This window comes from Opisthocomus hoazin, chromosome 5 (assembly GCF_030867145.1).
Source record: "Opisthocomus hoazin isolate bOpiHoa1 chromosome 5, bOpiHoa1.hap1, whole genome shotgun sequence".
Taxonomy (NCBI): Eukaryota; Metazoa; Chordata; class Aves; order Opisthocomiformes; family Opisthocomidae; genus Opisthocomus; species Opisthocomus hoazin.
Window position 1 is genome coordinate 21,879,337 of NC_134418.1, and position 144,179 is coordinate 22,023,515.

The 144,179-nt window shown below is 40.0% G+C and overlaps 1 protein-coding gene across 2 annotated transcripts; it reads left to right on the plus strand.

Moving 5' to 3' along the window:
• Nucleotides 1-293: 293 nt before the first annotated feature.
• Nucleotides 294-78,273, plus strand: STIM2 (stromal interaction molecule 2). 2 transcript variants are annotated; one of them, XM_075420670.1, is made up of 12 exons: nt 294-592; nt 42,026-42,156; nt 53,765-53,879; nt 60,776-60,887; nt 61,539-61,654; nt 63,036-63,213; nt 64,129-64,306; nt 64,893-65,060; nt 65,266-65,366; nt 65,622-65,860; nt 69,527-69,728; nt 70,537-78,273. In XM_075420670.1, the coding sequence occupies exons 1-12, from the start codon at nt 400-402 to the stop codon at nt 71,015-71,017; spliced, it is 2,214 nt and encodes a 737-aa protein (XP_075276785.1). In that variant the 5' UTR covers nt 294-399; the 3' UTR covers nt 71,018-78,273. The 2 variants fall into 2 exon arrangements, with proteins under 2 accessions (XP_075276785.1, XP_075276786.1); XM_075420671.1 differs by lacking the exon at nt 69,527-69,728 and having other exon boundaries at nt 70,537-70,658.
• Nucleotides 78,274-144,179: the final 65,906 nt, after the last annotated feature.

The window sequence follows — 144,179 nt, forward strand, 5'->3', positions numbered from 1 at the left end:
GACCGGTCCGGCTCCTAGGGCGTCCCGCCGCCCCTCAGTCTCCGAGGGGATACGGACCCTCCGGGCAGGGCTGGCGGGCGCCGGCCAGGCCCCCCCTCCGCAGCACGCCGCGGCAGCGCTCCGCGCCCCCACAGCCTCCCGCCGCCCGGGGCAGCGGGCGCTCCCGCCGCGGCTCGGCTCAGCGCATCCCGCCCGCCACTGCCCGCCACTGCCGCGGGCCCCCTCCCCGTGACGTCACCGCGCGGTGACGTGTCGGCCGGGCGGCTCGGCGGCGGAAGCGGCGCGGGGCTGGCGCTGAGGCGGGTTCGCGCCGCCGGAGCGGGCGTCGGCGCAGCGGCGGAGCTCCGGCCCCTTTCTGCCTTCCCTGCCTCCCTCTGGCTCGCCGCAGCAGCCGTACCGATGAGCGGGCTCCGAGCGCCCGGCGGGCGGCCGGCGGCGGCCCCGGTACCGATCTGCCTGCTTCTGCTGGGGCTGCTGCTGCCGGCCGCCGCCGCCGGCGGGGGATGCGAGCTGGAAGCTGCGGACGGTGGCAGCGGCCGGCGGGGAGGCGCCGCCGCCGCCTCTGCGGCGGAGACGGCGGCCGTTGTGACAGGTAACGGCTCCCGCGCGTGCCGCCGTGGCGCCGGGGGAGCATCCCGGGGGGGTGAGGGGGGCGGCCGCTGATCCTGCCGCGGCCCGGCCCCTCCCGGCGGGGCCCGCCGCGCTCCCGGCGCTGCCGAGCTGCCTCCCTCCGCCGTGGGGGCCGGCCGCGGTGCGGCTCTGCGGGGCGTCCGGCGGCGGCGGCACTGCGGTACGGGGAGGGAGCCCGCCGCGGGGCGCCTGCGGGATCCCGCTGGACAGCGGTGTCGTCGAGATCCGGAGCCGCCGCTTCCGCCTCGGCTCCTCCGGTGCCGGCCGGGCGGGAGAGCGGCTCGGGCGCCGCCAGGCGCGGCGCGGCCCCAGACGGGAGCCGCCGTGCGCGTCCGCCCCGGCTGCCGCGGCCGCAGCGGGGGTGCCGGGAGCGGGGGGGGGATGTGTGTGAGGTTGGGCCGCCCCGGCGGGCTGGCGGGTCCTGCGGCATGGCGGCACGGCAACGCCGCCCGGGAGCCCGGTGCTGCGAGGCGGAGGTGTCCGTCCCCTGCCCGCCGAGGGGCTGCGGCTCTCCGGGAACGCGCGGCGAGCTGTGTTCTTGCCTTCGCTTGATTCCTTTCAAAGCGGTTAATGTAGTCGTACTGCCGTGCTTAGGGCGAACGGTAATGCCCGCGGTTCCACTCAAACGTTTGAAATAATCTGATTTCGGCAGGCTTTGGAGGCTCCGAATTGCTCGTACACGTCCCGAGTCTGGCTTGTAACGAGCGGTGCGAAGCTGTGCGGTCTGGGGGCTGTTCACATAGGGAAGTGGGGTTTGTATGTCGGGAAATACAAACATTTAGAAGTTTGTCGTGTGTCGTGATGTGCTTTTCAGAAAGCCCTTTAATTGGAGGGAGCGCGGGGAAGGTGGAAGAAAGAAGAAAAAACATCCCCCTTCTGAATCAAAGTAGTCTGCATTTCTTACCAGAGAAAAAACTTATGGTGTTGTTTGAAATAGTATTGATATTCTGAGCTGGAATTGCTGAACTTCAGTGGATGAAACACACCTGGGTTTCTTCTCAGTGTAACACTTTATAAACATGAATCTTAATTACAATTAGTGAAACTTCAACGATATTACTGGAATAACCCTGAGATGGAGATGCCAGGCTACGTGATCTAGTCATCTTGTTTGAGGATGTAGCATTTCTGATATCGAAATTGTCTGGTCTGTTGGCTTGCCGTAAAAACTAAGGAAGTCAGAACATCCGCAGTCTGTGAAGCAGCAGTCGTACCTCCCAAGGGGGTTGGGGAAATGCTGTACTGGAACAGGTTTCTTTTTTTTTTTTTTCTTTAGACAGTAATTAATCTGGTTGTAGGTGGTATTAAGCAGTTCTTGCTATGCATAGTACTGATGCTGTCTACGTTTCATGCTTAATCAGTTTGGATATGTCAGTCTATATGGAAAGAAGTAATAATTTTTGTTATTTTATGGACTGTGAAAGTATCAAGTTGCTTGTCAGCTGTCATGGTGCACCTTCGCTCCTGCAGCAGTGAATCTGGTGAAGGAATACGTTTGTTTGAGAAATCTTAACATGTTATAAGTGGATTTACTGTGTTACGTGATGGTTTGGTCTGGAAAATATGTATGGTTAAAAGCCATCTTAAAATCGGTTTTAATCTGTAGGAGGTTTTGAACATAGTTCTGTGTTCATTCGTTTGATTAATACGGTGTTTCAGTTGACCACAGAAGTTGTTTGCCTGTCTGGTAACTAACCCCCAAATAGTTTTAAGTTACTTGTTGCAAAGCTGGAAGAACTCTGGAAGGTTGGGGGAAAATCAGGTGACGCGTTCAGGGCCTGCGAGTTTCACTATATTATCTGTCACTCCTCCCTTAAAAGATAACACTTGCGGATGTGTAGGAGGGATTGCCAACACTTCTCTGGAGAAGAAAAGAATAAACTTTTAATTCAGTCATTTTGACAGGTTTGAGAAGTACAGTCCAGAAGATAAAAAGCTGCCAAGTATAAAATGCTGTGCTAGGAAGAGGCTATCAGGTGCTCGAATAGAGGTGTATGGGCAGCACAGATGTCGGAAATAATCCAGGAGTTCTAATTGCAAATTGATCTGAATAAGCAACATTATGCAACTGGCAAAAGCGAGTGCTGTCCTGGGATATGCTGATCCAGTTTAAATTACAGAGGGCTTTTGTGTGTGTGTTGTGGTTTTTTTTTTTTTTTATTGTACTTGTGTGTTCAGTCTTGAGTATTAAATAATCCAAAAAGTACAGAGGAATGTAGCAATGTGGAGTGAGAGGCTCAGAACCTATGACTGACGCAAAAAAAAAAAAAATCACAGTATTGCCTGATTTGGAGGGGGGGGGGAAACTGGGAGGGGTGTGTATGTAAGAAATACTTCACAGAAGGATATTGATTTTAAAAAAAAAACAACTTTCCATTTTCTCTGTGGTTAAGATGTAGGTTAAGAGGAAGTGAATTGTAGTGAGTGAGATTTAGGTTGAATATAGGCTGGAAAGTTTCTACCTATAAGAGTCAGATTATGTAGATCATTCGACAAGTTCCCGTCATTGGAGGTTTTTATTGGGTTAGAGAAGAAGCGGGCAAAGGTAATCCAGACACTTGACAGAAGAGGGATGTACGACTAATTTTAGGGCTGGGAAGGAGCTTAAGATTCTACTCCTGCCAAGTTTCATCAGATACACAGGGATTTACTTATTTGTTTGTATAGATTATTATTACTGTTGTCTTCCTGGGTATATGCACCTTTTTAATGGTAATTTATAAATGACAGCTATATATATAACATCTGATGCTGTGCTAAAGGTATTTAGTCACAGTTATGAAAATCAGATCAACAAAACTGTGTCTTCACTGGGTAGAACACCACAAGGCTATTTTCTATTCGTTCTGGCTCTGCTTGTTCTCTACTTAATTTGGTAGGAAGTTTTAAGGAACCTTCTGTTCCGAGCCTGACAATAACACTGGCTTTTCACATTCAGTTTATTAATTGATTTTTAATTAAGTCGCTTTGTAATTCCAGATAATTGTGAATTCTTTTCTTGTTTAAAAGTCTAAATATAATCCACGATCGTGGATTAATTTGGCTGCGTTTCAGCTGAGACAGAGAACCTGGACCTCTATTTGGCTAATAAATTCCTCTCAAATAATGGCTTATAATATTGAGATGGACCATTTTTAACTACAGCACCACATTGTGTTTACTGAAGAAACAAGGGATAACATAATGTAACCTTCTCCCGAAAGTAATTCAAAGATTTTATTCTTTTAATTGATTTTCCATTCTGGAATTTAGACATCATCTTAACACTCTGAGCTCTTCAAATTAATCTGACTTTGGCAATTGAGAAGCGAGGGTTTTTAGAAAACCTGTATTTTTAGCTGCAACTTCACAACTGGTTTAAGCCATTCTAGTGTGTGTGGCTGTTTAAGGGTGGCTTTCTTCTGTGGAGTTGACCCCAGGTGGCTCTGCGAGCAGTATTGTTAGCACAGGAGAGCTGGTAGGGGTAGGCACTCTCATCCCAGGACTCGCAGCCCACGAGGAGAGAGGGAGGGAGTTCCTGCTGCATTTCTACTTTGTGCCCACTTTGCCCCCAGTGCAGGGATGAGCGCTGTCTGTTGCTTTAGGTTGAGGAATGTGAAAAGAAATGCAGGCGACAGAGAAACCAAAGGATTTCTGATCAGGCATAGAGCCAGTGCAGAGAGGGAGAATGGGACTGTGCGGGTGGGGTCAAGAGTACAGAAGAAGGGTGGCCTGCCTCCTGTGATGGCATGAGCCTAGCTGTCCGTAGAATTGCATCACTGAGGTGACTGTGAAGCTGCAGTAGTGACCTTTTCACGCTTGAATAATCCGTATGAAAGTTGGTGGTTGGGTGTGAGACTTCATGTATGGTGGAGTAATAGGAAGAGTGCAGTGATTTTGGTCACGTAGCAATATGATCTTTGCGTGATTATTTTGGTATGCGCTGATTGTAAAAGGTTTGAGCTGTGAGACTTCCGTCACTTCCCTAGCAAACTGCTTTTTAAGGCTAGTAGATTTCTTTAGTGATGAAAACTGAGTATTTCAGGCTTTTTTTGTTCCGTTGTGTTTATTTGTTTGTCCCTAGCTAAGCTCTTTGTGATCTTTTCTTACCGCTTCTGTTGGGAAGACAGAGATTTTGAGTCCTTTCTCCACTAAAGGATGTCAACTTCATGCTGTCATTTACTTTCTGTCAGCATCTCAGGGCAGTCAGGTGTCCCTGAAATCTAATTAGTTTCTGCTCTGTTCTGAGTTTCATTTAAGTTTTTAATTTCTTAGTGTGTTTTTTATTTTTAATGAGAATGAATAGGAGAAGTCCAGCAAAGAAACCTTGTGCAACAAGGTTTCTGGGTTTTGATAGCTTGATCAGCAGTTGGTGAATTTTCATAACTACAGGATATAGCCGAAATACAGCTGTATTTGGCTGGATTTGTAGAGGTTTTTGAAACAAAGATTAAAAACCACTGAACCAGGAAAAATCTTTGCCTTTGTGTAGCTGAGTGACATTGGAATCCCACTCGGAGATAAGATCTCAAGCACTTGTAACTTCCTTTGCCCGTAGCTGAGTATTTTTGCCTTGCAGCGTTCTAGTGTTTTCGTTGTAACTCTTCAGTGCTTCTGCTAGTGCATTCTGCGCCTTGTGGTGTCCTGTGAGATTTTTTTCCTTGACCATCAGTTTCAGCTCTTCTGAAGATTTCCCTGGTCTTACAGCTGGGAATTAGCCAGGCTATTTAGCTGGTGTTTTCTTTTCCTTGTCTTAGAGTAGCCTGTAGCAGACCCTTTCTTAAAACCCCTCAGTGTCCCTCCCTGAAATTCTTTGACACCGTACCATCCCTCCATCACCAGGTTTTTGTGTTATCCTTTCAGCTATAAGCTTTCTGAAGACAGCTCTGACTTTCTGGGGACCTCCTACCAGGTTCTGGGTAGCTGCTCCTACGGAGTTTGAGCGTGACTCATTTTCTTCTAAGTAACCTCGGTGTTGCTGTTCTGTCATAACTAGGTTGAGCTGCTGTGCATTTGTGGAAGGAGGACTGGACCCAATGACAGAGGCAGTTGATCTTGATAAGATTTCCCATAATGATACTATCACCATGAGAACCACCTACAAATGTAGTTTCCTTTTTTAAAAGTTTGTATGAAGTAAGCAATTTCATATCCTTTAAATTGATTTTTAGCTTGTGCGCTGTAACTTGTATGTCCTTTTGTATTTAATATCTGTTCTCAGTCAGCATGGGGGGAGAGGAACATATTGCAAAGAACTGTGATATTGTGGGAAACATAGATAAATTACTGCAGTTTTCATTTTTTTTGTAATTTTTAATGGGTTGTAAAAAACTCCTCAGAATTCAGAAGTGTATTATTTTATGCAAGAGTTGACTCCCAATTTACTGCAGAAATCCCGATGGATGAGAAGACTTCATGGGGATTAGTCTGTTACATCCTATGCATGAAACTGGCTGTTTAAAATACAGGAACTGGAGATGTTTATCTTGGCCACATATGGTATGTGTTAAGAGTAAAAAACCACCCTGCATGTTGTGTTAAAATAAGCACATATACATTTTACAAACAAAGGTGAATTTCAAGTTATTACATAAGTTAGTGTTATTCTGCCTCTGGATACTATTAAGTCTCTCCTGTTACCATGGAAACTATCTTTGCATATCTGAAAGGGGGAGGGGTGAATAAAGTGCTAATGCATTGTTAAAATTTAGAACCAGCATAAACAGAATGTGGTGATTGTCTGGGTACTGTAAAATTTGCATTTGTTTACTTCATTTCTGTGAGCACTTCAAACTTCACTGGAGAGAGTTTATTACTGTATCTTTCATGTGCGGTTTTTTTTTCTTCCTTTTTTTCCTCCTTCTGGACCTTGCTCCTTTTCCTTCCAATCCCCAAAGCATGGCATTTTTCAGAGACCTGTTAGAGGAATCCTTAAACCTGTATAACAAAAAGCACTCCAGAGTTTGAACTAAAACCTGTCTTGGAAATCGAAGATAATGTGCTTGCCAGAACAGTTAAGAATTTGAGTTAACAGCGCTCATTTTAACAGAACTGTTGACTCATTTGAGTCAGCGGAGTTTGAATTAACAGGTAAGAACCAGTGACCTTTTAAATCTCATTCTTGTGGTCTGTAGCAAAGTTTTTTAACTTTATCAGGAGCAAATTTCCTCTCTATGCAGATAGTGTCATGCTGCTGCAGGTGAATCTTGCTTCTCTGGCGATTCCTGGGTGCAGAGGTGGGAGGGAACCCGTCGCTGACTGTCGCAGCTCCTATCGCAAGCCGCCAGCAGCACCGCAGAAATGCGGGGAAATTGGAGCGGTGATTGGGGCTGCTGGGATTGTGTGAAGCTTTCACTTTTGCAGTAGCTTAGAATTTAGAGGAATGCAAATATAGCTTTGATGTTTTTCCTCTAGGCAGTGCTTTCTGTTTCCTACCTTCTCTGCTGCAGTGTGAAGCATTTAAAAACTGTCAGCAGCCCCAGCCCTCTGGTACTGTCTCCAGTTAAAATTGTAATGTCTGGGTTGGGTTTTTTTGTGTGTGTGTGTACTTTGTTTCTATGGTTATTGTTCATTTGTAAGAAATTGTCAAACTTCTCAAACTGAGGTGAGCAATAAACGCCAGTTTATCTGAACCTGTTTAAAGCTGTGTTTAAAAGAGAGCAAACTTTGTGGTGGAGCATTAATTTGAATAAGTTTAAACTTTGTGGTGGAGCATTAATTTGAATAAGTTTTTGCTGAATAAAAATTTGGTGAAGACATTCTGTGTAGTTTCTCCTGAAAACGGGAAGCTTTCCATAGGCAAAGGTGTGGTATGAATGCTCTTTCTCGCTTCGTGGTTTAAAATAAGGGAAGGGGTTAGCTGTATGTAATCATTGAGCACAGGCAGTAATGTTACACAGATAAAGGAACAGTTTTTCCTAGTGCCGTCAGGTGACTCTGTGAACTGAATTGGTTGAAATTCAGAGTTCTCTGCAAATTAAATATGTTATTTAGGAAGGAAATTTTCACACAAACATGATTTTACTAAATAACTCCTCTAGACGGTTATTGAGATGGATCAACAATTACTCTTGAACATTTCTTGGTTTTCCGTATGTGTAGTATTTGTTGAATGAGTGAATGGCTCAGTAAGTGATTTTTTTTTTTTTTTTTTGAATTTACACTACAGTCTCTGTTTATCTGTAGAAAGATGTTCAGTAAGCTTTGCTAGGAAATTATTTGAGCCAGCAGTGTGCCCTGGTTGCCAAGAAGGCCAATGGTATCCTGGGGTGCATTAGGAGGAGTGTGGCCAGCAGGTCGAGGGAGGTTCTCCTCCCCCTCTACTCTGCCCTAGTGAGGCCTCATCTGGAGTACTGTGTCCAGTTCTGGGCTCCCCACTTCAAGAAAGATGAGGAGCTACTGGAGAGAGTCCAGCGGAGGGCTATGAGGATGGTGAGGGGACTGGAACATCTGTCCTAGGAGGAAAGGCTGAGGGAGCTGGGCTTGTTCAGCCTGAAGAAGAGAAGGCTGAGAGGGGACCTTATAAATGCTTATAAATATCTGAAGGGTGGGTGTCAGGAGGATGGGGCCAGACTCTTTTCAGTGGTGCCCAGTGACAGGACGAGGGGCAAAGGGCAGGAGCCGAAGTATAGGAAGTTCCGTCTGAACATGAGGAAGAACTTCTTCCCTCTGAGGGTGATGGAGCACTGGAAGAGGCTGCCCAGGGAAGTTGTGGAGTCTCCTTCTCTGGAGATATTCAAGACCCACCTGGACAAGGTCCTGTGCAGCCTGCTGTAGGTGACCCTGCTTTTGCAGGGGGGTTGGACTAGATGACCCACAGAGGTCTCTTCCAACCACTAACATTCTGTGATTCTGTGATTCTCAACATATCATTTGTCCATCTGCTGAATATTTTTCATAACAACCACAGAATTTTACTTGAAATGCATTCTTTGCTCCTAACCTCACTAGATTTAGTAAGCAGGTGAATCTTATGTATGTAAGCCTAAATCTAAAGCAAATAGATGTTTTATGTTGTTTCTCTCTAGTTGTAGTGTGAAAACGACAAGCTTGATTAGTTTTTCCTGGATTTGAAATGCCACCCAGTATTTTTATTTGAAGAACAACAAACAAGAAATGTTATACTGTTAACAAATAAACCACCCAAACCATGTGGTCTGTGGTGATTTTGAAACAAATATGAAACTTAATTATTCTGAGTAGGAGACTTCCTTCTACGGTGGTTTGAATTCTAGATTGCTAAATATAGAAGGTTGCAAGATAACTTCTTGCTGTATGCCTATATGAAAAATACTGTTGACTTAAGTTATTTTCATTGCCTAAAGACTTAAAAATGATTTTGAAGTGAAAATGAAATTACTTTTCTAGTGCAAGTATTATTTACTATTTTGCTAAATATGAAAATTAGGCTATATAACATCATGTAGCTCCAATACTTATGATGTGGCAGGAAGGAAGAATATATTTATATCCTCTCCTACTTGCGATTTTTAGTTGCAAATGAAATGCATCAAGACAGGTCTGTCTTCCCCGCTAATTTTTTTTTTTTTTTAAAGACTTAACTTTGCTGGTACTTTTTTGGAACATGGCTGCTTCAGTCTCGTCTCTCCTACCTGGTTCATGTTCCCTGAGTGTATCTACTGAAACACTGCTGTCAGAGCCAGAGAGGGTATTGTAGTTACTTTGGAAACAGCGCAGTAATATGTCAGTCTAAAGTACAGATAAGAGACAATGAAATGGATTCCATTGACTTCGATGTATGAACCTGTATTGCGTATTCTCTGGGATTTCATTCTAAGCCTGCATTTTAAGCAAATTAATGTTTTGGTCTTATGAAATTGCACTTGGGATAATTGGTCTTATTTTGGTTGTGTTGCAGGCAGTGATACGAGATGTGTAGCTCTGCAGTCTGTGAAGGATGTTCCTTTGTTATTGATTTGAACTGGCCTTGGTGTTGGCTGTTGCCGCAGAAAGGGGTGCTCCTCCTTTGTGCTTGTTGCTTCCTCTCCCTCCCTGCCTCTTCTCTGCTTTCCACCTGCTCCCTTAACGTTACCGTGGCTGGAGGTGTGTGAGTTTGGGGGAACTGATTGAACTGGAAGTTTGTATTCATTTTTTTTCAGCAAGGTTAAGTCCTTGCTTCAGTTCACTGCACAGCTGCACAAGGGCATCTGTGAGAAGGTAACAGCGTTGGAGGAAGGTAGTATCAACCGTTTTAGTAGAAGCCCACTCATACCCGGTAAATAGTAACTGATTGAGAAGGGTGTGCAGGAGCGATTTAGCTACTCATGAAAGGCAACATTTTACACAGATGTTACCAACTGTGAAGTTGAGAAATGATGTTCAAAATTAGTAAAGGAAATACTTCCGCAATCCCTAAAATTTGTAGAGGGAGACATTTACATTAGCAGTAGAGCCAAGATTTTAGTAAGGCTTCTTAAAGAGATTAGTTGTTGTAGACGATAGCAACTTCACTCATAGAAAAATCCACCTTTTGGAGTGAAACCTTTGTTTTGGTAGTGTTAATTTGTTTTTTACCTGTTGATTTATAGTAAGAGAGAGTTCATATCTTAAAACTAAAATCACTTACATGGTGTTACTGTTTACTTCTGTAAAGCAAAACTGACGAAATGTGATTTTATTAGTAAAGGACAACGAAGATGCATCCCGTTCTGGTTTAGCTGTAGATGTTTGAAAGAAAAAAAACCCAACACCTGTCAGAGCTCTAAAAGAGTCCAATTCACTACTTTTAAACTTTGTTATAAAGGAATCCAAGTAAAACTGGTTTGTTTCCTTTATTAAGTAAGCATCCTTTCTAAGAAACTATGCATCTGTGATGTGTTTCTTGTTTGTCACAAAAGCACTCACACACTTGTTTTATGTTACCTCAAGTCCGTTTATAGTATCCTGTGAAGAGCAGTCAAGGCTCTAATTTCTCGTGATGTTGACGAGTGGTGAGACTTCCTTATTTCAACAAAATGGAAGCTCTGTACGCGACCTTGGCTGTGATCAGGTCCACAGAAATTGCCGTTTCCTTGCAAAAGAGTGATAAGCAATCACAGGTAAAATGTTATCTTAATGGGAAGAAAAAGGATGCATCTTCATGGTACTAGATGGTTGTTACAAATAGAGCCCTACACTATTTAGCTTAGAAGTGTGTAGAAGTTTGTTGTGTAGCAGGATGATGAAGGGGAACTCGGCGTAAACCACTGATGCCTGCAGAGGTCTCTGATGGTATTTCATGATACTGTGTGACAAGGTGATGAGATTGTAGTGTTGAAGTGTGAAAAAGTGGGGCAGGGAGAGAAAGGAGGAAGGAGCTTATTTTATTTGGTACTTTCATACCGTTAAGTGTATACTTGGACTGGATTTAACTGAATAATTTGAGCTCTGATTGGCTGTTCTACTTGAGATTTTTGGGAGTAATAGTGGATTGTTCTTTGGAAAAAATCTGGTTGTTGCTCAGGAAGAAATACTACAAATTATGAAGAAAGGAAAATAGTATACTAATCATGGTCATTTGAAAAGATACCTAAAACTAGAAAAGGTTTGAATAAAGCTTGACAGTGCTTTTGTATTTATGTGTTTGTGTATGAAGAGAAACCAGGGCTTCCTGGTTTTAAAAGTTCTTTGGAAGCTGAAGCCAATATATGTTGGCAGCTGTGGTTTAGACCTTCAGCCTGTGCTCTTCCTCATTCATGCTGAGCTATTTCAGTTGTTGGATTCATTTTCTGATGGAATAATATGCTGAAGCTGGCGAAGCAGTGGTTGAATGAACCCTGGGCTGGTGCAGCAAGGAAGGCCAAGGTGGGGGGGAGATGGACAGGAGAGCATTGGAGCAGTCGGATGGCTTTCAGGACTTAAGAGGTAATAGTGAGGATGTGGTAGACCTCTTTGAAATCATCAATGCTATAAAGGAGGCAACTATGGAAAGACTGGTAGTTATTTTCATGTTGTGAGACTGGGGGGCATTCATTGAAAATCAAAAGAAGGCTTAGAAATACATATATCCTGCCCACTTCCCATTTTCCTGGGGAAGGGGGGAGCACACCTGTGTGAACAGGTGGAATAAACTAGGAAACTCTTTGCAGCGAACTGTTCTGCAAACAAAAAATATGTTGTTTTGGGGAAAAATTGTTCTTGCCATCACCTTTTGTATGGCACTGTCTGCTGTGAACTGGTGCTGTGCAAGACTGAACTAGATGGAGGACGCCTTTGAGTCAGTGCAGCCAATTCAAATGTTTTTATTAGTTTTCCATGCAAGTGCAAGGCGTGGTTATGTTTGAGACAAGACAGTTTGACAAATGTTTTCTGCTTTCCATTAGCATTTCATTTTTGGTTTTGTGCAAATGTTGAAAGTGACTGCTAATGTAGAAAGAATAAGCGTAAAATGTTTAAAGGAGAATGTCATATATTGTAGTAAGCTGCATCATATTTTATATGGTAAATTCTGGGGACTTACTATTAAGTGGGGGTTCATATTGGGGACTGGCAAAGTTTTTGCTGGCACTGACTTACTTTTGTAAATTGATTTTTAATGAACTGTGTTTCTTGTGTTGATTTGTATTGGTTTGCAGTCTCCTAAATGGTATCCTAAAGCAGAAATTTATTTCCTGCCAGAAGTTGGTAACATTACAGTGATGTTTTGGATTTAATTTTACCACTTATAGTTTTCTATGCCCAAAATGCTGTCAGCAGCAGATTAACAGTGTTACAGAAGCCAAAGAACAAGACAGTCATTGTCTTGTTAACTAAATTATTGTTTTTATTCTTTAAATATGAAAGCGGTAGTTGATTATTCATTTGAATAGATTTTTTTTTTTTTAAGTTTTAGCACAGATGTTATAATAAGTGCTTCTTTAATTCTGGTCATTTGTTGTTCTGATACTGTATTTTTTAGGTCTATGAAGTGTTTGAGAAGACTTTAGGCGGAGGACTAAGCATACCAGCTGGAGATACTGAGTTTTCAGAAGAATATAATAGAGTTAACTTACTTAATGTCTAGACGTAGTGCCTTGCCATCTGTGATGAAAGAATCAGTGTCTAGTCTTTTACCTTCAGATCGGACTGTGGGTGAAGTGGAGATTTTAGGCAGCTGTTATGTTTTAGGTAGTAGTGTGACAATTTTGAAGATCAGTCAACCCGTTGCTGAAGATCAGTCAACCCAACTTGCTTTCGAAAATGGGCTTTCACTTTGTAGCTCCTACCAGGCTACTCTTATTTGCAGCATGTTGAGGGAAAATAACTTTAAATAACTTTTCAGACTTTGTGGCCTATTGTCTCTTTTTGTAATTTTTATTTTTTTCTCCAAAACGTTTCTAAGGCTTATTGGAATGGGAATGATTGTTTCACTGCTTCTTGTACGATTCTAAATACTTTAAGTGAAACTATCTGGTCTTGCCATGGGTTCTGCTCTGTAAAACTGACTGCAGAAATGTTTCATGACTGTGTCTAGTTCAGTTTGCCTTTTTCAGGTTTTTTTTTTTGTGTACACAATAAAAATGAAAGTGGAAGTGAAGCATTGCTAGTAACAAGGACATTTTGCACATGAAAATTGAGAAGTATGGTGTTCAAAGGAGTGAAAATTCAGCCTGTGTTTCCAGGTCTGTGCTGTATTTTCAATGATCAGAAAGGACAAGCTTAATTCTGGTCTGTTTCTTGGGAGTGTAGTAAGAGACTTCTTAGAAGCAGGAAAGAGCATGTATTTCACTATCAAGACAGAGCTATAATTATGTTTTCCTTGGGAAGTTTCGCATTCAGAATTTTGGAAAAGAAAGACTTAAATATGAAGTGCTCTGGCACTTTCTGCACACGGAGGAGAATTGGAAACATCAGCTGTAAGCTGCTGTTGGAAACAGCAGCATATGCCCTGGAATCACTGAGGAGGCTGCCATTTGTACAACTGCTTGGATATTTCAAAGAGCTCCTCTTGTTTAGCTAGGTGGTGAATTTAAGATCAGAACTTGAATATAGAGCATTCTGTATCATGTGGAACTAAAGCATATAAGGAATTTTTTCTTAAGTAATTAACACGAGGGCTGTGGATGCCTAGTGGAGCGCATACTTCCTAGATGTTTTCTTAATGTTAGTATGTGAAGTAAGTGTAAGTTAGAGACGTAGTAGAGGGTGAATTATGGTGTTCGTACTAGTGACAAGTACAGGTGCCAGCACTAACAATGAAGTTCTCAAAGTCTGGCAGTTTTAAGTGCTAGGGTGAGGTGCTGTACTTTTCCTGTGGATCTGGTCCAAGAACTGTAAGTAGCCTGTTATATTTGCATAAATAACGAGCCTTTGGCTCTGACACATTCATTTGTTTTATGAAGTAGCCTCACCTGATGGTCTCAGATTTTTCACTTAGAAATATTTTGAAACTTGCTTCCTCTTTGGCCTATCTCAAACTTCTGTTAAACAGAGATTACTTCAAAGTGCAAGTTTCAGTTAGCTGGTTTGTTAAACAGGCAAACTCCCTTGATGCTACTGATTGCATGTTAGTAATTTTCTGTTTACTAGTTGAAATGGATATTAAGTTTGATTGTAATGAAAGGAATCTCAGTTATTTCTTTCCTAACCTAAAAGATTTTAAAGAGAATTGAACATACCTAGATATCTGAATATAGGTTAAATATTTCTACTGTCAGAAGTTATATTTTATTAAGGTGTCATTGTTCAAAAGATGACTTTCAGGCATCCTCCAGCTCTTGCCCAGTTGTCATTCCTTTCAGAGGAAACAGGGAAATAGTGATTTGCACTTGGCAGGGCAAGCAGAAAGCTTTGCTGTTGGCCTCAATGCTGCTTCCAGAAGGGGTTCAGTGTGTGGGATGGACACTGATGGGGTACGGGGCCCAGGGCGGAGCGAAGCAGCTGGCCCCAGCAGTAGCTGTTGCTGCCCACACTGGGCATTTCCCGCAGTGAGCCTGCTTTCCTCTGCTTGGGTTTTCTGCCTCCCTGTTGCTCATGCCAACGCTATTGTCGTTGTGTTTGACTTTGAGAATGCGGTATCTTTTGGGAGCTGGTGTTTCGGACCCTGCAAACTTCAAGACGTGGTGAGAAAAGCATGCTTAGATAAGTTACTGCGTGCGGTTTCCTGCTTCACTTATTCAATATTTTCATATGTTGTTTATAACAGTTGAGTTCGTAGGGCCCAGAGGTGTTGAAGTACTTACCCGTGGTGTTACTTGATCAGAAGCTTTAAGGATGGGATTTATTTCACATCTCTTGTGTCGGCATCTGAGCTAGGAATTCGGGCTTCTTCTGTAACAGAGTCAGCTTGTTTTGCCATGAGGTAGAAAGCCCTGTTCGGGCACGCGGATCACACCACTAACTCTGTCACTTAGATTTCTGTTAAGTGTTGCAGAGGATACTTTAGATACAGGGAAAAATATGTTGCTCTCCTGGCTTTGTATGAAAGCTGTTGTAACGAGCAGTGCTTCATCCTAAGGACCCTCTAACCTGTTTCAGGTTAGACACTTTTTGTGTCAGGTATTCTTGCTGTTTGAATGCTACAGAATGAATAATTACTGCTCAGGTTGGATAGTAATTTGGTATTTATGTTCACAGTGCTTCTTAAGTGCACTTAAATTCTGTTTCCTGTGCCATTTAGCTTTAAAATGTTTCAGGATTAAGTTTCAGCCAATCAGTAATACTACCTAGGAAGCTATAATTAATACGTTAGGGGAGGGGAGGTGGTGTTAACTCCTTCTCCCCATTTTTGATAGCCTTGTTAGCCATAATTTATTACTTTCAGAATGTTTGAGACTTCTTAGTAGATGACTTATTTACTGGAGAAGATGCTCTATGCTTGAATTCACTTTAGTTTTTGAACTGTTTTAGAGACTTCATCTGAATGGTTGGGTTGCAGTGTAAGGAAATTAATTTTTTTTTTTTTTAGGATGTAATGTTTCATAATGTATTTTATAAGATTCTTTTAAATGTCTTAGCTGTTGAGTCATGCTGTTGCATTTGTCTTGCCTTGCCTCGCCTCCTCCACTCCCAACATATCTTGTGCATGTTTTGTGTGTTTTGATTTTGTGCCCCAACCTCCTTGACAGGCCTTCTCACCTCATTTGCTTCACCACTTATTTTTCATTCCAGTTTAAGAATGGCAAAGGAATACTGAAAAGCTAAGTACAGCCATTCCGTATTGCTAAACTTTTGATGCAGGAATTGTGTGGGTCTTGTAAAATGCTGGGTACAACAGCACATAACTGAGAATGCTGAGCATGTTCCGGAAGGAATTTTCATGTCTTGCTAATTTTTTTTTTATATTCCTCTGAATATAAGGTGCTCGGCTGGTTTTAGATCTATTTGCGTATGTTCATAAGGACTAATGCAAGTAAGGAGCAGACTGGCATCAGTTAATGTGTTTCTGAAACTCTTAACAGAAAGATTTTAGATCTGAATAAGATCTTTAGATAAGACTGAAGTACAGCTATGGAAAAAGGAAAGAACAATTCCACCTCTGCATCAATTGCATCTGGGAACTTCAAATAACACTTCGTACTTCATAGCAGAATGTTGTGCTAAATTAGAAATTGTGATAATCTCGCCCACAATTGTTCAGTATCATGCAACTGTGATTGGTTTAGTCACAAGCAGAATACTGGTCTGCCTACTCTGTCTTTGCAAGCTACCATAACACTGGAGTTGCTCTTAGTGGTTCGTTACTATTCCTACGTGTTTTGCAGTAGGAAGGATGAGAGTTGTGGGCAACGTCTCTCTTTCTGATGGCATTGACTTGTCTTTGAAAGATATCAGAGAGACAGACAAAAACCCAAGATCTTCAAGAATGTTTGGTGACACATAATCTGCAGCTTGTTAGGAGGCTACATTTTTTTGGTGTTTGAGGATCTTTAAGTAGTTGTTCAGAATATATGATAGGATTCTCTGAGTTTCTGTGCTCGCTTTGGGCTAACAGTGGAATATGCAGAGAACTCTTACCTGTTATATCTGACTAATGCAAGTGGCAATAAATCAAATTAAATTCTGTACTGTACTCCTAAGCACAGCTGAATGTGTTTCATGTAATTAAGGCTTCTAGAAATCTGCAGGGTAATTCTTTATATGCAAATCTTTTAAGAACTAAATAATATATTTAGAAGCAGTGATTTGTCTGGTATAGAATAACTTATTCTGTTATGTAATTTTTTTAATTAATGTCCTTCCCCCTCCCCCCCCCCCCCCCCCCCCCAGCTGGGCAAAACTCTGGCTTTGGATGCCTGTCCAACATTACCTTTGCTTTTGGTCATGCCTCTTATTTACCTCTTCAGTTGAATGTCCAAGGGAAATTGCTAAGCGGTGTGTTCAAAAGAAATAATAATCCAGAAGTAAATTTCTGTGCAGCGCTTGCTTTTTTTGTTATTCATAAGGTGGTAGTGCAGACAGGGAGTGAATGATACGAGAACAAGTGCTTGAGAAATCTGGAGTTTGTTCTTAATTAATAAATGTGATGTAAAGCCATTTAGATTAGTTAGGGCCTTATTACTGTCTGAATTTATTTTGACTTCTTGTGTTTTCTGCACAATTAATGAGCGCCTGAATCATTGCATTCAGAGTTGATGGTTGAGCCAACACTAAACGTTGGGAATGATTTTTGTGTTCAGTCTAACACATAATAGAAGCAAAAGGACTTTACACATGGTATTATAGCCATAATATCCCCTCTGAACTGGGACCTTATTTCTGTATAGTGATGCTAGTAAATAAGTGAATATTCAATGAATATGAAATACTCCACAATAAAAGTAGCACAGTCAGCTTTCAACAAAAAGTATGTGCAAACTAACTCTTCCATTCTGTGTGTGCACCTCCTTGGCGTAATGTTTAATGTGCTAACCAACTGTCACTGTTGCCCAACCAGATTGTAGAAGGAAGACAAGAAATACGAATATCAGAGGCAAATTAGAGTAACTAATGAGAGGGTTGCCAGTATGGCCTCATGAATCTTCACCAGAAGATGGATGCTGGATGAACATGGATAGAGAAACTAAATAAAAGTTGCCAGTGGAATGAAGGATTGGCCAGGGGAAAGCTCTGTCAAGGAAGGGTAGCAAAGGTGGTGCATGTTGCATGTGCTTTGTAAAAATGCTGCATCTGTCTAGAAAAAAATACCTTGGCATTAATGGCATTTAGACATACAAGTCATTAGGGTAGCAGTGGTGACAGATTTGTTCTGTATAGCATTAAGGGTTGCGTATGCAACTCCCAGCAGTAAACAAGTTGAGGAAGCTGGGAAGTGTTGCTTTGGATTATTCCTTATCTCATTCTTTTGGTGTGTTTGTTCGTGTAAGTAAACAATATTTTGTCATAACTGTTTAAGAAACAAGTATAAAGCAAAACAGAAATGCTAAACTAAGACACATCTTTAATTATGTGGTTTATTTTTATATGAGAAGTGTTATTCTGAAATTTTCCACTCGGAGAGTGCCTGGCAGGTTAGTGTGTGTTCTTTATTCCACTCATGGCATACTCTCTTGCATACTTTTGTTATGTGGCTGGAAGTTGTTAGCTAATTCACTGATAAAGCACCTTTTGTTTTTAGGATACATTTACTTGCTGCCTTATGTCCTGAAGTGTGAAGACTTGTTCCAGACTGCTTGATTTTTATCTTACCTAGTGTAAATACGGCTTTATGTTCCATCATATAGATCACACCTCGAAAAAAGTTTGGTGTCTTGGACACGGCGATCAGTAGAACTCATTGTCATAACTGTATTACACCATGTAAAGGAAAGTGGGGTTTTTTGGGTTTGCTTGTTGTTTGTTTGTTGTTTTTTTAGCCAGTAGCTTTTCAAAATACATCAATTGGGAAAAAAAGTCATTATCTGGTTAATTTTTCACTGCTTTGTTTTCTGTCACCCTGCCTTTTGCGTATGACCATCTCCCATTTCTTTCGTTGGATTTATGCTTATTTGCAGTCGAGCAGAACAGCACACAGTACTTCAGCAAGGGAGGTATAATTATCTCTGCATTTCTCTGTTTAGTAACTTTTAATAGCTGCTTATTAAGCAAATAACTTAATGGCGTTAACACCAATTAGCAATCTTTCTATTAAGAAATTCTCTGCTGAAACAAATTCTGATGTGTATAATTACCTCTGGTGACTGACTGCACAGATCAGCAATGGTTGGTTCTTCTGTGCCTTCCCCTCCACATCTCCCTCTCCACAGCTCAGGCCTGGATTTTATCTTCAAATTCTCACAGATGGCATTTGCTGTTGATGCTCTTTACTCTGTCAACAGCAGTATTCAGTAGGAAGGAAGAAGATTGTTATGCTCGGTGTAATTTCTGCAGCTGAACTTGTAACTCTTCAGCATTGACAGGGGAAAAAAGGAAGCCTTAGTTTCTGTTTTGGGTATAAACTGAGAAATCTTCTGAGTAGAAATGGTTTTGCTCCATACCTGGTGTTCAATATTACTCTGCTGTATTTGTATCCTATCTCTGAGAAGTTGTCTTTAGTTTGCTTTTACATGTTGTAACATCTCTTCTACTGAGTACAGCAGCTTATGAAAAGGATTTTGCACCATTTACTGGCTGTTGACTTAAGGTGAAATACTAGATTACTTTCAAGAAATACAGTCAACGTTTTCCAGGCAGAACTGAATGTAGCTGTTTTTCTCCTAGAATATATTTATGCAATATTTATTGTATTGAATAAAGGCAGAGAAAACTCAAGTCATTCTGGTAGGCTGAGTAAAAGGAAGATGTTAAGGGGAAGTGTTGTTTGCCTTATTTGCTAAACATTTTATGTTAAACAGTGAAGAAATCGAGTGCATTCTGTCAGGAACCTGGTGGCTCTGTGTGACCTCTGGATCCAAACTGAAATGAGCAAGGCAGAATTTTCTTGATTTATACTAATGACATGTTTTACCTGCCACGTGATGAATAATACCACCTTTTTTAGAGTAACTCGTGTTAAGAAGAAACATTTTATTTACATATTGTGTAAATTTACATATTGTGTACGTCTATGCACAAATCTTCGACAATGTTGGTTAGTTTCTAGTGAGTTATAGTATCTCCAATTCCATTTGTAATTATGGGAAAATGATTTCCCTTAGTTTCATCGCATTTCTCTCCCTTTCAAAGAGAAGAGAAAGTCTCTTTAAAAAAAAGGCATATAAACACATTTTCATAATGCAAAAATGAAATGCTGTTGCTGGTGTTTGGGAAAAGAGGAGCAAATAGGAAAATTGAAGCGCCTACAGGTTTTTTGTTTTGCTGTGACCCGCTTTAATGGAAGAAGGTTCTGGGTGGGATAAAGAAATGGTGAGATTTTGTGACGTACTCGTTTATTTTTTTAACACAAATGCTCCCAGTATCTTTCACCAGAAATACTGATGTGGAATGAAAGAACATAACCACTGTTTGGGGGTAGGGGGAATAAGTGCGTGGAGGACCAAGTTTTATGGTTTGAGGGAGTACTTTGCTGAGCTCTTTGGGCTACTATGAAGTTTCATCAGGGAATCTGCATAGCATCAGGCAGTCGTAACTGCCCTTGCTCAGAAGAGCTTGAAAGGCAGGGCTTTTTAGTTCGTGTACCACACTTAAACAGATGAACTACACCAGCAAGACAGCTCGACATTTCTGCCCTTGTGTTCATCAGTCTCTCTGATGGCATAAGGATGTTCCTGTGTCAGCAATTTTGTCGTGCTTATACTGATTTAAGATGATCTTTCTTTACAATGGCAATCTTCTTTGTACATGTAGAAATTTGTCTTTTTTTCCCTGTTACAAAAATCCAACTTGCCTGGAAATTATGGGAAAAAGTTTCTTGAAGTTTAAACCCTGAAGTGGCAGGGGAGGAGAGAATTTTGACTAAAGGAATTGCTGAGAGAAGACAGATAGCTTGGTAGCTCTAAACTAATCAAATGTAGCAGACCGAAAGGGCATGCAAGTGGCTATCACTAAGAGCTCTTAGAATTATTCTGTGGCCATCTTTGTTCTCCTGCAGGTTAATTAAGCTAAACTCTTGAGACGGGCAAGCACTGTAGATGCTAAAAATAAGGGAAGGTAGTTAAAGTTTAGCACTGTTGTGCTGTTAATGGGATCAGGTAATGTAGAAGTTTGTCCTCCAAAGTCTGTATTTGCCAAGATATTTTTTTCCTTGCATGCAAAATTACATTGCTATTTGATACTTCTTAAGATTGGTGTATGCTTTGTGCAAGTGGAGCTATGAGTGAAATCTTGAATAGGGGTCACACTGTTTTCGGGTAATGTTGTTAATCTGGAGTTACTCCTAAATAGTTTTCAGAAATGAAAACAAAACCAAAATGATTCTTAACATTGTTTGCAGGAGTGTGTCTGCATGCAAAAATTACTTTGACTGGTTCAGTGGAAAAAACCCAAGCTGATCAGTGATGTGTAGTTATGCATATCTGCCATTCTACTGCTGATAAAATAAAAAACTAACCAGAATGAGCAACTACAGCATTGCCGGGAACAGGAATAAAGAGAAATACATTGTTGCCACTGCTTTAAAAAGAGAAAGTTTTAGAAAGTGAAGAAACAAATTTTGAGAAGGAAGGGGGAGGTAGCAAGTCTTTGTAATCAAGTAAGAGAACTGTTTGGTCGCTATGTATGACATGGTATCTATGGCTTAAAAAAAGGTTAGGAAGATGCAGTAAGAAGATGGATTTGGTATCAGAACATCAAAACTATTTGACAGTAGTTTGATAACACCCCTTTCGCAGATGAGATTGATGAGAAACTGGAATGAAAACCTTTTGACTTGAAGTGAAACCTGGAGGACATGGAGAGAAGATCTGGAAAGGGAAGAAGAAAAATATGAGCGAAGTAGGGAATAGCTATGTGTGTGTGATGTGGTGGAAGCAGAAGTGACACAAATGGGAAAAGCAGCAACCTTATTTATTGTAGGAACTGACAGCACTGAAAGCAGGAAGTAATAATTTGCGGTCGATTTTCTACTCATTTTAAAATATTAAACTTGTGTGTGTAGGAGAGAGCATTGTGTGCTCATCCCATCACCAAGATTTGTATTATAATATGTGCCAGTAGCCGTAGCTATCTGGCAGTGTACGTAGCACCTTGTAAACTTTTTTTGGTGCTAGATAACAAGTTGGACATTTGGAGTACTAAATATTTCTGTAGCTTATTCAAGTCGCGCTGTTTTCCTGGCTGTGAATTGAGCGTGCAAAACGACAGGCGGGTGGTTCTAGCCGTAGGCTGCTCAGTGATGTGCTAAAAGTGATCATGTTCACTGTGCAAGTCCTGCCCGAGGCCTGGGCAAACTGAGCTAAATATTTGCACCCATGCAGAACGTCTTGAGACTGACTTATGAAATCAGCTTTCTATTGTCTTCCCAATTAGTTAATGACAGACCACAGAGGCTGCAGCTTCAGCTGGCACAGGGCTGGTGCTGCGGTGTGTCCTTCTGTCTCCTGCGAGGGACCCCGGGGTGGCTGGCCAGTGGAGCTTCGGTCAGAGAAGGGGAGATGCTAGTGACAAGAGGGAGGTTTTCGAATCAGTTTGCAGTCTCGGAGGTGACGGGAAGGCAGGGTGCAGCAGCCATGGCTGAACTGGCCTGGTTTCCGTGTTTCTGTTTGCAGCCTCTCTGAGGTGTGGCTTCCATCAGCTGCATTTCCACGTGGGCGGGTAATTCTCTAGGGCATGGAAATGGATTAATCAAACTGGGGTGCAGTGTGCGGGCAGAGCTGGGATGGCATGGTAAGGCTTGGGTCGAGATGCTAGGGGTGACTGAACAGATTCTGACGCTGGCATTTTTGGAAGGAAAATGTAACGTGGAACTGCTGCCCAGGTTTGTTTTTAAATTGCCGCTTGGCTTTATTCGGGCAAGGCTGAAAACCATTCGCAAATTTTTCCTCCCTTGCAGGTTTGACTGGGCTAGTGCAAGTGATTTTCTTAAGTAGGTCAGTGGGCCTACTTGGTAGATGAACTTGGCATATATTAATGTAGTTTATTGTGTAGCACTACCTAGGGGATTAAAAATAAAAGTATTGTGAGAAAAGCTAAGTCTGCAGAGGCCATGTGTATCAAGATGTCCCTGTGAAAAACTGCAGCTAAAATCCTACTTGTCTTCATTTCAGTTGTATCTAGTTGCTTGCTTTTTGTTACTTTGGATATCTTTTATTTAGCAATTATGTACACACTCATTTGCCCTCATGAATGTACTGCCTTTTATGCATACGTGGAAGTGTACAAGTCTGACAAATGCTTATCTAATTTGAAAAGTGCAAGTGGATGTTTAAGGATATAAAAAATTTGTATCCTGTTACGACAGTCCTCACCTTCTTGAGATCTCTTTTTTTGGAGTCGCTTCAAATTGGCCTGCAGGTAGAAAGCCCTTTCAGGTAAGAAAAGGGTGTGTTTGTGTTCTAAGGAGTTTAAAAAAAAAAAGAAGCGTGTATAAATGATGTTGCATATTATAGAGAGCGGGCAGTAATTACTTGTTACCTTTTTTTACAAGAAACTGAATACTTGCTTTTAGAGTAAAAGTATGTGAAAATGCATGTTCTGGAGCTGGGTATTTCATTTGTCACCTCGCTGGTCTGCGTTTGTGGAATTTGTTCTATTCATTTGGCCTCTCATGGAAAGACACACCTAACTGATGGTGAAAGGAATGATTCCTTTCAAGGCAGTGCCTTGGTAGTAATGTAGGATTGCATTTTTAGTAATGCAGGTGTTTTTGTTTTTTTTTTTTTTAATCGTCTCTGCAGGTATTTGCAGAATTCTGTTGTCAATTGAAAGATTGTACTTGGCTCTCAACTTTCCTGTTATCAAGGTTGGGTGTTGTGGTTTTTTTTGTTTGACAGTTTCTGTAAGCTTTTGGCATTCTGTATGTGGAACAGTAGATTTTGAATATTTGCCTCAGTCTAGTAGTCTTGCAGTCTTATTTGTGGCTTTAAAATATTGGTGTAATTTATTTTGATTGCCAAGCTAAAAGAATTCTGTTCTATTAATGAGGTTTTACTACAACAGATCATCCTTTGTAAGGGATCAGTAAATCAATAGCCATGTGATCTCATATGAAACAAGGGGATTTAAAGAACTCCAGTGTTGAAGTTTGTTTATTAAAACTTGGGTTGAAAGAATTACACTTTATTAAAAAAAAAAAACAAAGAATCTTTTATACAGTGCAGAGATTAAATTTTACTGCCAGTAATTTACATTACCTACTGATGTCTATATTCTCAAAACTTTAAAAGAAAAAGCTCAATGAGACTTGCAATTGTTTACGCCAGTAAATTTAATAAACTTAAAAATGAACGTATCAAACATTATTTACATGTCAGTTTGCTGCATGAGACTGATAAAGTACTATTACTTAAAAATGTTAATGGCTTTACTCTGCTTACTGGGTAAGCTTCTCCTGGCAAGTATTAGAGAAGAGGTTTTAGTTAATTGCATTAAAGCCCGCCATTCAATACATAATGCTCCAGTTCAGTGTGCAGTTACATGGAACAGCTGATGCTGGTTAGAAAAGGTTGGAATTAATTCTTGTTAGAATGTTCTCTTTAAGCCCTGAATTTGCTTGACGGTTTGCACCTTCTGTAAGGTACTGCCACAGGTAGATACACAAGAGACTGTGCTCTGAGCTCAGTATTTTTGGTCTTGAGGTAGAACTTCTTTTAGTTTAAGAACTGAACTCTATTGGAATAGATTTGGGTACCTTTTAAGGGTTTTGGTTGCCTTAATTCTGCATATCTCCTTAATTTCACTTCAATTTATCTGATTTTAGTTGCTTCTTTGTATTGGTGCCTTTCATATATGTAATAATTTCTACAGCTTTCCAATCAAAATATGGGTAAAGTCTGAGGTTACAAATAATTATTTTTTGTGAATATATTGAATGTTTTTGTCAGGTGCTTTTGTTACGTTACGCAAAGTAGATCCATAAATCTGATAGTTTACTATCTTATCTCCTTTTCTACCACTTCCACACCCTTCTCTTTCCCTTCCCCCTGCTGTTGACTGCAACTTAGCTAACAGCATCTCGAGTCTTATTTTTGATCAAGATTGCAGTTGTAGTGCAGTAACTTATGTAACACTTTTTCATAAATTACTTTTTCTACTTATAAAAACAGTAAAAGCATTTTGAAACAACCCTGTCTTTTCTCTTCTTCCCTTCTCCTTCTGCATATGAAAATTGTTAACCCTGTTCAAAATCTTTAGCTTTAAACTTGTGTAAATATCAGTAAAGTCATTAAACCTTTTTTTTAGGTATTAATTCCTAGAGAATCTCAAATGTCTCAGTTTTTAAATGGCTGAAAGGAAAGATGAGGCTTCTTATTGAAACAACACTGAATCTTATTTAGAAAACTAACAGTGTCAGAAAGTTTCTCTCCTTTAGCTGTAGCACAAAGGTGCAGACTTTTTGCAATAGATATCTCACTGAAAAATATGGGTTGTCATTTATTTGCTGAAACTCGAATCTCTTCGTTATATACGATGTATTGGTTTCAATGACTGTGATGGTGAAAACATACAGGTGTTGCAAAGGCATTCCTAAGGAGAAGTTCATTTGTATGCATGGATACAAACATTCTTTACTCTTGTCATGAGGAATAGGTGTGTGCATTGAGAGGCAGTGAAACCTGTACACAGATGTCAATGCTGTAAGATCGCATTTGGGATTTAATCACTGTTTTCCAAGGGTTTCTTCAGGCTTGCCTTGTTCTTTCACCTGTTTGTTATCACTAGATATTTACTTAATACTTTCGGATGTAAATGTGGTGGATCAGCAACTTCTTCACAACAGCAGGCTTCTTAGGAGCATATGGCAAGAATACACTTAACATTTCATAAAAAAAGTATGACTACTGGTATTTGTATTTGTGAATCGGAGCCTTCTGTATTGGGGGCAGCTGTTATTCTAGAATCTGCCTTTCAAAAGACGATGGAGATGCCAGTTGAAAGGGACCACTGAATGCCAAATTTGTGCTTTGAGCAAGAATGTCACCATTGCAAGACCAGGTCTTCTACCCAGCTCCTGCAGACTCCTAAGGGTGAAGACTCCCCGTCCTCTGAGTAGCCTGTCAGAGTGCTGCAATGCCCTCCTAGCAAGAAAGGGCTTCCTGATGTCTACCTGGCCCTCCCAGTGCAGCGTGACCATTGCCCCAAGTTCTATGGTCTGCACCTACTGAGAAGGGTTTGCCATCTGCTGCCAAGTAGTTAGCTGCAGGCTACTAGTAGATCACCCTGCCCTCCTTTTCACAAGACTAAACAAGCCCAGCTCTCTGAAAATCAGTGATCTCCTTGAGATTATGTAGGGTTGAAGCTTTGTTCTCTTTTAATCTTAATAAAATTGAACACGTTCATTGAGCACAAGATTTGGAAGGCAAAAGTTGTAAGAACATGTAGTATTAATGAATGCAAAATGTGTGTGATCATGTGTATACATGTTGTCAAACAATGAAACATTTTACTTTAAAAAAAAAGTTACTTGAATATTGTAGATGGTCAGTTGGCTTGTTGCAAAACTGTAATCTGTTTCTGTATAGAAGACATTTAATGTTTTGCTTCAGTCCAAGTACTTCAAAATCTGCATTTTGGGAAGAATTTTTCTGCCTGGAGGTTATTCGTAAGTTAGACCACCACATATGAATAATAACCAGTAGGCTTTAGAAAGAATCCAGATGAAATCACATGTAGAAGGGTTCTTTCTGAGTTTTAAGAATGCAGGGGCTCTGACCTGATCTAGTGGTAGGTGTCCCTGCTCCTTGCAGAAGGGTTGGACTAAATGGCCTTTGTCACTCAAAACATTTAACAGCTTCAGACTTTCTTGAGAGTGAGTATTATCTTGCTTGATACAGGGAATTAGTAGCTCACAGAGAAGTAAATCTGTAGACTTGTTTAAAAGAAGTTTTCAACTTGAATTTCTGCTATGCCTAGATGGAAGATTCTTTGCTTTTATGCCTTTAAACTTCCTCCTTTAAATAAATTTTAATATTTTACATAGCAGAATTAAATATTAAAGAGAATAAAGGAAGGAAAAATTGCGAACTTAATTGATAATTGCTAAGCTACTACGGTAGTATGTCAGTAGTGTAGTCTGTCTGATGTAGGCTGTTTGTAGTGTTACCATAGATAAAGGAAATGAGAAAATAATTCTGCAGAATAGCTTACAATATGATGAGCGTACTAAGCTTTCAAGTTGTGATGCTACCACTTTAAAGTAACATATTAAACCCTTAATTTTCAAAGTTGGTGAAGTTCTCCTCTTGTAGTAGCCCCATCTTTGTCATACATACAAATATTGCCATTCTTTGATCTGTCTCAAGTATGCGTCTAAGACTTTTGGTTCATGTTACTTCCATTTCTGAATAGGAGAGGAATTTTTCTGAGCATATCCTCCTAGTTTGAAAACTTTTGATTCATTTTTTGATAATGTTAACTGAGTAAGTTTAAAAATACTCATTTGTTTTATGATTTTAGAGGCAACACCACCTGGCTTTGGTTTGGCATTGGTAGTAGAACCACACCTGCATGAAGATAACTTCAGCAAACATTTAAAATGTCAGAAGAGTGGGTTTTTATGTTTATCTGTTTTCCTGTTAGCTGGAAACTTCTTCTAGTGTTAACTTATATGAGTTAATTTAAGTATTACTAAAAAAAATGAAACTTAATGAGAGGAGGAAACTGTTTCCTTTTTGTTTTGATAGCATAAGTAGAGAATGTAGCTCTGTGTTATGGAGACTAAGGCATCACTGTCTTGCCCATTTTCTGGTGTCACTGTGTGTTGATTGTGCTCAGTATTCCTCAGAAATGCAGAATAGAAAGACATTGTCCCTCTGCCCCCAGCAGATGACTTGGTATTAAAATTGCTTTAAAATAGTTACAGACAAAACCAGATGTAAAGCGAAGATTTATAACCTTTAAATAACTCTGTTAATCTGGAAAAGATTAAAACATTTATGCTGGTTGATAGGTGTGACTGACATGGAATAGTTGGTTTTTAGATGTCAGCTTTGTCAGGTATTGCGTTTAGGGCATGAGAATAAACCTTGGAGATAAAGCCTGTAGAATGTATGTTCCTTGTATTTGATTAAACCAAAGCGATATTACAAAGTAGAATAGTATTACAAAACATGCTTATCTCTGACATGTGAATGAAGAACTTCAGTTGTGTTTTATTGTCTGTGGAGGCCGTAAACCAGCAACAGGACACCTAACAAGACAGAAAACCCAATATATTTCAAAACAATCCCATGTTAATAAAAGTGGTGAGTTTTTTTGGTATGATCTATTTGTAACATATTTCTGTTTCTGTGGGATGTAATTCCACAGAATTCATGTAATTAACTTCCTGGGGTTTTTGAAAATGGGATCTAATTGAGTGTGTTGAAGTAGAATTAATCTTTCATGGTTCTGGTTTACTTATGTTTAATGACAGGCAGGTGGCTTTTTAAACTTTAGGAAGTTACTTCCTTTTGATATTGAAAATGATGGACTGCCTGTATATGTTTATATGATATATTAAAAAAAAAGTAATATAGCGGAAACACTTCTGTCTGTTGGAATTTGACTTGGTGCCTGTTTTCCTGCTTCTGTCTGTTGCAGGGAGCAAATTGCAACAGAAGCACTGGTAATTCTGTGCAGGAGGTACCCAGTTCCATTTGCAGTATGTGTCCAGCAGAGTTTAAAAAAGATCTAAGATATTATTTCCCATGCTTTAGCCTTTTCAAATCTCAGAGATACAAATCAATATTAGTGTTTTAAGTCTTGTGTAAGACTCTAAAATATAAACTGAAATTTCATGTTTAAATAAAATATATGTATATATGTCATAAAGAAATTGTAATGACTCTTATAAATAAAACTAGTCACTGTCTGGAAAAAGCTTACTGCCCTTCATTGCATCTTTATTCTTCCCAGTGTATGTCAGGAATATACTTTGGGACTTAAGTGATTACTTAAGAGTCAATTGTATAAAAAAACCCAAACATGAACTCACTTGGCTTTACAGGCTTGGGGAGAAGTGGCTGGAAAAGCTGCTCAGTAGAAAAGGACCTTGGGGTGTTGGCTGACAGCCGCCTGAACGTGAGCCAGCAGTGTGCCCTGGTGGCCAAGAAGGCCACTGGCATCCTGGCTTGTATCAGGAATAGTGTGGCCAGCAGGAGTAGGGAGGTGATCGTGCCCCTGCACTTGGCACTGGTGAGGCCACACCTGGAGTACTGTGTTCAGTTTTGGGCCCCTCTGTACAAGAAGGACATTGAGGTGCTGGAGCATGTCCAAAGAAAGGCAACGAGGCTGGTGAGGGGTCTGGAGAACAAGTCTTATGAGGAGCAGCTGAGGGAACTGGGGCTGTTTACCCTGGAGAAGGGGAGGTTGAGGGGGAACCTTATTGCTCTCTACAACTAGCTGAAAGGTGGTTGTAGTGAGGCGAGTGTTGGTCTCTTCTCCCAACTAACTAGCAATAGGATGAGAGGCAATGGCCTCAAGTTGCTTTGGGGGAGGTTTAGGTTGGATATTAGGAAAAATTTCTTTACTGAAAGAGTGGCGAGGCATTGGAACAGGCTGCCCAGGGAAGTGGTTGGGTCACCATCGCTGGAGGCGTTCAAAAAACATGTAGATGTGGCACTTTGGGACATTGTTTAGCAGGCATGGTGGTGCTGGGTTGACAGTTGGACTTGATGGTCTTAGAGTTCTTTTCCAACCTATGATTCCATGATTCTATGTTCTTCCATGCACAGGAGCAATGCATCCTCCTGAGAAAGAAATCTAGCAAAGGAGGCAGGAGACCTGCGTGGTTAAACAAGGAGCTTCTAGCGGAGATCAGGCGGAAGAGAAAGGTCCATGGAATGTGGAAAGAGGGGCAGGCCACTTGGGAAGAGTACAGAAACGTGGTGAGAGCATGCAGGGATGCGACGAGGAAGGCCAAGGCTCACCTGGAATTGAAGCTGGCAAGGGATGTCAAAAACAACAAGAAGGGCTTCTTCAACTACATCAGCAGCAAAAGGAAGGCTAGGGACAATGTGGGGCCGCTGCTGAATGAGGTGGGTGTCCTGGTGACGGAGGATGCGGAGAAGGCAGAGCTACTGAATGCCTTCTTTGCTTCAGTCTTCAGTGCTAAGACTGGCCCTCAGGAATCCCAGGCCCCGGAGGTAAGAGAAGAAGCCTACAAAGAGGACGACTTTCCCTTGGTCAAGGAGGACTGTGTGAGGGATCGCTTAAGCGATCTGGATGTCCACAAATCCATGGGCCCTGATGGAATGCACCCACGAGTGCTGAGGGAGCTGGCGGATGTCATTGCTGAGCCACTCTCCATCATCTTTGAGAGGCCCTGGAGGACAGGAGAGGTGCCCGAGGACTGGAGAAAGGCCGATGTCACTCCAGTCTTCAAAAAGGGCAAGAAGGAGGACCCAGGGAACTACAGGCCGGTCAGCCTCACCTCCATCCCGGGAAAGGTGATGGAGCAGCTTATCCTGGAGGCCATCATCAAGCAAGCGGAAGAAAAGAAGGTTATCAGGAGTAGTCAGCATGGATTCACCAAGGGGAAATCGTGCCTGACCAATCTGATAGCTTTCTACGATGACATGACTGGCTGGGTAGACGAAGGGAGAGCCGTGGATGTTGTCTACCTTGACTTCAGCAAGGCTTTCGACACAGTCTCCCATGATATCCTCCTAGGGAAGCTGAGGAAGTGTGGGCTGGATGAGTGGTCGGTGAAGTGGATTGAGAACTGGCTGAATGGCAGAACTCAGAGGGTTGTCATCAGCAGCGCTGAGTCTAGTTGGAGGCTGGTAACAAGTGGTGTCCCCCAGGAGTCAGTACTGGGCCCAGTCTTGTTTAACTTCTTCATCAACGACCTGGATGAAGAGTTAGAATGTACCCTCAGCAAGTTTGCTGATGACAACAAACTGGGAGGTGTGGTAGACACACCGGAAGGCTGTGCTGCCATTCAGCGTGACCTGGATAGGCTGGAAAGCTGGGCAGAGAGGAACCTGATGAGGTTCAACAAAGGCAAATGCAGGGTCCTGCACCTGGGGAGGAACAACCTCATGCACCAGTACAGGCTTGGGGTGGACCTGCTGGAGACCAGCTCTGCGGAGAGGGACCTGGGTGTCCTGGTGGACGACAGGTTAACCATGAGCCAGCAGTGTGCCCTGGCTGCCAAGAAAGCCAATGGGGATCCTGGGGTGCATCAAGAAGAGAGTGGCCAGCAGGTCGAGGGAGGTTCTCCTTCCCCTCTACACTGCCCTAGTGAGGCCTCATCTGGAGTACTGTGTCCAGTTCTGGGCTCCCCAGTTCAAGAAAGATGAAGAGCTACTGGAGAGAGTCCAGCGGAGGGCTACGAGGATGATGAGGGGACTGGAACAGCTCCCCTACGAGGAGAGGTTGAGGGAACTGGGCTTGTTCAGCCTGAAGAAGAGAAGGCTGCGAGGGGACCTAATAAATGCTTATAAATACCTGAAGGGTGGGTGTCAGGAGGATGGGGCCAAGCTCTTTTCAGTGGTGCCCAGTGACAGGACAAGGGGCAATGGGCACAAACTGAGGCACAGGAAGTTCCGTCTGAACATGAGGAAGAACTTCTTCCCTCTGAGGGTGACGGAGCACTGGAACAGGCTGCCCAGGGAGGTTGTGGAGTCTCCTTCTCTGGAGATATTCAAGACCCGCCTGGACAAGGTCCTGTGCAGCTTGCTGTAGGTGACCCTGCTTCGGCAGGGGGGTTGGACTAGATGACCCACAGGGGTCCCTTCCAACCCCTACTATTCTGTGATTCTGTGAAGTGTCATAGTTCATCAGCTTTGGGACAGATCCTATTATGTTGCTCTTTTTATAGTCCTGTGTATTGAATTCTTAATGCATGTTCTGGCTCCTAAGTTTTGGAAACTGGTCATAAAATTGGAGCTTCAGTGAAGGAACTACATAAATGATAGCAATATTTGGGACAGACATGCACTTAGACATACTGAGCTTTCTGGTGAAAGTTTGTAGAGATGAGGTGTCCCTGAAGACCTCCTGTTTGTGGTGTGGACTGACTGCAGCCAAAGTAGGCTACATCTGGAGCGTGTGACTTCTCTAGGCTTGTGAGGAGAGCCTTGGAGAAAGGACGAGCTCTGAGCTTGCTGTCAGGGGTGTGAAAGTGTTTTGTCAAATCTGTGGAGTGTTTTCTTTGTGTTTGCTATTACTCAAACTCTTCCGATAGCATTACAAAAGTTTGTTTTAGGTTTTATAGGCCACAAAATCTACTTTGAATGCAGATTGCTTCAAGTAGAGTGTTCCTTGTTTTATTTGAAGTCCAGCCATGACGTCAACTTGTTGCAGGTAAATGTGTTTTTTAATGTAATTTTTCCTCTTGATAGTTGTTAATTGCAGCAAGTAGTCTAGGACATGGCCTTCTCTTGTGCCTCCTAGTAGAGAAAGCAAGGGACTAAAAAATGTAGCTGCCGTTTTCCGCTCAAGTAGCATGGATGATGTTCCATCACATTGATTCAATTTTTGTGTGTTGCTCACCTGCTGTGGTGCTGGCTAGATTCAGCTGTAACATAGGGCATGTCAGGACCAGGGTGTAGCAGCAACACTGGCTGTGAAGTGTGGTCCTGCCTGCTTCTGCATGGGTTTCATCCTCCTCCGCCTCCCCCCCCACCTTTGCTGTCGCACGTGTTCGTGCAGGCGCATGGAGAGCCAATTCAGGCCGAATCACTTTCCCAGTCCTTCCTGCAGTGTGGCTGCACAGATGTGCTTGTGTTGGTACAAGGACAGGGATAGTACAGGGGCAGGAACAAACGGCGGGGGCACGGATAGTTAGGAATCCTTCTGGCGTTAGTCTGTGGCTTATTCTGCTTTTGAGCATGTGTGGAATTACTGCCTTGGCTCCTTCTTGCATCCTGAATACGTGCCTGCTGTTGGGGAGCAACTGACGGTATCTGAAGCTGTGCAAGCAGTATTTGGCAGTGTGTGTTGTTCAGACAAATGTAGAGTATTTGAGAACCTTATGGTCGTCTTTGCATGTGACTTCTTGAGATTCGTCTCGATGTGGAAGAGCACTACTTAAAACTTGTATGCAAATTGTATCTAACTTTTTGATGGGAAAAGCCATGTGTTTGCCGTATGAACTGTATTTTTTTAAAAAAAATGGAATTGATTTGAGCTAACTCTCTCTAACATTATATGACTTATTCTGAATTTTGGAATTCTTGTTTAATTGAACTGAGTTTCCTCTTTTTCTGCTCTGTGTGGTTGCAGTGCATGACTTCATGCATAGAGTGTGAATGTTCAGTGTATGCTCGTCGTGTGAGAGCTGTTTTCTATGTTATTGACCGCTTCAGCAACTCAGGAATACACATTGGAAAACTAGACAATTTGCTACTGTTTTTATGGGCCTTAAAATACATTTACCATAGTGGTTTCAACCAAGATCTAAGACGTGCAACTGTGGTTTATTCTGATAATTGTAAATATCAATATCCTGTTAAGTTTGAGCAATAGCATAATGATATGTTATGTCCAGAATGTAGGACTGTCGTTTTCTTTGCATTCTGAAAACTTTTTTTTTTTTTTTAAATAAAAAAGGCTCTTCAGATCTTACTTGCATCAAATAAGCCAAAGTGAACCGGGACACCATCATTAGATTTGTCAGCCTGCTTTATCACTTGGTGAAATTCATAATGAGAAAAATATTTAGCAGTGTATTAGTAGGAGCAAAACTGCCAGTTGTGTGGTCTGGAGTTGGATGTGAGTGGTAACTGCAGAGCAGTTCATGTAAGCTTCTGGAAGTAGGATAGTCCTTAACTAGCCAGCAATGTGCAGTACTAAACCTTCACATCAGCTAAGCTAATAGGACTATTTAAAGAAACTGATCTTTATATAGCTTTAAAATTACTGATGTGTTGAATGGTGCTACAAGGAAGTGTTTCATTATGGTGTTATTGGTTAAATAAAATGAATCTATGCACTCAGTGCCTTTGTATTTCTGAAACTATAAACATTACATAGGCTGACAAATTTAATACTGAAATGTTAGAATCTTAACAGATTGTGTATTAAAATAAAAAAAGTGCCCTGATGCTAAGCTTGCTTTATTGTAAGTACAATGTTACATCTTTTAAATTTGGTTTTCAGTTGTGTAATTCTGATGTGCTCTCTTAAAGTATAAATATATCCTGACAACATGTTGTTACAGGAACTTCGAGGGAACTGACGATGCTACAGATGGTGCTCACAGAGGATTAAATTTGATTCCTTGGTTAGAACAGTTAATAATATATGTACTAGATCAGATGGTGTGGAAGACTGAAGTAATTCAGTAATGTCAGCAATGTCATGCTTACGTGCCTGATTCATGGATATAGGATATGATTATGAATCATGCAGGAAAACAAACATCAGAGGAAAAAATGCTGTAATTAAACATATCCAATTTTGTATGAAAATAATCAATATGACTTTAATATATGCTCCTCTAATTTATAATTTGAGCATGTTTCAGTTTATTTACCTAAAAATGTAAGGATTTAGGTCTTAAAAGATGTTTTTTCAATCTTAGAACCACATCTGTAAAATTTTTTGTCTTCTACTAAACTTTTTAAAAATTATGTAAAGTGGTTATGTCCTTTGCAAGTGTTCTCCCCCCCCCCCCCCCCCCTTCATTCTAAGAAGTTGTGAACTACCTTTTCAGCATGGAAAATTTTGTAAATGTTTGAATTATTAGCTGTGCTATCATGGTGGTTGTATTCTGCAGACCACTGTCTTCCAGAAAGGATTTTAGTGGCCTAGCTCCTGATCCATATCTGAATAGAAATTGGTATGCTGAATACTGACTATACAGTTTCACCAGGAGGCGGAAGATATGGCGTCCAGATTAATGCATGGCCGAGGTGTTAACAAGGATGGAACTCTAAGCAAGAAGATGAGGCTTTATCTAGAAAGCAGTTACTAGGAAGTTTGCTTCAGAAAGCACATGGAGGTATTGTCAGGCATTTGAATGCCACCTGTAAATCGCTTTTCTGATTTCCTGACCAAATTAAGAAAGTGGCTTCAGTGATGTGTTAATGATCTTCCTTAACAGCTGACACATTCTTGGGCAGATTGAAGTGTATGATCAGGGATATACTGGGCCTTTTCCAGCTTCCTGCCGTTAGAAGAGGGAGAAAGTTGTTAGAACAGCAGAAAAGAACTAGTCAGACCTAAAATGTATAAGAAGCTTAGATGTGTGCTGTTACATGTGCTTAGACGTGGGTATCGTTAATGGTCACTGAATATATATGAATACACGTCTGTAGTTTATTTCATCAGCTTAATTAATGTTCTATTGACAAATGAACTCCAACAGTAAATTCTCAGTCCTGTTTCTTTGGTAAATGTGACTTCTAAACACATAGGGGATACAAAGCAAAAATATCCAGTGTCTTGTTCGTTCTGTTTACATTAAGGGTATGTTTTTATTCCAGGTGAAGCTATGAATTTAGGTCATCTTTGAACCTATGTAAATGTGTTTTTTCTTTGAGCTGCTCTAACTTTAAACATTAATAATTACTATAACGTACAAAGAGTACATCATACACTTTTAAAGGTGTGTTAAATAGTCTTCACTACCAAATCAATCTACATGGATATAAACTGTGTTAAATATTTCCCTGCTTGATCTTGTTGCACTAATAAAAGTAAGTGAAGTGAGACAAACTTTCCTATTGCTGACAGTATCAGACATCTGGCATTTTTTGTCTGACTGAATGTTCGTATATGTTTGTAGGTTTGTATAGTAAGTGTCGTTAAAGAAGTAGTAAGGTTGGAAGGAGGGAAAAAAAGAATTTTCGGTGGCTTGCATAAGATGTGTATCCCAGTTTCCTGTCATCTCACTTTGTTAAGGTTGGCAGGAGTTCCTTTTCTAAATCAGTCTACTTTGACCATTGTATACAATAATTGTCCAGCTTCCTCTTCCCTTTAAACTGTGTCATTGCTCGGGGAGGGTGTGGGAAGGAGATGGAAAAGCTATGCATCCATCTTCTTGATTTTTCTTTAGTGAGACAGACCAGTGTTGTAATTTAATAATTAATTTCCTAACAGTCTAAATGAGGTGTTTGTACTGATATTTTGTCTTGTTAAAATAATCTTTGACGTGACTAACATATTCAAACTCCTTTTTGTACCTTCCTTTTTAAACAAGCTTTCCTGATTTGGGGTAGTTGCTTTTAATGTAGTTAAAGCAAAATTAGATTTGACTCAAATTCAATTCTCTAGAGAATTTCTTTCGTATCTTTTCCTTTGAGTAAATGTTTTTGTTGTTACAAAGTTCTTCGTTTTCTAAGATGGTGTATCATGTTTTGAATGTCTTAACATGATGATCAGAAAGCTAAATGTCTGCTGTTCTGCAGTTTGTTTCGAAGCTTTTTATCTGGAAAGGTTAGAAAAGCTTAAGTCAAAACCTGTCTTAACACTTGGCTTTGCTAATGGCATTATTTGACTGAATTTCTGCTTTAAATAATGAACTGTGATTTCACTGCTTCCCTCCCATGTATGGAAAATGAAATTTAAGTTCAGAATTAGACAGCTTTTTTGTGGGTGTGGAGAAAGCAGAGATGAGCTAATGGTGATTTAAGGAAAAATCAAAGCCTTCCTTGCCTCATCAAGTTCCAGGTTTCGGGGGGGGGGGAAATATGATTGATTTGCATATATATTAAAAGATACTGAAATAGCAGAATAAATTGAAACTTCTCAATAGTGACAAAACCAGGTTTGGTTCTCTCCTGCGGTGATCACTTGTACACGTTTTGAAGTGGTAATGAGGTTGTTAAGGTTGTTTGAAATGTCATCTTTTTTTTACTGGAGGATGTTTAGTGGAAATTTAAAGAGTTATGGCAGCTTTCATGGAACTGAACTGCAAATAGTTGTGGTTTGTTTTGGGTGTTTGTTTTTTTTTTCCCAACTGAAGTGTGGCTAGTCATTAAGCATGACCCATGTTTTCAGAAACAAGTGCTTTAGACACCAGACTTTGCAGAGTTTCATGTATGAATCTGATCTGCTGTTATTGCCCGAGTTTATAAACACAATTTCAGAAAATAGCTGAATTTCTGATAAGGAGTGATGGAAAAGTTTAATGTGAAACTTCACATTCTTAAATTCTTTGGAGACAGTAGTGTCCTGAATCTCCTTTCCCGTTGCACCCCTTCCCCTCTCCATGTCATTAGTATTATTGCATTTTCCTCCTCAGGAAGCTCATTTAGGTAACATCAGTGTTGTGATTAGAAGATAAGTGTATTCTGCCCTTTTTGTCAAAATTTTGTCTGTTTTTTTAAAATGTTTTTAATGGAAAGATGTGCTGCAATGATGAACTTTATTTTTCACTCTAATCATTTAAATAAATGTCACGAATGACATTGTCAAGTTAACTGTTATATCCTGCTCAGCCTACTTGCCATATGGAGGAGTTTAATTATTAAGAGTAGGAGTGATTTGCTTTGGGAGCTTTTAATTGAAAGATTAAATGAAGCTCACTCTGAGGCTGTCTCTTCAAGCATTTGAAGATTTTAATGACAACTTATGTAAGGATTTAGGATAAAAGCAACGTGTTTGTTGCCTTTACTGTGAATAGCTGTTTTGAACATCTGGTGAAGTTCTTGAAAACGCTTGCTTTTCAGTAATTTCAATAATCCCTGCTGTACCTGACCCTCAGGTTTGTACTCAGGTCTTTAAAAATCAGTGTTCTCTTACAGGTTTTTTGCCTTGAAAGGAATCATATTGAAATGATGAAGAAGCTGTAAGGTGTACAGTGTAAAACTAAAGCACAAAAGAAATGTGAGGTAATAGAAATCCTTGTTAGATTAGAGATGCATTTGGTGGGGGTTGGGGATATTGTGGCTGCCTGCTTTGGCTCTGGAAAATGCAAAGAAATCCTCCTTCTGTCATCATGGCTTGCTGAAACATAGTTATTTTAAGCTGAGAGTATGTACTGCAGAAGCTGACACTTGTGTATAGTGCTTGCCTTTTCTGTGAGGCTTCACTTTATCCCACATGGCTTCTTAGGAAGGAGGAATCGTAGAACTAGCAGAACACGTTATGCTTCTGGATTTGTCAGAAAAAGGCAGTCAGGGAAACACTGCGGGCTTCCATGGGACTGCCATATGTTAGCGTAAAGAAGTGCTCTTTCTTCTCGGTGGAGGCTGAACGTCCTCACAGTACAAAAATGACGTGTAGTAGGCAAGCTCTCCAAGTAACTCCCAGCCGCTAAGTTGCTCTGAGTGAAGTAATGGGGAAATTTTAAAGGTGTTTAAATTTAGAATTTGGAGCTGTGTATCTGGTTCCAGGTACCTCTGAAAATCATGCACTTTTGTGTGTCCCTGTGTTCTTGAAAAGGCTCTCTGGGGCATCGAAAGACTGGAGGGCTTGTGTGCTTTGGTGGCCGGGCTGGAGCTGCAGTGCCTGGCTAGGGCCCCTCTGCCTCCAGCTTCGGCTCAGTCATGGCTGTGTGCGGCCGTGTCCGTATGCAGGAGTGGGTCTGTCAGTGTGTCAGGGGGCTGCAGGATTACTCGCCGTTTGTTGGTCCGCCAGTCCTTCTCAGTCTGAAGTCTGTTAACGCGGATGGCAGTTTAGGGGGAAAAAAGTAAATGTGGGATAAACGAAAGACTGCGAGGTGCCGAGAGCCTTTTGCTTTGGAACCATTTCTAATGGTGTATTCCTAAAATAAATTTCAAGGGCTTTGTTGACATGCACACGTGATGATATGGGTGTAATTCATTTTCAGTGGCTTGCGTTGACAGTGTCACTTTGGAAGTTGAACTCCTGTTGCCTTCAGGAAATGAGATGAAAAAGCTGTGATTCTAAGGTTTAGGAGAATTTTGAACTGAAGTTTTTCTTGTATTCTTGCCTTATTTTAGCCTCATTAAAAAAAAAGGGGAGGGAAGGAAGGGGGGAAAGAAAAAAAGTGCTGTTACTTTCCCCTTATCTGTAAATACAAAGTTTCCTGTATAGCGGGTTGGATAACTTTGTACTGGGTTCATTTTCAAACTGTCTTCTGTGTGGCTGGTCTCTACGCTTGGCTTTAGGCAGCGCCCCGGGCTGGTGAAGACTGCTTGCTCCTCTTGCCGCAGAGCCAGGAGGCAGTTACTGAGCTGCTCCAGGCAGGAGGAAGGCTTGGTTCAAAAGCCTCTGCCAAGTTTGTCGAGCCATAAATTTGACATTTTAATTTTTTTAGTAACGAATTCCCTCCTTATCGTGAGCAGAAGTTCTGAAACGTCCACACTTCCAAGCAACGTTTCAAACTGGGCTGTAAAATAACTCCTGCCCAGAGTGGCATATGGTGTGCTTGTCTGCCTCTTGTCCGCCTCATCTAAACTCCCTCTCTCTTGTTTGCTTTGCGAATTCTTCCGTCCTGTTTGTTAAAGGAAGGGTCAAATTCTAGCGATCAGGTTCATTCTCTGAGTGAACTTCTTGGTGTCATCCCTGTGAAGATGATTGTGGATTAGGTGTATTTATGACCACACACCAGGCTATGGCAGAGAAATTGGTCCGGAGATGAAATTAGGTTTGTCCTTAAAGTACAGTAGAAAGTTTGGAATCCCAGAACACCTTCAACAGGGTGGATTTAAAGTAAAAAATAAATTATCAACTAATCTTATGATTTGTTGCAGGGCCTCAGGCCTGTATTTATGGTGCTTGCTGTATCTTGAGACTTTTCCTCTTAGCTTTTATCCTAATTAACTGGATGTTTGAGAAGTTTCTAACCATACTTTGACTAGTATTAATTTTAATTGTTTCTATTGTGCAAGTGAGACAAAATACTGCGTTTTAGAATCTTTTGCGAATCGAATTTCCATCAACTGTTTTTTGGACTTGGTAGGGCTTTGTAGGTATGCTTGTGAAGTGCTTCTGTTCGTGGCTTTGTAATTTGTTTTTGTTTTGAAATTGCTCTCTGAAGAGGGACATGACAAGAGTTGTCAGTCTGGGAACGTTTAATTTTACCATACGTAAATAAGCTTGAAGGTAAATCTGGGTTCTGTTTAGAGTGGGTTAATTTTTGTTACAGTCAAGACATGGTGCTACTCCATATTTCTGTCCCAAAAGGAGCAATTGGAACTCTGTGATCTCTTGAGAGAGATGAAGTATTCCTGAGGCCAGCACATGGGACATTTGGAGCACAAGCAGCCTGTTTACTTCTTAAGAAGAGCCATAGCTCTTTAAAGTGCCTTCATCCTTAAATAACCAAAAAAGGCATAGTTAAGCTAAATAAGCACTCTGATTAAGAAACCAATCAGCCTCAGTGTTGAGAAAATGTACTCTGAGAAAACATTTTTGATTTGAAAAGCTGAGCTTTCAGCTGAACAAAATGGACAAGCATTTGAGTGGGTGCTTGCACACTGTGAACACTATCTGATGCTTTCTTCTATGTAAGAATAGAACTAATTGCAAATTAAACAAGTTGGGTGTGTTTGAGGGACTTGCTTTTCTGTTCTGACAAGGGTCCTTTCTTCTGACTTAAAACATAGTGTAGATCTAATCTTTAAGTAGTGTCATGTTCTTTGTTTGTGGCTACTGGAATTTAATTATTGGCAGAACTTCGAGGTGATTCATTACTATCGCATGGGAAGCCTTTCTGCACCAAGCACGCTGTGTTACAGGGACAAGTCCCTAAACCCCCCCAGTGATAGTAATTTCTTCATTGCAAGGCAAAAATCTAAAGGCTGTGTATTGTGCAAATTAAACCTTTTCTAATGAAACAAAGGTGGACAAATAAAATGGGTATTATTTTTTTTAAGTGTAAAATAATTACTCAGTTTCACTTCTTTTCAAGGAATACTAGTTGCATTCTGAAGCTGAAGACTGCATGTGGTTGGCCTGGTTTAATGTTTAGTAATATGTCTTTCTGATTTATATGAAGTAGTTCTAAATACAGCTTCTCTCTCTTTTCTGCTGTTCTTGGGCAGTGTCAGTGAGGTTTTGGGGGTTCTTTTTGTGAGTTTTTCTTTTTTTTGATGGTGCTCTTGTTCGTTTGGGTTTTCTTTTAAATTGATATATGGGCACAGATAACAGGTAACTGTTAACTGCTTATGTGTAATATAACTGGTGTATAAAGTAAGAATGTGTTGACTCATGTCTAGCTGTAGGGATCAGTCCTCTTAATACGCATCTGAGATTCCAGCTACGCTATGGCTGCTACCTTTTTACTTCTGCTTTGTAGCCTTATGCAAGCTGAGTCTTATGAGCATCCATTATTTTTTATTATTTTTAAATTTGTAATAAAGACAGTAAAGCAGAATCATACCAACTCAATTGGTATGGAAACGTTAACACAAGAAATTTATTTTTCTGTGCAAACTCTTGATACTATCTGTTTCTATGTGTGTTTCCTTTTAATTACTTATATAAATGAGCCTTTAATAAATTCTGTAGTGACATGAAAACTTAATCCTTTGATAGACTAGAAGAAGCAAAAATTACTCATGCTACCTCAGTTTGTATTTGAATTGATATCAAGTGGAGTGTACCAGTTTATGGGACTTAGTGCACTTTTATAATGGCTGTTACAGTGGGAATTCAGTGTCTTGGTAAAGCTGAACTTTCAAAAAATAGTTTATGTATCCTTCTCCTCCTTCTGTTCTTTGGTGGTGTTTGGTACATCAGAATTAATGAAATAGCTAGCTATCAGTTAATGCCAAGCTTTGTGAAAGACCAGCCTTTAATGATGGTTGATCATCATGCATTACAGATTTTTGTAGCATTTGGCTTGTGCCTTGTGGAAGGGAAAGAGCAGAGACAGAACAATCTGACAAGGTGAAAGCAGAGCCATCAGATGTGCAAAAATCATGAGCCTTCAGTAATGAATGCAAATGAAAATGTACTATGTTTGACCTGGAATACTACTTCCCAGTGACTGCTGTTTTTGAGCAGAGCATGCAGTACTGAGATACCATCCATGTATTGTTGTCAGTTGAATTTTCTTTGTGGTGTGCTTGCTTCTCTTGCAGTCCTCCCTGAATGTTTTGCATTCAGTGGTACTATCTACTTTGCATTTGATCTGCAGTGTGGTTATCATCGCTTTGTTTTATGTTTTTGAAGCTATGATTATAGGACATGACAATTCTTTTTCTCTTTCTCCACTGCTCTCTGTTTAGCCCAGGCTTTCAGAAAGGAGGTTGGAAAACACAGTGACTTGACTAGCTGTTGCAGTGATGTGTTACTAAGGGGTGGGTGATAGATAGAAGAAGAGGTGGAGATAGCAGTTACGGGGATGGGGAAAAAAAAAATCCAAGAGTCAAACTGTTCCAGCCTATTCTTTGGGCTTCCTTCCTGGATAAAAAAAGAGTTGATTTCCACCCCCACTCCCCCCACTGTTTTTGTGAGAATTATAGATGGCAAATTTAGCTGCAAAATGATGACCTGGGGGCTGTGTGCAGTGAAGTAAATGTGCACATAGAGAAATTTCAGCCCTTTCTCTTGCTTGGGAGCTTTACATTCTAGAGTGACAGCAGCTAATATTTGTGTTTTGTTTCCCCCCTCCCCACTTTAGATCCCTGCAGTGCACTCAGCCCACCGTGCTTTACTGAGGAGGACCGATTCAGCCTAGAAGCTCTACGCATGATCCATAAGCAAATGGATGATGACAAAGATGGTGGTATTGAAGTAGATGAAAGTGATGAGGTAGGAGTAAAAAGCCTTCACTTGTGCATACATGAGGTCTGTCTTTTTTTCCCCCCTGTTTTATATAGCTGCTTTTTATGTTCCAGCACTTCAGTAGTTGTTGCTGTTTTTCTTAATTCACCTTTCCCACAGCCAAATGTGGAAGGAAAGTCTAATTTCTAGAAGTGTCTTAAGTGGAGTATTATTGTCCATCTTGTCCATAGCCTAACAGAAAGTTTTATATGATTACATGTAAGAGCTGTTGTTTTTGTCATTAGTAGGAGAGGTAGGCAAATGGTGTTGGTTTAGCTTGCAATGAGGTAACTAACAGTCGACGTGATCTGCCACCTGGTATTTTCGTTTCTTTGCTCTAAGGTTTTCTTGCTTAAGGCATCTCTGGGCTTTCCTGTTTATCTTAGATCCGTTCCAGGCACTTCATGGTGCAATACAATACCTGTTACAGACAGCAGTCTAGAAAGTTTTCTTATGTGTTGTTGCTTACATTTTATGGGCAAGTAGTAAGCACTTCCTGCTGTAGGCTAATTGTAGATTAAGTCCTGTGAACTAAGGGAGGTTATTCAGACCTGCCTGAAGTTTTTTGTGAGTGTGCTTGCATGAGTTTGGTAGGCAGGCTCCTGTGGTCCTGGCAAAGGACTTGCCCTTGCACTTACTCAACTTCATGATTAGGATTCTCACAATTACTGGGTAGGAATGGAAATATCCATGTAGTTTTGTTGTTCTTGCTCCTTTTGCTTTCTGGCAGTGGTCAGGTACAGGCTTGAGAAAGGAGGGGGAGTGAAGATGTCCCCTCATCTCCTGTTGCCTAAAAATGAGGGTATTCCCATGTGCTTCTGAAGCCTGTTCTCACTGGAGGTGAGTGGGAGAAGAATCTAGCCCTGATTTCTCTTCCGTTTTTTGTAACATCTCAGGGAGGATTGTTCTCCCTGGATGAGTTAAGTAGCATCAATGATAATTCACAACTTACTTTTCTGTGTGACTGTGTACAAGCAGCATCAACAGTGGTTGACGCTTGGTTGATAGAAGTTTTCTGAAGGAATACAGTACAGTGCAGAGAATGATCGAGACTAAAATAATGTACTTTTTAGCTTTGGAGGGAAAAAAATCTGCTCTGTACCTTAGGGAGCGTCATGGCGAGGCAGTACAGACACTGGAAATAGTTTAGCTCTGTTACTGCAGAATGTTTGGTTATTGTCATTAATATTTTGGGACAGGCACAATCCAGTCTGCAAACTGAAACATTAGTGATGGAGTGTGAGCTTTCTGAGGCGTGTCTCAGCACTGTGTGATTCTCTTGACTTGTGCTGCATTTGTTATATGTGAAAGTTAAGAAAGTTAAAAGAAAATACTGAAATATTTGTACACTGGAAACTTTTTGTTAGTATTCAGAAGATCTGTCCTGGTTTTCAGTGGACCATCTTTATATCTGACCTTGAGTTTCTTCCTATTCCAGAGGAATATTGAGATAAATCCAAGAAACTACTCTTAAGCCTGTTAAAGTGACTGAAATGAGAACAGTTCATAAGGATTGCTGTTATAGCTGGGGTAATGAGAGATGAGTGAAACTGTATATTCAAACTACTTGCTGTCCATAAAATAAGATGACTGAAATGTCACCCTGTTTTCTGCTAGCTCATTTTAAATTATTGAAGAAATGTTTTGTAACCTGCCTATTAGCTTTTTTCTACATATAGTTTCCATGCAAATCAGGAATGAATAAGTATTTGCATAGAGTGCGTTCTTGTAAGACGTTAAAAGCACACCTGAAATTAGTAAGAAATGCAATTTAATTGCAAGTTCAACTAGTAATCTATATGTACTTGTTGTAGAACTCTTACTGCATCTTAATCTTAAAAGATCTGACATTTTAGCGGCATGGTTACTTAGTTATCTGATTACAGTAGGTCTGAATATATACTGAATATGTCCTAATGTCATTTCAAAACCAGATTTTTTTTTTTTTTTCTGTTGCAGTGGGTAATGCTTCTTGTTTTGGTTAGGAATGAGGATTGAGAATTAAAAAAACCTTCGAAGTAAAGCTTGCATGAAATACAGAGATTTTGCTTAACAGCAGGATAATGGGTTTCCTGTTTCATGCTGCATGGTTTCTGCTTGCAAGACTTCTGGAAGAGCAGTGAGCAGTGTATTGAGTATGGTGATTAGATATTCATCGGCTTTTTATTTGGCAAGAAAAATGTGACAATGTACAATATCTTTCTGCTGTTTTACCAGCACTAAAACAGCGTACAAGTTAGAAGTGTATATTTACACCAAGGAAGGAAGTTCCTGTAAATAGGTTATTTTGAGAGGGGATGGTAACAAGAGCTAAAGATGTTGAACTATTTATTTTAACTATTTTAATTTGCAAATCCAGTTGAGAAGTCCCAACAGTGATTCCAGACACTTCATCTGCACACTGTCTGTTATTTTTCCAGAAGTTCCTTATGCCCTGTTTTATGCTGTAGTTCGTTTTTTTTTTCCTCTGTAAAATGCAGTCTTGCATAAAATCATTCTGTGGAGAGAGAATTTCTCTAGGATGTAAGAAAACTTAAAATTTATAAGAAACTTATTTCGTCAGAAATTGTCAGATACTAGAAGCCCTTTGTATCTACTTTGTGTGGACTTGGAAGAAGCTTGTATTTGACCTTGATGAAATTGATGTGGGGAAATTTGATCTAAACTTTTAGCATGGGATTTATTAGTCATTGAAACACATGAGGAATTTGTCGAAGTGTTCTAAGGAGGATAGAGCGGCTCTTGTTTGAGCATGGACTGGTTAGATTTTTTTTAATTTTTTTTTTCTCCTGTGGTCTGTTACCTGGGTTAGACTGGATGGTATAACTTCAGAGATTTACAGAGATTAAAAAACTTGAATTTTAAATTTACTAGAACATACTTTATAATTGTGTTTCTTAAAAAATATTTGGAGAAAAAGAGCTTTTGTCATAGCTACTTGTATATTTGAAGGGTTTTTTTTTTTGCATTCAGGATTCACATAACTTTATAATACTTTCCCTGAATTTTCAGTGTAGAATTAAGTACTTCAAAACAAGAAGCATAACTTAAAAAAAATGGTTTGGACAATAAATTTGCATTGTACTTTAAAGTAGAATGTGCTTTACTGTGCAGTTGCTAATTTCTGTAAAGCAGGCTGTCACAGTGTGCAAACCAGAGACAGTGGCACAGCAGAGAAGAGGAAATAGGAAGGACGTGGAAAAAGACTATACTTACCTTTAGGGCAGGCTAATATGAATTTCTCTATCATATCTAGCTCCTGCTATTATTACTTTATTATTAACATACAAAAGACTGCAATTCTTTAAATTGGTTTAAAGAGGTAGGCTGTAAAAGGGTAACTGAAAGGGAGAATGTATTACTAACTGGGGTTTTAGTCATGTGTTGTGGGAGGCGATCTGCCTCAGGAAGCATCTGTTGCACCACGTGTGCATGATTCGTTTGACTGATGAAGAGGTACAAGCAGTGAGACAGATTTATCATATGCTCATTATTTACATAGGTTTTTCCTGTTTCTGCAGAACCTCTATATGCAGATCCTACATAAAGTAATTTCCTCAAGGAATCTCTCTGTAGAAATAGAATAAGTTGACATTTTTTATATATTAACATCTTGCTGTGTATCTAATGTCACACAAAGCTAATGGCATGAATTTACAGCTTTCCGTGGGGTCTTTGGATAGATCATTTAATTTCTTGATATCTTATTATGAGTGTACTTGCATTATTACTTAACAAAAAACCCCAACCCAACAAGCTCCACACAAAAACACCAAAAAAAGAGACAAAAACCACTGTGTGGAGAGGAAGAAAGTACATTATTGAAAGCACAAAATGATCAGAGGGTGGCTTTTAACAGTACGGTCAAAGTAGTTGGAACCTCAGAGGTGATATGCAGAAGTGCCTGACTTAGTGTTGTCTGGAGGCAAGAATCAAAGGAATCTAGCTTTAGTGACCTAAAACAGGAAGGGTGATTGTCTTCTATACAGCAAGTAAAGCAGAAAAGTAGCTAGGGTGATCTGATCAGGAATAGCAAAAGTAACATAGCACTTTGGATATAATAAGTTTGACAAGAGCAGAATATTGCCCAGCCCAAGATCTTCCTTTGAAGTGACCGTTTCTGAATGGATCGGCTCCGTGAAGCTAGTTTTTGAGGGATCGAGGACGTATTTGCATCCAAGATGCAAATAATCCAAGTGAGGTGGAACAACTATCTTGAGAGATTATGTTGTGTTTTTTGAGAGAAGAGGAAGAGGTGGAATCACAAAAAGAAAAAAAGTCAAAGGAAGAAAGTCAAAGGAAGAATCTAGAAGGAAATAAAAAATGTTGGAGATACAGAGGTCAAGTGTAAACAACTTCGTTAAAAAGAAATAATGTATAGAAATAAAGTGAGTTCAGAAATGAATGCTTTAAGTATAACCTCTCTTCAACACTAATTTGTGGTTAAAGTTTTTATAATAAAGGAGAACCAGTTCATGCTCTTCTTACTTATTTTTATTATGTAGTTAATTTGCTAGTCGTATTCTTGGTTGTTCATGCTCCCTTTCTTTTAGCAATTAAAATGGTACGTGCATCTATTTTACAAGCTTGATGAAATATGCATTAGTATTACTATTTTAGGAGAATACGGAGAAATAAAATTTAATATGTAAATTTTCAACATGAAATTATTTTTTGAGTTACTGCTGAAATAGAGCTGTCTGTTCAATTTGTGTAAAGGTGAGTTAGTGAATGAATTCTGTGGATATATTTGTTCTTCAGTTCCTTAAGAGATTTGAAAAATGAATGAAACATGATTTGCCAGTTTGGACCAGAGAGTTACTCATTTCAATAATCTGTTCTGGACGGTAGTGAGTACTAAACACTTCTGGCAAAATTGCAAGAAGTTCCATGATAGGAAATCCTGAAGAACTAGATGCCAAGGTAGTGTGGTGCTCCCATTTTAAGAGTGTATATTTTGGATATTAGGAGCATAAACTGTGAGGTGAAAAAACACTTTCACAATTTAACGTTAAAGTCTGGATGGCTCAAAGTGAATAGCCCTTCTGTATTCTTGAACGAAAGCAAAGTGGTGTGCAGAATTTCTCTTCCTTTTAATTGTTACATCTTGGATGGAGTAAAGTTTTAGCAGAAGATTTTTTTGGGGGGGGGTGAGGTACAGCTATGTATGGAACAGATGCTAAAAAATAGTGGATGACAGTTGAAAAGCTTGATCTTCCTTTGTTTAGTGCATCTTGGGACCTTGTTAAACTTCAGGAGCCTACCGTAGGTGTTAGAATTTCAGCTGGGAGAGGTTCTGCTGTAGACTGAGCTCTTGCTTCGTTTTGTTGTTTGCAAATATACACTCAGCAAGATGTTAAATGTGCTTTAAAGTTCTATTAGTATTCTGGTTTCGTCCTTATCGTTTGTATAGTAAAGGTCTTTAAACTGGCATTCATATTTATGTAAACTAATTTATACTTCAGTGTCAGCTGCTTAGGCAAAATTCTGCATGGTAGAAAAATACCTGATGCAGTGGTTCAGAAACTGAAAACATTATAACTGTTTTGCATAGCACCGGGATGGCTCCTGGGTGTGTTTTACATCTTGCTGTGCAAGAACATTCTGGTATGAACATTGATCTTTCAAATGAGTATTTTGAGCTTCTGAAGCAGCGCGTAGCAAACCTTTCCCCCCAAAGCTGTTGGGTTACTTTGATTCCCTTAGTTTGTCACAGATTTATTACTAGAGGTCTTTTATGCATTGAATTTTATTATTCAGCTGCTTATGTATTTGTCCCGAAGCAGGGTGTCCTTTAGCCTCCTGAAGTTCTGTAAGCAACTCTGAGCATGTCTACACAGTGTGTGGGTGGGGTTTTTTTTTTCAGAGCAGGATAGGTAGGAGCCAGGTCTGGTCTGAAAACGTTAGGACCGTGTTAGTCTACGGCCGTGCCGGTGCAAAGAAGTCCTGTGGAGAGGCCGCGCCTGTTACGGTGGGCACGGCTGCATAGAAACCTGTTGCAACGTGGTTTGGATTAGACCTACCTCAGGCCTTGCCTCCTAGGAGCTACTTAAGCTAATATGTAGCTGTCTGCACCTGTCGGTGTAGCACCGCAGGCATTTGGTCCTGCTACAGTGAAATGTCCCCTTGGAAAGTCTAACTCGGTCTTGAAGAGGTTGCCAAGTGTGCTTTGCATTAGAATAGCTACAGTTTTGTTTTGAGCTGCAGTAATCTTTTTTTCAATAGAATTTGTAGATTATTTAAGATGCACTTGGTAACACTTTCAGGGCCATGTCCTGCATTTTTCTGGCAATGTTTCTATCATGCTTAAACAAATTTTCTTATTTTACTGTCTAACGTTTTCAGAAGCCGTTTCTGTAGGGTAGGTAGTTGTGAACGATGTCATACCTCAGTCATGAGATGCTGCCTTTTAAGGCACGCTTGCCATCATAACTTACTTGGTAAGCGTGAGATGGCGATAGCTGCAGCCAGCCCGGTAGCAGTAGGCAAGAGGGAATGTACTAAAAGGCTGTCTAGCAGTGACCGGCTGCACCTGAAGGTGGGATTGTAGGAAAACTGAACGTGTAGCTTTGGCAGATTTTCTTTTGAAGGAAGAAAACTGAAGGGAATGACGCTATTTAAGGAATAGATGCTGAAGGAAGATAGTCATACTCAGCCAGGAGATGTTGCTAATTGCTCTTAAAGTAAACATGTCAGAGTGTCTATTTTAAGTCGGTGAAACTGAAAATCATAAACTTGAGCCTTCACTCAGAACAAAATATAAACTAGCATATGATTACTTCCTTCTGCAGTTAGCGAGTGTGGTTTATTTTACTTTTCCACTGGCATTTGCAGAAGTATGCCCTTGTTCCTTTGCTCTTCAAGGAGCAAGCATCTCTTGCAACTTCCATGGTTTAACGTATTTTAACTGCTTGTATTGTTGCGTGTGGCTTTAGTTTGTAAGTGCTCTCTCCATGTCAAACCCGTCTTGGGTTTTGGTGTGTCTTTTTTCTTCCTTTAGAAGGGTTGGATTTTTTTTGTGTGTGTGTGTGTGGTTCTTCCTTCAGGTTAGCTTTTGGTAGGAATTTGCTGGATTTTGGGGAATGTTACAACACTAAAGGCTTTCTGTAGCGGAAGGAAGGTCGTGGCATACCTGACCCTGTAACTCTACCTGGGGCTCCACAAGTTCTGTCCCCTCCAGGGAGGAGAAAGTTTCCTCTCCACTCTTTACACTGCTGATCCTTGGGCGTTGGGATGTGAATCTTTGTAGAGGCACAGTTGTTATGGTACTTTTGGGATCAAAACTCCAGTTTTGAGTCTAGGTGTGGTGTTACTTTATTCTCTACTTGTTTTTGAAGTAACTACTTTGACAAATGAGTTTTCTTTTGGTTTCACACAGAGTTTTTAGGTAATTTATCTGCTGCTTTCTTGGTTTCAACTTTGTGGTCTTAAAAGGCCTTCTCTCTCTTGAATAATTATGTTGGCTAAGATAATCCCTAGATGTTTTTTGTTAGAGTTTATTCTTTTAACCTCCCTATTTAGAGTTATTTTTCTAACCTTTTCTTTGTATACTTAATGACCAGAGCAACAGAAGAGAGATTAGCTGCCATGACAAGGAACAGAAAAATCCTCTCTTCACCCGGGTTGTCCGCTGTTTTTATAGCTTTCTTCAGTTTAGGACGTAATTTGTTTTCTTAAAGGAGAACTGCCGCATTAGGCCAATTTTGAAACAAAGATCTTTTAAACAAAAGAAAGCTGTCTGATGATGTCACGTACCTCTTCATTAGTAAATGCATTCATTCTTTGAAACGTGATGGCGTCTTTCTAGCTATGCACGCTGTAACTTTACCGTTGTGACCATCTGGTGTTCGAGAACCTGGCTGAGGCGGTCATCGTGGTTATTCTCCCAGGCTCTGGGAGCAGTATGGGTAGGATTGAACGCAAGAGGGGCTCTTTTCTGTTCTTGAAGGAATTCTTCTAAATGCATAATCTCTGCCCCTGAGGAGTAACCGTGTGCTGAGTACTAAATGCAAACTATTTACAAGTTTGCGTGTTGACAGTTCGTTTTTTAAAAAAAGGTACTTATTCAAGTGCTCTGAACAGTCTCTTGGTATAGACAAGATCTTTTCCGCCGTCGCCCTCTTCTCCTGGGAAATCTTGTGCTTCAAACTTGGGTTTGTTTTCTGTATTTGCGATGAAACTCGCCATCAGGCTGATACCTGTGAATGTAGCGAATGTAACATGTAGAGGATGTTATCACTTTAGGTGGTCAGAATCACTGCGCAACCAAAGCAAGTCTTGGTCTCCTGAATAATCCCTTTAGGCTCGGCCTTGGGAGAACAGGTATGCAAACTGCAGAGATAAGGAGCCTGCAAGATGATCTCAAGACCCCCAACGATTGAAGGCTATTAACATATACTAAGGAGTTCTCGGAAAACCCATTACTATGATAAGCATTTCTTGGAAATGTAATTAATACGTATGTTGACACAGCATAGACACCTAGTCACTGTGTCTCTCGGTGCACACGTTGGGAGGAGGGATCCCCTGTACCTGCCTGATAGCCTTCCGACTGAGAGCCTCCCGCTCCGGCTTCTCCCGCCGCCAGGCTGCTGAGGCTCCGCGCCCAGCCCGGTGGCGGAGCCGGTGGGGCCCCGCGGCGGTGAGAGCGCGGGTCGGCCGCGAGCTGGTGCTCCCTCTGCGGGCTCCCTGCAGAACGGCCGAGGGGCGGCAGCCGGGGCCCGGCGTCTGCGCCTGGCTCAGCTGGGTGCCGAGGTAACCCGCCTCCCTCCCCTCTTTAAAATCAGAGCGCTTTCTTATAGTGCCTTGTAGTGCTGCGGGGTGGGCTGTAACGCCTGGACGCGTTTCTGTTTTAACAGTTGGCATCTTCCTTCTCTTCTTTATTCCTAACCCTGCATAGACTGTTGTTAACAGCAATTCAGATTCTCCTTGACAGCACCTGTAACTGTTCAAGCGTTCTCATCCTAAAATATTTTACAACTTTTGCTGACAACTAGCAATAAAGATAGAGGCAAGTTGATTTCTTATGAGCAAAACTGATCTGAGGTATGAGTTTTTGCTGAGAAGGTGCAAAATGTGCTGAAACGTTTACATACAGCATATATTCCGTTCGGTTCCTCTTCAGAAACTTGATTGGTCTGCGACTTTTGTACTTAAAACAAACGTTTTAAATAAATGTTTTAAAACAAATGCCTGACATTGGGAATCTTCAGGGGCAGCACATCACCAGTCACTAGAAAACTGAAGAGTGAGTGTTAACATGCACCTTAACCCCCCATATGAAGGGAGATAGGCTTTACGGGGAGGGACCTCTATTTTTCGTTGTCTCTTTAGTACATTTTTCAGAAGCTCCCAAAAGACACGCTGGTGATGGTGGTTGATAGTAGGTACTAGCAGTCTGAAGGAAAAAGGTGAGGTGGGCAAACATCAAGTCTTTAGTGCTACTCCACCTTTGAGACTTCAACCTGGAAAGCCTTAGAGACGCTCGTGAATAAGATGATTTTTTTTGTTTATTTGTTTTCTTACTGTTTGGTTCCTTCAGTTTATTAAAATGTGGAGTGGGGATGAATAATATAATCTGCCTTTGACTGCACATTGCATGTTAGCTGTGGAATCTGCCAGCTTCATGGTTGTGGTGCCGATTTGGGGAGTACACAGAGTTCACACTTGGACTATGCAATATGCAACAGAGGTTGTACATAAGATATTTTTATGTTTGCATATAGTATCAGCAATCAGTCCTTTCTGTGCTTATTTGTACGTATTTACAGTTGCTAGTCTATGGAGTTTCAGAAGTTCTGTAATTGCCTCTGCCCCAACAGGCTGCTATTTTCAATTGTTCTCATAGATTTCATAAATTTCTTATGTATTTCGCATGTGTATACATGTGCGTATATGTATGTATGTTTATGCCTTTCTCATATACATAGGGAAGAGGAGTTAAAAATGCTCGTGCAATTTGTGTAGGCTGAATGGAACTATTTTAGGAATCAAAAGGCTTGTAGAAAGCTAATGTCTGACGATCAAAGAAGTTTTGAAGTTGCAGATGAATGAAAGAGGGTTTGCATCCAATCTCTGTTTGGAATCAAAAGACGTGTATGGCTTTATGATTGGGTTAGGGAAGGCAGCTAGTACTTTATACCAAGTCTGGCAGTTAGAGGAGAAACTTGAATCTCTTCCCATATTTTTAGATTTCTTTACTTCCTAGTAAGAATTAAGTTTTTAATAAGGGGAAACTGATAAATGTGAGCTTTTTCTTGCATATTTCTGCTGTCATACACTGTCTCTTTTTATGAAGAGTTAATGTTACGGTTTAACATTGACTACTTTTCAGTCTTTCCTGCAATTTCTGGAATGACATAATCTCTCGATTTGTTACAAATGAGGCCTGTGGGGGAAGCTCTGCAGATAAATTATTACTAGGACTGAATTTTAAGAAGTGGGGTCTTCTGCAGTGCATCTCTAGCTTAGTCTTCTTCCTCACCTCTGCTTGAAGTGATGATGATATGACCAGCCATGGTCAAAAAGCTGTTTTTTCAGTTGGCTGTCATGACTATCTGTAGCTGTTTTTGTTTGAGGAGCTTTATCCTTCAGGAACAGAAGAAAGTAAGCAGTTTACTGTGGAAGATTACTTGGCTCTCGTGTTAGTTTTCTGGTACCAGTGCGAAGATCGCCACCTGCAGAGACTGCTCATGCTGTGCTTTTAGGGACTGACAGCTGTAGAAGGTTTCCACTACCAATGGGAGGTGGTTTGCTGACCAGTGTTGCAACTTTTTTGTATGCCTGTGTGAAATAAAAATAAAATGGGTTTTACAGTTCCATACTTTTCCTTGTATGTATACGGAGAACCCATTTGTAGTGACTTGTGAAATAATGATACAACACTGCTACATATGACGTGATTGCAGGATCTTCCTTTTTATCATGTTTACTTAAAGACAGAGCACGGTATTTAGACATAGTCTTCCTATTAATTACTGGGAATAAAAGAGTTTTGTGTAATGCTTCTGTGCTTGGAGTGTAACGACTGAGGAATGATTAGCAAGAAGAAAATTGGCACTAAAATGACTTCTGTTCTTTAATTTGTTGAAATAGAAGTCAAATTTTTGTTGTCTAATCAGAAGACTGGTAATACTTAGTCAATACCTTTCTCTCATCCCTCAAGTGTTTGCTTTTAACTGGTGTAGCAGGATTCAGATATTGCTCATCCATAAAAGACTAGCACATTTTCAAATCGTACATGGTCTTAATTTTCAAGTGGGTGAAGTTGGTGAAGTGTCTTCAGAATAGAGAAGTATGCAGTATGACTTGTGTGGTGTGTTCTTGTAATCACTGTAACTCTACAGCATGGTAATAATGTTATTAAAACTAGTATACTAGCAACTGCATCTTCAGCTTTCTGAGATTTAGTAATTGTGAAAATCAGATCGTGTAAGACTGCTTAAGTTGCCTTCTGAGTCTTTGGTATAGTCAACTTGCATGAATTGTGTGCTGCTTGCATGGGGAGGAGATAGTAAAGATTCCTCTGATTTCCTTGTAGTTTCTGTTTAGAAATTGTTATTTTGGTGTTTAAGATGATGTTTTCCCTTTTCTTTAGTTTCTAAGGGAAGATATGCAATACAAGGATGCCTCTAATAAGCATAGTCACCTGCACAGAGAAGACAAACATATCACCATTGAGGATCTGTGGAAACGCTGGAAAACGTCTGAAGGTAGGTAAAGAACAACAGCAAAAAATGATCATGGTTGTTGAAATAGACATAATTCAACAATTTTTTCCACCAGGTAGTTTAGAGTAGTGAATGGATGACCTCTTAAAGCAACTTCATGAACCTGTTTTGGTGCTGTTATTCACAGGCATACATAAATCTGGCTAAAACCTCATTCAGTCCAGCTAGTGTTAATTTCCTCTTGATGTGCTGGGTATATGGTAAGTAAACTAAGCTAGCTTACACGCTCATCCATACCAGGTTGTAATTTATGAAGGTGGCTGTCGTGAGTGCTGAATTCTAGATAAGCATGTTTTTAATTTAGTAAGCCCTAAGGGTTGCTGTCAAGCTATTTTTAAAACATTTATTTTGTGTTGTGTCAAGTGGAAAGTCAAGGTGCTTCCACTTTGACGTAAATTTTCTTTAGGCCACAAAGAGCTGGGGATGCAGGAAAATGGACAGATAACCCAATGCCACCATCCCTCCCCCAGTGATTTGAATGAAATTAGAGCTAAGTAGTTCAAATATCGAAAGACAGTACTTAATGAGCAGTACAGTGCTCATTCCCAAATATGTTCCAGGATGTAGTAATTAAAGAAATATCCAGATATTTGGAGTGTTAGAGTTGTCAGGAGAAGAATACTTCACCCCCCAACCATTCGGAAGGTGTTGGACTAATTATGAGCGTACAGAGATCTGAAAGTTGGTATTGGGCAAACAGCTAAAAGTAGGAACAAGAGCGGAATGAAATTAGGAACATGCCGTTGGTTCATTCTGCTAATACAGGAGGTCATTTAAGTCCAGTCTGAGGTAATACATTGATTAAGTGTTTGCTGTGTAGTAAATGTCTACATTTTAAACAGTGATATTTAACCTTATCTCTTCAAATACTCTGTAAATACTTACTCACTAAAGATCTTGTTCAATGAGAGTATTGCAACTAAATTATCAGAGAAAATTACCTCCCTACAATTGTTCGTTTAACTTATGAGTAACTCTTCAAAAATTTAGGCTGTAGTGACATCGGAACTGTCTGTCTATTGTGTATATCTTTTTCCTAGGTTTCTTGAATGTAGTGAGCAGTGCGAGTAAGACTCAAAAGATTTCGAGAGGAATGTCTAGTTTTATTGTGTCTGCTTATAATGGCTTTACTGTGCATCCTGTTGAGGAAACTCAGGTTGCACCGCGGGGAGGCCCTTAGAGTGAGACTCCCAAGCAGTGTTAACAGCGATCTGGTGGCTGTTAGAAAGCATCAAGCCCCTCAGATAACGCACTACTTTCATTTAATATTAGATAACATGGAAAATACTGTTCTTCCTTTCTAGATGTTTTAGGAATTTTGATTTATTTGTTTTTTACGTGCCGCTAGTTCATAGTGCCAGTTTAGTGCAATTTGACAGCAGTAAACAAGAGAGTGGAAGGTAGTGTAAATGATGGTATCAGTAATTTGAAACTTCATTAAGAAGTCTGTTGAGGTATCTGTGTGAGAATTACAAGCTCTAAATAGTGCCCTTGACAGTGCCCATTAGTGCTTAGGCAGAAACATCTTCTGGATCCATTGCTGCTTAGTTTATGCTGAGTAGAATTGGCCATTCTTTCCTGTAAAACTTGCTTTATGTGGATGTTTGTCTTAAGTATTTGTCAGACAGCTTAAAGTTGCTTTCTGTTTAAGATAGTGGTGATGCGAGACAGGTAAGGGTTGAGCGGAAAAAAGTGAAAACACTGTTTATGGTGTAGTAAGTGCACCATTGCTATTTGGCATCTCCTTTTAGGATTAACAAAAACAAAGGTTATTTTAAAGTAATTGCTTGAGAAGGATCTTATACAGTGAATGGAACTCTGAGGACTGGCTCCATTGAAAGCTTTAAAAATTGTGTAATAAAATAAAAAAGCAGCTTCAGAATATTCTTTTTCTTTTAAATTTTTTAATCTCAGAATCTAATTGTACAGAGAACTCTGCTTAGAGGAATGGCTAGGAACTAGCATAGCTGATTAACCATAGAAAACACTGCTTTCTGAAAATCCTCTGTCTTTTACTACTCTACGTGTCTGTTCTTTAAACGTAAATGCCAGTATGTGCTGGTTGTATGGTGTTTGCTTTGACTGTCTCCTTTTCTTTCTAACTAAGTATTATTTACACAAATACAGAGCTTTTCAGCTATTCTGAAGTATCAAGCTTAGTAGTTATTGTTGGGTTAAAATCAAAGGTGCATCTTCCGTATTTTTTTCTACAAGGGCCTTGAAGAGGTAGCCGTTATGAGTGCAGCAAAGGTGACGGGTGAGCATTTGTTTTGATGTCTGAACACCAGTCTTTGCACCATTGCCTTTGAAAGTTCTTTGTCTCAAGGGTGTCTACCTTCTCTTTTTTCTCCCCTCTAATGGGCTGAGATTGTATGAATTTGCTATCTGAAGACACGTGTAGATATTTAGTCTCTATAGTAAGGGAGTCTAAAATCAGCACAGGAGTGTTCAGCTGCGTAGTTTTCTGACCTGTCTTGGGGAATAGGTAGGGTGCTGTGTTCTTGGTGGTGTAACGTTGTCCCTTGGGATTTGATTTTGTGGCAAAGTACAACTATAGTGGTCAAACCTGACCACTGTGTTGTCAGACTAATCTGAGTCATACCAAGACCTAATTTTGATAAACTGCCTTAAAAAACCTGTAGTTTTTCCTTACCATTACGGCGTATTTGACTTTTAATGTGTAGTATATCCTGTAGGCTGCCCTATAATACAAAAAAACTTCTCCCTTGCCTTGTGTGTGTATTGTTTTTTTTCTTCAACTCTTTTTCCTTCTCTGTGGAATGTGCAAGGTGACCTAAAGTCTGGTACCATATTTATTGGGGAAAAGGTAAAAAATGGCTTCATGTTTGTATGTGTGATCACCTGTTGTATTCTGAGTAATGCTGCACAAGTGTTCTTGCAGCAACTGGGACTAGACTGCATATCACAAAGATGATATGCCTTGCACTTTCTTAATCATTTGCTGTCTCAGGTTTGGAATACCTGGAGACAGGAAGCACGTGCACGCAGGGCTTGGCGAAGGGATGAGCTACATAATGCTGCATGCTGTCCCAGGCAGGACCAGTACGGTACCGGGGACGGGCCCTTCTGCGCAAGAGGAAACTACAGTGTTAGTGTTAAATATCATCATGTAATGTTGGAAAGACAGTGAGGGCCACTCGTCTCTTTTGCTTTTTCATGCTATCTAAAAACTTACCTGGTGGCAGTGTATTTCTTGCTGATGTTGCTGCTGAAGGTCCTGCTAAAACAACACTGACTTTTGAATCCTATGTGCTTGATACAGAGCAATCTTGTTTTTTTCTATATTGCCTGGTCAGCCGGTTCTCAGCTTTAAGCCTAGTATATGGCTGCCATTCACTCCTTGCCATGACATATTCTTAATGAAGGTAATTTGATTCCTGAAAGGAGTAGGAGGCCCATAGGAGTACTGGGGCTGATACTGTAATGTTGGTTTATTTCACACCTCCCTGCCCTGAAGCACTGTGCTACGTGATAAATTTAACATGAAGAAGCGATGCATAGCCTGATCTTCTAATCAGCCATTAACGTGGGTTAGCACGGAGCAACTTTCATAAGCTATTTTTGCTGTCTTCACCTTCAGGCATGTTATTATAGCAGTTTAAAAAGAAAAAAAAAAAAGGTAAAAAACCAAACTTGTGGTCTGAAATAGAACAGCTAATGCAAGTGTAGAGACTGAGTGCTGCACTGGGGTGTAAACACCGTGGCTTCTACACCTGCCTGCCCAGGGCATGTTGCTGACATCCTCTCTCTCACGATACCTATTTGTGAAAGTAGGTGTGAGAGGGAAGGCTGATGTGATTACTCTTTCATGCTATATGCATTTAACTTACAGTAATTGTTAGTTGCTACTCCACTGTCTGAAGCACTATATTCTTTTTGAGTGTTTAATGTAAGGCAGAGTTACAACCTCAGCCAATTAGTAGGAGCTGTCAGAGTCTAATTGGCAATGCTGATGGGGATGAATTTCAGCTGGCCTGCCTGCCTGTCAGTACACCTGGTGTGTATCGCTTGGCTTGTGTCGTGTTTTGGGAGGCTGTAACAGCTTCTGCTGAAGAAAGGCCAGTTTGCTTCTCTGTGTTGTATGCTGTTGTAGAATAAACATGTATGTTGGTCATAAGGTCTCATTGGAGACGAGTCAAGCAATACTTCTTACCAATATCTATAGGATATAGAAGATATCCACAAAAAGAAACAGACTGAACATTTTCGCTGATAAAAAGGAATCTCCCAGGGCTCCACTGTGGTGCTGTAGGAAAGGGAGGGTGGGGTACTTTAGGGTCCGGTTCCACCTGGAGAAGTTGGGTGTTTGCAGGTACTGACACTGGAATTCTGCTAATGCACGATTAATTTGCATAATAAATCTAAATTTCTGGTGAGATATGTGCATGGGCAGAGATTTAGACTGTGAAATCCCAGAATAAGAGTTGACTGTCAGTATTGATTATGGTTAGTTTAAATGGTGAGTGGTCATTTAAACATATACCAAAAAGTGACTGAGATTAACTTTTATGTAAACAGGTAGCCGTGTAAGAAGAATACAGAAAGTACAAGTTCTGGTCCTAGTTTGGGGTAGGGTTTGGTTGCTGCTTTTTGCAGTTTCTGTACTAGTGGAGCTATCTGATACAGTGACAGCTAATGAATAATAGTAAAGTGTTTTTTCCTAAATATAACTGTTTGGGGAAATTTCCTTGATATTCTGTGAAAGAAACATCACACCGATCTAATTGGTAGAACAGATGTGACTGACTCTACTGTAAACAACTCCAGTACACACCGCATTTCTTATGTGATAATATGTTTAAAATTACTACTGAATTATGAAAAAGTACAAACATGTAAATTTTGACAGAGTGACTACAAAATACTTTCAGCGGTAGGAGTGAAACTTCTTGATGTTCTTTTCTTTTTTTTCCTCCTGCTCAATTTATAAACTCAGTGAATTCTGTGACTTCTGAAACTGCATGTTCTGTACTGTCAGTGATAAAGTCTGCAGTGTGTAGTAGCTATTTTAGTGTTGTTTTTTTTTTTTTTTTCTCTCTGTCACATCAAAACAATGCTTTTGCTTTGCATCAGTTTCTGAACGTGTTCCTGGAATGCAGTTAAAGTGATATTTTTCTGGATGATTTTACCACCCTTTCGAGAGGCTTAGAGTGACTTGTAAATCTGACCACTTACTATTCACAAAACAGTATCTTTGCAATGTGAAAATGATCTGTTTACAAATAGAGCCGAGACATTTTGCATAAAAGCTTAGAATAATATGACAAAATGGAGACTGTTGCAAGATCAATACCTGAAAAGCAGTTTGTGGCTCAAAAGCAGAGGAAGAAGTGGGACAGCATGCTGGGAAGGGGGTGTATCCATTCATACTGATAGAATCCAAGTGGTTTGTACTGTGAGTTTATGAAAGCTAGAAGTGGGTCTGTGAAAGATGTTCTGTCTCTGGTTATCTGGAGTAATGAAAATCTGAAATGTTTAAGCTTACTTTTCAGCTACGTTAGTGTAGACAAGAGACCTAGAAGTCCGTATTTCAGTTTCAGTGCGAACTGAAATATGAATTTGAACTTGTAAAAATTGTTATTGCCTGCAGCTTACCTATCAGGCTTTCAGCAGCTCTTTCTAAAGGAGCATGGTCAAAATTCACAGCTGAGAATATGTCGTTGTGATGAGATTTCTAAAGAAATCTTTGCTGAGCGTTGTCATATGCAAGTAGTTTTAGATAGAGAAAGGTTTGGAGAAAAAAAAAAACAAAACTAAAAAAATTTGTTCATGCAAAGATATGTCTGTCCAGAAGGAAGCTGTCACTTTTTCTTTCCTGTGCAGACAAACTTCTTCAGACTTCATAAACGGAGAGAACAATTTCCCTTCAACTTTGTCATTGTGAAGCTGTAAGCTGCAGCAGCTGGCCTTAAGGGCCAGAAACGTGGTGGTTGTTTTATTTTGTTTGTTTGCTTGCTTCTGGTTTTTGTGTTTGGTTTTTTTTGTTGTTGTTGTTGCCGTTGTTGGTTGGTTGGTTGGTTGGTTGTTTTTTTCCCCATGTATTTTTTGTTTTGTTTTGGGTTTGTTGTGGTGTTTTTTTTGTGTTTTTTTTTTTTTTTTTTTTTTTTTTTTTTGTAAAATCTGTGGCTAGTATTTTCATATTTTCTTAGGGCATCTGTAACTATGAAAAGTTATGTAGACTATTGCTGTTATACAGGAAAATTGTTAATTATTCCCTACATATTTAAATAAATTTTCTTAGTGGTAATGTAATAATACATGTATACTTGTACATGCTACATGTATAATATGCATGTAATACAGCTGTTTTGGGCATATGTGAGAGAGATTGAATTGTTTTCCTGTTAAATTTGTGCTGTCTTTCAATGTCCTCTCTTCCTTTCTTCTGTGCTCCCATTTTGTGGTTAGTAGGCGTGAGCCTCTATGAAGATTCTTGTGAAAACAAGTTCTTAAGCCCTCATCCTGGGAAAGATCTTGGTACATTGCCTTAAATGGCTACAGCACCTGCTGACAAGGACAAAAGGATTGAGGCTGAGATCACTTTAAGTCACAAGATGCTGCCCTGTTTTAAACTAAAGTGAAACACTAAAGTATTCTGTGGAATTTTCAATAAAGAAATGTTTCTGTTGGTTCCATGCTTGTTTGTTTATAGTTTGCTTAAGCTTCCTCTGAGAAGCATATAATGAAAAAGGCAAAATGCCAGAAACACCTTGGTGAATGTTAATGCTAATTTTTATGCAATTATGTTTGACTAAACCCTCTTGCTTACTGTAACCTGCTTTTCTACTGTTTGTCTTCTATGTCTTGCTATTGATTTTTACAAAAATTAAAGGTAACTAAACTGACTTTTTTTCCAGTTCATAACTGGACTCAAGAGGACACTCTTCAGTGGCTGTCAGAATTTGTTGAACTGCCCCAGTATGAAAAGAATTTCAGAGACAGCAATGTCAATGGAACAACACTTCCCAGGTGAACTTTTTATCTGGATTAGTTGCAAATAATTCCTTGTAGGTTGCTGTTTTAGTCTCTATGTGGGAACAACTATGTGAACCTGAAGTCAAACAAGATATGGTCAAATGCAAGAAAACAGAAGTGTCCTTGCACTTTTGAAGAGCTGGCTGCATTTTTTTTCTGCCAAAATATTTCAAAATATGAATGCTTCTTGCTATGCCTTTTGTCTTAGTTGTGTTTCTTGCCATTGAAGTTTTTATTGATGAAGACGTAATTCTGTATGGTAGTGAACTTTCTTTTGAACAACTTCCAATCTATTGTATGGTTATACATCAAAAACTATCTGTAGAACCCCTTCTCTTGAGCATAACTTAAATTTGAGTATTGTATGTATTTCAGAGAGTTGGTGTCACAAGTCTGCAAATATACCACTACCTCTAACTATGCCAAATGGATTTATTTTACGGTTATTCCAGAACGAAAAGAATAGGGAAATGATTTGATGTTCTTATTTTGCCACATGCTGATAAGCTTTTTTTTATAGCACTACTGTCATGGCATAACTGTAATCTGTATAACTGTGGGAAATGCTGTTGATGTATTTCTTTCCATAGACTGGTTTTCAATATAGCTTGTGGAATAGGTAACGTTTTGTTTTATCATTAACAGGATAGCAGTAAACGAACATGCTTTCATGATCTCTCACTTGAAAATAATTGACCGGAGCCATAGACAGAAGCTTCAGCTTAAAGCCTTGGATGTTGTTTTATTTGGTCCTCTGACACGTTAGTAACCTTCTGGGGTTTTTTCTTATCTCTTGTTTGTAAGAATTCAACAGAGAATACTTAGTGACATTTGATGCTGTAGGTAGGACAGCTTATCTGTTTCGTGGATGTACTGATAGATTGCTTGGCATGTGTTGTGGAACTGGGCAATGAATTAAAAAGGGTGATCAGGATCCTGGGATTAGGACAAAGATTCACTTCTGTGTGTAAGATTATGCAGAAATTTTAGTATAACCTCACTTGACAGATGGGTGTTTGCCTTTGTGTCACAACAAGTGTCCTCCAAATCTTTTTGACTATTTAAATTACACTTATAGCTAATTTTACATTCAGTTCCCAGTTAGCTTGGGCACTGTAAGCTGGGATGCCGCAATGAGAGGGGATGACCTTCCCCAAGGAAGAAAAAAGATGATGGCGCAAATCCAATCCCAGTGTCTCTTGTGCAGACTCGAGTTTAAATGCAGTTAAATTTAATGCAGCAGTTCCACTCTGACCCATTTTAGCATGTGCAGACATTTCCTTACCACATCACCAGCAGTCTGCGTGCTTGCTTATAGGCAGTTACAGACATGGTGTGGTACTGCGTGTGTCAGGTGTTCCTGAACTAGGAGGCCCTTCCAGAGCTTGGTGAGCAGTTTGGAGAGCAGTGAATGACTTTGCAAAAGTCAGGCCAGATCTGAGCTGGCCTGACTGATCGGAGTTAGCCTGACAGATGTGAGCTACAGCTTTTTAGAGGAAAAAGCACTTGGTGTTTGCACTATACTTTTAATGTTAGCTGAAACTGTCTTTTAAAAGTTTGTTTCACAAAGGTACAAGTGACCGTAAAATTTGTACTAACAAAGGAGTATACATGAATCTTGGGTATGACACTTTGGCCATCCAGGTTTTGCTTTTAAAAAGTGCTGCTATTAGCTACTTACCCTTTTAAAATCTACTTTATTTTGTACAAGTGCATTTTGAACTCGGCATAGGATATTCCAGAGGGCACAGACTGGGGAGAACTTACTCAAACATAACCAAAGTTTCTCCTGGCCTGTTAAAGTGTATTTGGGGAAACTCTCTCTTAACTTACTTAAATAAAGATACAGTATGTGTATGTACTGCAAAAGTTTAGTAAGCTTTCCTCAATCTAGTGTATCTTTTAGTATAGATTAAGCAGATTGTATTAGAGCAGAGTTGCTGTTGTCGTATGGAAAATGTTCTGGATTCCATTTGAAAGCTTGAAAGGTAGTTGCTGGAGATGGTTTGTGGTAAATGAGCTGGAATTCTGTTTAGCACCAGGTTCTGTCACCTTGTAGGTTGGGGAGATGTGGTGGGGAAAGTCCATATTCTGTTGTTTCTATCAATGAACTGGTTAATGGCCATGTTATTCTCTGTGCAGGTCCCCCTCACAACTGGATGAAGGATTTTGTATTAACAGTTTCTATAGTTATTGGTTTTGGAGGCTGCTGGTTTGCGTATACACAGAACAGAACCTCAAGAGAACACATCACAAAAATGATGAAGGACTTAGAAAGTCTCCAAACAGCAGAGCAAAGTCTTCTTGACTTGCAGGAAAGGTACAAAAATTTAAAAAGTTAATGTTCGGTTTCCCTTTTGTTTTGATGTTAAGTACAAATACAGATTCTTCGCAGTCATCAATTATTTTCATTAAGCTGCCTTGAGATTTTGTTCATCTACATTTTGCGTGGAAATGATGATTTCAGTACAATTTTTTTTTTTTGGTAGAAATTGCTCCTGGATATTGCCTTCTAAAATGTGAACTTAGGGATGAAGGTAGAGAATAGAGGTTCAATCTTTTTTTACCTACAGATTTAGAAGTATGTCATTTTTGTATAATTACAGTTTACTTTGGAATACTTACATGGAAATGAGAACATTTCTCCTGTTTTTAAGCTCTTAAGATTGAAACAGACCTGGACTGATTACTTCCTGTTGCTTATTTAGCAGTGTGAGAGTTGATAGTCTTCTGTGGTGTACCTGTAGCTCAGTTGTCTTTATAGACTTGTATTTTGGTCTTATTACATCATTAATGAAGGTTCACCTAAAAATTTGCACATTTTATATGATGTAGACATCACATTGTGTGATGTAATCGCTGCTGGTTCATGAAGCTTGCACAGTCTTTGTTGTCACATAATGGTTGAGGTTGGAAGGGACTTACGGAGGTCATCTTGTCCAGCCCCACCTGCTCAAGCAGGATCATCTAGAACAGGTTGCCCAGGAGCTTGTCCACGCGGCTTCTGAATATGTCCAAGGATGGAGATTCTGCTACCTCCCTGGGCAACCTGTGCCAGTGCTCCATCACCCTCATGGTGAAAAAGTGTTTCCTGATGTTCAGATGGAATATCTTGTGTTTTGGTTTGTGTCTGTTGCCTCTTGCCCTGTTGCTGGACGTATTTTCCTCTCCTGAGGACTGCAACTTTTAACAAATATGCTGTGTATTTTCTCATATTTTTTGTTCAATTGTGAAGGCTTGAGAAGGCACAAGAAGAGAATAGAAATGTTGCTGTGGAAAAGCAAAATCTGGAGCGCAAAATGATGGATGAGATCAATGATGCAAAACGGGAAGCTCATCGCTTAAGGGAGTTGAGGGAGGGAGCTGAATGTGAGCTCAGCAGGCTCAAATATGCAGAGGAAGAGCTAGTACAGGTATCTGCAAACTTTTTATAATCTTAGTGTTGACTTTAAATTGGTCCTGGTTTTATTATATCCTTAGGAGTATTTAAAGCAATGTTTCTTTAATGCTTGATTTGAACGGAAAAATTATAAAAGCACTTACTGATTGTCAGTCATACCATCGTCTAATAAAATAATCCTGAAACTATAAGAAGACATACACTTTCTATATTAGCTTGTCATAATGTTAACGGATTCCTGGAACAAAATATATACAAAAGCTTTTTTTCTGTTGCATTATTAGATGAGAGATAGTAGTTTTGTTTCACTTTTAGTAGCAATAGATTGGTTTTATTGTACTAAATAAAAATGCTGTCTTACAGAAATATTTAAGCTTCACCTTAGGGACTATGTATCATAGGAAAAAATATCCGAATATAGTATAGTATATGGAAATTTTTATGGTGTATTTCAGAAATGCCTGGTCTGTGTTCCTGCCAAAGCTCCGTAAAGCCTTAGTATGTTGCTGTGGAGTGTAAAGGTGCTTATGTGCCACTTTCTTCTGCTGTCACTTCTAATGATATTCTTGGTGTCACTTGTATTTCTTTTTGATTGCTAGGTTCGCATGGCTTTAAAAAAGGCTGAGAAGGAGTTTGAGCTGAGAAGTAATTGGTCTGTTCCTGAAGCTTTGCAGAAGTGGCTTCAGTTAACACATGAAGTTGAAGTACAATATTACAACATCAAAAGACAGCATGCAGAAATGCAATTAGCAATCGCCAAAGACGAGGTACTAACTCACCCTTTAGCTGCTTAAAGACTTTTCTGATCTACTGCTAGATATATGAAATAGTAAATACAAATTACTCAGATGTTTAGATATTTTTTTCCTCCTTTGAGGAGTTAATTGCTCCCTGTCAGTGTTACTAATGTTTTATCATCTGTTAGGTATATAACTCCTAGGTTTATGCATTTCATTTTATGTTGGTTTTTAGGCAGAAAAGATAAAAAAGAAGAGAAGTACTGTATTTGGAACATTACACGTTGCACACAGCTCCTCTCTAGATGAAGTGGACCATAAAATCCTTGAAGCAAAGTAAGAGTATTACCAGGATGTGTATTTTGTGGTTATTTATACCTGTAACAATGGATTTGGGGGGGGGGGAGAGTTACGGAATTTAGTGTCTTTAGTGTTCTTGCACTTTTAAGTAAAACAGTTTAGAAGGTATTAAAGTGCAAATATTTGGGCAGTCCTAGTGGATCTTCTGGTATGCTGGAATGAGTGCACTTGTGTTGCTTTGCTTTATCATTAAGAACAGTGTATGTAATTTTCGTGTGTGCTTTTCTTCAGGAAAGCACTCTCTGAGTTGACGACATGTTTGCGAGAGCGTCTTTATCGATGGCAACAGATTGAGAAGATTTGTGGTTTTCAAATAGCACACAATTCTGGACTGCCAAGCTTGACCTCCTCTCTCTACTCTGATCACAGCTGGGTAGTTATGCCCCGAGTTTCCATTCCTCCTTACCCAATTGCAGGGGGAGTTGACGACTTAGATGAAGATACTCCTCCAATAGTTTCACAGTTTCATGGTAAGTGGTGAGCTCGGTGAAAACAAAGGGGGAAAGTTGTGGAGGCATGAGATTTTAAGGAGAGGTGGCAGTTGAGTGCTGAAATCAAACAGGACTATATCAAAGTCAAAAGGGCCAAAATTCTATTTTGCATTTCAGATGCGTGTTTTGGGACTTGCATGAACTGAAAAGCATGTTTTGCAATAAAGACAGCATGAAGAAAAAGCCTTTGTTCTGTTTCAGTGAGGGGGTGGGGGGGCAAATCCAGCTGAGATTTTGAAAGTCTGCTTGTCGTGCTTGGATTGCCACTCAGACAAAAATTTATAGTAAGTAATGCTGAATTTCTGTTAGCACATTTATTCTTTCAGATTGAAGGGATGGAATTAGTGTAGGATCCCTTGACCTACTATTAAGATCACACGCTTTGAGAGGCTGCATGCTACATAGCTTTTCAAACACCCTTTAGTGGCTGGAACAAAATCCTTTTGTGGTCCAAGGGAAGCTTTCAGGCAGAACGTTTGTGTTTGGATACAGCGGGTTGTTTGAGTGTGAGGCAGAAAGGCCAAGTGCCGGAGGGAGGGAGGGAAATCCAGCTTTGGTTAAACTATGATAAAAAGATATACACTGGAGATTCAGACCACCCTTGTATCTTGAGTCACTGCGTCAATAGAAGAGCCTGTTTCCTGGAAGTTGTGATTAACTGGACTCTAGAGGCAAATCAAAATGATGAGCTCCCATGTAGCTGTTGAAACAAGCAATACCAAGCTGAGGAATGAGAAGGAAAGAAAACTTTTTCACATGCATATATTTTTCTTCCAGGGCTGGGATTCTCAGAAGAAATTAGAACTGTATTTTAAAGTAGCATAAAGAGAATGATCACCACTTTGCTGCCTTCATTTAGTGTGCCTTGGGCACACGTTTTTCTTCTGAATGTACCAACCTTTTTTCTACAGACCACATGGAAAAGTTCATTAATCCCCTTACAACATTACTTATTGCAAGTTCTGATCACTTAAAGAATACTGTCTCTCTAGTCATCTTCACTATGAAGGCTTTGATTTAAACATTAGCAACAAATTTCTTAGATGACTGAGTGAAATATGGATGCCTAGAGTTAAACTTCCAAGTTTGTATGGAGAAATCTGTGGTCCGATTTCAAAATGAAGAGCTTCATTTAGTATTGTGACTTTCCAGGTGGTCTAGAATGACAAAACACTTAAACACTTAGATATGTATGGAAGACTTCAGACTTGAGTGATTTTTTTTTTTTTTTTTTTTTGTCATTCTTCTCGTTCACGTGTTGCATAGAAGTGAAGCCAGAGAGCAAATTGCAGTTGGTTTAGAGGAACTACCATCAGAGAGAGACTGTGCAGTTTCTAAGAGCGTACTTAGTTGAAACTTTACTATATACTTTTGCAACTATGGTTTAATTTTTTTTGTTAAAGTTCAGTTCATTTGGAAGTATTTAGCTAATGAATGTTGACTCAGTCAGTGACAAAAGAATCTTAGTACTAAGTTACAAAAACTTTAAATGTGTTTTTCTGAATTTTGGTAAGGCATGAGAGCCTGACTTTGTTAAAGTGATCTCATGAGGGAAGTAGCATCTCCTTAATTTACTAGCTTTTACAATTTCTACTCAGTAAAAAAAACCCTGGAAACACTTGAGAGTGGGGAGAGGGAAAATATGCTAAATGATCTATTGTTGAAACCACTTCAGGAGTCAAATTATTGTAGGTTAGTTTGGTAACTGCTAAATTATTCCCATACTTTAGACAAAAAGGACAAACGCACAGGAGGAAGGACAGGAGCAAAATGGCTTGTGTCACTCATGAGACTTCAGGCAAAATATAGTGTGCAGACAAGTCAGTTACGAGCAAGACTGTTTCAGTCTCTGGACCCAAACTGAACTGTGGGCTGTTACCTTGCGCCAGCATCCTTTGATCTCTTAAGACTGACAAAATTTGAAGTCTGCCAGACAGGCTTCTTTGCCACAGCAATTGGGATGATAGGCTAAAATGGTGTGAAGTATGAGATCGGTTTAATCAATCCTGAGCTGAAGAACAAAAGGGGGTAAAGAAATAGATGTATGAGACTGGAACAAAGTCATTACAGAAAGGTGATAGCGAAACTTCTACTTTTCCATTGACCGATTAGGATTCAGCTGATTCCTTGACTGAGTGAGTTTCCTTTGTGCTAGAAAATTCTAGATGTTAAGTTGTCATAGCTGAATTCCTTCATAATCCCGTGTATGTACACCTACAAGGTGCCAAAATGCTTGCAACTTTTCTTAAAATTTACCGATGGTGCAATCTTGTTCTTTTTTACACCATCAAGTAGGATGGAATCTGATTTACCTGGACACATAGTACAAATTTCCTAAAGGCATTCTTATTCTCTTACCTCAGTTCACATTTGCTTTTTAAGGAATATTTTTTGTAATGACACAAGCTTATTTTTGAGCTGCGAACACCTGCCTTTCAAATCAGTAGGGAGTAAAATCAAAAGTTTGAGTTACCTGACAACTGTCATGTTGGGACTTGTAAACCTTTCTTTTCTACTCAGCCTGGCAGGCAGCAAAGCCGAAGTGTTGGCGAAGGTGCAGCTGCTTGCTGTTTTGTGAAAGCTGTGATTTCCTGCACTGAAAGCAGAGTGACAACTCAACCTTTCCTGAGATTCCAGGAAGGGAAGCTGTAATTTACCTGATGGTAAACTGGCATCTCAAAAAATAAAGTGCATTTGGTCAGGCTAGACATCCTTGTCTACAAAAATAATTGAATTTTTTTTTTTTTAGTGCATTGTGTTTGATGTACATTTTGAACATCAGTGAGGGTACGATTTGTCTGACCTAAGCAGTGATGCATTTTGTGGGATGGATTGAGGAGGGGTATAAGAAATCCTGAGGCTTATAACAGCTAACCTGAAAACAGGTCTGTAGATCTATTTCCATAGAAGTATTGCTCCCTAATCATCTTTTGAAGGAGGAATTGGATTAGGAACATTTTAGTTTGTCGCTTCCTGTTAGATACTTTCCTGGTCAAGTCTTTTGTTGCTGTCTCCACCCATCATTAGTATTTTTGTTTCCGGAAATTCATAGTTAGCCTGGCAAAAAAAAAAAGTGTTATCAAATAGGAAATTCTTGAGCTTAAAATGAGGTTGAATTACATATTTTCTGTCATGTTACATAAATGAAATTGGTCTTCCATGTCTAATGTAACTTTCAGCTAATGCGACGTATTTCAGTTGGCCGTTTGGTTAGATACACCTACATTGCAAAACTTTTACATATTCTTTTAAGCTCCAAATCGCCACGCAAGTGAAATACAGGATATTGTGTAAGATACTAATTTCAGCACTACTATTTTTAGTTTATAAAGGGTTGGGAGTTCCAGTAGAAGATTTCTTTGTGTTCTCAAGAGAGCATAGTGAGCCAGAGCTTTGGTGCACATGGTCAGAGTAATATTTGGCCAGCACAAAACTGCTGTGGTTGCATCTCGGTTAGCTGCTTCATCTAGCTGTAGAATATGTAAGGTGATGCCAGTCTTTATTCCCCCAAAACAGTTGAGCGGTGTCAAAGTTGTTTAAGAATCACTGTGGCCGAAGCAGATACCTGCTATTTAGTCTTCAGAGTAGATATTGTTAACATCCATGTCACTTGGAGGGTTTTGGTTTGCTTTTTCTTTGCTTCAGGGTCCATTGTAAAACCTCCCAGCACACTGGCAAGAAGCAGTAGCTTGTGTCGATCAAGACGCAATGTTGTGCCATCATCTCCACAGTCTCAGCATGCTTTGCACTCCCCTGACCCTGACATCCTTTCTGTGTCGAGCTGCCCAGCTCTTTATCGAACTGAAGAGGAGGAGGAAGCCATTTACTTCTCTGCTGATAAACAATGGTACGGAGATTAGCGAACAGCACTTGGAACTCTGATAGGATTATTTGAGACTTAACAGTTTAGAATTGGAGGTGGAGCGAAGCCAAAAGTTAAAGTAATCTGTAGGATAATATAAATTAATATAGTCCACACGGAACAGAGAGAGTTCGTGTCTGATATGTGTATGTAAATAGCTAGCATGTCATATACAGTTAAGTAATGTTACAATCCAGGGTGCACTGAACTAACCCTGATTCTCCATTACAATATGTTACTGGCTTTTACATCTGAAACTAGGATCAAAAGCAAGGTCAGCTACTGGGCGAAGAGAAGATGGATGGTAACACAATTCTTACAGCATGTTGAGCGTGTACCTACTCTTGTTACATGGCCTCATAGGAAAAGGTTAAATACCTTTTGGAAGGAGCAAATGAGCTTGTTGAAAGGTAGGGACACTTGTCCTGAAGAAACTTTCTGTGTATGATAGGCTTAAATCTCCCTCTTTCATTTCATAACTTTTCTGACTTCACGTGCCAGAAAGATAGTTTTTGTTCTTTGAAGTGAGATACAAATGGCTGATTCTGGGCAGATGCTGCTGCCCACAAAAGCAAGATCACACAAATTGATTATCTTAAGTTTAGATTATAAAATGATGTAATGCAAGTTGTAAGTTGAAATGTTTAACTTAATGTTTGTTGTTAATTAACTACTAAGAAGTGTGGGTGGTGCTTTTAGACTAACGTTATTGATTTTAAATTAGTTACCTTTTTAACCGCACGAAGGAAATAGTAGTTTCATAATATTTTCTCCTCTCTTTGCTCTGACTCAGGGAAGTACAGGAAACAGGTTCGGAATGTGACTCCTTAAACTCATCCACTGGAAGGAAGCAATCTCCTCCAGCAAGTCTTGAGATGTACCAGACACTTTCTCCTCAGAAAGTATCTCCGGAAGAATTCTCACTGGAGGAATCGTCTACGGGAGACTCCTCTTCTCTAACTGCAGATATTTCTAGGGGCTCTCCGGACTGTGTAGGCATGGCAGAAACTAAGAGCATGATCTTTAGTCCTGCAAGCAAAGTTTATAATGGAATCCTGGAGAAGTCCTGCAGCATGAACCAGCTTTCAACTGGGATCCCAGTCCCAAAGCCTCGGCACACCTCGTGTTCTTCAGCCAGCAGTGATAGTAAACCCAGCCATGAAGCTGCTTCTGTCCCTAGGATAAGTAGCATCCCACAGGACATGTACCAAAACGGTGAAAAAACCAAAAAGCCATCGAAAATAAAAAGCCTCTTTAAGAAGAAGTCTAAGTGAGGTGGGCAGAAGAAATCTATAGTAATGTTATAAGAACTCTATTTTTTAAATCTTTAGGAATGTAATTCCATTTGAGCATTCCAGACTGGATGCCCTAATGGGATGCTCTGTAGGTCAACTATATTTAACTGACTGTACTGTCAAAGGTCGTGCCAGCTGTCAATGAGAAATCATTAAAAAGTTCAGACAGTTTACATCAATTTCTGCCTATTTATTTCTTTTTTTTTAGTTTGTCTTTTTTTTAGTGGTTTTTTATTGTTTTGTGGGGTTTTTGTTGGTTTTTTTTTTTTTTTTTTGTTCATTCGTAAACCATTTTTAAGCCACTTTGGACTTCTAAGCTTTAATGGACTAGTGAGCCTTCCCGGGCTTGCCAAAATTTCTTGTTTACCAGAGCATCTTCCTATCTTTCCGTAGAGTTAGGACATTTATCTACTGGACCTTAAGAAAAATAACAGAAGTAGAACTAATTGAATTGCACTACTGTTTTACAGACTGGAAAAGTCTCTCTGCAAGTGAAACTGAAAGACTTGTATTTGACTGAGAAGACGAATCTTTTCACTTTTAGATCTTTTGGGGTTTTTAAGTAGAACTTAAGATTTGTAATTGACTTGATTTCTGGAAATGGAAACGCCATGCTTTTATTATGGGAAGCTTTGTTAGATGCATTTATTATTAGAATGGTTCAAGTCCTGCTGTAAAGATCATGTTTTTCCCAGGACTTTCACTGTGATTTTACTTCACTGCAGGCTGTATGACAAAAAAAAAAAGTAATTTAACAAGAAAAGAGGCTCTTGATTTCTTATGCAAGTGATGGATATGAAACTTGACTGAGGACTGAAAATATTCACCCTCTTGAAATGAGGAGGGGGGAATAGTAGCTTTTGTTTACAGACAATGGACATTTGGTTTGTGAAAGTTTGTACTGTGGTAAAGATAATAAAATGGAAACATTATTGTGCTTAGGAATGTTCCAATTTTAGCTGATGCTCGTTTCAGACATGTTTCACAGGTCCTGTTAATTGAAAGCTGTTGTAGGCTACATTGCTTATGCTTACTGCTGTGTATAAGTTATTATATTTTTTGGATTAGCTATTAATGTCTTAATGTCCTCCTTTTGTAAGATTTCATACACTTTATTTTTGTATAGTTTGAAGATGTAGCTGTTCAGACATGTCTGAAGTAAATGGTATAATTTTATAATGCATACTGTTATACTAACTCATAATTTTAGACATAAAGATAGATATGAAGGTGAGACTCTACATACTTCAGATAAAAGCAACTTTTATGTTAAACTTTTATAGGGAGAGATGAAATTACTATGAGGTAACAAGGAAGCCTTATTAGGGCAACAGTAGTTAGTTCAAAAACATCTTTTTTTTTTAAAAAAAAAACGGTTGGAGACAACAAATGTACTGCTTGAGCAACAGTGCCTTTTATTCAGTTTGTCTGAAAATACTAGTACTGAGCAGGAATTTCTTTTGAGGTACATTCTGAGGAAATACTTCTTGCTCTAGTGAACACAAGCAATTCACCCAGTGATGACTAAATAGTTTCAGCTCTTCCATAGGGGTTTTCTAGTTGCCTCAGTAACAGGTGCTGCTGCCAGGAACCTGTGATTAGGGGCTTGCTTCTTGCCAATATGTACATGCTGTACTGTATGAAAGAATTAATTCACTGACTGCCTAAATTTTTTTTTCTAGTAAAGATCCTTCAAAACCTGTAGCTAATTGAAATCAAGTGATACATGTCTTTTCTATCATTTTCTATTTAGGTTCCACTGTATATAACCGATGTGCTAGTTCTGTCCTCAAGAAGCAGTGGTGATGTTAACAAATGCATTTACGGTGGCTAGTGAAACGGTTAGAAGAGGAGCGTTAGAAATTGAGAGGGGGACCTTACACGTGCAAGTACCTTAAGAGTCCTGGTACATTGATTAAGAGAACAGAAGGAATCCAGAGTCTTATTGCCTAACAAAGAGTAATTATATGTCATCTCTACAGAAAAGCATAGGAAGAGTCAACTGTTTGGTGAAGTTTGGAGAGGAGAAAATTTGGTGGAATAGAAAATAATGAGAACATGATATTGTTCCGTTATTCTTTGAATCATCTGATAGAACAGTTACAGCTGCAAAAAAAGTCATCACAAGGTAACAATGGTCTCTTTGAACAAAGATTATATGCTCTGTACATGGTAGACAAAACAAAGCAGCGATACAAAAAGATTGGTGCTGGAGAGCCACCTCAATGCTGAGCCTTCAGAGTTGTAGTTAAAAGCCTGGTGAAGTGCTTAAACACATACAAAGGGAAAAATATACATAAAGTAGGAAACTAATTTTGCCTCCCAGACAGCATGGAGAAGACTACTACCAGAAAAATGTTCAATTTTGATGTCTGTACTTGAGAAGGCTATAGCAATAATTGACTTGGAAGTAAGATCTGAGGCCGGATAGTAGATCTTGCAGTGTGAGGTTTGAGGAACTCTGTCATTACCAAAGAAGACGAAGCAACATTTTGATACTGGAGAGTAAATACTTATGCATGGAAAAAAAAAAATCTGGTACTGAGGAGTGGGAGGATAGCGCTTCTTAATGCTGACATCAAAGTCAGGCAAGCTCAAATACTGAGAAGCCAAAACAGACAAATTCGGTTTTCTGTACTAAGTACAAATTGAAATAGAGGAGGTGTTGGACTCTTCACTGGCTGTAAGTTGAAGTGTTAAGTATCTTTTTAAAATACACAGTTTAGCTGTCTACTGGAAAAAAATACATTGTGGCATTGTAGAAACAAGTCAGATGAGATTATAGTAGTGATAGATTTTGGCTTCAAAATGGCAAACCTTTGGAGCACAGACTGCTCTCAACACTCAGTTTATCACCAGCTGTCCTGTAACTGTATAGCTGCTACTTAATAAATACTGTAGAACTAAAAGCTTAAGTTAATACGATCAGAAGTGGTGAGTATTGTATGTTGGAGCACAAACTAATTTGAAGTTCATAGGGTCGGGGGTTTTTTAAATTATTTTAGTAGGACCCCTGCACATCTTGCCACCTAAATTTGTCCACAATCGAAGTGACTTGCATTGCTCCTACTGTGGCTACTGTAGAAATGCTCATCTTCAAGCTGTTAGCGTCCTTTTGCTAAGGTATGTTGAGAGCACTGACTCTGAGGTGGATCCTCGCTGGCAAACATGCAGTCTTAATGTTGACATACCTGGCATGTGTCAACATCTTGGAAGTGAGATGATATGCTTTGAAAGGTCCTCTGTTTTTCTGCCGTTTGCTTAACGGTGTAACTTGAACCGACTGGCAGTCAGTGAGTCCAGCCAGCATTCCAGCCACTAAGATTTCTGTAAAACATGTCAGTCCTTCGAGACAATCATCTAGTGCCATCATGCTTAAATGGCTGAGGACTTCCTAAGCTCTAAACTCAGAATGGTTGTGATCAGAGGGTTTGTTGTTGTTGTTGTTTTTAGCTTTTGTATCTGAAATCCATTTTCTGTTTTAAATTCTCCGGTATTTTTCCGGAAGATGAGGATCTCTGCTTTCTTAAATATTTTGTTAGATTCCTTTGTCAGGACAGCAGCCCCTTTGTGGAGACTGCCTAAAGGCTTCTCCCTGAAGAGGTTACCACTTAAGCCTTTCACGTGTAAGAGGAACAAGTGTCAAGTGTATGATTCTATATAAAGAAGAAGAAAAAAAACCCCATTCTTCCAAAACTGAACAAACCCAAACTTTTCCACAACTTTTACTAAAGCTGTGTAACACTTCTTTCCTAAAAGTATAAAAATTTTAGGAAAGGGATTTCTGGTTGCCATGGGGAATGCTTTCAACTGCCTTATGGTGGACTTTGAGATTAAAACAGTTGATTCTTTTTGCCTCCTCAGTGATGAATTTTAAAACGGCTCATTGGCAGTTCCGGGCACATGTTGACTTTTCTTTCCCCACTTCACTGATATGTAGGTAACAGATTACCTTCCACTTTCTGATGGGCATTTTGCTGAAAGAGGGAAGATTCTCCATCATAGTCAAGGTAATAATGTTATAGTAAGAATACAGTTCCTCATTTGGAAGCCTTGAAGGTGGTGAAGCCAAGGATGGTTGACTTCAGTTTTCTTATGATATTTATGGATGCCAGCTTGAGTTAGGCATGAACTTATGACTGAATGAAAGCCTAAAAAGATACATTAGAAAATCAAGCTTTAAAGGTTTTGCCCATTTGTTTCCCAGTATATGGGAAAACAGCATGCACAGAAGAGAGATGAGCTCTAGTTAGCATTTCGCACACCACCGACTTTTAGAGCTTCAATATAGTTTCATTCCATTTCAAAGATACATTGCTGGAGAGGGATTACTACCTTAATTTTATAATGTATGCAGAGACGCATTTATTTTTCCTTTATTTGCAAGCAGGGGAGAAGAATATAAATAGACTGAATACTTAACTTAAAAAGAAGCCAAATAGAGGAATTATTGGTTCTTGGACCTCTTTACTGTTTGCTTATCTCCTTGTACAATATGTTGAGTGGGGTGAACATGGCTTTCTGATCTGTTCCAGTTGCACTGACTGAAGTGATGCATTACTGTCTCGTGTCTGAAACACTGCTTGCTCTGAATTGCTGTAGGCATTTTAATCTTGGATGTTGCATCTTCATTGCATGATGGTTAAGCCTACTAAAGCTGTTTGATTCTAAGCACTGGTAAACTTCTCTACTAGTGACTTAAACACAGATGCTGGTATAACCAATAACCAAAAAAGGCTTTGCCAGTAGAGTTTGACTGCCTGACAGCCATTCTTTGAGGCTTCAGTAGCAGTTCAACAGTGTCATACACAGTTTCAACAGACAGCTTTCCCTTCCAGCCCTGTAGTGATGATGCTGATCTGAAACTCCACTTAGTCTTCTCTTGCATAAACAGAATGCACTGATTAATATAAATTGTAACAATATTAACATTTAAACTGTTATTCCCAGTTGATCTTGCATCTGACGTTACTTAAGCAAGATGACAGTACTTATCAGTCCTTTTCTGTCTTTCAGAAATAAAATGGATTTGTGTTACCTTTTTTTTTTCTCTACAACTTTGAGTGTCAAGTTTACCAAGTTGTGTGTGTGTGTTATGTGTATTTAATGCTTAATTGAAATGAAAGTCAGAAGGTTGATCTCTGCCTAAATGTTAAGGAAAGCACATTTGACCAGGGTAAAAAGAAATTGCTCTTCGTCATTGCAGAGGATGAAAAACAGTTCAGAGGTATTTCAGCTGCTCCTAAGTCAGAAGACTAAGGAATGCTCACAACTTACGTTGCTGGAGACAAGAGGTACATTCAATCTCAAAGCTTTCAGATCAGTAACTCCTTGTCCAAAAAAAAAAACTTTCTTCTTTAGACCTACTCTGCAGGGCATTACCTTCATATTTCTATTCCATTTTTGACCCAGCATTAAATTTGGTAGTTGCAGCACTAACTTACATGATTGCCAGACTTCAGAGCAGTTTCAGATAATGATTTCAGTAGCATGTCTTAAAGTCAATTTTGATTAAATATGTGCTAAAGACATCTGAATTAAAACTTTCTCCTTTACATTCCTTTTATTTTAATTCAACTCAGTTCTTTGTGATTCCTCTACTCTTAAAAACAGGTACTGATAGTTGATTCATGTTCATGTTTAGAATACAGTATTTTTTTTTCAACTGAGAATTACTAATAGATAAGTGGTAGATAGTTGTTTTTTAAATTCTAGATCATGGTTGGATATTGTTATTAAAACACTGCTGTACTTCAGTTGAACTAGGTACAGCATTGACTGGTGCAATTTGTGTGTGAGTGGTAAAGTTATCCTTAAATTCTCCTATGTTTGTTTTTATTTGTAACTTAACTCGATGCTGTGCAATTGTTTTCAGACTTGAATTCATTTAAAATTAAGGTCAGTATGTCCAGCCCTACAAAGTCAGTCTTCAGTTGTCAGCCATCACTCTGTTCTTACTGAAATGAATTAAAATCTTGAATATTTGTACTAGCTTATTAGCGTGTTACGTGGTCGAATGGGTTCCTGGAAGTCTTCAGGTGGAAGGCAGAGAACTTCTGAAGTGAACCAGATAACCTATGTTCTTTATCAGCTTTCAAATCCATCTCCCAATAAGACCAAGTCTCCCCAGGGGAATTTAGATGTACTTACTGCTTGGAACTTTGTAGTTAATTAGATTTGGCTATCTAATTCTAATAACTTGCATGTGTGCTTTGCTTGCTTGCTTTTCAATAGCTGACAAGAGCTATAGGAGATCATCTTGGGGGTTTGTTTAAAAAAAAAAATACTGTTAAAAAACCCCCACAACTGTCAAGAGAAATCTGTCAGGCTGTGAACTGACAAGAACCAAAAAAGATCCCAGCTTTCTGTCAAAAAGAACTGTTTTAATAGTTCTTAATGAATTGGGTAGCATGTGTATTTTCGCATTGCTCTCCTCCAAGCAACAAAAATAATTAAAATACCCTACATTTCAGCAAGGCTATTTGGGAGATGGCTTGCCTTGTTTTTATTTCTAATTTAAATAACACTGAGTTGTAGTGAGTGTTCAGCATATTAATGCCTGACTTAAAAGAATAGCAGAATTTGAATGACTTGCATCATTTTGTTTAATTACAGCTTTATAAAAATGTAGATACTTGCATAAAGCCTGTCATTTGATCTAGGTATGTTTCAAAGACATAGCAAGAAGAGGACCAAGACAAGTAAATATGTGCACAATTTAAAACTTACTTAAGATGCTTTACTGTTCTGGGAAGAGATGTTGTTCTCCATGCAGATTCTGCTCTTCCTCTGTTTGCTCTTAGCTTCTGTTTGTTTTGATTAGTTGAACTAAAATAAGAAACAAAGCCCTCAGATGGACTAGTTGCTGTCTCTCTAATATGTACACACTGTACTTGCTTTTAACCTCATCTACTGCATGTTGTTAATGCTGTACACAAATGCGGGTGGAGTATTTCTTTGGTGTTGTACAGCATGATGCATTTCATTCCCCTCTCTAGTTTACCTTCCGTTAGCTATATATTGCTTTACAACTGGAAAAAACTGAGTTTTTGGGAATTGAGTCTGTTTGCATATATAAATCTTTTTTTTTTTTTTTTCTGTGAGTCTTATGAGAAATGTCCTGCTTGGAGAGTCTCAGACAGTATTTTCCTGTGTTTATTCATGTTACTTTGCTTTATTTTATAAGTGGATATTGATTTCTGATGTGTTGTTACACTTAATGTTGAATAAATCTGACTTCCATTTTGAAAAGTGAAACTGTGTTAGTGAAAATGTTATGTAATGTTAATTCATCTTAGACTGTTCCCAGAGTATATAAACTTTGATTTTTTTGTTTTTCATTTATTGATTTGAACTTCAGATAAATTTTCTTTGTTCTGCTTAGGATTCTGGCTGATATTTCTTTGCTTCGTGCTATTATTAAAGCTTGACAGCAATATTACTGGGAAGGGAAAGGTGGAGACAGTTTTTGTGGCAGCTAGCGTGCTACAGTTAGGCTTGGAAATGCTTATTCTTACTGCTTTTGCTTGAAAGAGCCTGAATGTAAGCTGCTTCATATTTTGAAGATTTGACATTTGGGGTTTTTTTTTTTTCTCCTTCCAAACAAGGTGAAAAGCCTTTCCAAATGACCGTTGGAATAATGCATAGCCTTGTGATTTTAAGTGTGAGGATTAGTTTGAGAACCTGTGACGCTCTACCAAAAAAAAAACCCCAAGTCCTTGCTGTTGTTTAATATTGCTTTTAACTTTTCTTCTAAACAGAAGTCACACCTGTGGGGCGGTGACAAGATTGCAGTGAGATAAATGAGTGACAATACAGATGTCGACTGTGGGGTCAATGTGAATCATGTTTAGAAAGCTTACAGTGCTGAATAAATTAGTTACTTTTACTTGATAAAAATAGGATACTGGTAGTTGAATCTGTATATAAATTATTTTCAGTCGTAGTTGTCTAATACGGCCCTCTTCAGAAGCAATAACTTGGTGTGAGTTGGTCACTGGTTTCATTTCAGTTTGTCCTTAGTGTTCTTGATTAAAAGTGTTGACTGTCAATGGAAAAAGCATATAGGCTGGCAAAACCTAAATCAGCTCTGCATCTTCAGGAAGCTAAAGATCTTTCTGTTGGGGAGCTACTACTTATTTCTCCTGCAAACTTTGATTGAGCTATTATAGCATAGTTTAGAAGTGTCTTATTTTACTGCAAGATTTGCCACTCAAGCAAGTGGAACACAGAGTATTCTAATCCCATGGGATATTACTAAGCTTTGATTAATTAACAACTTCAGCAAGTTGGTATTCAGTCACAGAGGTCAGATACTTATTTTCTTCTAGGTTAACTGCTTTTGATTACTATTGAATTAAAAGTCCACTTCTTTACCCTGCCAGATTTAGGCTTTTAGACTGACAGTTTTACCAGTTCCACTGGGTGATGGCATTGCTTGTGAAGTGCTATAGCATCCTGCTTGCCCTCTGTGACATGGAGAGTGTGGAATAGGGTTGAAAGGGGACAGCTAATCTCTTCTAAGGTCCTTTGGGCGTTGAGCGGTTCCTAAGGATAGAGTGCTCCTGGTTAAGCCCATTATGGGTCAGTTTTATAAAGGTCTCACATACTCCCTGTTCTCTACTAATGTAGCTATGCAGCGGAAAATATTTCTTTATTCAAGGAGTTTTATCTGTAGCTGAAGTAAATTTATCCGAGTTTCCTATTGGCTTGAGGGTGCAGTACGTGTTTGCTTCAGTCCTGTTTCTTTCCTACTTCTGTACTTAAATTCCCCAGTGTTTCCAAGAGGAAGTTAAATGGCGAACTCATGAATCTGATATATAAATATAGTGAAGATCTGAAGACCAGGGTTTGTCTGTATTCTAAGAGGTCTTATCTTTCAGCTTTAATTGTGTGCTTTAACTGTGTAGTTTCTGCTTTGATGTATGTTTGCCGATTTGTAAACGGCAAAACCTGCAAATTTAATATGTAGAAGTGAAGAAACCCACAAGCCCGAAAACCGCAGTTGAGGAACTTCAAATAGGAAAGAATACATCCTTCTGAGACAAACTTGCTAGTGTAAAATAGCTAAACATAAAAATTAGTTGTGTATTGGTGATCTTGATTTCTTTTGATAAGCTGCTCAACCCATCACTCCCAGCATCTACCTCAACATGAAGTTGTGTTTTATAGTAAATCTGACTTTTTGCCTTGTGTAATGCAAAGAAAAGTTTCTGCAGTGCAATTTATGCCCTTAAGTGTAGCTCTGCAACCTCCATTGTCTAAATCAGGCCTGGGATATCTCTGCTGTTTTGCTGTTGTCAGTCTATCTCCTCATGTTACAAGCAAACCTAGTTATTTTGGCAAGTTCAAAGGTTTTTTTTTTCAATTGGAATTTTGTTTGTTGGTCCTGGAATAATTAATTCCTGGTAGGTCTGGCCAGAGCTACTGGTCATTGCTAGGGATCATGTCTGAGGCAACTGCTGTAGCTACTCGGTGCCATTGCTAGTATTAGCCATAGACAAGTACTCTACTTTCATTGAGGCTTTGCAGGGAGTGGAGAAAATTCTCAGTCACCAAAATATTGAAGCTTTTTCTGTCTAAATCATGTCAATATAAATTAAGAAAAAACCTTGAAGGAACTCTAGTTACTGCAGTCTTGAATCAGGTTATTTTCTTTAAAAGAAAAAATGAATATTACTTTGTCCTTCAACATCCCAGAGTAGTGGGAATGAAGGACATAGTAGTTCCCCTTGCAAAGGGCTACAAAAGAAAGTGTTCATGACACAGCAACTGAGAGTTAAGAAACTAAAAGTAGTAGTAGGTTTGCATAGCTGATGGGAACAGCAAAGGCACCGCAAGGCTCCACATTAGACTTATCAGTATATAACTTCATTAAAAATGGGGAAGATGGAATGTGTATATACAAGTGTAGAAGAGCAATTAGATGGTCAGTTTTGATAAATGTATGCTAGACGTGTCAGCTACTTGATCACTAGAATGCTCTAGATGTAATTTAGAACTCGGGGAAAGAGGCTTGGCAGCCCGATGTAGAATTTGGTGTTGAGCTGCTAATCAGCTGAACATGCACGATGTCAGGATGGGAACTGGGGGTGTAGAAAATGCAGTGATAAAGACCTTTAGAGTATGGCCAGTTGTGCAAGGTAATCATTAGCTGCTGTGATGGTAACTTCTCTAGAAGAGAGAGCTAACTTTGCTCTTTTTGAATCAATTATCCTGAGAGGTGTGGTGTACTCTTCAGTATTAGAGTAAGCTAAAGAGAAAACCAAACCAGGCTCCTCCACATGTCTGAAAAGACTCCTGCTGTTCAGAGCCCTCATTAATAATGTTGAATGGGGATAGTCTGAGGAATATCTGGAGATCCTGTAATTTAAAAATAAAGGTCATTTAAAAATGAAAGGGAGCAAAAGCAGAAAGTCCTGCGGACATTTTCTCGAAACGCAGCTGAAGACCGTATACTTTCCCATGCCTGAGTGTACAGCAGAGAATACAGTTCTTCTGCTTATGCTCCCCCTATTTTATCTAGAGCTATTGAAATTAAGTATAAGGTCCCCAATAACATGTACTCATTCGTTTCTTTCCATAGACTCTCTTAGATATACCCTTTGCTAAATTCCGGAAGAACATTTGCCCTGTGCTCCTTACCTGCCATACATATCTGTAGGTAAAAGGGGATATATTTTTGGTTCAGATGATCATCATCTCTTTTTGGCTTATGCCAGAGCTTTCAGTATTCCTGTGGAACCAAACCCTTCTGAGTTGTATGGAAATAATTCAACCTTCCTTGGCACTAATTCACTGGAACTGCAAAGGCTATTTTGGATTTCTATCTACTGTAGTTAAGAATTCTCAAGTGTCCTGTTTTCCAGGGGAGCTCAGACAAACCTATTATCAAAGAGCTGTGATTGATTTTGTTGCATTACAACCAAACATTAATTTTCTTCTTTTGTTCCGGGGAGAGAAGGGGGCGTATGTTTTCCATCCCTTTAAAGATGTTCTTCATCTCCAAGCGCTGTGTAAGCTGGCATATGTTAAATTCTGAACATCAGTGGAGAAAGCAGCACTGTAATTCACACATTGTGATTTGACAGCTAGGTCGCAAATATGCTAACATTCAACTTGTTGGTTATTATTGCTGCTCCTTTTCACAAGGGAAAATTATTATGCGCATTAGAGGATGACTTCTCTACAAAGCACTATAGAAACTAGGCAGGCGGCTCAATTTCTTAGCTGTTCGTGAAAAAGCCTTTTATTTTTTACTGTATTCCCTGTCTGGGAGAAGGCAAACATTTGTTTGAACAGAAGGACTTGGAAATTAAACAAATAGTTCCCTCACTTTAAATGCCGCCTGAACTCTGCTGAAACACTAGCTGTTACCTCTTTTTTTCTTGGAGGTCTTGCACTGGTGAATCATTGTTTTAGTGCTGTGTTCATGATACAGCACATTCACAATTTGCTTGCTGAAGACTTTAGGGAAATCGGTGTGTCCTACCAGTGGATGCTTTTCCATGCAAGAAAAGAGAGGTTTGTAAGCAGGACACCTGCTTTGCGCGATAGGGTGTAGTTGGAGCAATGAAGAATTTGGGGGGGAGAGAATAATAGAAAAGGCAGGAGTTCAAAGATTGCATTGGTATTACTTTTCAGGAAAATACTGTTGGTTTGTGAATCTATAATCGGAAGCCGCCTTGAATTTTTATAGCTTACTGGTATGGACACCGGAAAGATTTACCAACACCTGTCTCTTTTAAGTTGGTTTAAAATAGTATCCTATAAATTTGAAACACTGAAATAGTGCTCTGTCAACTTGCCAGCTTAAAATTATAGCTCATGCAAGTTACCTCGGGTGTTTGTTCCCAGTTAAGTGTCTTCCAAAAAGATCATTACTAACTTTCTATTACACATCTGCCCCCCTCTCTGGTAGTATGATATGGTCAGATGAAACTATGGCACAAATTCTTGCTAAGTCATACTGGAAGTGCAACAAAAACCTTAATTACGGAATTTTTTAATTTACACTTTCACTCCACAGCAAAGTAGAACTGGATTGTAGGACTACATAGAAAATGGCCATTGTGTATGGGTTACCTATCCTTAGTGAAAATGAGGTAGTGTGGTGTTCTTTATTTCTGTGTTTTCAATCGTAAAGCATAGCAGTGATGTCTTGCTCACAACTGTGAAGAAGTTTGCTTCGTAAACCTTACTTTATACTGTCCTCCTCTTGTGTGGTGATGCCTGCTCTGGAAATACTCTACAACGCTACAGGTCTTTCAAAGCTGCTGCTAATGAACCAGTAGGACTTTGTTCTTTTCCATTTCAGCAGCCAGCTGGGCTTTCCCAGGGTGCTCCAAGTTAGTGTTTGATCACTCTGCCTAGACTGCTGCCGATTGTGCTTTGTACATTTTGAGGCCCTTACCTGGTAGGACCCAACCCAGCACAGCTCAGCCAGGTTCAGTCTACATGAAATAGCTACTACCTAGCCACGGCAGTCTTCACAGTAATCAGACAGGAAAAAGCAAGCGAACAACTTCCTTAGAAGAAAATTGTCATTGTCTGCTTCAAACTCAATTTCAGCTAGCTATGTATATGTGTTTTTATATGTACATACATGCATATGTGTCACGGTTTAAAGCAAGGCATCAATAAGCTGAGTGACAGAGGCTCTCTGTTAACCCCCACCCTCCCACCAGAGGAACAGAAAAAGAGGAAAAGGGAGAGAAACCTACAAATTGAATATAAGAAGTTTTACTAATAACATTAATAATACTAATAATATTAATAAGAAGAGAAATAATGTTAAATATACAAAACTGATACTGAGTTTCCCGGTGTTGGGTGCTGGGCGCTGGCGTCCCGCCAGCAGCTGCCAGGCAGCACCAGGCTGTCCCAGACTGGCATCGACAGTGGGCAGGAACTGGACTCGGGAATGCACAGATCAAAATCTGGACAAGGGGCAATGGGCAAAGGACAAGGGGCAATGGGCACCAACTGAGGCGCAGGCAGTTCCGTCTGAACATGAGGAAGAACTTCTTCCCTCTGAGGGTGATGGAGCACTGGAACAGGCTGCCCAGGGAGGTTGTGGAGTCTCCTTCTCTGGAGATATTCAAGACCCGCCTGGATGCAGTCCTGTGCAGCTTGCTGTAGGTGACCCTGCTTCGACAGGGGGGTTGGACTAGATGACCCACAGAGGTCCCTTCCATCCTCTACCATTCTGTGATTCTGTGATTCTGTGGATCAGGATTGTGGGTAGAACAACAAGCAGGGTCCTCTTCAGAAGCTGGCCATGAAGCGAGACCCTCGTGATCCCCCAGCTTTAAACTGAACATGACATGCACGTCGTGGAATACCGCGTTGGTCAGTATGGGGTCACCTGTCCTGTCCGCCCTCCCTGCAAGTACGACCCCTTATGACTCCTCACTTGTGGGACCTAGGAGATCTGTCGGTGACCTTGGCTGCTGTAGTGATAATTATATACAGGGGCCTTTTTCTGCATTCCTTTCCTACCGTTAGCTCAGTAAAACTATAAACATTAGGTGTTACCAGCTTTGGAGCGGACAGTGTCTGTAAAATACGCAGCCAGCTTCAGAAAAATGCAGTTACTTAGAAGAACTGAGCTGTAAGGAAGATTCACTAAAAGAAAATCAGTTCTGTTTTAACCAAAACCAGGACAATATGTATGTATAAAATACACATATGACTAAGGATCAATATAAATTCCCACGAACACCTTAGAGCAATGAGTCTTTCAAGTGAAAAATTCTTTAGTTTTGTCTATTGTCACTTTGAAGTGAAAGATTTCTGTTGTTTTCTGGCCCTTCAAAGGCGAGGATTGGCAAAGGTAGTACCTTTGGATCTTTGCTTTAATGAATACAAATAGATAACATAGTGCATTTAATACATAATTAATAATACATTTAGTTAAGCTTCAGACAGGAAGCTGAAATCTAGTTCTTATTGTCATTTATTTGCTTTGTGACTTTTGATTAGACAGTTCAATTGTTCTGTAAAATAAAGGGAATAGTGACTGGCTTCCTGCAAGGGGTTGAATGAATATTAAGCTTCTGTTAATTGAAAGTACTACTCTGAATTCTAGTTATTATTAGTAATTCACCAGATTAAGTGATAAAACTCTTCTGAGTGCTAAGCATTTTCTCTTGCAAAGAGGTGTTGATTTTTCAAAGCTACATTAAACTCTGCTCTGTCTTTCGGTATATTCTAACCTATTCGTTTTTTGTTTTTTTTTTTTTGGGGGGGGGAGAGGGAAGTGAGTAGTAAGTAAAATGAGGAGCCAGGAAAGAGTATAATATAAAAAGCAGGTTTGACCTTCCTTCATCTTAAACAGGGAGTTTCATAAAGTGATGTGATGGGGGGGAAGGAAAAGATGCAAATGTACTGAGAATGTAAAGCATAAGTGGTAATGGAACAAATACTTTCAACAGTGTTCTACATGTATTTCACATCTGTGTTGCTAGATATTCTAAAAACCTCTAGGAATTAATGGAGTACATACTAATAAGAGAGGAATGTTGAAGCTTATTTTGTCATTGCTGCTCATTAGCTGAAGACACTGACGTATGTACTCTGCTAAAGCATAGTCCCTGTTTCTGGAGTTTGTGTTTCCTTTCGTGGAAAAGAGTCTTGCAGCTTGACTTCATTGGAACTCAGCATGCTCAGTAAGCCCACCTAGTGCTTCAGAAGTATTCTGAGATCTTGTTCTGGGTGAGATGACTGATGCCTTAACCTGCTGGTCGATTGCAGTTAGTGTGTGTTTACCAGCAATATCTAACAATCTCTGATCTCTTTCCGTATGTTGATTTTGAAATGTATTGGGGACCAGTTAGTTTCCTTTTTTTTAATTTTCACCTTGTTCGGCCACTAGAACATGGATGACAGAATCATGGAACTTCTAGGATCAGAAGGAACCACTGCAGACTGTCGAATCTAACACCCCTGCTGAAGGCAGGGTCACCTACAGCAGGTTGCTCAGGACCCTGTTCAGTTTGGTTTTGAGTATACCTACAAATGGAGACTCCACAATGTCTCTCTGGGCAACCTGTACCAGTGTGCGATCAGCTTCACTGTAAAAACAGTATTTTCTTTGAATGGGAATTCATGTTTGAATTTATGGCCATTACCTTGTGTCCTTTCACTGTGTACCACTGTGAAGAGTCCGGCTTAGTCTTGCTCTCATCAGGTGTTGATACACGTTGATAAGGTCCCCCTGAGACTTCTGTTCTCCAGCTTAAACAATCTCAGCTCTCTGAACCACTCTTCAGATGTTCCTGTCCTGCAGTCATCTTTGTGGCCCTATGCTGGAACTGCTCCAGTTTGTCCATCTCTCTCTCATACTGAGCAGCACAGGACTGATCAGAGCACTTAACGATGTGTATCAAAGGTGGAAGTAACATCTCCCTCTACCTGCTGGCAAAGCTCTCTTGGTCTTTGTTTCAAGGGTATGTTGCTGACTCATGTTCAGTTTCTTGTCCACCAGGGTCTGGTGGCCCTTCTCCACAGAGCTCCTTCCTTCCAGTTCCCCCCAGCCTATGCTGGTGCATGAGGTTATTTCTCCCCAAATATAGGACTTGAAATTTCTCTTTCCTGAACTTCATGAGTTTCCTTTTGGCTCATTTCTCCAGGTGGCTGAGGTCCCTTGGAATGGAAGCACACCTATCTGGTGGATCAGCCACTCCACCCCATTCATTTATCATCTGCAAACTTGCTGTTGGTGTGCTCTGTCCCATCTTCTACCTCATTAATGGAGAGGTTAAACAGTACTGGCCCTAGTATCAACCTCAGGGATACAATATTAGTGACTGGCCTCCAACTAGGCTTTGTGCTGCTGGTCACAACAACCAGTCTGAGCCTGGCAGTTCAGCTGGTTTTCAATCCACTTCATTTTCCACTTGTCTAGTATGTACTTTGTCAGTATAGGAAAGTTATGGGAGACTGTCAAAAGCCTTGCTAAGGTCAAGATAAACTATATCCACTCCTCTCTCCTCACCTGCTGAGCTCATCACTTTATTGGGGAAGGCTATTAGGCTGTTCAGGCAGGATTGCTACTTTGTAAGTTCATGCTGACTCATGACCTCCCCGTCCTTCATGTGCTTGGAAATGGCTTCCGAGATTATTTGCTCCATCACCTTTCCAGGCTTTGAGGTGAGGTCAGTTGGCATGTAGTTCCTCAGATCTTCCTCCTTGCCGTTCTGAAAGATGTGACACTTGTTATCTTCCAGTCCTCAGGAACCTTCCTTGATAACCATGACCTTTCAAAGGTGATTGACAGTGGTCTCACAATGATATTGGCCAGCTCCCTCAGCACTTGCGGGTGCATCCTTTCCCTACTGACAGTGAGTTTTTCTTGCTCCAAACTTTTCCACTGATTTCAGGGACCTGAGGTTCCTGAAAGACAGATCTTGCCAGTAAGGACCAAAGCATAGAAGGCACTAGGCACCTTAGCCTTATCCATGCCAGCTGTCACCATATGCTGTGCGTCCCATTCAGCAGGACCACACTGCCCTCAGTCTTCCTTAAGTTGCTGATGTGCCTGTAGAAGCCTTTCTTATTGCCCTTCATGTCCCAAACTGAATTCAGCTTCAGACGGCTTTGGTGTACCTAACCCCATCACTGGGTGCTTGGACAGTGTCTGTGTATTCTTCCTGTGTCACTTTTCCTTGCTGCCACCTCTTGTTGTTTCATTTTGATAGCTGAGTTTGGTCAGGAGCTCCCTGTTCATCCATGCAGGTGTCTGCCACTGTCACTTTACTTTCTGCACACTGGGATGGACAATTCTTGAGTTTGGAGGAGATGATCCTTGGAAAAAATCAAACAGCTGCCCTAAACCCTTTTCTCCAGGACCATACTTCATGTGACTATTCCAAGCAGACCCCTGAGTGGGTCAAAGTCCGCTTTCCTAAAGTTCAGGATCCTGCTGTTTGCCTTGTTCCCTCCTTTCTGGATCCTGAACTCCACAACCTCCTGGTTGCTGCAGCCAAGGCTGCCCCCAGCCTTCATCCCCGCCCCCACCCCCCGCAAGACTGGGTATGACTGGAATGTTGTTAATTTTCTTTATAGCAGCCTGGATGGTGCTATGTTTTGGATCTGTGACCAAAGTGGTGCTGATAACACACCAAGATTTTCACTGTTGCTCAACAGTGGTAACACAGCGTCAAGCCTTCTCTGTTTCTCGCTCTGCCCCCCACAGTGAGTAGGCTGGAGGTGGGCCAAAGGCTGGGAGGGGACACAGCCGGGACAGCTGACCCTGATGGGCAAAAGGGATATTCCATACCATACAACATTGTTCTTGGTGATAAAACTGGGGAGGAGTTTTCCAGGTGTTGCTGTTGCTCGGGGTCTCGCTAGTTATTGGGTGTCTGGTGGTAAGTGATAGCTTTTGCATATTTTTTTGTTTTTTTGGATATTTTCCCCCTCTTTTCCCACACTTTCTTAAGCTGTCTTTATCTCACCCTACAAGTTTTTTCACTTTTGCTCTTCCAATTCTCTTCCTCATCCCTCTGTGGGGGGAGTGAGTGAGTGGCTGTGTGGGGCTGAGGTGCCTGTGGGGGTTAAATTGCAACACCTCTGACCAGTTCTTCTTTCTTTGTAAGTATAAAGTCCAGCAGAACATCTCCCCTTGCTGGCTACTTGATCACTGGTGTTGGGCAGTCATCTTTAATGCACTCCTGAAACATCCTCAATTTCTTGTGCTCTGCTGTGTTGTCCCCTCACCAGATATTGGAGTGGTCAAAGTCTGCCTGAGGACCAGGGCCTGTGCATGTGAGGCTTCTTCAGTTGTCTGAAGAAGGCCACACAAATCCAATACTTCCTCCTGATCAGGTGGTTGGTAGCATTGCCAGTTTTGGTCTGCCCAATGATTCTGACCCATAAGCTGTCAGCTGGCTCATCACCCATCCCCAGGCAGACCTCCACGCATCCCTGCAGTGCTCTCGCGTCAAGGGCTGCTTCGCTTCCTCACCGTCCTGGCCAGTATCCACCCGTTGCGGCAGCTGAGTTGTGTGAGCTATCCCACCATGTTTCCATGGTCCAGATGAGATCGTAGCCCTGCAGCTGCATGCAGACCGCTTAAGTCTCGATGTCTGTTCTGCATGCGGCGAGTGTCGGTGTGCAGGCATTTCAGAGAGGAGCTCGGTCATGGCGGCTTCATGTTGATACCGTGACTGCTGCTATAGAGACCTATCACAACACAAAAAACAGTTACTGAAACTCTGAGGACATGTCCTTCGGTGTGTTTCTGCTTTAATGGGGGTGAGAAGAAAGGAAGTAGTGGAGGAGGAGTGCTGGTTGTTGGTTTCTGCTCCTGGGATCCACTATGCCTATTTACTCCCTGTTCCTAGTGATAGAGAGTGGTTTGCTCCCCAGGGAGCCACAAATGATCAGTGCAGTATTGAGAAATGTGTAAAAATTGAGAGAGTAGAATGTTCTCTGACTTCTGCCGGGGGTGTGTGTGGGGATATCAAGTGAAAGAACATGAGGGGGTAGCGTGTTTGGAGGGAATGTGATGCTCAAAGAGCAAATGATTGGAAGTAGGTCAAGATCAGCAGATTTGAAAAGTTAATATACTCAGGGTTAGGAAGAGATCAGAATAAACAAATAGTAAAAGGACTGAGAAATGTTAACAAGATATAATCCCTCAAGTGACAGGAAAAGAAAGAATGGTCAGAAGCAATGAGTACTTTTTAAAAGTATGCTTCATAAATCATGTAAAAATGAAATCCTCTGTTCTGACTAATCCTTGTCTTGACTTTTTGTCCTGGGATGTATGTAGGTTGATGCGATCTGAAATGGAACCAGAATCGCTGTGCTTTCAAGGGCTTGCTTCCCTTCACTTTGCTTCAGTGCCTCTTTCCTGCATCCCTTGGATGTGATAATGGCATTCTGTGAATCATAACAGCAGTGCAGCGCTTAATTAATGTTTGCAAAACACTTAGATCCTCAGATGAGGTGTGCTGTGTGCATCCGGTGCAACACATTATTGCCAGTAAGCACACGCTATTTTAAATTCCAGCAACAACTCCTTCTTGTGCCTTTTCTATCACAAAACCAACCACATGAGGATGGCCCTGATGGGTCATGCCAAGGTCCAGCTATCTCGCTGTCCAGTCTCCAGGAACAGCAGGTGTTTAAGAAAAGAACTGCAGGAAGGATAGCTGCTTGATCTGGCAAGCCCTCCCGGCTTCTGGCAACAAGTGTTTTCAAGACTTTGTGATCCGGAGGTTATGTTCGGAACCTGCCTCTGCAGGGAATTCTTGTCCACGCCTTTTCAGCCAGCGCGTGGTGAGCCAGAGGATTAACCTTGCATACCCTCCACAGGGCGTTCTCCTCTGTCTGAGAGGGAGAACCTAGAGGAAAAAAATCCTGTTTTTAGTCTGTTTAGTTGGAAGTAAATCTCTATCTACCACGATGACAAATGTATTTCAGTCACTATGGGAAAAGTTAAGTTTGACAGAAGAGCTCAGCGTATGTCCTTTCAGCCCTCAGAACAGGATGATTTATTGCTTGAAATCTGTCTGAATCTTTAAAACCACAGATTCATATCCAAGGAGACATCAGTTCTTCACCCTTGTGAACTGGAAAACTGGAGTTAGATGCGTTAACTCGTATTAGCAAGATGCTGAAATGCTAGATTTTACCTAAATTAAACTAAAGATCATCAACTCTCTGTAAGGAATTGCTTTTCCTTGACATTACCTCACTTTTCCCCTCCCAGGTAACGGACAGTGTTTTACATATCAACTGGCAGCAGTTTTTGGCCTCAGAAATAGAAACATTTGGATATGTCAGATATATATATATATATATATACACACACACACACGAGCTGGAACTGTTTTTCTGTTAAACTCGGTTACAATTTCCTGATTTGCACTAACAGACCAATTCCTCATTAAAGACTTTAAGGGAATTCTATTCCATTTATATGGGGAAATGGATAACTACTTTGTGAAGTTTTGGAAATACTTGCAGATGTGTGTAATGAAAGGGCCAATAAAAATGTAAATGATCTCAACTGCATTTATCATATATTTCACCTAGCTCTCTGGCAGTGCTGCTGATATTGATAGCAAGCAGCCTACTCAATATTTTGTAGGATTTTAAAAAAATGAATAAACACATAATATTTGCATTTAATTATCTGCAACGGACGATGATCTTCCATTTCAAATTAGTCAAGCAGATAGTGCATGTTCACCAAATCTTTTTATCTTAGTCCTGGATTTTACTCTAGGTGGCAGAGTTGTTCTATCTATGGCTCATGAAGAACAGATTAAGAAACAAAAAATAGTTAATGGCATATACCTGCCCAGTGTGAGTAATTCTTGTTTCCTAAATCAGCTGCCTTATTTTTTCCGATAGTGTCAAATTTATCAGTAAGCAGGAGTATTCAAAAGCTGTGTTTTTTAAGGGGGGGAGGGGAAGCCCCTTTCTTCGTAACAACTGCCTGACTCAGAAGCTGCAGAATGTTTAGTAAAGCATAATTGCTATGAAATACTGATACTCGGAGCAGCTTTGTGGTAATGTGTGTGAGCTGCCTCTTATGTATAGTTTCCTAGCAGGGGTTGAGGTTGGGGGAAGAGTTAATCTTTCCACCAGTGTTATGTCAAATTCTTTGCATATGGAGGAATTAAATTCTAACACAAAATGCATGTTAAACAGGGAGCTGGGGCACGTTCAGCTTATTTGTAAGGAAACAGCTCTCTTGGGCTAAAATATATATACGTATGCTGGGCAAGTGTGGGTGCTGTCTGTCAGGTGCGTTGCAAGTGCCTGGAAGGATGAGCTCGGCTGATGGTTAGACACTTACCTAGATTAACACTTTGGCAAAAGCTCCACCCTAGATCCTCCAAATAATTTTGTTTTGGAACATTGGATGTAATTTCTTTGTTACCCAATGTAATAAATCTTAGGCAGAATCTGTTGTATCCTCATGATAGTGTTCGTGAACTTCAGGTTACGGAAAAAAAAGCAATAAATGCTTTTAGGAGGAGGGAGAATTAAATGAAACTCTTTAGGAGCTCAGACATTTGAAGTCTAGAAACTCTTTCTGGAGCTGGGGAAAGGAGTAGAGGATTCCAAAGATGTCTTTTCTTTCCCCCTGTTTCTCCAGCTTTAATGAAGTCTGTTCTGTTCAGTCGGTGTTTTCATGGGCTGTGTTGTTACACTCCCTGGCTGTCCTTGGCCAGTATGTTGTTTCTGCTCCTACCTGAAAACTATTTAGGAAAAATCCTCTAGCTGTGCTGACCATTTGTTCTGTTTTTTGTAGCAGGGTTGCTGTTGTGGAAGTTTTAAACACTGTTGCTTAGTGCTACTCCAAAGACTGATGTTGCCCTGCTTTGCAAGGTGGGAAGAGTTAGCTGGGTACAAAGCTTTAACTATCGGAACACGAGGAAAAGAAACAATAAACTTCCTTTCAAAATTGTGTTACATTTCACCAAAAACTTTCTGCGGTTTTAGTGGTTTAAAAAGAGTGAAGCAGCTATAGCATTAGCTTGCAAACCTCTCATCAAAGTTGGAAACAGTGCACTTTTCTTTTTCCTCTGCTCCTTAAGAAGTAAAATTATTGACTAAGTGCTTGCCTTTGGTTTGTGGACTATCTAGACTTTTTTTTCCCCCCATTAAGACTGGCTTATTGCAGTATTTTAAGTTGAAAGCCCACTTTAGTCACACTGAGTATAACTTTCCTTCCTGAAGAATTCTTTGAAATAAAATGGAGCCACTTTGTAAATGCAGGGAGCATGAATTCTCTACACGAGTATGAGTACAGTCCTTGCCTGTGCACACCAGAAACAAGAATAGAAGGTGGAAGACTCCCGTCGCGATTTATCTGTGTATACTCTTGAAGTGCACTTTTACTTGATTTCACTTCAATCAGAAGTTTGTAAGAGTATGTGGGACTACGTAGGAGTACACCACAGTAACTGATAAAGGGTATGGGGAACATGGCAGTGTTTATTTCTGTAAGATTATCTGGTCAAAGTCCTTGTCAAATGCAATGAAAAGGGGGAAGCAATGACCAAACTACAGGGACACAGACCTGACAGACAAGCATAATGGGACCAAGACAACAAAGACACAAGAATTGATGTGCTATCAGGAAACTGCAGGCAAACCAGTACTTTGCAGCTGGTAAGGCTGCAAACCTGAGGGCCTGGGATGCTGCAGGGTGTCGGTGGCACTGCACAAGCTGATGGGGGAATGTGGGGATCAGGGAGGAACAAAGGGCAAGTAGACAGAAAGGGGTATGAAATGGGATGGTCACTTGTAAACCAGAGCTGGTCAACATGCTTGTCTGACAGCCCTGCGCCTGATCACCACAGTCTGTCGGATCTTCTGATTAACCCCTTTCTTAACGATCCCTCTGTGTACTCTCACTCCATGACCCATGTGTGGGAGGGCTGCAAGGACTAGGTGCCAGCTGCTGGGGTGCTGGCAGGAGTGGAGCTGGAACCAGCAGCTGGAGTCCGGCCGGGGCTGTGGGCATCCATGGCCTGTAGTGCTGGGTGCTGGGGCCACCAGAGTCTCCGTGCTGCCCACTGCCATGGTGGAGGTCTCGGCCCCAGCCACTGGGTGGGGGCCCTGCATGTGGGATGAGTGAGGGGCTTGGTGATGGTGGCTGCAGCGCGACCATGGGTGACAGCCTGTGTGTCTGAGGCTGGCGGCTGCTGAGGGGGCGAGCGTATCTCCCTGGGTCAGGCGTGCACATGTAGAATCGTAGAATGGTTTGGGTTGGAAGGGTCCTTAAAGATCATCTGGTTCCAACCCCCCTGCCATGAGCAGGGACACCTTCCGCCAGACCAGGCTGCTCAGAGCTCCATGCAACCTGGCCTTGGACACTGCCAGGGACGGGGCATCCACAGCTTCTCTGGGCAACCTGTTCCAGTGTTTCACCACCCTAATGGTGAAGAATTTCTTCCTAATATCTTATCTACATCTGCCCTCTTTTAGTTTACAGCCATTCTCCCTTGTCCTATCACTACACACCCCTGTGAGAAGTCCCTCTCCATCCTTCCTGTAGCCCCCCTTCAGGTACTGGGAGGCTGCTATAAGGTCACCCCGAAGCCTTCTCTTCTCCAGGCTGAACAGCCCCAACTTTCTCAGCCTGTCCTTGTAGGAGAGGTACTCCAGCCCTCTGATCATCTTCATGACCCTCCTCTGGACCCGCACCAACACATCCATGTGCTTCCTGTGTTGGGGGCCCCAGAGCTGGATGCAGTACTCCAGGTGGGGTCTCACGAGAGCGGAGTAAAGGGGCAGAATCAGCTCCCTCGACCTGCTGGCTACGCTTCTCTTGATGCAGCCCAGGATGTGGTCGGCATCCACCAGTACCCCTAAGTCCTTCTTCTCAGGGCTGCTCTCGAGCCACTCTCTGCCCAGCCTGTACTTGTGTTTGGGATTGCCCCGACCCATGTGCAGGACCTTGCACTTGGCCTTGTTGAACTGGGGCAGGTAAGAGGGCCTGGGATCTGGGCAGGGATGTTGGAGGGACAGAGGAGCTGTGTCGGTACTCAGGGGATCTACAAACGTGTGTGTGCTTGTGAACCTGGAAAGTCGTGCGTGCATGTGTGCACCTGCACTAGTTGGCTGCTGTCTCTACCAGCCGAAGAGGAGGAGGGAGCGTGGCTGTGTTTTGTGCGAGTCCTGTGTGTAGGTGCTGGTGAAGGCAGTGCTGTGTCTGTGGCAGCCTGTGTGACCGGCCGTGTCAGTGTCCTCTGTGTGTGTCTGGGACACGTGTGTGGCTTCACAACCCATTGAATGTGCGAGCGGGGAAAGCGGCAGCCATGTTCTTCAGCCTGGGCAGAGACCCCCGGCACCTGGCTGGGCTCCAGTGGCCAGGCGGGAGCTGTCGGAGGCGGCGGCTGCTCCCAACACCCCCTAACAAAGCTCTTTTGTTCCAGAAAAAAAACTAAATAATAGGAAAACCATGGTGCTGAGTGTTTTAACTGTGAAAAGCAAAAGGAAGTTGAAATAATTAAAACATTCAATATAAAAGTTTCAGGAAAATATGAATATTTGAATTTATGAAAAAATTGCCAGTCAGCTTGGCTTACAGACTCTTAAATATTTTTAAACAGGAATGGAAAAATACTTCGCTTATTTCTGAGCTTCAGCTTTATTTATGTATAAATCCTTAAAGCCTACAAGTTTAGCATTTCTATAGACTATAAAAGCAGCTTTTTATTGACTAAAACTGGTATGAATTTGTACTCTTACTGCTTCTAAAAGAAATAAATCAACCCGATTACTGAATAAAATTGAAGACTGCCTTCGATTGCTCAATTTGTTTGTAGGAAATCTGTTGTGTTTGCTTTACAAAACTCTAATTGGTGATATATATTTGCGGGAATATTTTGACTCTCAAGGGGTTTTGGCACTCTGCATGCTAACTAGTGCTACCGCGATGTAACCGTTTGTCATTAGGGAGTCTTGAAGGTCTACAGCATTAATGCTGCTACGCACTGCTTGATATGACAAGGCTGGTGTTTCTGTAGATTACTCATGCCCTGTTGTCAATGGGAAAGGTCATACAGAACTGAATTCTGCTTAATGTAATCATATATCTTAATTTGTAATTTCTTGATTTTAAACAAAATACTTTCTCCTTGTTAAAGGACGATTGAACTAATCCTCTTTAGCTTGTAACTGCAATTCTTGTGCTGTTCTATTTTGGGAGAATAGGTTTATGTTATCGCTTCTCCATAAAACTATTCAGAGGTCACCTTTTGCTACATCATTTTTCTTCTTGCTTGCTCTAGTCACCATGAGGAGATTCTGTTCTCTCTGAAGAAGCAAGCTCTATGCTAATATTGTTTAATGTATTTTCCACAGGGATTTGCTATCAAGTAACATAAAGTGATGTTCAGGAGGTGAGGGTTAGTACCTTTGTAGCTGCTCTCTGTACTAGAAGAATGTCATACTTTTACATCTTTTTAATGCTAATGAAGCTATCATCTTACAAAAGGTTTTTGACTTTGTGTTTTATTCTAGAGAAAGCATAAGCAAAACCTGTACACCCACCACTTTACCAAGTATTGCACACAATTTTATTGATATGAGCTGCAAACATTATCAGTATCTATTCCACCCTTGTTAACCTGGCACTAAGAAAAATTCTCTTTGCTTCTCTCTGAGATGTCGATGTGTGTGTTTTGACCTTCCTCTGTATCAGCGTTCCCCTCGTTTTCCTTTAGCAATATGGTTTCAGTGTTTCACCGCTCAAACATAGCGATTGAAACAATTTGCCTTGTGCTGTGTTTGCATCTGCCCACCTTGGTGAACCACCTTGATGCCATGGAGCCCATCGGGGGAAGCCCGGCGAGGGCTGTTTCCAGAAGCTGAAGCCAGCTGCCTGGTGGGGCTGCTGTAGTTTCACTGAGACAACCTGGAGACAACTCAGGAATAAGTATTTGCTCAAATATTTTGCCTTTTAATCAAACCAGAGAAGTCAGTTCTCAGAGCTAGTTTTTTTGGTGGTGTTTTTTTTTTTTTTATTCTAGATTTGAGGCTTTTCTCCCTGGAAAACATATTTTAGCTGAAGCACAGGCTGTTTTAGGGGATGGTTGTAACTTTATATCTGGTATGACCTGTAGATCAGAGAGAGGTGTGAGAAATCTATGATTGCCTAAGAATGCTTTAGGACATGCAATGTAATGATTTGTAGGTCTGATGATTTTAGACCTACAAAGAGTCTTTGAAGGAATTACCTGCTGACAGGCAGAAAAAATAATTCAAAGTTGAGTAGTTCTCAAAATATTATCTGAGCAAAGATCTATAAGCTATGCTGCATCACAAATCAGTGTAGAGGTTGGGGAAAAGAAAGGGAAAAGTCAGAGAATGACCAGTTATTAAAAGGGACTATCACAGTAAGTGCTGAAGATGAAGTAGATGCTGAACCCCCATGCATTAGTGGGAGTTACTCGGAGTAAAGATAAATATTTTGGAATTAAAAGGTGTTTCGATGGAGTTAGATGCATGCTGGAATATTGCTTAGTTATTAATAATAACATTTCATCATTGTTGGATTACCTAAAATGTGTCCCTAGCTAAAGTTACCTTATAACTTTACCCTTAAAATGTGCTGTTTATGTGACATTAACTATTCCTGCGTTTTGAAGGGGAAAAGGGTCTGGTCTTCCTCCTGCAGCCACTGGCAATCTGACAAGTCTTGTCTTCATTTAAGGCTCTCCTGAGAATCGGACAGTTGCTCAGCTAGTGTTGCCTGTCCTGCTCCCATACAGTGGAGATATTGCCTAGACCCTAAATGTCTGATTTGCCTGTGTATTTTTGGCCTGAAGTGGTTTTCTTTTCTCAAGAAAAAAGAGCAGATGGCTGTGTCTTTACTTGCATCTTAAGGGACAGTTTTGCTTTAAAGGGAAGTGAGAATAGGATTTTTTTCATGTTACAGGGACACAGTTTACCAATTTACAGCTCTTTTTAACGAAGGTAAAGCTGATAAAAACAGTTTCCAGGGGTAAATAATGAACAGGCTCTTAAGGTATAGCCGGTATAGTCTTACCCTCAGAAGGAGGAGAGGAGTCAAGGGGTTTGTTTGAAAAGTGCTGATTCCTTGACTGGTGTAAGAGATCATTTAACTTCAGCCTAGAGCCAGTAAGTTTTTTAGGAGAGGAGGATCACCTTGCAGCTATAATAAAGATTTAACCTTCTAGGCCTGTAACTAGTGGTGTCCCCAGGGGCCAGTACTCGGCCCAGTCTTGTTCAACTTACTCAGCAGTGACCTGGATGAAGAGTTAGAATGTACCCTCAGCAAGTTTGCTGATGACACCAAACTGGGAGGAGTGGTGGATACACCAGAAGGCTGTGCTGCCATTCAGTGAGACCTGGACAGGCTGGAGAGTTGGGCGCAGAGGAACCTGATGAAATTCAACAAGGGCAAGTGCAGGGTCCTGCACCTGGGGAGGAACAACCCAATGCACCAGTACAGGCTCAGGGCTGACCTGCTGGAAAGAGAGGGTGTCCTGGTGGACTACAAGCTGACCATGAGCCAGCAGTGTGCCCTGGTTGCCAAGAAGGCCAATGGCATTCTGGGGTGCATTAAGAGGAGTGTGGCCAGCAGGTCAAGGGAGGTTCTTGTCCCCCTCTACTCTGCCTTAGTGAGGCCCCATCTGGAGAATTGTGTCCAGTTCTGGGCTCCCCAGTTCAAGAAAGATGAGGAGCTACTGACTCTTTTCAGTGATGTCCAGTGACAAGACAAGGGGCAATGGGCACAAACTGAAGCAGAGGAAATTCCATCTGAACATGAGGAAGAACTTCTTCACTCTGAGGGTGATGGAGCACTGGAACAGGCTGCCCAGGGAGGTTGTGGAGTCTCCTTCTCTGGAGATATTCAAGACCCGCCTGGACGCGGTCCTGTGCAGCCTGCTGTAGGTGACCCTGCTTCGGCAGGAGGGTTGAACCAGATGACCCACAGAGGTCCCTTCCATCCTCTACCATTCGGTGATTCTGTGATTCTACTTCAAAATCCATGCAGATGCATCGTTCATCTATTTTTGAAGAATGATTAACACTAGAACACTATAAATGACAGAAAACGACAAAGTCAAGACTGGATAGGTGGTACACACTGGAAGCTGAAGGATCATGAGAAAAGGAAAGATTGTGTCAATGGAGGAATGGAGATCCTTGAACATGCTGGATCCGTTTACAGACTGGAATTTCAGGAGTAACAGAATATTATTTTTTTTTTTTTAAAAAAAGGCAATTCAAGTGAAGATGCTATCTGAAAACTAAACAGTTTTAAAATTTTACTTCTCAGAACAGATTTTTCCTGACTGAGAGAGGCACTTGTGCTTGCAGTTTTACTTAACAGAATTGTAATGATGAGTGTTTAAAATCCAATTCAAGAAAAATCTATTCCTTTGATTTGCTTAAAAATGAACTTCTGGGGTGGAGGGAGAATGGGGAGAAACAGCAAATTATATAGAAAAAAAGACTATTCCATCTTAAATTGTGCTTAGCCACATAAAACTCTTATCAGAGCAGACGCTGTGGCTGCAGGGAGTAATTTGTAGGATTTTTTTCTGCAAAGAGCACAAGAATGGTATTTTTAAAGTTAGTTCAATATGCTAAAACTCTCTCCATTACATGCTGAAATAGGTTTTTAAGCTTCTCTTGATGTAGCTCGATACCAATTTGCCTGTATTTCATTATTTTTTTAGCATTTCTAATGTCTGCTGAGTAATACATGTGAATACCTGATGTTGTATATGAAGAGGCCTAAGTTAGTTCTTGAATTGCAGAATACCAGGTTGGATGGGACCTCAAGCATCATCTGGTCCAATCTTTCTTGGCAAAAGCATGGTCCAGACAAGATGGCTGCAGGGTTCTTCTCCTTTTACATTCTTCCCCCTCTGTAATGATTGCTGGAATGGGGAAGGTAAAAGGTGGGGGAGATTGAAAGAAGCCTGGTGTAAGCCCCAAAAGCAGCCCACCTGGCATGGTTGACTGGTTTCTATGGGTCTGTGTGTCTCACACGGAACTCCTGAAGCAGCACACATGGTTGGTTGTACAGTGCGGGGGAACAACAAGCGCTGCAGGGAGGTGAGTGTCTTTGGAAAGACTGTACAGGTCATACATACAGAAAATAGAATACATCACTCTCCTGGTACAGCTACTGTGTTTGCAGAGTGGTAATACATTTGCAATGTCACACACACTTCTGCAGAAATTTTTTTTCTTACTTTTTAAGGATCAGATCCTGTTCCATCTGAAAGTCAGGTGATGTTTTAGGCATTGCCTTCACTCTTTTGTGTGCATATGCCTGTGTATGAGAATATACTTACGTACGTACGTTCTCACGATTTCTTGATACTATCATTGAAAATTTTGGGGGGCTACAAGTCTGTATTCATTACCTTAATCACAATATTTGCAATGTTACTTCTGTAACTTGGAATGCTGGTTAACCTGCAGTTTTTTGGTTTTGTTGGTGATAATCACCAGAAAACCAGGAATAGGGAGAACAGAATATGTGGGTGGGAAGAAGGTCTAACATGTTCCCTAACTTCCTAGAAAGGTTGAGCAATCATCTGCAAAGACTTGCTTCTCGTGTAGACCAATAATTTGGACACCAACACTTGTGGTGATGTTGTACCCTAGTCATACCTAGTCAGAACTGAAATATGTTTTAAAGCAATTACATCATCCTTATTGTTTCAAGGTACTGCTCTCACACTGTGCGAAGAGTGTAAATGCTCTGGTGGAGAGTGGGAGAGACCAAAGAAAACTATTTCCTTCTTTACAGACTGAAACCTTACTAAAATTTATTTTTGTGATTGTTGTGAGGTTCTTTTGCTTTTGCTTAGTATTAAATCCATGATTTTTATGCAGTTAAACCCTATTGTCTAAATTAGGAATCCTTTTTTTATTTATTTGTGAGAAGAAAGGAAAACTAGCTTGTCTATAAAGAGAACTCCAGTGCTGTACCCAACCAGACTTCCATGTACTCTGTTCATCCATGTGATGCCTGAAAATTAGCTTGTTTAAAAGCAGCGAGAATCAATGACTTTTGGTTTTCACTTAGATTAAGTGGTATGTAGTCATGTGACTCTGAATGGGGAGCAGATTTGCCTGAATATCTTCAGTAGCTCCCTCCTGAGAAGTACCTCAGCCTTTGGATGTAGCGCAATACTGCAGCCAATGTCATTTTCTGATGACACCTCTGTTACCTTATTTCACTGTGTTAGATAAGCTCAGAGGCTGCCGCTGCAGCTGCTACTCATTGTTTGGAAAGACTCTTTGGAGTTCTGGAGACTGTGCTCCATTATTCTTAATTGGAAAAAAATCTTACTCAGAATAGCCTATTTAAAAAAAAAAAAAAAAAGGCTTATGCTGAGCATATTAAAGATGGCATTAAACATTGCCTGTGGCGTTGTTCCCCAACATTACTCGCCTGGGGGTAGTGATACTGAAAGAGTCATGTGCTGCAGGCATATTTCACTTTGTTCTTCCCTTCAGCTTGAATTCAACTTTTTAATTTCCTCTGCCTGTGAGCAGTGTTGGAGGGTATCATGGGCAAACAGCGCTCATGAGCGGTAGGGATGGAGGGCTGGCCTACAGTGCATCTGCCTTTGCTGCCTCTTATCTGTCACTTTTGTGCTTCTTATTATGGAATTATTCCTGGAGATAACTAAATTCTATGAGAAGTTTCATAAACTGAAAACGGCTGGCAGAAAAGCACGTAGTGCATTTGAGACCTGTCGTAGGATGATGTTAGTAATGCACACAAGGGGGCACAGTTACTCTTTCCCATGGAATTTTAATGTCTTTCTAACATCTCAGGAAATTAAGCAAACATTCTCCTGCTCTCTGAAAATACTGGGGTGTTTAGTTCAGTAATATGATAAGCTATTCAGATTCTGAACTGGCATTTCTAAGACGTTAAACTACAGTTTAAACTCCATCTCTCTAAACAATGGCTACAAAAATAGATTTTGGATCTTTAAAATACATCAGTAGAGCCTATCTCGTGTAGGTATTGCACATAACACTCGCACACTGACTGTGAGTGATGTGATCGGTTCTGAATTCTTGGTTTTCATCCACATTAAGCAATTACAGCTGATTTTGATATCCCAGCTTTCCTTCCTCATGGGCTGTTGAGGAAGGTCAGTTTAATTATCTGTATCACCTTAACTGTTTCATCATCATTTTGTGTAGTTCTGTGTTTACCTATATCAAAATATCCATGTTTTCTCAGGTTCTTTGCTTTGGAAAAACTCAGAACTAAGCCAGCACAACCCTTCATAGTCTGATGGAGAGCACAACAAATAATACACTGGTGCTACTAGAAATGGATTTGAAACACTGATGTATGAACTCTTCGGAAAGCTGGTGTCCCATTAATGTGTGCCATCATTTATATCACGTATTGGGTGAAACTGGAGCTACTAACATTTTTACTTACTTTCCATGCAAAGATCTGCTCACCCAGAAAACAAGAGGGTCTTGATCATGTCTGTGATACTTGAGGCCAGATCAGATGTAGTTTCTAGTTTAGACTCAGTGATGCCTACATCTTGCAAATGTTAAGCTAATTCAACCCCAAATAGCGGAAAATAAATAATAAAAAAACCATGGAATTTCATCTTCAATGAGAAATTCAAGGATGGCTACTTCGTGAGCTTCATTGAATTATTTTCTGTCTTCACTAGAGAGTTGGTTCAGATAGGAACAGACTTAGGTATGAAAATTTGATCCTAGGTCCTGAAGTTTTTAGGCAGAGACTTCAATATATGTATGTATTTTTTTTTTTGCTAATTCCCATTGTCCTCAATGCTATACCTTGTTTTTCAAATAACAGCAAAGTGAGATTTTTATATGCACTGAAGAAAAGTAATTGTGCCTGAATTGTCTCTGTGACAATTTATACAAGTATGCAATTATTATCTTAAATGCTCCTAAGTAGGGCTCCATCATGTTGGAGTGCAAACACAAAGCAATAATTAGTCCTCATCTCAGAGAGGCTGTAAGTTAAGTGCACCTGATGGGGATACAAGAAGAGTAAGCAACATAGTGGTGGCAAGCATTCATGTTAATATCATGATTATTTAAATGATAGGATTTAGTTAAAGTTTTATTGAATTGAAAGTTGAGAGAAGGCAGCAGGTGTATGTGTGTGGTCTCGCTCTTCTGCAGTCAGCAAGTAGAATTCGAAGTATGCTGTGGTCGTGAAGCTGAGCCTTTTGCTGAAACATGGAAGTGTGGAAATGTGAGGGAGGGGGAAGAGTGTCGCCCTGTTCTGGGCTGTCTCTGTTTCCAGCAGTTACCCATTCTTCATACAAGAGTGTGCTGTTGTTTTAGAGAGTGCTTAACCTCCTAAAGAGACAGGCCTGAACACATCTTGGGATTCTGAGCCTACCAGAGGGTGGCCAGAAGACTTGCACTGTGAAACTGACTGGACCACTGAAACCAGCAGGAAAGATTGTGTTAGCTAGGGCCTACAGACCCTGTCAAAACAGTATCTTATCACTCTTTGTGCTTTTTGGAGGCTGTCCCGAACATGTCTTGGGGCACCTAGACTCTGGCCAGCTATGTAGCTTCACCTAGTAGACATCATCTTACTGAAGGCCAGCAGTGACCATTTCCCCTACCCTTGGTGTTTCACTGAGTTGCTTGGGAAAACAGGTTTGTATTTCACTTCAACTGGAATGTCTTTCTGTGAACTTGCTACAGAAAGGACTATTTCTGCCTATATTTGGAAATGGCAGCGTGCGGTAGAATGTTTTGTTGCCCTAGAGACGTCAAGACTTTGGTTTGAAAGCAAAACACTTTTGCCGATATAGCTGATGTAAAACATGCTTGGATTCAAAGATGTTTGAGAACCTAGGGCCTGCTGGCTCCCAGATGCTTTACTGATACAGTGCTGTAGTGTTAACTTAGCATAAAAGTGCTTATACATGCTTTGGCATGGGGATAAGCTTTTACTGTGTGTGAGGTCTAACCAGAAATTATTATCATAGCAGGAGAGAATTATTTATATTACATATTACTTTATATATATGTATTAATATTATGCAAGATATAAACATTTTATGTATATAACCAATTTTCAGTATGTACATATGTGCACACACTTATCAGTACAATGATATTAACTTAAGGCCAGTTGTGTCTGTCTGATCTTGCAACCTTACAGTATTCTCTGATGTAATGCTTCATGTATTCTGATGATATGGATTTCATCAATAATGTCTGTATTTCTTTCAAGAATGCCTCTGCAGAGCTCTGTAAGAAAGTTTGTGAATACTGAACTTTTACTAGCCTACTGCAAAAGGTCACCATTAATTTTTAGGGTATACCTGAAATAAATTTTACAAAAATCTAGGCATACCTATGGTATTATGACCGTGCAACAGCAAAAGAAACCCATAAAATCAACAGGTATAGTTTTGAACAGTAGATAGACATTTCTAATTCCTTTGAATGCAGTGAGTTTTGAATATAGGCTGCGGCACAATGGAGTCAGTGGCCTAATTTTCAAGACTGTTGAAGCTAAAGCTTCTTTTCTGTTGTTGAGCAAGTAACTTTTATAACACAAAGACGCCTGCAGTTTCATGGCGAGAATCTTTGTGAGGGGAAAATGGTTAACCGATTTCCATCTGCGATCAATAAGAAGCTAACACGAAGTCTTTGCTTTAGCAGTTGCAGTGGAGGTGATGAGCTGCTAGATGAAGGGTGTATACTGGTGTTATTTTTGCTCCTTCACTTGTGTGTTATGTGTATGTGATGTAAAAGGGACTTGGATGTTTTGTTTCTTTCTCTCTGCCTAGAGGAGCTTGCAAGTTTAATTTCTGGTATGTGACAGAGCGTTTCCGGCTCTGAAGACTCTTTATTCACAGAAAATCCAAGCCATGTCTCCCAAAGACTGCGTGTAGGTTGAAGTAGTTGCCTGAACAACACCAGCTGAAGTTTTTTTTTGTTCATGAAATGAATGCCTATACATTTTTCCTATACTTTTTGTTGAATCTGAGATTGTCTCTGAAGTGATCTTGATGTATCATGATTGAATAACCACATTCACAGCTTGGGGAGAATGGGCAAATTCTCATTAGGGGTAATAAACAGTAGTCAGATAAAGAAAAAAGCCATACCCAGATGGGCTGTGGTTTCTAACACTACAGTCAAGCACAATGAACATGCAGATCAAAAATAAATACAGGTTGTAGCTGTTCATGGAAATACAGCTAGGAAGAAGCTGTGAGGAGCTAGGTTTAGAGATAACGTGTAGGAATCTCTAACTCATAGTAGAGGGGATCACAATACCTTAGGGAGGGCAGATATTCCTCGCTTCCAGGAAGGCTTTTCTTCTGGTCAAATGTTCTATGAGAAAAATACCTCACTTGGAACAGTACAGAATCATGGAATGGTTTGGATTGGAAGGGACCTTCAAGATCATTGAGTTCCATCCCCCCTGTCATGGGCAGGGACACCTTCCACTAGACCAGGTTACTCAAAGTCCCATCCAGCCGGGCCAGTAGTATGTTGTGATATGCCTTAGTACGAAGAAAATCTAGGAAGGGTTAAGGCAACTTCTCTAGATGGAGTTGAGGGAAGCCGTTGTATCTGATCAAGAAATGATCAAAAGGAATTGATTTCTAGAGATGTAAGCTTTCAGTTTCTCTGCTACTAACCCAAAGAATGCCTACACTGTCTGGTTTCTGAGAAATATAAGTCTGGATGTGTTGTTAAAGCTGATTTTCCTAGTGTTCACTGATCTTATTGATCTTAGATAGCCTCACATGCTGTTACAGAGTAATGCTGGAAACATCCTTCAGCAAACGCTAGAAGTTTCACCTGGTGACTCTGCACTTGATGGAAAAACTTTCCCTTTACTAAAGTCCTGTCCTGTCTACATGATTGCTGGCTATAATAACTGAGTATCTTAGTATTTAATCAGCTTCCATCATAGAATCTGTGAAGTACAGAATGGTGTTTTATCCATTTACAGATTTGCGGTGAGTGGGTAGGCGAAACAAGTTGCTTAATATTTTTGAGCATCTCACTTTAAGGTCCTTGCTCAGGAGAATAGCAATTTGATTCTCTAGTGAGGTATAGGTCTCCCAGGTTTCATCAAATTCTTGACATACGTGAATGGAAGTGTTGGAATTAATATCTTTTTGGGTCCCAGCCAGAACAGCTTTCATAAAGCCAAGACTGTAATGCCTTGTGTGCATGGCTTTCAGTGAATATGAAAATGATAGTTTTCAGAAGTTTTCAAAGCGGCTGATGCTGATATTGTAGTGGGTCTGGCAAACATTTAGGACGTATTTCCTTGAATTACAAGACCATCTCCAGCAATGAGCTAGGGCTTAGGAAATTAGCTCCATTGCTTTGTCCTTGAATTGCAGTCTTATCTTGCCGTCTAATTTACTCTATTTGTTACTCTACATTTCTATCTTTACCAGTGGTTTAGTATCTCTCCTACTGGATGTTCTGAAGACTGGCACATGTATACTGCCTTTCAGATGCACAGCAAAATGGAATTGCAAAGATTACTAGTTTTACTGTTTGCTGGCAATACAAAAAGTTCTTGTATTCTGAAGGGTTAATACAAAAATAAATTTAGCTTAGCACAGTTGTCAGCCAATTTAAGGTGAAGATTTCAGAGATTAGTTCTGACAATCCTGTGGAACACACCATATGTCATCTTTTGAAAACCAAAGACAGTATTCCTTCTGGTCTTTGTTATGAACTTAATGAGGTTAGAGAAATGTCCTCTGTCTTTTACAAGGCACAAGGGTAGAAGGCCTTGTTTTGAAAAATGCTGATCAACAATGTATCTTTAGTGAGAAAACCAATTGAATTATGCTGCTGGTTTTGTTCCTATGGTGCCTCCCAATAAAAGTTTCATCACAAAATGATTTAATTGTAATTGCTTATAAAACCCACAATTTGTTACAAGCCAGAGTGGAATCCAGTAGGGATGACTGTTTGTTTTGAGTTTGCTTACTGTGTTTTAGGATATCTAAGCCTGTCGGTATAAATTAATAGCTATAACAAAGGTGTAGGAGCTCTTGGCTGCAGAGCTGTTTCTGGGTGGGGATCACTGGAGGAATGAGCCACAATCTTCCTCTGATTGAAAGAATTGACATGCACTAGTGCCAGCATCCCCCAAGCCAATTACAGTGTGATGATGTTTTCATTGTTTCGCTGCTCCAAATATAATCAATGTTGCTTCTAAGACCGAGAAATAGCCTTTAATGTGAGAAAAGAGACTGGAAATAAATTGTGCATCCAACTGCCTTTCTGGATGTATTTTTTTGCTATCTGAGACGCTTAAATGACAACTTGAAGGCTACCTAGTTGCTACACTGTCTGCTCTGATCATTTTGGGTATATGTATCTCTTTCATCTATCAAATAGTTAGCCAAAAATGCTTCTAAGTAAAGTTTTCAGTATTAGAAAATCCTGAAAGCTGAATCTTTAGGCTTTGACTATTGTTCTTACGTAGTTGTTATTCTGTACAATAAATTGGACTCAAATGTTTTTATTTTATATCAATCTATCTTGGCAAATTACAGTTGAGAAATACTTGTAGAGGTCTTCCTTCCGCTTTTAATAAAAATTGCCTTATTTTAAACAAAAAACTTCCACACTTTCAGCTGTCCATTTGATCTCTCCTTTTTTTAATCAAACCTGAATTTTGAAATATAGGATTTAGGGATCATGCTAGGTTCTTCTTTTTAATTTAAAACTAAACCAGGAAAAAAAAAGGAGAGCTCATCACGTATTTTTTTCTTTCACTGTTGAAAGGATTTCAAGCAAGTGAAATGAGAAATATGTCATCAATGAAACCAAGGTGATGTTAAAAATAAAGTACTTTTTTGAGACTGTCTAGGATTTAGATCAAGTGATTGGAAGTTTTTCTGACTTTGCTATTGATTTGCTAGGGGATGCTGTTTAACTTCTCTGTATTTTTCTGCAGTCGCTCGTATCTCGTAAGATTTTCTTACGCTTTGCATCCGTATTTTTTTATTAACTGATATGTGGAGGGAGAGGAAAAGTAAATAAGGTGCAAAGGGAGACTCCTTACTTATCCAAATACTATCAAACTATAAGAAATTTTACTTTCTGGAAAGAATAATAACCTGCAGAATACAACACTGATAATTCTAAATGGATTGAAGTCAAATCAAATGGGATATGAGAAACAACAGTAATAATGAAGGCAATTAGTTTACTTTCTCTGAGAGAACAAGATGCTTGCTGCCAACTGAATATCAAATTGCTTGGCAGCTGGGGATGGTGCATGAGGGGGCAGGCGCAGAGTGGTGAATTGGCAGCGGTTATCCTTTTCTCTGTTTCCCAAATACGTTTTAGGGCTGGAGCAGATAGGAGAAGGACATCCCTTTCTGGACAAGCAAGCATGACCTGCCTTGCAGGACAGAGGGGACCTGTGCTGGTGAGCTGAAACTTGCTGCAGGTAGCTCTTCTTGGGAGGTTCTTCTGGAAGTGCATCCAGCCCAGCCCCAAGGGATGATTTAGTACTTTCCTAAAACCCAGAGTATGAGAATGCCTTTAAGTCTGATGAGAGGGGTTTTTGACAAGGTGAATGAGGTGGGGAGGGTTTGCTGAGTAGAGATGGATGTCTTCCAGAACATGAGATTCAGATGTCTGATTTCTACATTGAAAATGTAGCTCAGGGGGATGGCTAAGTCTGCCTGTGATGTGAAACAAAAAGCAAGAAAACACCGATGTACCTGCTGAACTGAGGAAAGACAGATGGCTAGAAATGGTGCCTTGTGGCTGTTGGCCTATATGAATGGGTTACTAATAGTTGAATATCAACGGAATTTAAATTCTGTGATGAAACTGTCCTTGGATAGCTTTGTAGGAAATACATTTGGGTCTTAAAAGGCAGCTGCAACAAGTCATCCTCTCATACTCCAGAAGGTAGCCTCTGATGGAAACTGTTCTCATTGAGGAAAGATACTATGAACAGCTTTGGTTTTTGCTGGTAATGCTGCTGATACTAAGTATGAATGCAAGGTATGGTTTGTTTTTTTTTTTAATTTACTATATCTTCATGGTGAAATCACTCATAAATTACAAATTTCAGAGCCTTCCTAGCCTGATTTTAGGTAGTAATGAAGTACATATGACCTATTCCTGCTCAACAGAAACCTTTTCTTATGTGGAATTATTATCCAAATTAAAAGTACTTTGTACATTTTGTACAGAAGAAGCAGGAACAGAGAGATGAGCCTTTGCTTTCACAGCATGCTTGTGATTTATCAGGCATTGCATTCTTTCCCTGGGGGAAGGTAGGTCAGCTGAAGCATGCAGTGGGGGATGTAAGGTTGTGGGTTTTTTTTTTTATTGCCTCATTTCTGTTACCTGCAAGAGATGTTTTGTACACATGTGCCAAGGTAGCTTTCATTAAGACTGCTTTGGAATTAGCACTATTAAAAGCAAACTATGGGATTTATAATTTGTATGTTGCTAGGATGAGTTCTCTGTTGTGGTAAAAAATTATAAATTATTTTCACAGAAAAGACAAATGCATGAAAATACTTGTTACTGTGAGAGACGACAGTTCTATGGTATTATATTTCATAAAGCTGCCAAAAAAAATACTGTATGAATAACTAGCAATGCTCTGAAATGTCTAGTGCTGTGTCTGCAAATTCCTCCTTGGCATGAAATATGTTTTGCTGCTGTTATAAAGGTACATCAAAGCCTGGGTTGGGGGAAAATTCAAACTGGCGGGCACAGAAAAAAAGTCTTGGGTGCAAATAGCTGATCTGCCCAGAGTGAGATGAAGCCAAATATTGTTTGCTCTGCATTGTCTGACAGCAGCATTGAGCAAAAAGTACATTGCAGGCCAAATTCGCTGCTTGCATTAACAAGCTGAATGTCACTGAAGTTAGCTGTTTGTACTAACAGTGAATTTGCCTTCCAGGTTTTAAAAGATTCTTACATCCTTTAATTTCAGAACATAAAACAATGTTGATTACCGGGTCTAAATTAACTAATTGTAGAAGTTTTCTATTTCTTGCAGTAGAGGTGGGGGAAAGCTCCTTGTTCTGCTGAGGAGCCTCCTGCCCTGGTTTGCGTCACGTGGATCTGGTGCAGGGAAGTTCTCTGTGCAGCCACTCAGGGGGAGATGGATATAAAGGGTAGAGGTCCTTGCCCAAATGTAAGGAGATACCACTGGCAAGGCCCACGGGGCGTCAAACTGGAGAATACAAAGGAACCATGAGGCTGCAGCAAGTGAGCTGAGGAAGCATTTTGGTTCCCTCTCTCTTGACCAGGTCAGACTTGAGGCCATTGAGTGCTGTTTCTCACCAGTTGCATAGATGTTATAGCCCTTAGCTCTGCAATGCCTATTCAGATCAGTCCTAAAGATATTTTGAATTGATTACTGTAAGGCTTGCCCTAATCTTGCTAGTCTTTTAGCCCTGTTTCTTGGGTGGGTGGTGTTGGGAGCCTGTTTGGGGCCCATCAGAAGCAACATTGCTGCCAGTCATGCCAGCTTCCACTCCATCCCCTGCTCCTGTCCCACTATCCTGCAAGCGGTAGAGGTAGGTGAACAGGGAAATCACTTCTACATAGCTAATACTCTGCAGGATGCATTCTGATACAAGGGACTTGATCCTCACCAGGTATAGAAATGTGCTGGTAATTGAAATCTGTTTCATTATTCAAATCCGTAAGTATAGACACAAACACATTAACTTAATTTACAGGCAAAGAGAATAGTTTGGCCTGATAACAATGACGTAATATACTATCCACATCTGTTAGGTCCTCTGGGAGCTTCCCTCTATTTAAATCTCTGTCTGAAATCATCTTGCTTTCACTGTTGTTGGCTTTCATTTGATTATCTATCTTCCAACAAGGGCAGAAATTAGGTTTTTTTTCTTTTTCTGGTTCTAAGTGACTTAACTTTCTTGAATGACTGATAGTTTAAAATAAAATAACATTAAATAAACCTCAGTCCCCCAAAATATGAAACCATTTAGGATGGACAAATTGCATTTAAAAGCTTGTTGGTTTATTTTCCATTTGGTCATCTGCAGAAGAAAAATGTGATTCTTGTTACTTTTTGAATCTGGTCAATTTTCTACAGAAAATTTTTAATTTGTACAATTCTGTATTTTGCACAGGCAAAAGGAAATGGTGTTCTTCAGAAAAATAATTAGTAGTTGAAAAGTTTTGGGATGATTCCACTTAATCTTTTGTTTCTCAGAAAAAGGGAACTCGAGGTAACTCATGAGCTGAATTGCCTTGCTTTGCTCTGGCCTCCATGTTGCCATGTCCTCCAAAAGGGAAAACCAATAACAAAAAATATTGGAAATACCTATGATGCTGGGAAAACCTATTTTTCTGATTATCTTGATTCAGTTTCTTAACCTTTTATTACTACTTTTACTGGTGTACTCTGTGCTTTACAAAACATATGACAAAGACTGAGCTGTGTGACTCTCATAAAACATCCGACTGAAAAAGCAGAATGAATGAAACTTAGTAAAAGTTCATGGCCTTAGTCCCCCACAATCACATGTTTAAGCAAGCTGAGTTTTTAGGAAAGATTTGAATGAGAAGTACTAGTTTGATAGCTTTGGAGTGCTAACGAGGGGAACAGCAGTTTTTTATTTGCCTGACAACAAAAATTTAAGCTCCTGAGTGAACACTTGGCATCAGGGCAGAAGTTGTCATTTATTTGAAACTGATTCTGTATATAGTTAATATGTTTGTTCTAAGGATTTAGCTTCAGGAAAAGGCATAACTTGTCTGGCAGATGAGGAGCTTTTGCAACATGAACTAGCAAAGGTTACTGTCTATTTGCTGCTTTCCTCTGACCTGTTAGCAGAGCCCCTACGGGTGCCATGGTTAATGTGCCAAAGCAGATTCCCACGTCAGTGCTGCCCTAGAAACAACAAAACCTGCTTGTGGAACATGGAATAGGGCTTTCAGGAACAGGATATTATCCTCTGATTTGGGATGAATCCCCATCCAGAGCCACTGTGGAACATGCTGATGCCACTGGTCTGAAATCCCGACACTTCCTTGAAGGAAGCTGTAGCTTTTTAACTGGGAATGGTACAAAGACAAATATCGCAACAGTGCCTGAGTAAACAGGAGACGTAAGAGGTGGGGATGAAAAAGTTGGTTATATGAACTCTGTGTTTTGGCTTAGTAACTTCCTTTACTGTCACAGAATTTCTCTTTACGAGCCTACATAAATGCCTCAAATTTTTGTATATAAGCGAAGACAAAATTTATTCTGTACCTCACATGAGGTACTGGGAGGAAAACTACTTGAAAGACTGAAGCGGTCCATTTAACAGTAAGGACTGTGTATTAGAAATGACTCATGGTTAACACAGCCATTAGTAAAACATCAAGCCCCCAACCCCTCCCCCCCCCCATTTGTTAGTCTGTTTCTGCATGTGTTTTGCTTTTGCACATAAATTACATGGAGGAAATCCTACTACTGGTTTCTAAATGGCACTTTTTATTCCATCTATATAGACTTCCATGCTTAGATATCTGATCCAAAGCTTACTAATAATAATGGCAAGAATGTTGTTGAGTTTGAAATGGTTTGGGTCAGGCCCTTAAGGTGATCTAGTCTAGTGAAAGGTGATATTAAACTATGTGGAACAATGAGATTTTGAAACCCTGTTGTCTCTCAGTAGGTCACTTCTTGAACTATGTATCTTGATTTTCAGACTGCTACAGTCAATGTGTTAATTTTTCTACAGACTACCATTAAAAAAGCTGTATTTCCTAACTGTTCGTTACTGCAAAGTGATATCAGAGAGCTTTACATTTTTATTATTGGAGAAGGAGGCAGGACTGCTAGGAAGAGGACAGGGAGGCAACCATCAGAATTTCACACAGAAAATAAGAAATTAATTTGATAAATAATGGAGAAGTCTGGGACTTTGATAATTCTATTTTTCTGAATGGAATGTGTCTGGAGCATGTTCATTGTACTTGGCTTTATTTTAAAAGTAATACTGTAAATTTTGGGAGAAACTGGAGGCATAACTTCCAGATTAATGGTATTTTTTAAGGAAGTTGCATTCTATTTAATATGTGTAGTTGGATTTTTCTAAACCAATTCAATCTAAATACCTTTTAGATCTAGGTCTTAAAGTTTCATTTCCATCTGCATTCATTGCTTTAATAGATCTTTGGATAAATGTCTAAAGAACTTGGAAGGCAGAATAAGTATTTGATCCACCTAAATCTTCAGCTTTCTCTCGGAGACAGATGAAGTTATGAGCAAATACTATTTTTACTGCTGCTTTCACGTGTATGAATATTACTGAAAATACATCTATAATAATCTTCAAGGAGAATGGGTGTTGCATCTATTATGCAAGTATTATAATGTTTCTAAACCAGATAAAAATAATGTACTCAACAGACACTACAAAATGAACTCCAATCTAATTGCTCTCAACACTGTATTATAACACTCCCATTTGCACCTTGCTAATTATTTCAAACGTTCAAACAAGCCATTTTTAAACTGATCAAAGTCTGTTGCAGTTCTAACACTGATTCATTTCACCATCTAATCATGTTCCCGACAAATTCCTAAGTACTTATTTCCTTGGAAGCAATTTGCAAGTGATGCTGCTCTCAGGGTGTTATGAATTGGTGCAACATCCATCTTCTTGTTAAGAGATACAGCATGAAGCCTGTGTTTGGAAGAGCGTAGAGGATAAGCTGACTTGGTCAAACGTTATTTTCATGTTATGACAGTAGAGCAGATTTTGCACGTATTCTTGAATGTGGCTTTGCACCTGGTTCTTCATGTCTTTCATAGATAAATAGCTATTATAGCATCTCAGGATATGAATGCCTTTAGCATTCTTGCTCTTTGAAATGATTGACCACAGTAAGGGCTGTTTAGAGGAGGGCTGAGATGAGGCAAGCATTTCTCCGGCACTGTCCCGTTCATGTGTATGACAGATATATGAAGATGATGTGTGAAAGTCTAGCTTTACTGGACAGGAAGCCGTTTCTGTGTTTGGGTATTTCCAAACCTTCTAAGACTATCGCTAACTAAAATTTTCTTGGGCTTCCACCATTCCTCATGCCAGAACCTCACAGCTCCCATTTATTTTTCCAAATACTGCACTTAAACTAAAGTCTTGAGGAGTTCCTTCTCACCCCGCCTACAAGTAGTGCTCAGTCCATCTCTTACAAAGCAATGCCTTGGATCAGCATTGGTTTTTGCAGTGTGTTCCGAAAGGAGTGTTTGTTTGTTCCCTCATCTAAATGGACTGTTTGGTGGCGAGTGATTGCCATAGATCACACATCTGTCTTTTAATAGAAACAAGACATTAATCTGTATACAGTAAAAACCTATTAACTTGACCACAGAGGTAACTAGAATTGTAAGGCACTGATAACCTGCAGTTTGTACTGATGTTATTTCATCACCTCTTGTTTGTCTTTTACACTGAATTTCCCTCCACAAAAGGCTGTTTAGTTATGCGTGCCGAGGAATTTGCAATATTAAGCTGGACCATGTTGTACAGATTAATGAATTTCCAAGAATTTGCTATGGCTGTTTTTCCAAGGAATCTTCAATTACAGTTTTATTTTAGTTTACGATGCTTCATTATAACATTTAAAGGTGGAAATAATTGCTTTTCATACCCATTTTGCTGGTTTTATTTGACAATGCAATCTCCAGCAATTTAAGTGGTCTGAAACAAAAATCTGCTCATTGTACTTACCCATCCTTTGTAAGTTTGTGGTAGGGACTTTATTGACGCCAGAGCTGAGCTGACATCAGCAATCCAGTGTTTGCTAGCCTGACACTTCTCCTCAGGAAAAGCTAATCAATTAGACTAGAACCACTTAGGATGCCTAAGTAGAAAAATTCTTCCTGCTCTTCATCACTGGTTAATTTAAGAGACAAAATTCTATCCATAGGTAAGAATAGATACTGTGTTAGCTAATGACTTGTATGTGTTGACTGTAACACTGCAAAATTTTTCCCTTAGTGCTCTTCTTAAAATACTTACCATTGAGAGGAGAATGCGAACTAGATAATGTCTTTGCACATAAAATTAAGTCACGTTGCTTACTTTGATTTAGGAGTATTTTAAACATTAAGCTTCATAAAATAATGTCAAATCTGAAGACCTCAAATAACTTTGCAGAAGCAAATGATTTAGATAGAAATCTTCCCCTTTGGTGGGGAAGGACTTAGATTAGGAAATGCCTTTAAAAAGGAAACAAAGAAACTACAAAAAAACTGCAAATGGACTCTAATTTGTTGTATCAGTTGACAAGGTGGTTAAAATGTCTCACAAAGAGTACAGAAAATTGCTTAGTAAACCAGTGGAACTGTGGAGAATTTTCATCTCTCTGTCAGGACAGTTGCCCACTTTGATCGTTGTTCCCATGTGCACACACACACTTGGGTGAGTGCTGGAGAGTTCCCTTGCATGGGGAAGTAGGCACCACACAGAGCAGAGACTTTCACAAAGATCTTGTGACTTTTATCCTGTAGAATTAGAGAGGGCACCACTCCTTTGCTACTTTGAGATGCCATTGGGTTTTGGATGTAATGGGCAGATGCCTGTTATCAGTAAGGCTTTGTTAGTCTTGCTGCACCAAAACCAGAGGCAGGATTGGAGCATATCCTGCTTCAAGGGGCTGAGCCAGAGAAAGAAAATTTTTGGTTGGAATGTGAACGGATCTAGACCATCAGCTACAGGTGCAGAGTTATGAGTTTCTGCTCATGAGCTGCTTAAAAGGACGTCTTAAGACTTTTTGCAGAGCAAAATAATTGGAACTGCCTGCATTTAGATTTGTTCTCTGGAAAAACGGGTTTATTCTCTCTTTCAGGAGAGAATTCTGGAGCTTTCAGTTTAATCTTTTATCTTCCCCGCCAGTAGAAGGGTGTCTAGAAGACCTGGAATGTTTGAGAATCGCGTTTGCCCAGCACTTTGCTCCAACGTTCTCCACTGGAAGCACCAAATAGCAGGCTAGGTTGGATGTACACATTTTCCCTTGCACTGAGGCACTGTGAATAATTATCTTGAAAAGATTGCATAATTTCATTAAAGAATTATTATAGCTCAAAACATTCAAAAGATATTTTGAGGATCTTCCTTTGAAACCTAGTACTTTCACATCAAGCTCCATCTTAGGTTTCGTACAAACACTTGCTACAAAAATTAGGCTGAGGGAAATTGATATTTAATAGTAAATTACATGAAAGTTTGTCTGTATTGTGTAAAGGATCTCAAAAATATATTTGAGCCCCAAACTGAGCACCGGGTTTCCAACTTTTCCCACAGGATTTTGGCAGATTTCACAATCCTTGTCCATAGCTGCAGTACTTGCTCAAAGAACAGGAATAAACAATACCGGAGAAAGAGTTGTTGTATAGTGCAGGCTTAAATAACATTAATTTTAAAATATATATATAAAAGAACTACAGATTTAATGTAAATGAACTGGTGAGATGACTGAAAATACAGCTACATATTCACATAGGTTTTAAAAATAATGTCTGTTTAATGTTAGAAGCACAGTGAAATACTGAAGCATTTGATGAGCACAAGTAGGGTAAAGGCTGCTTTTTTTTTTTTTTTTAAGTGATGAATCCTGTACCACATAGAGTGATAGGTGACGTGATTACTAACATTTCCTGTAGTCTGACTTTTCTAGCCATGAAATCTAACATATTTTCAATTATATTTACACTTAAAATGAAATAGATTTGACTCTTGGCAACAGAGAGGCTGCATGGATGTGAAATAGTATACTAACGGTAGCTCCAGTCACAAAATGGCTTTGTGGACAAGGTACCCTAAGCCTATTATGAGAAGAGCTACAGCAAGTTGTTATGGTAACTGGAGCTGTACAGTAAGAGGGTAGGATTAAATACTTGATTTTTTTTTCCCTGTGTGGACTTTTGTGAAGCATTGTTTTCCACATACAAAGAAGAAAAAACATTTCAGAAGAAAATTAATGAGGAAATAGTCCAGTTGAATGTTTGTGTAAATTGGCTGTTGTACTTTCATGAAAGGCCTTAACCCTCATAAATGATTGGTCTAGCCTCCTTTCAGGCAGGGATAAATACATTTACTCCACTAAAGTCAATGCTTGTTTTGGTTGAATGTTTTTAATACATTGTTGCTTTTTGCTATTCCAGTTTTATTATTTCTGTTATGGTGATTCTTTTATTGTTTCCATAGTTTTGCTTAGAGGATGTGTGCATCACGAAATTTTGTGTGTCTGAGAAACTGTGCTTATATTGCAATGCTGCTGCAACGGGTGGTCTGGAAGTTGGAAGGACTCAGAAAAGTGTTGGGCCTGACTGATGGGACAGTGGCTACTGCCTCCATCTTTCTTCCAGAGCCTGCCACAACTGTGCGGCACTCCAGTTATTCTGAATTCTCTTTGATAATGATGTCTTTCTTTCATAGCTGAAAACTTGCTTCAACCATGTTTAACAGTGACATAAACACATTTTTCTATGATCATGTTCAGTAGAAGTAATTGGTTGGACTCCTGCTTTTGTGCGTAATTGTGTAAGACTGCTTGTTATCACTGTCGTTGTTCCTGTTGGATCTCTTTCATATATATTTATGCATTATTTTTGAGGGACAAGTAATTTTTTTTTAGCAGTATATCACGTTTGACAAGCTCCTATGTCCTTTGTCTTGTGAGAATTTTGGTTGCTTTTGTTTCACGAAGCATCTTATTTTTTAAATTTATTTTGGAGAGTAAATATGCTGATAAGGTGTACCGCACTTTTATCAGAGTTCTGACTCTGGCTATCTGAGGGTCTTTTGCACTTAAAATGCTTACCAATATGTTGCCACAAATGCTGAAGTCTTTAGAGTTTACATTGCTGAACAGGCTCCACAAACTGCCTTGAGCCTACTGGTTACCAGCTCAGTTGGATTAGAACTGGTCAATTTTATCATGGGTATTTTTTTCTAAAGCACTTTACTCTTCACATTTACAGTCCACTTGAGTCATAGCTCAGAGATAAGAGTTAAACTTTACTGGCCATCAAAGTGATCCTCAGGCACCCTAGGAGACTCTCTACTCTTTGCAGTTAAAGGCTGTAGCTGTATAAAACACTACAAATCAAATGTTGAGTTAGAGTCTTGCAAAAATATAGGGGGTCTCCATTATGTTTGTATTTCTTATGTTTATTTCCTGTAATGAATTCCCCTATTCAGATGCATAAATTTAAGCATGTGCCATTTAAAAACTGAGGCTTGCTGGTTAGGGAACATAAAGCAGACTGTGTATATAATATGCCAAGAATAAGAAAAGAATAACAAAGTAGATTGCAAGATACCATCCTGATAGAGAATGATAAAATATGCATGGTTCAGACGACAATAACACAAATAAAATGCAACATTTTACAGAAGTGAACCAAAGCTCCTGATATAGCTCTGGCACTTGCATGTGAGTGGTGATTATTCAAATGTCTCCGTGATTAATTCAGTTTGTATTGATGCAAATGATCCTAGAGGAGACCTGTGAGAGCTAATGCATTTTGGTTCTGTGGCTTTCCAATGATAGCACAAAACAGCAAAGAGGAAAGTCATTTTCATGATATTAATAATGGCATTACAGAATCAGGTCATTTAAAAGAATGGTGCTGACTCAGCTGTAGTAGTGTAGGGTTGAACGTAGAGATTAATTCTTGAACATGCTACATAAAAATCCGCTGCTGGATATCTCATTGCACTAAAGCATATTTCCTCCTTTGTAGGAAATATTTAAAATGACAGCGGTTGATTTGATGCCTTCTTCCCTGCTGTTAGGAATACTTTTATAACATCAGAGCTCTTTCTGTTGAAGTATTTACCTTTACTCTGTGAGAGGGGGCTCGCCTTTCTCCCTCCTCCTTCCCAGGAACTGAAATCAGCTCCTTCTTTTATAATTCCCTGAAGGTCAGTGAAAGTCCAAGGCGATCATAACTGCTCTGCATGAATAGCTGTCTCGGCCAAGGAATCTTATTAAAATTAGTGATGAGAGGGAGCAAACATTTCCTTTTTGTGAAAGGACATCTTCATAGATGTCACAGGAGGAAGGCTTCTGGCTGGCTCTTGCTACTTTAGGCAGTTCTAGTGTTAGACATCTGTGCTTCTCTTTTGCATTTTTTTTATGGTCAGGCCAATGAGCTTAGCAGATATGCTGAAAGGTGATTCTTGCACAAGTTCCTTTGCGAGGGAGAAAAGAAAAAACACAAGTTGCCACTTTTTTTTTTTTTTAACGGAGCAAGTTACAAATGCACCACATAAAAATTTTGCCCCCTATTTTGAAAAGACAACAAGAAAAAAGATGTTTAAGTCAAAATGCTTAAAAGCAGCCCCTACTTGTTTTTTATTTTCTCATGTAGAGTTCTTGGGGGTAGGCCTAAAGAAATAGGGAAATAATTTTTGTACCTTTACAATGTACTGTTTCTGCATTAGTGATATTTTTACTTGCTTTGATGAAGAGAACAAGAAAAGCCTTTTTTTTCTTTTGTGGAACTACAAAATTAAAACCGAGTTGAAAGTTAAACACACATTTGTCACTTTATTATTTCTTTCTGACATTGCATTTTTCTGATTCCAACAGATTTATGTTTAAGTAATAGAGTACTTATTTGCAAAGTAAATAAGAAAATAATGTAACACAATCTAGACAAAACCTCAGACTGAGTTTATTAAATGGGGTCAGTTAATGAGATTTGTACTTTGAGTTTGCTGATGACCAGGAAAAAAAATGAGAGAGGAGAGCATTAGTGAAGGTTATTAGGAACATCATCTAGTAATTAGAGGCATGAATAGTTCTGAGATTCTGTAACAACGCTGGAAGCTGAGACTTATTTTCCTCCTTAGCATCTTGGGTGGTAAATAATTGGGCTACTTTGGCCTGCCTGCACTTGAAAGTAAAGCTCATATTTTCTTGCTGAGAGTTGTTTCCACACTTTGTGTTTCAAAATAGGTCAGATGTGTGCCATCCCCTTTGGCTCTGTATTGAGTCATATCACATAGCTGCAAACTCGCTGTCTTCTCCGAGAAAGTTGCAGTTTGCTGTCTGGGAATACAGACTTTGGCTGGGAGGATTAATTCTTAGTGAGAATGCAGCATGACAGTCTCGCTCCCACAAGGACTTGTTCCACAAGTATCATGCTAAGATTCCTTCCCAAATGTTAAGATATTTTTTGGGTAGGATTTGGCTGGGGGCTTTGTGACAAAGCCTTTGATGCTGATTCAAATCATCTGCCCCTTTTGCTCTTCTACCAGGTTGGATCTGTACCGTGGTGCATTGCAGAGAATGGCCCCTGCTGTCCTGCTGATGCTCAGCCCTTAACAATCCCAAACGCTCCTGGTTCAGCTTCACTGGCCTTGCTTCCTCCTTGTCGTTCCTTCTCTGGGTGCAGGTCTCACCTGCTCCTCTAGCTGTGTTGGAGGGAGTTAGTGGCGTCACCTGCCTTGCTGACTACCTCTTGCAGTCGAAAAAGAGTGAAATGCAAGCACTTTTGAAAGTCTTTTACTCTCTATTCCTCATGTCCAGATCGCAACCATAGTCCTGCTGCCCAGAGGGCTGTCACAGGTCCATGTGCAACCAAGGCTGAGTATCTGTACTGCCCTGTCTTGATGACATTTCTGAAACGAGATTCACTCATCAATTGATCATATTTTCATGAAAAACATAGTCAGATGTCAAAATACTACTACGTCAGCCTGCACTAGGCTTCTTCTGAATTAAATGGGGGTTGTGTAATATTGAATGATGAGTTATGTGAGTTTTGGCTGTGTCTGGGACTGTTGTTATCATATTTGTCTGCGTTGAAGGACTGGAAATTGGTGCATTGCCTCAAAGTTTGCACAGGTGGGAGAATGACGTGGAAGAGTGAGTCATATCATTTTGAAATGGGAAAGGGGGCTAAAAAACATTGTTTTAATGTTTGTTTTTCCTGTTGGTGTGATTCCGTTTTTAACCACTTTATTATTCTCTGTAGTTATTTTCTGCAGAGACATTTGCCAAGGATTAGTTTTTGTTTGGTTGCAAATATTGTATGGCAGCTGGAAGCCTTTTTATGCAGTTTTAAAAAGCTGAGAAACTGGTTGTCAATGTGTGAAAAGTTCTTTGCTGGTACTGTAAACTGCCTTTCATTAGGATGTTGTATATTTAATGATTGCTAGCCCAATGGGGCATGTAGAATTTCCTGCTGTGGTCTTCTGTACAGATTTACTGGAGAAAGACACTGGAAAATGTTGCTGGTGTGCAGCAATGCATGGAAAACATTCGTGTTTGTGTAAAAGTGATGGAAATCCTCAAGAACAGTTACTAGATTAAAACAAAGCCAAAAGCTTTGTGATTTTAGATGAGTTATCTGCACACAAATATTGGCAGGTAGGGTAGATGTTAGGTTTTATCACTGCCTCTGGGCAGCCAGAAAACTTTCAAATGCAGGATTAAACTGCTTTTCTTTTGGAAAAATGAAATGTTGTTTCTCATTTGTTTGCATGTGTGTGCAAAATTACAGAACAGCAGCTATAAATTGGACCATACAACTTGCAAATAGAAGGCCATCTTTCATCTCTTATGTGAAATTTTGAGATGTGCTGTCTGTCAAATCTTGTCCCAGCTTCTTTCTGTTTTGAAGTTTGTTACTTGTCAGAGTCTGTGATTTTTTTTTTTGTTTCTTGCCATATTGGAAAGGCATGGCGCTCTGAATGCAGATGTCAAAACAACCAGTGAACTGGATGCATTGGATCAAATAGGTCTGACTGAGGAAAATATGATATAGCTCAGGCTAGAGGGGAGCTGACACAGTTCTAAACTAAAGCTATTTGAGTTGTTTTCTGAAGGCAAAATGTCTGGGGATAAAAAGGCAATTTTTAGACCAGTGACTGGAAAGGAAGTGACTGACACAAGAGCTGCAAGGAGATCCTATGTTGGCCTCAGATTTAGGTGGTATTTGAGGGCCAGTTTGCAGGCCAGACACTGCTGCTCTTGCTTTGAGCTAGAATATTAACAGTAGAATAGATATTAAAAATACAGTTCACATTTTAATTTTTAGCATTTCAATTTGATAATGAAATTGTGTCTGTCATTATTCTGTTGATGATCACTTTAGATTTTAGTTGTAAATCCAGAATTTGTATATATTTGCTCCAAGACAAACATTAGTATCAAGAGCACTATGCTTCCACTAACTCATCTCTCATGTGGCTCAGTCCTCTCAAGAGAGTCAATCCTTTTCCAGATTCACCCAAGCAGGTGACCATCTCTGGGGGTTTTCTACAAGTGACCTGGTATGATTCTGCTGATAATCCCACTTGGAGGGTGAAACTGGACTGGAGAGCTTCAGAGGTCTCCTGCAAACAGCATTTCAGTGATTCTGTTCCCAGTCTACTTGACCCAGTTTGAACTTCCCAAGACCTTGAATGTTTGTAAAAGCTGGATCCATTCAGCACTCCACCAAGTACAAGTTTCAGAAGAAAGCCTTCAGGTATAGACACTAAGTAAGTATAGCTCTCCAAGTAAGTGTTGCTTTTCAGTATGAAGGTAAGACCTATTTCAGCAGAGGTTTTTTAATAATCTCCTATAGGAACTGCACTGGGAGTTGCTGCTTCAAATGAAAAATATACTTTTTTGACCTTGACTTCTCTAATATAAGCCCACAGCAGCATATATATGTTTATGCAGGCAAAAACAATCCTATCAGATCCCACTTTGCATATGTAATTTGGTTACAGGGAAGAGAATGAGAGAACAAGCTGCTTGTGGCAAATATAAATAAATTAATTCATTACTGCATAGCGTTTCTTGCTGTGGCATGACAGGATGTTTTCAAATCTTGTAGTACAAAGTCTTATTGTCTTGGTTTGACCAGATGGACTAATGATCTTTTGGGTCCTATTATCTATGATCTGATGACATTTTAAAATATTTGGAATCTGCACTATACAAATTTTAGATACAGCACTAAAAGAAGCATAGAAGAATGCCATTGGTTATTTTCTCTGTAATTTTTTTGGTGATTAGTACTGTAAGAAAGTAAAAGTGATACCATCTTCACAGAGACAGGAGTCTCTGTGAAGACGGTACTGATGCAGAAACTTGAGCAGAGAGACAAAGCCACGTGTCATGGACCACACAGCAAGTCAGATGCTTCTTTCTCTTCATTAATTCTGATGATAAAATCAATGTGAAATAATTTCTTACACTGATCTGGAACAGCTGTTGACGATCCCTTAACAGAACCCAAGTAGGAATAATGTCAAACCAAAATAACTCTCTAAGTAACAAGACACAAATTAATAAAACCACAAAATGTAGGGTCATAGTATGAACTCTGGTTTAATCCTAAAGAGAAAAGAAATCCGAGAGGAATTAAAATATTCTTGAAGTGTATTTGGAGTGTCTTCTGTCTAGGAATTTATATTCTTCTCATCACTGTGAATGCTAAATATCTAAACAGGCAAGGTTGAAGTGATTTCTGTGGGGGAGGGATGGGGAAAGCAGTTAGAAGCTATGCCACAGATGTTGCTGCCCTAATTATAAGGTAATTTTGTCACTGAAATTTGCCAGCTGGATACATTTATTGATCCTCAATTCTTTTTGGGTTTATATGTGATAGTGATGACTGAAGGACTCTCTTAAATTTTTTTTTTTTTTCCAATTGTGCAGCTGAAAATGTTGTAACAGTTTGTTTCCATTTGACTTCCATACTCCAGTACAATTTCTTTCCAGAAAAGCTCTGCAGAAGAAATTAGCTTTTCACAATATATCACAAAAGACAGGTAGATCCCTGTACATCAGGAGTAATATTCAACCATCTAGGAAACAAGCTCTTTCGTACCACTACAGTGTTGCATTATCAAGGAGTGAAAAGCAGACCTCATTTCAGATGTACCCTGTTTTGGAAGGAAGAGAAAATTCTGTGATTCATGCAAAAGTCAGGTAACCAAAAGCTCAGGTAATTTCAGATATTTCAGGTAACTCTTGACAGGCTTTTGAGTAAGTCATATCTGTCTTTCTGTGACTAAAAAAGGGATAATCCCTCTTTTCTCTTCCTTGTACTGTGTCACAGAGCACTAGTGATTTGTTCACCCCAGAGGAAAACACGAACTGTTATGATGATGTAAAATGCTATGTCTGCATGTGGTTAAATAACTGCAGTTTTCAGCAATATCTATTGCTGCTTACTTTGATGCACCCAGCTGTAACTCCGTGGATCGGTATCAGGCCCTGACACTGTGTTCCGAAGCCTCAGAAGAGGTAAATCTGTTCCCTAAGTTTTCTTTTCCTAAATCTAAACAGAGAGATAGGGTGTCATCCTTTCTTACTGAGTAGAGCAAAGAAGGTCTGGACTCTGAGTGTCCTCTGCGGGGCCGATGATCGGGTCTGGGCCCACTGTGTCGGGCTGATGGCACCGCATAGGTCCTGGCGGGTGGGAGCCGGTGCCAAGAGCTGACACTGCAGTGCTCCAGCCTCCGTAACAACATCTCCTCAGTCACAGCTGCATGGCTTGAAAGGCTGGAAGGGACTGGGGCTACTTCTTACGGTACATCAGTCTAGGACCTGACTGGATTCGCTTCTGCTAATTCACATTCCCAGACATGCAGAATCCACTTCAGCCACTAGAATTTGATGAAATCGACTGGGGAGATATAATGAAATGCTTTCACACGAAATAAAATCTGCCAGAATATTCTCTGTGCTCAGCCCTGGCTCTGCTTTATGAGGCTGGGCGATTTCCTTCAAAGTGCACTAGGGGGCACTTTAAGACTGATGGAGGGAAGCAGAAAACTGCAACACTAATTCCACATCATCATGAGCAGAGTAAACAGTCTGGTGCAAAACAAAATATAAAAAAACCCATAAGCAATTAAATATGTATTTAGCAGCAAGTGTGATTCGATTCCTGTTTTTCCCCCAGCAACTGCACTTGCTGAAACTGGACATGCAACAGAAAATTACATTCTTGTTCTAAACAGATTGTATCGTTGTCATCTTGTTCTAAATAAATGGACTTTGCTTTTCAGAATCTAGCCAAACACAGGATCAGATGCTATATTTTTTCTTTAATCAGCCTGTGTATCTACAGCTTTCTGTGGTGGTAGGTTTGCAATTTTTTCATTTCTTCACAGGAACTGTTGAAATTTCTGTTCTCCAACATTCTTGTATATTTTATTTCTTTCAACTGGTTTTATCTGTCTTAAGCCCATCCAGAACTAAAGTTCTGTTCCAGGACAACCCTCTGGAGTGTCTCCTGAGCATGAGAAACTGCTTTTGCTGCCATGTCAATGTCCATTCATCTGCCAGGAATATATGTTTGCCAAAGTGTATGAATTCTGTAATGATTTGTCTTGTTAAGCACATTAGAAGGACATAATAATCATAACTCCTAATGCTAAGAGAGTTTTTCCTTCTGAATAGCTTAGGAAATCTTAGAAGTAATCATATTAATGTGATACATGCAGATAAACTAACAGAAGCATAGCTTTGTTATACGTTTCTTTCCACTAAAAAACAGACCATCCTTTTGCTAAGAATTTGATTTCGTAGTATCAATAAGCTATATAAACAGTGAAAAGGTAGATAAGAATAACCCATTCAGTTCTCTGCAACAGGAAAGTGTACAGTACATAGCTGAGATGACTTGATGTCTTGCAATGACAATAGGTTTATACTGGGTAGTGTATAAAATAGCCAAAGAATAAATGCAAACCTTTTCTTGGGTTTCATTTGTGGGCTATATTGTCACTCTGTGCTTTTTTTTTCCTGCCTTCACTGTCCAGAAGACTGCAGTTCTCTGTTTCCGATACTGATGCTCTTGCTTATTCTAAGAAGCTGGTAGAAGTGTTCAGTATTAGTGGATGCACTATTTTTTTTTTTTTGGCAGGAAATACTATTTTATTGAAGCTGAAACTTGGTGGAAACAATGATTAAAATAAAACTTTGTCAGGAATGTGTCTCAACATCAGGAATACCGAGACAGTGCTAAAAATATGTTCACCCTAGAAGACCTAACAGCCAGCCACTGAGGATGAGTGTTGCTTTTAGTTTGGTACTTACACTGCACAGAGGCCTCTATGCAGCCTCCGTATAAAGGAGTATGTAGCTATACCTATTGCAAGTGCCATGCCAACCTGCTATGTAAAATTATTCTAAGAAAACTCTGAAAAAGTTAGAAAACTAATGTGAACAGAGAGCTCTGCAGGCATGACCCAAGGGCTGCTTTCGACTGTAGTATCTGCATAGTCAGATGCTTGCTCTGAGCCAACTTCAGCCTGAAGCTTTCAGACCTGTTAGTGTGCAGCTATGCCTGCAATAAAATCTCCTGCTCCTCCAGTGGACAGCTAGGCATGGCAGAGCCATGTGCTAACAGGGCTGTCGGGTGCTGAGCTGGTGCGGGCTCACAGCCAGCTGCTTTGGGGAACAAATGGGGCCCACACGTGGCTGTTTTCTCTGAGCAGAGAGAACACATATGTCTACAGTAAACAAGAAGTATGTGTGACTGGAAATCGATAGGATGAGCTTAGCAGATGAGAAATAAGGTCTAACTGGTGATTAAACAACATGGGTGGTTGAAACAACTAGATGTCAGTACATTTACCTCTCTCCTTTCTGGAGGGAAGCTAGATTGAAGAGCTTGAATTTCACCACTCCTGCCACATCCTGGGATCCCTCAAGATACTGCTGGGCTTTGGTTAACCTAGGCTTGGGAGAGAGACAGAGACCAGTCAGACAGCTGGAGTAAGAAGGGATCCTAAAAGATGTTTGGGTTAATGGGCCTCAGCTGTCTGAAATGATTGTCTTGCTCTTATAGGCTCCCTGACCCCTGCTGTGACTGCCTCCTACCCAGGTAAGACTGTGACTTCTGAAACATTGTGATGTGAACCTTTGAACAAAGATGCAGATTGACAATTCTCAGGTGATGGTGGAAGTGGTAGAAGTTCACTGCCTCTTTGGCAGCCCTATGGTCTGCTCCTTTTCTTCCTCTGTCCATGGATGACTTATGTGTTAGAGAATATCTTTCCAGTGCTATTGAATAACTAAGCCTTGTGCCAATATATGTGGTTATTTTCAAACTTTCTATGTCAAATGTAACTATAAGTATTGCTTTGAAAGTGTAGGTCTTGGTAGCAGTTACCAAAGTGTCTTGAGTAAGCTTCTCAAGTAGGTCTTCTAGTCTGCACTGAGCTGCCATGATTACACCAAGAGCAACAACCATCTAGTTAGTTTAAAGCTAGCTTTGGTGTGTCTGTGCAAACAGCACTGATATGGCCTGTCACTGTGCATGTGTGTGGATATGTGTACATACACATCATGTAACTAATGTGTGGTGGTGTAAGATTCACAAAAAGGTATTATATGTTTTAGCTTTTTGATATTGTAGGTGCTTCTGATTTTGCCTTGTTGTTTCCTGTTCTTAAAATTAACCTAATTCATCCCACAGAATGCCTTGATGTCCTACAAAGGATTTCTGCTAGCATTGTAATCATCCTGTGCAATGTGTTTGGTGGTAGAAAAGACTCTCTCATAAAAGAAGCCAACCCCCATCTAGAAATACCTCCCTTTAGATTTGAACTTCTCTTTTGTTTATTTTCCTGTTTTCCAGAAATTGTTGAAAAGTAATAATGGTTATTGTCTTCTAAGAAGCTAGAGTGTGCGAACCTTAGAACTCTGATTTATTTCAGTGCTTAATATTGTAAAGGGATAGTGAAGTCATATTAGCCCCACAGACTTTTTTTTGCTTATCATATTCCACTGAATTAGCCCATAAGGCATTGACTGGGATTCTGGAGACCAGTCTTCAAGTCCCTGCCTTGTTTAGTTCAGAGCAGAAAAGTGAACCTCCATGTCTGCTTTCCTTTGCAGGTGTCAGAGTCAATGGGTTAGCCCGAAGTTGTGGTGGTTCTGGTTATTTTTTTATTTTTTTTTTTTAAATGACTTCTGATTCAAACCAGTGGGAAATAAAAAAAAATCTGAAAACCAGAAATACTTTGCAAACTAGACAGCCATTTTTGTTCATCCCTGGTTCTAGTGAATATGTTTTCAATCTTCCTAATTCTTTTGTTAGCAAGTACAGTCTTGTGTGTAGTCAGAGTGGAGAAAGGATGCAAAAATATTGCAAAAACTTTCTAACACAGAAAACTGTCCTGGGGAGTCTCCTCATCACAGCTGTTATAGTATGAACTCATCAGATTTTTTTTTTGGTGGTTTGAAACTCTTGGTGGCAAGTTACTGTGTATCAGAATGATTCTTCCTGTGCGTTCCACTACTTGCAAACCTAGCTTTGAATCCATAGCTAATTATAATCTCTGTTATTGCTTAGGCTTTTTATCTAAAAGAATCTACACCATCAGCGGTTCCCAGTGTTTCCGGTGCAGTATGGTGTACACATGTTCCTAGAGTACTCGAGGGCATATAGGTCATGATCTGCTTCTCTTAGGGATGTGAATGCACTCTTGTAATACAGCTAAAAGAGATGAATGTTCCCATCGGGTTACCACAAGTGTACACATGACACGATGAAAAGTTTTTGCACTTTGGTCACGTGTTTGGAAAGCCGACCAAACTGATCACAGAACCACAGACTCATTGAGGTGGGAGGGGACATCTGGAGATCATCCAATCCATCCCCCCTGCTCCAAGCAGGGTCAGTTAGAGCAGGTTGCTTAGGGCTGTGTCAAATCTGATTTTGAGTATCTCCAGGGACCAAGAATCCACAACTTCTCTAGGCAACCAGTTCCAGTGTTTAATCTCCCTCACAGTAAAAATGTGGGGTTTTTTTCTTTTTTTTTCTGCTGGTTAAATTTCTGATGGTTATTTCATGTATTTGAACTTATGGCTGGTACAACTGAGAAGAGTCTGTCTCCACCTCCTTTACTCACATCATCAGCTGTGAGCCTCTGTTTCTCCAGGTGGAAGAGTTCCAGCTCTCTCAGCCTTTCCTTGTATAAGAGATGCTCTAGTCCCTTAATCATCTTCGTGGCCCTTAAATGGACTTGCACCAATATGTCCATGTGTCTTTTGTAGTGGGGACTGGACCCAGCACTCAGTGGCTTCACCAGTGCTGAACGAGAGAGAAGAATCACTTTTCTAGGCCTGCTGGCAACACTCTACCTAGCACAAGCCAAGAGACTGCTGTCTGTCTTTGCCACAAGGGCATATCGCTGGCTTGTGATCAACTTATCCAACATCTCCTTTGCAGAATCCATCTCTGCAGAGCTGCTTTCGAGCCAGTTGGCATCCCGCCTGTGCTGGTGCATGGAGTTATTCCTTCCTAGATGCAGGGCTTCTGCCCTTCCCATTTCATAAGCTTTCTCTTGGCTCATTTCTCCAGGCTGTCGAGGTCCCTCTGAATGGCAGCACAACCATCTGGTGTACCAGCCACTCCACCCCATCCACGTGCACTCAGGCCTATGTTTCAGGTCATTAATGAACACGTTAACCAACTCTGGCCCCTGTATCAACCCCAGAGGTACACTGTTAGTGATTGGTCTCAGCTGGACCTTGCGCTGCTGATCACAGCACTTTGAGCCTGGCAGTTCAGCCAGTTTTTGGTTCACCTTACTGTCCACTAACCTAGTCTGTATTTCATCAATATGTCTATGAGAAAGTTATGGAATAAAGTGTCAAAAGCCTTGCTAAAGTCAAGGTAAAAATATCCACTCTGGTCCCCTCATCCACCGAGCTAGTGATTTCATCATAAAAGGCTATTAGGTTGGTCAAACCTGACGTTTGCTTCTTAAGTGCGTGCTGACTTCCCGCTCCCTGTCTGTCATATTTTTGGAAATACCTTCCAAGGTTATTTGCTCCATTACCTTCCCAGGGGCCGAGGTGAGGCTGACTGCCCTGTAGATTCCCTGCCAGATTCAGCTCCAGATGGGTTTTGGTGTACCAAACTCCATCACTGCACATTTGGACAGTATTTCTGTTTTTCTCATGGATCACCTGTCCCTGCTGCCACCTCTTATTAAGTTTTTTGATAGAAGAGTTTTTCAGGAGCTCCCTGCCACCTTTACTTGGTTTTCTGCACATTGGGATGGACTGTTCTTGAACTTGGAGGAAGTGTCTCTTGAAAAATTAAACATCTCTCCTGAATCTTTCATTCCAGTGTCATAGTCCATGTGATTGTTCCAAGCAGGTCCCTGAACAAGCCGTAGTCTACTCTTCTCAGTTCCAGAGCTGTAATCGAGCTATTTGCCTTGTTCTCTTCTCCATGGATCCTGAACTCCACATCTCATTGTCACTGCAGCCAGCGCTGTCCCCAGCGTTCACAGCCCCAGTCAGCTCTTCCTTGTATGTAAGTACAAGGTCTAACAGAGCATCTCCACTTTTTGGCTTCTTCATCACTGGTGTCAGGAAGTCATCTTCAATGCACACCTGAAACATCCTTGATTGCTTGTGCTGTGTTGCATTGTCCCTCCACCAGCTATTGGGGTGGTCAAAGTCTGCATGAGGACCAGGGCCTGTGCATGTGAGGCTTATTTCAGCTGTATGAAGAAGACCACAAAATCCAGTATTTCCTCTTGATCAGGTGGGTGGTAGCAGACATTTACTACAACATTATTGATTTTGACCTACCCAATGATTCTGACCGATAAGCTGTCAGCTGGCTCATTTTCTGTCTGCTGCTCTCACATCAAGGGCAATTCCCCCTCCTCATCATCCTGGCCTTCCCAATGATGCATCCATCAGTATCCACTACCACCTTCTTAACAAGTCTGTATCCACCCATTGCAGCACCCAAGTTGAGTGAGCTACCCACCATGTTTCCATGATCCAAATGAGGTTGTACCTGTAACTGCACACAGATGTCTAATTATTCTTGCCCGTTCCCCATGCTGTGAACGCTAGTGTACAGGCAATTTCAGAGAGACACTGGTTTACTAATTTCTGAGAAAACACATGCAATCTACTGTCCTTTTGGCATTTCATTTATGCGCATAGACTTGGGGTGGGCCATTCAGCCCAGTTCCACTGATTGAGGTGTCTCCTGTCCACATCATGCTGCACACTTTATTTGCCAACCCTGTCCATCTCTTCCTTGCTGTATTGGGTGTTGCCATCTCTCTCTGGCCCCTTGTTCTTAGTTCAAAGCTCTCCTCACCAGGCTGGCCAACCTGTTGGCAAAGATGCTTTTGTTCCATTTGGTTGAATGGATCCTGTCTCTTCCAAGCAGTCCCCAGTCATCAAAGAGGATGCCAGGGCTAGTTACTCCAGTCACTGGTGGGGATCGTGCCCTGTATAATGTCACTACCTCTGTGTAGCCACATATAAAGAGTTTTTGGCCCTCTTCTGCACAAACTGCTGCACTCTAGGCCTCTTCCTAGTACCTACTGAAAGTTTGTTTGACCCTTCCTAATCACCTGACTAGGGCTAGAACACCCTTTGATCAAGAACAGCTGCCAAATCTTGTTAGAAGTTGCTAGAGCTTGTTCGAAGTTGCAGCCTCCTGTTATTCTTTCCTGGTAGCAGCAGGTACCTTGATGCTCCGCTGAGAGTTCCCAGGAGTCCTCCAGCAATCCCAGGAGTTCAGGAAGATCTAGCTGCAAAGCCCAGAAACTGCTGTGCAAGCTGCTGCATCTGAATTTAACACTGAGGAGGTCAGCTAGAAGCAGGTTGTAATTGGCTGTTTAAGGCATTCATTCTCCCTCCTGCCTGTGTGTAAGGTGCCCCTGACTGCAAAACAGCAAGCGAAGAGGTAGATGAATTGTACTGGTGCACTACCTCTGAAACAAGACTGTAGGTTCACTGCCTCTTGTTATATTTATTATATACAAAAGGATAGGACTTGGAATAAAGACTGCCTTTGAATTTCATCCTCAGTTGACTAGGTTTTTTTAATCTTTTCTGCATGTTTCAGGTTGTTCAGAAACAGCCTATTCTGGATTTAAGAAAACTAGCAACATACCTAATATTGTAGATGGCAGCAGACTCTGCCTACTGCTGACACTTTGTACTGTTTTGTCATCATAAGTACAATGGAAGAGCACTCTTGTTGTTAAAACTTTTCTTTCCATCTGCTCATTCTGACTTTAAGCATAAGCCTGCTTAACACAAAGGGAAGGCATTCTATCTAGCAAGGAGAGGTTCAGGAGGGTTCACTGTAAACAAACTGATGAGATGAATGTAAACAGGAGCAGTGTGTTCTACTACAGATGGCTACCCCTCCCTCTTGCCTTATAATTCCCATGTTCATAATGAAATATTTTCATTCCTTAGAATCCTATAATGAAATGTGAGTTAGCAAGAAATGATTTTTTTTCAAAGTGAGGTTGAATTCTTCATCTGCTGCCAGTGATAATGGATGACTGAAGAATTAAAACCCTGACTTCATATCTGACTTTCCTTTGGGAAGGAGGTTGGACCAGATTACTTCCTTCCAACTTACTTACCTCCTGTATGAGATGCAACAGCATTATTTGTCAATATAGTAGTTTGGTATTTGACCGCACCAGTACAGAAATTAGCACTGCTATCAAAAACTCTGTCTTACCTAATTGCTAACCCTTCTGTTGTATTTCTTCTGTAAATTGTTACTGGATGAATGAGGAAATTTGTAATGCACTCTATTTCTATCTAGAAGCTAATGTTCAACTACTTTAAAGATGATGAAAGGCCTGGAGCACTTTCCCTGTGAGGAGAGACTGAGGGAACTGAGCTTGTTCAACATGGAGAAGAGACAGCTTTTGATTCACCCAACAGCCGCTCCCAGTACCTATGAGGAGGTCATCAAGAAGATGGAGCCGGGTTCGAGGAATCTGACCTCAGAGCTGGCTCCACTTTGAGTAGGAGGTTGGACTAGAGACCTCCTGATGTCCCTTCTGAGCTGAATTATCCTGTGAATATGAATTTAATTAGGCTTGCATCCTTGGGTATCATATTTCTTGCCTTCCTGGTTGTGAGAGGAGACTTGACTATTGTAACCTATGCAGTGATGTCATCTGAAGTTTGGGGAGAGAATCCAATGGAAGGAGGACTTGCAATTGATAAATTCAAGGGAGGAGAAGATCGTTACCACTTTTGGCCCCAAACAGACTAGAGCGCTCTTCTTTTGATGGTGTGGCCTCTCAGTTCAGTTCCTAACTGACTATTCTGGTCGTGCAAGGAGTGATTAGTAGCATAACTTTTCAGTTCTGATCTTCCTGCATCTCTGGATTTCTTACTTGCTTTTTGAACATGATTCAAACTTGAAGGATTTCCCTGTGGTTGTGATAGCTAGAGCTGTGCTTTTCTTACTTTTTCTTTTTTTTTTTCCTTCCCTTCCCCTCCTCTTGAAGATGAAATTCTATAGAATTAGAAGAAAGCTGCAAAAATGTGTAGGATCCGTGCATGATATACATGATCAAGGATTATGCACAATTTGAACTCTCTTTGTGCTTTCCTTACCCCCACTACTCAACACCTATTCCGCTTGTTATATCTTAGCAAAACACTGAGGTTTCACACTGTTGTTGCTGATGTTGACTTGCAGATATGCACAGTCAATATTCAGTCTGCTGAAAAGCTGGTGGAATCACTTTGAATTGGTATCATTGAGCAGCTAATCTTCAGCTCACCTTCTTGACTTTGATCTATTTCTAGGATAAGTGGTTCAGAGAAACCAGAGCTGCTGCTTCTCACAGGTGAATGGTTAGCACAAAAGTAGCAGTACCGATCCCTGTCTTCTGCTATGATTCCTACATTTGTTTTGTTTAAATGGTGCCTAACATCTACCACTGTGCAGGGTTTAGGAGAAGCTGTTGCTTTGGTGGCTAGGGGAAATAGCGTGTGCTCCAGACTGTATTTCCTTGCTCCATCCAAGCCCAGATGGTGAGATGACTGGCAGAGCTGCAGTGCTGTCTGTTCGTATCACTGAAATGTAATCTCTGCCTTGCTGCTTTCTTTTCTGGATGAAGCCTGGGCTATTGATTTTGCTGTGTTGGAATTGCCTGCACATATTTGGAGACACAGCTGGGGCTTTTTATTATTGTAGTTCCTTCTCATTATTGTTAGTGATCCCTGTAGTGATGAAGAGAAAAGGAAAGAAGTTTGCTCATTTCTGAAAGTCTTTAAAGATGGACCTTCAGACTGGATATCAGCAACTATACCTCCTTTTATTTTAAAGAATATTTCTAGGATTGCAACAAGCAGGTTTTGCAAACTACAAGCAGAGAAAAAAACATTTTTAGCTGCAGAAATGCATGTTGGAGTGCACAGCGTTCCTTCCAGATGAGTTCTAGGACATCTGTATGTTGTGTCTTTGTCTGAAAGGAGCCTCTCAGTCGCCCTGAATTTCTCAAAGCCAAGCTGGTTACATTGTTCTTTCAGTCTACAGTGGCTTTGACTTCCAGTTACTAAACACTGATGTACAATAAAGGAATATTCTGAAACACATTTATTCTTAAATCTAAAGTGAAGGGTTGCAAGCTAAAGATTTGTATTTATTCTTTCACATTTATAATTAAAGAGGCCTCTTTCTAGCTCTAGGAACTTATAAAAATTAAAACATACTTGATAAAAGGAAGAGAGGTTTTAAATGGATGAAATGCCTTAACATAACATTCTCTCTCTGTCATTCCAAAAAGTTGTCACCTATTGTATTCACTCTGAAGAGCTTTGCAGATATTTTCTATAACTCTTTTATTTAAGCCTGGGCTCATTTTGAAATGTTACCAAGCAGTTGACTGAATGGAGGCAAAGCAAGGATTTAATGAATAGTCTATGCGGTATATGTCAGAAACTACATGCAATCTTACTTTCTTTTGCCCCTGAAATACGTGTGTAAGTATATGTATACTTCACCCCCCTTTCCACTGGCTTGTTCAAAAATCATTGCATCCCAACCTCCAACTTCTTCAACTTGGATTGCAACAATTCATGCTTCTTTCCTCTCTCCCCCATCCTCAGGAACTTTTCAACATGAGCTCTGCTAGTGCCAGCTTTCTCATTTGCTCTTGATTCCTATTGCATCAAAATAACTGTAAACTTTTGACGTAAAGGAGAAAATTTCATGAGGAAGAGGTGGATAAAGCAGAGAGGGATAGGAGAGAGTATATAAAGGTTGAATGACATTTTCCTGGGAAGTTTCCCAGCATAATCAGCCTGAGGGCTACTCCCTAAAGATCTAACTACAAAGCAAGATGTAGGTGTGCTCGTGGCATACTAAGAATAAAATGAATATACTTACATCGTTCCAGGTACATATACAACAACACAGGGGCTAATAACTAAAAATCAAACTCTCTGGGGGTTGAAAGTATGTGGTTGCCAATTTGTCACTCCATCTCCATTGCTAAATGACAGTGCATATTGAAACTAGCACGAAGATACCCATGTACATTTAATTCTCTGATGTAAACTATTCTACAAAACTGGAGACCTTAGCTTAGCTTCTCCTTGCTGCCAAACTAATGGTAAGGGATGTTCTATTCCAGTAGTTAAACTCTCCAACCATTCTGTCCTGTAAAGGGGTATTTATCCTTACTGAGACTATAATCCTAGGGAATCCGATAGGAGGAGGTCTTCGTCTGACTGAATTTTTTTGGAAATGCTCAACACCTACTTGGTGCCTTGGCCCCACTATGCTGCACACTTTGGGAAATCTGCCTCTAAGACCAATTTGCCTTTCAGACACAAGTGAATTCTGCACAATGCACAAAGTGCATTCCTAGTCACATGACATACATTTGGAAACCTTATCTTACAAATTACAGTTCCATCATAAACAGTTTTGGAGACATGGTGGTGGTAGGCCCTGCTTCTCTTGTGTGGGAGCCATTAACTGCAAGAGTGGATTGTAAGTCATTCTGGACGACTCCTTTGATAGAAAAATGTTGTGACCATTTTGTAACTTCTTTAGTATTTTGAGAATTTCTGAACAGCTTTTGAGTTGGTTGTTCTGACTTTAAGATACTTTTGAGCCTTTTCACCTAGTGAAGACCTGATGTTGGCATAATAACTCACGGAATTGCTGAGGGTAAAACAAAATTAAAGCTAGTTAGGCAGAAATCAGCTAAAAGATCAAAACCAATACTTCACTTACCAAATTAAACTGTAGAATATTGCATCTGGGAAGATAAATTAGATTTCTTTATTTTTGAACAAGATACGGTTTCCACAAAATACTTCTTGTGTACTTTACAATTCTTATTTTTAATCTCTCCCCAAGAAGCTGGCTTGAAGTTTATTGTACTGTGTTTCATAGTGCACTCATAATTTCAGATCTATTTAATTTCTTCCTCTTATCCTTTTTTGTTTTAGTATTTCCCGTAAAGATTTATTCAGGTTGGAAAAATTATTTTATTTTGACTTTTTTTTTTTGTACTGCTGCCTCAAATGGCTCTTCATATCCTTTTATTTCTTCGTTAATTGCATTTTGTTTTCACCTGTTTAAAGATATTTCCCTTTCAAGGTTCAAGGTTTTGTTCAGTGACAAAGAATTCAAGTCTCCAGTTCAGATTGTAACTAGTCACGTGTGCTTATGTATAATAAGCTTGAGACTAGGCTTGGATCCCCTGCCTTCTTTTATCTTTCAAGGGAGAATAACTTGAGCTTGCATTGCTGCTAGGTGTCTGAATCTAACATGTTTGTGTGGGATCGTATTTACTGCAAATATTAACAATTCTTTAAAATTCTATGCAACTACTTAGTTCAGTGTTTTAATTTTTACTGATATCTTTACACACAAAAAAAACCCTTTTAAATGTATTTTTCAGTTGAAATTAAAATATCTTGTACATATAGCTGAAAATATTTTCCATTGCACTGGCAAATCATGGTACTCCTACATAGACACAAATGCAGGAGCAGCAGCAATATCACTGAAATAACCCTGTGCAAGACCATGTGAATAAATGCTAGAGCAAATGTATCCTGCCTGTGTTCTAAATTCATACTGTTTTTAAATGCTACGTACCTTAGTAACTCAGAGATGGAAGAAAATATTCCATGTAAGTTTATTTTTTTCTAAAGATGCCTAAACAAATATGAGCTGTGCTTTGCTCTTAATAGCATCAATGTAAAATTGTTATGGTAGAGCATATCAGAGTCTTTCAAGGTGTATTTTTATTTTATTAAATGGAAAGGCATGCCATTTATAAAACATTATAATTAGAATAATATTTTAAATTTTTTTTTTTACGTCCCTATTGCGCAGCTGGTTTCTGTAGGTCATAACTGAGTCTTTTTAGTAAGCTCCAACACTTACTACTAATTTCCTAAGTGTGCTTAAGCCAATCAAATGATAATTTAGTATCTAATTTTAGAACTAACCCAGAAATATTTTTGTATTCACCTTTCTGTTAGTAACTATAATATGGCTTGAATATACTCTGTACAGTTCCTCTGATCTATCAAACATAGATGATGCATTTCTGACAATCCTCTTTGGACCCATGCTGTGATCATAAGTGCTGCTAGGTTGCAGGACACTTTTGTGGCTATGCTCTGCAAAGCAGGACTGCTTTTTACAAATGCATTAAAAATTAATACAGACAAATGTGAAGTTTTATAGTGCAGAAGCTTTATTTGCTTGGACATGTATTTATTTTTTATTAATAATTTTTACCACACCACACATTTCTCTTTAGAATTTGAACTCTGAAAATGATTCCTTGGACTCAGTAAATGTTGTTTCATTTAAGACCAAGGGAACAAACGAAAATCACTCAGATTTACATTTCAGTGAAATCTCATAAGTAATGCATGAACTGTGTTTCAGAACTGGCTTGTACAGGGCCTTAAGTATCTTGTAACACTCATCACCTTCCATAAGGAAACTGAAGAGAGGAGAAATGCTTCCCGCTTTCTTTTTCAAACCACAGAAATTCTGGAAGAAGGGTGATAAAGGCAATCATTTGTTAAAAAATATCCAAAATGCTTATTTTTAATTATCAGGGAATGTCCTGATTTAGTTGTTACTAATTATGACACATCACAGAAAATACTTGTATTCTTGATGTGTGATGTGCAAAAGTCATTGTGAGGACTTTTCAGTGTGCGTTTAATGTGAATGGATAGATTCACATTACCAAGAAACATGCTGATGGAAACAACCACACCAGCTCAGAGCCCTTACAAAAGCTTTGTTCTAAAGCTCCTCAGGTATTTTTCTTTGCTCTGTGAGGATTTAGGATTCTGACTCCAGTTTTAAAATGATTGTTTCATCTGATATGAAAATGGTTTTTCCCATAAACCTACAATAATCCATAGTCACTGTCTGTCTATTGCTATCTGAAACTTATTCCTAAAGCATGACCTGCTTTTATAATAAATAAACCTTTCCCATCATCTACTACTACACATCCTCTTGCTTTTTAACATAATAGTATGTATCACAGCTGACCTTTATTATGCTATATAATCCTGCTGAATAGGATCTTCAGTAACTTCAATACTTTTCATTCAAATATAACTCCTCTCTTGCAGAACAAGTACTAGGTTGCCAGCATAAGTTCTCATGTGCACAAATCTACTGCAAGTTTATTAAAACCTAGAAGAAATGCCAAATCATAATCAATGAACAATGTGTGCACATAGATGCAGTATGAAGAGGAGAGAAATTAAAATATTTCAATGGCAACTCTAAGCAGCCGCTGTTGACATTAGAAATTCAAGGATTAAAATATCTGCATTGAAATGCTAACAAGTATGATGATTTAGACAGTGTGCCCTGTTTCTAATTATTATGCATAGCTTGTGTATAACATAAGTAGTTGTAACCTTTGTGTGAAGAGCAAAGTCAGGAAATGTTAATCCATGGGGAAACCATCCCTTCTCTCCAACTTCCATATAGAAACTGTAGCTCAAATGATTGCTCTTGTTCTCCAGTCCAGGGGAAAAAAGGGTCCTCTTTGCAGTTAAATATCCCCTTTTATGCTGTGTGTGCATTAGTCAAATTGATTTCCATGAGAGTTCTCCAGGCTGAGTTGTATAACACTATCATTCAGTGCATCTGCAAAGGGAGCTGTAAGAGGGAAAAATGAGAAATGTTAGAAAAAAGACCCACTGAAAACCTGAAAGTAATAACTTTATCAAGGCTGGCAAGGCTTGAGGCAGGAAACCCAATATACAGCTTGTCTGGAAAGAAGTGTCTGGTGAGCAGGCCAGATTTTGAATTTATACTTCACTCAGAACACTGTTCTTCCTTCTCTCCTACAGATGGGCTAGTCACCTGGCCGAAGCTAGCTGCTGGGCTCAGGGCCGCGTGGTGGGCAGGAAAGGACTGCTGGAGAAGGGTATGCTATCTACATCACCAAAGGTTTTTTGAGACCACTTTTGGCAAAGATCTTTCTGTAATGCTTATGCACAGGTCCTGCTTTCTCAAGGTCTATTCTGTTTATCTTTTGAATGACTCTATAGCAATCATTCCTTGACAATTCCGTAATATGAATTATATGCAGTGGTTTCCTCTGAAGAAAAACAAATACTGCCATATTGTTGGAGTGCTAGGACTAGAAACTATTAAAGAAAGAAATAGTTTGTGACTGGTCACAAAGTGCAAGCAAATTCTTGCAGAGAGTAGACAGCACTATCTGATCATGATCCTCAAAGCTGTTGTGCTTTTCTTGCTCCCAGCTTCATGATTACTTCACTAAGTGACTATGCTTTTATTTGAAAGAATTTAATGAATTGAGTACTTCTTGCCTTAATTTTAATATTTCTGCTCAAGAACTTGTGATTTTTTTTTTTTTTTGACGCACATCAATGCATACTGTTGCCATCACAAGTTTTTTGCAGGTGAATAATTTCTTCTCATTTGGACCCATCCTAAATACTCCTTTTTTAAGTATTGCACTGCTTTGGTCTCTCAGTCATCCTTCTCTAACAAAAATAAAGAACATTAAAAAATGAAGTACTTGCATTTTGAAAATATTATGTTCTTTAATATTCTCTTGTGTTCTGTGTATCTCATGTATTTTACACATACACTCTACAGTGCATGGTCTTACCTGCAGCTGTACAATGCAGAGAACTTGTCAATGATAAACTGCTAACTAGTAGTGTCCTCACACTCTGTAATGTTCCCCAAACAACAATATTTTGATTACTGAGATGTTTCCAGCGTTATAGCCTTTCAAAGTCTGCTCCAAATTCCATTGCATACCCAATTGTAATACAAATACTTCTCGCTGATGGGAAAATACTAAGATTCCTCTTAACTTTCTAGGCAAAAAATGAAGCTTCACCGAGGTAATTTGATCTTCTGAATACAAACTGTAAGGTAGTTCTGAAATCTTGGTTTTAAACTTGAATGTGTTCACCCACCATCAATTTCCCAGTTATGGGCTAAGCTACAGAACTTCATGGTGGTTCTTCTGAGAAAAACTATATATTGAATTTGGTCTCAGATCCTTCCCAGAGTCTTATGGAGGAAAGAATAGTTTACATTTCCTTAGAACAGCTCACACAATAACCTAGACCTTAGAAATAAATGTAGTTTATATTCAAGAGGGTAAAAAGCATACAGCAGCAGTAACAAAGAAAAATCAATGGAAATAAGAGTGACTGTCAAAGCTTCACAACACAGGTGCAGACAAAGAAAGAACTATGGCTATCTTGGTCATATTAGGTATGATCTGAGCAAACAAAAGGACTCTTGAGAACTAACCTCAAAAACTGTAGGAACTTGAATAAGGAGGTGAAGTCTTTGATCTCTACATGGCTACTTGGGATTTGAGCTGGACGAGATGGCTATCAGGGTGAGCTAAATCTGTAGTATTGAAACGCTGAGCTTTGTGGAGAAAGAAGTGTGTTTCAGGAGAAGAAAACCTTTTATAGCTCAGCTTACATTACAGTGTATCCTGTATTTTAAAAGCATATTGATAACTCAGGACTGAATCTGTAGCTGTACCAGCAAAATCAATGCTGTGTCCTCAAACAGAACAGGATGAAAATTAGGTCTTTACAAGGCAGGAAAATAAACACGCATTAAAGAAATTGAGGATCTTGACATTTTTCATCAGGTTTTATTCCTAGCCATTACTTTGACTCTTCATAAACTGTTTTCTGAAATTATATTTTAATTGTTCATCATATTTTTCCACCTGATGCTTTCAGATCAGGCTGAGGTTATGGATTCTTTTTTTCTTAAAACCATTTTGTTAGTGTTTTTTTTTTAATTAAATGGAGCACCAAGAAGTATGTTTAACATATATATATATACATTCTCAATCTCAAAACATGCAAATGTGATTGTCTCCTTTGAAAAAAAAAAAATTGCTCATGGGGTGGACTTGATACGTTAAATTTCAGCTTGTAGTAAATTTTTACAGTTGAGTTATAAACCTCTGGGAAATGGGGGGGTGGGTTATTACAGAAATGCTAATACAACCCTGACTCCAGCAGTGATGTTGTAATATAAACATCATTAAGTTTCCATTCTCATGGAATGCTTGGTGTACAGAATATTTACATTTATAGTACTATAGTGTATCTTACCGTATTCCTCTAGGTAACAGCAAAATGATAGTTTCACAAGGAAAATTATGTGACATTATTTTAATACACCCATGCTGATTTAGGCTTGGAGAAGCTCAGGAGCAGGATTGTCATAATGCTTCCCTATATTATCCTACAAAGTGTTCAGACCCTTTTAACTGTTAGTTTAGTGGTTGCTCAGAGAATGGTGAGAATTTGGAGGACTTTCTCTCTGGCTTCTACAGTAGTTATACTGGATAGGGGTTTTTGTTAAAATAAATCTAATATTCAGACTTGTTTTATATGAGGTTCAAATATGAAATAGGATTTTTTTCAATGTATTTTTGCTACCTGTTTGTGTATTTAGTGATTTACCTATGTAAGTTTTATACTAGGTGTCATTTACCCTCAAATGCCAGCAGATAATTGCTCTACATTGTAACCATAGCAGGAAAAACTGTAAAGGGAAAATCATTACACTGTTTGGAAGGAGATAATTAGAGCTACAGTTTTTCTTGGTCTTATTTTAAGAAATAAGAAATAAACAGAAAAAAAAGGAAAACCTTTGGAAAAAGAGATAGTGATCTTTTGTCACTAAGGATGGACATTAAGGAGGAAAGAGCCATTGATGAGGGTGAAGAAAGACTCAGACTCACCAAAGTCAGTAAGGGGCAATGAAAGTTTGTGTGAAGTGACTTACAACATTTAAGCCTGGTGAACTATTCTCTAGCAGTTATGGTCGTACTGATCATCACTGTTGTGTTATTTCTGTTTGTTTTTATTCCCTGAAGGTGAAGACATACTTGTGTTTTTGAAAATAGAAGGGGATTTGCCTGAACAGATTAAGCAGCAAATTTTATATATGTTACTGAACGTCTTTCAGGTATTTTGAATGTAGAGATTAATTTTGAGTCTGATTTTCAAGGGTTGGTGCCAAAACTGAACCTGCAAGACTGCAGAAGAGGATGTGTGTTCTTGTGCTGTTTACATGGTGCAGGTTAAGTGAACAGAAAAATAGGATTTATTCATAACAGCTCCCCATGTTACTAAATAAATGTTATATAGCTGTCCTTAGGTATGAATGTTCTGAAATAAAGTATGTCCACCGAGGTGTAATGGTCCAAGCGTCTATGAAAGGTAGCATCTTTTGTCCTCAGAATGCATGTAGCAAGGCAACTACAGATTGCCTCTAATGGTGAAGAAAGGGCCATGGTGAATCTTTTGCTCTGAAAATGCATTCAGGCTAAGATTTTTCCCAGAATATATCTGAAAAGCTATTCTGTAGCATTCCACTGCAATAGTAATTTGCTGGAGTTATGATTGTATCCCTGCAGAGCTTTGTTTGATCCAAAACACACAGCAGCTACCAAGTACTCTTCTATAGAGTGCAAGCAGCTATAAGAGAATGACATTTGAGTTAATTAATCTGTGGAAATACTGTTAGAGAGGAAGAGACTAATGGTGAGGACTTGACAGATTCTGCTTGGTTTCTGAAAATATTTTTCTGACAACAGATTCCAGCAACAGGCATCAGTACCAGCAAACCACCTTCCTAATCTTTTCTGTTGTGTTTCTCTGTGTTCAAAGAGCATTCAGATATTTTCTGTTGGAAAGACTCTCATTTTAAATTAGGGAAAACAAAATAAGAACAAAAATAAAGCTCCATCAGAGAGAAAGAGTGCATTTATGTTTTTCTTCACAGCCTTCACTGAAATGAAATTAAAATGGCTGCTAGTCTCTGTAGACTACTGCAGATTTTTAGAAGCTTAGCTCATGGCAACAGCCGCAGCATATATAGGCATCTAATTGCAGTTAAGTTTACAGTTATGTATAGATGTTTTCCACTTTAATGAGATTTTCTCTAAGTGTTGTCACCCATGACTTCATCCTCTCAAGGTACTGAACCTTGACATTGTTTCCTTAACTCTGTCCTATCCAGGTGAGGGCACTCTGCTTCACAGAGAGGATGTAGGACTACCTATGTGAGCAGCATGACCGGCATTTCACTTTAGAGAATGTAGGCTGTTACTGCTATAGGAGGTGGAGGCTACTCCTGAGTGTACTGGGAGTGTGTTTGATGGGGTTGGGGAGTTACAGTCACTAGAATAACCTCAGAGCTCAGATCTTGCTTTTAGTTGTGGAGATTGCCAGCCAGCAGTCAAAAATGACAAAAATAGCTGAACTCAGAAACTATCCTAATCTTATTGCTCAGTCACTTTTCATTGTGATTAAGCTTTGTCATTTAGAAATACAGAATAAAATGGTACATCTTTCCACCAAAGCATATATTTAAGTTGCATGATCCTCTCTGACTGGTAGCTTGCACCATCAGTTTCATACAGTCTGCAACTCAACTAGAAACACTATGCTGGAAAACACTTGTAATTTTAACAATTTCTGAAAAAGTTTGATTTCTGTAATCTCAAGGGCAGATAAGTATCAGATCCTTAATGCAGAGAAAAGTGTTAAAATTCAGAAACATATGGAACTTCAAGAAATTATCTGTGATAGAGGATCTTGCTAGACAAATTGAGAAAATGGGTGTGAGAGTACCTGTAAACATGGTCATTGTTATGTATTTTAACCTATTTTTATGCTGCTGGATGTGTACACTTACAATGTGTCCTGGGCATACACAGAAGCTGTCTTCTGATCTTATCTTGGAAGGAAGTAAGAACTGGTCTTGGGCAGAGAAGAAGTGTGACACATTCCAGTAGGCTCCTCTGTTTGGTCAATGAAGCTCCCTAGATGTGGATTTTTTGGAAGTACCTGCCCCTGACCCGTGACAAAATTAGTCGTTAGAGCAAGCCAAAGGCCTCCAGAGCAAGAGCAGTCCATATTCAGAACACATTAGGCATTAGGTGGTTAAAAGGTAGTGAGAAAATCCAGATTCTGAGTGGTGACCTTATGATCTCCACAAATGGGACCTGTGAGAATGCTAGTTATTCTATTTTGGGAAGTAGGCTTGTCAGCAGTAAGGGGTAAGTCTGAATGGCAGTATTACATATTCAGGATCAATGAGCCTTGACTGAATCTTTTTCTCTCTCCATGTAATTAAAGATTCCATACTTAACATGTAGGTTGATTTTATATTCTGCATCATTGCACTGCCATAGAAAAGAGACGGTTTTCTGCAGTGGAGTAGAAGAATGCTCTGGATCTGTGATGGTGTATTGGGTTTGCGTGGTGAGGTTTTGGTAGTGGAGGGGCTACAGGGGTGGCTTCAGTGAGAAGCTGTGAGAAG

Bases quoted from the DNA above. Each gene is read 5' to 3' on its own strand.
- STIM2 (XM_075420670.1), top strand. From the start codon at position 400: ATGAGCGGGCTCCGAGCGCCCGGCGGGCGGCCGGCGGCGGCCCCGGTA. The intron at 60,888-61,538 runs GTGAACTTTTTA...TATCATTAACAG, and splicing joins AATGGAACAACACTTCCCAG to GATAGCAGTAAACGAACATG. The intron at 65,367-65,621 runs GTAAGAGTATTA...GCTTTTCTTCAG, and splicing joins CATAAAATCCTTGAAGCAAA to GAAAGCACTCTCTGAGTTGA.